General features: G+C 40.2%; 2 protein-coding genes across 6 annotated transcripts; one reads left to right on the top strand and one right to left on the bottom strand.

The window, feature by feature from the left end:
* Positions 1–44,289: 44,289 nt before the first annotated feature.
* Positions 44,290–49,815, top strand: LOC124737527 (60S ribosomal protein L26). 4 transcript variants are annotated; one of them, XM_047248599.1, is made up of 4 exons: positions 44,290–44,410; positions 44,738–44,918; positions 49,143–49,283; positions 49,627–49,815. In XM_047248599.1, the coding sequence occupies exons 2-4, from the start codon at positions 44,751–44,753 to the stop codon at positions 49,768–49,770; spliced, it is 453 nt and encodes a 150-aa protein (XP_047104555.1). In that variant the 5' UTR covers positions 44,290–44,410; positions 44,738–44,750; the 3' UTR covers positions 49,771–49,815. The 4 variants fall into 4 exon arrangements, with proteins under 4 accessions (XP_047104555.1, XP_047104577.1, XP_047104569.1 ...); XM_047248621.1 differs by having other exon boundaries at positions 44,311–44,410; positions 44,735–44,918; XM_047248613.1 differs by having other exon boundaries at positions 44,404–44,488.
* Positions 49,816–83,766: 33,951 nt separating this feature from the next.
* LOC124734776 (ribonuclease H2 subunit A) lies at positions 83,767–132,183 on the bottom strand. 2 transcript variants are annotated; one of them, XM_047248560.1, is made up of 6 exons: positions 131,776–132,169; positions 114,824–115,022; positions 101,803–101,929; positions 101,520–101,706; positions 100,914–101,037; positions 83,767–83,924 (listed from the first exon to the last, which is right to left on the bottom strand). In XM_047248560.1, the coding sequence occupies exons 1-6, from the start codon at positions 131,945–131,947 to the stop codon at positions 83,786–83,788; spliced, it is 948 nt and encodes a 315-aa protein (XP_047104516.1). In that variant the 5' UTR covers positions 131,948–132,169; the 3' UTR covers positions 83,767–83,785. The 2 variants fall into 2 exon arrangements, with proteins under 2 accessions (XP_047104516.1, XP_047104529.1); XM_047248573.1 differs by lacking the exon at positions 83,767–83,924 and adding an exon at positions 85,657–87,090 and having other exon boundaries at positions 131,776–132,183.
* Between the last annotated feature and the right edge of the window lie 11,996 nt (positions 132,184–144,179).

The following is a 144,179-nucleotide window of genomic DNA, read 5'->3' as shown; positions in this document are numbered from 1 at the left end:
TCTATTGTTTGTTTCTATGTCTTTCGGCTGAAGAGCAGCGCATATGCTGCTGCCAGCCGGCCCCGATGGGGAATTGAAATACAACAAAGAAAAAAAAATTTTCCTCTGGCAGTTATCGTTATTGGCTCACAGTTCTCGCTCTCTGGCAGTTATCGGACTACCATTACAAGTAACCTGGAAGTTGGTAACGGAATAACTGTGTGTCTGTGTTCCTGATACAGTAACTCCAGTCTTAGACCCCGGTGATATTACAGAGACGATAGTTACTGGAGCGAACAAATATTTACGTACTTCTTCGGAAATAGCCGCTGGCCATCGTGAATGACAAATAACATGTCAGAAAGTATAACATAATACAGTTGAATATAATAATTATTATCCTCATCATTTGTCAGGAGATTGTCAAAATATGTGAATATATCACAGCAACTGATAATATTTACGGAATTGATACACGGTCAGAATAAAACACAGTTACGCACTTTTAATAAATTTATCATACACAGAATACCCGATCTTGACTGTTGCAACCAAGTGCTGTCAAAACTGAAATATAGCAGAATTTTTACCTATGCTGGTCTATCAGCCTCTGTTACGATATTCATCTACAGAGTAGAAGGAGGGGTCAATGGAAGCGTCTGATTCCACCCGTCTGCTTCGACGTAAAGGTGTTGTGGTGTGTGAATGTCATTATGGCACGGTGTTTATGAATTGGTTTTTGTGTGTGTGAGTGTGGGGGGGGGGGGGGGGGGGGCTGCCGATCTAGTTTGCAGTGCCGGAATTTGCAGGTGGTAATTAATTTTTTTTCTAGCTGTGATGTTTTGTGTATTTATGGAGTATTGAATGTGATTTAATTTATGTAGGGATGATTGATTTGTGGACTTTTGGGATTGTTGTTTTATTTTTCGCAGTTGTAGGTGTTGGTTTTTTGGCATCAGTAGCTGTGGTGGACCTATATAGGTCACCGGAAATGACCGATTCCCATTTTCATAGTTGTATGTGTTAATATTTTAGTATCGTCATCTGAGGTTGACCTATGTAGGTCAAGGGAAATGTCCGATTCCAATTTTTGTATTTTTAGTTGTGGGTATTGGTGTTTTGGTATGGTCACCTATGGTTGACCTATATTGTTCAAGGGAAGTGTCCGATTCCTGCAGATTTTTGTTGGTGTAGCAGAATGCTGTATTTTTTTTTCTTTTTGTTCTTCATTTTGTGTTTTGGGATCATGGTGTGTTTTTTTTTTACTAGCTTGTCCTCACTCTAAAACCCCCAGCTTCCCGCAGTTGTCCCGTTGGTTTGATTGTATTTTTGGTGGGAGATGTTATTGTATTATTTATATGTATCTTCGTGTTTGTTGCCATATGTATGTAGTGACGTCATGGACACACTTAAAATAGCCATTTCCGGCATATTGATGACAGGTGGAATCAGACACTTCTGTATCAAATAGTCTTTCAAACATACTGTAAACCGTGCTTTATCTGAAACCAAGTTTTTAATGGTTGCTGACTTGCTGGCAGTCTATTGAAAATGCATGTTCCTGAATATTAGACCCCTTGTGGACCAAGGTAAGTGATTTTTTATGTAGATTGCTGTTCCTATTTCTAGTACTGATATGTATTGAGCTATTGGTTGGAAATACTTGTAACAAATTTCATTAAAGAATAAATATACTAGGAAGCAGTGGTTAGAATACAAAGTTTCTTGAATAGATTCCTACATGATGTTCTTGAATTTATACCACAAACGATTTTTACTACACGCTTTTACATGCGAAAAAGTTTTGCTACGTTTGATAAGTTACCACAGAATATGCTCCCTTATGAAATAATAGAGTGAAAAAATGTGGTATGCCCTTCCCAACTGAATTTATTATCGAGTTGTAGTCCCAGAAATGTAACACTGTCAACCTTTTCGATCTGCATGTTTTCATATGTTATAAACATGCTGTAGCTGGAGAAATCGAGCAGTTCCCAAATCTGACATAAAACTTGGATTAGCGTACTCACACTTTCCCCAATAGGACTAGCTTTTATAGCACAGGAGTAAACGAATGTCAAATGGTTCAAATGGCTCTGAGCACTATGGGACTTAACAGCTGTGGTCATCAGTCCCCTAGAACTTAGAACTACTTAAACCTAACTAACTTAAGGACATCACACACATCCATGCCCGAGGCAGGATTCGAACCTGGGACCGTAGCAGTCGCGCGGTTCCGGACTGCGCGCCTAGAACCGCGAGACCACCGTGGCCGGCTAAACGAATGTCACATTACGTATATTTTTGTTGTATTACAAGGCTGTACACTTTATTCTATTATGTGAGCAGCACAAGAAATTAAGCTTCGAATTTAACCTACGGTACTCAGTTTACATATTACTTCATACTTAAAAACGCACGTCGTTAACATTTTACTTAAACAGTGCTGTGGCGAAGTTCCGCGTACTTTCTGTCGCAGCTGCGCAGATAATATTTCTAATAGCGATAGATAACCTACAAACATATAATATGAAACACTAACAATCGTTCTAACATCAACTAAAATGTACCTGGAGTTAATAAGCTAAGGTTATGACACGATTCATACGACATTCCTGCCATTTCACACTACTCGCAGTTATTCTGATAACTAAACTGATGGATTCCGTTTCCAACTATGTCGTTATTTAACTGTGGCCCCTCGGAGTATTCGGTATTCGCTAGCGAAAAATAACTTTGCAGTTATTAATAACTGTTAACGATAACGGTTATCAAAGAATAACTGGAACTGTGATAACGGTTACTCCAGAATAACCGTTTGGCCCACCTCTATGCACTGACTGAGGGTGAGCGACTGGGGTAGACAAGCAGTGGGGGAGGCTCAGTTCGCAAACACCTCGTTAGGGAACCGGTTGCTCTGGACAGCTTCGCTACCTGCTGCACCCTTGTAGGAAACCCCACGATAGGAAACCCCGCGTAGCCAACGTGAGGACCCCCGCAACCGATAGGACATCGCCTCTCACATAATTTAGGTCCTGCAGGCACAGGACGCAAGTGCTTATCCTGCCCCCACATGTGCCTTAGGACGGCACCTTAGTCAGCCAGCCAGCCAGCGGCAGCGTCTCCTGGTCGTGCAGGCTAAATCCTGCTCTGAAACTGTTATCGTTATATCCGCCGCGACCTTGTAAATTACCCCACACGCAGCCGCTTCTGTCTTCTCGCCGTCTCTCATTCAATGCTTCGTTCTGCCCCAAGGTCCCACAGTGCCGTACGAGGTCTACTGTGAATAGCGCATAATTCGAAAGGCGCCTCGGCGGCCACTGCGGTGGTAAACTTACGCGCCCTTGTATCTTTGTTTGTTACTTCGCCGACATAACATCTCATTTGAGTGTGTAAATACAAGACAGTAATTTAAGTATGGAACAAACAGCAACCAGTCACTGGTTACAGATTTTTTTTTTACATACTACGAGAAATTTGTTCACAACTAAATGCAGTTTATTACGTTGGCGTGAATGCGATTTGTGCCGTTTCATTGTTTGGAGCTCCAAATCTTTTAAGTGAAGTGTACTTCGCATCACATATTTTTTCCGGCACCTGGTACACTACGTTTTTACCGTTGTGTGCCATGTGCTGTATGCGGGTGAATCCTAATACCTCACCTGGGATAGTTCCTTCGAGAGGGCACGGCCGGTTTCCTTCCCCATCCTTCCCTAATTCGAGTTTGTGCTCCCCCTCTAATGACCTCGTCGGCGGGACATTAACGACTAATCTCCTTCCTCATCCTGATACCTCACTGTGTGATGTGCTCGTCAACAACTGCGCTATTTTACAGCCACACAGTTTCGTCCGTTAGCTAGACTCTATTATACATGATGGCGCACGAAAAACTGTCTCCGAGTACATACTGCTCGCCAGGTACACACGAATAGGCTATTTACTATGTTAAAAATATGGTTCGGATTGTTGTTATTTTGATTGATTATAACATTCAAATAGCATTCACGGTCAATATTCTCACAAAACACCTGTTTTTAGTAATTAAGGCTTGAAAATCGTCAAATATCAAGATTCGGTCACGTGATCGAAAACGCTCTGTTATTGGCTGAAGCCCTGGTGACGTCACAGACCGCTGTACGTGTGTTACAGGAATGTTAGCGGAAGTTATGAGGTTTCTACGTACTTTTTCTGCATATAGTTTAGCTACAGTTAAACTTCTAAGTAACAATAGAGGGAATTTTATGAATGCTGATAGTGGAAACCTTGCGAAAGTTGATGCTCCACCCGTTTAGAGCGGCGATACGTGCAACGGCGGACATTCTTTTCCCTGCTCCCTCTGATATCATTAAACTCGCTCAAAACTAAGAAATGGTAGAACTTTTGTAAATGGGTTCGTATATTATAACTAGATTGCCGACTACCAGTTACGAGCTACGCCCCAAAGCACAATAAAGTCATTCTTGGTAAATCCTAGTGAAGAAACACAGTAGACACATCCAGACGAGCAGGTGCTCGCTGGCGCAATGGATACTGTATCTTTTTGCGGTTCAAGAGCTCACGTGTTCGAATCCAGGAATGGTCATTTACTTTTAAATATCTCACACAAAATACGAAAATAACGTTAGCAAGAGCTGGTCCCAGTTGTTTCGATAGTAGGATGTGTTACATATGGCTTCACATTGATCATAATCTGAGATGTGGACAACAGAGGATAAATGCATTTACTTTGCGAGCAAACAATTCACTTACAGTACGACGAGTTGTAGGACGATGAGGTTTTCTACACGGAGAGAAATTAAGCGTATACAACGTGCAGGTAACACAAATGTAAGGGCTGTGATGTTTGTGAGTGTAAACTAACGTCCGTGTCAGAAGCAGAATTACTTGATCTTTACGTAAGATGACGAAACTGTGGTCACATTTACTACAAAATATCTTTTTAAACTTGATGTGTGTGAAAAGCGATTGCAAATGTAAGCGCAAGTAAACAGCAAGGAAAACACAGTAATACTCTGTTTCTGATCGGTGTGATGAAGTTTTGTACTTCTGAATATGAGACGACCGTCGAATCGGTTGACAAATAAGTTAATATATTCACTCATATTAATTTGAAATATCGACCTATGGATATAACCTTATAAAATTCTTCAGTTCATTGGTCTACTACCTGAGCTACCAAATGACGCGCGTGATACGTGATATAACGACCATTTTCACTGCGAGTTTTATTTCGTTGAATGATGCTGTCCTTCCTTGTAACATTGGGAAAGTATATCTAGGAGGCTAAGTAATGTTAACTTCATTGTGCAACACACTTTTAATTAAGTTAGTGAACTTGTGTATCGACGTGGTAGCAATTTGCTAATACAGTGCAACCTATGCATCTTCTCATTCCCTGGAAAATTCAAAAACAATTTATCAGCAGTTTTTATAGATGTATTTGTACAATGTGGTACTAAACAACATTTGTAAACAATTTTCCGAATCGTAGATTCCAAAACAATACATCACAGAATTAGCATTACTACAGCAGGAGCAGCGAGCAAGTCAGTGACATCACAGGCATCACATGACTCGAATGGAGCGCTTTAGCGAGCCTTTAAATTATTTGTATTTCATTTCCGTTCAAGAGGGAAAAAAGCGTGATAGGGGCCCAAAGTGACATAATTAATAATTTAAGACAGTTTTCTGAAAACAGTCAGATACCCTATTGCTGCCCGCCAAGAGCAGATACAACAACAAATAGATAAATATGTTTTAATTACACGATAAAGAATAATGAAAAAGCTTATGCAAAGGTCTACATTTACTGACTTGATCTTGTGTTTCAAATTACATTAGATGCTGAAAATGATCCCCTTGTGCTTAAATGCAATTTTGCGCGTGCCCCGTCATGTTAATACACAGGGTTATTACAAATGATTGAAGCGATTTCACAGCTCTACAATAATTATATTATTTGAGATATTTTCACAATGCTTTGCACACACATGCAAAAACTCAAAAAGTTTTTTTAGGCATTCACACATGTTCGATATGTGCTCCTTTAGTAATTCGGCAGACATCAAGCCGATAATCAAGTTCCTCCCACACTCGGCGCACCATGTCCCCATCAATGAGTTCGAAAGCATCGTTGATGCGAGCTCGTAGTTCTGGCACGTTTCTTGGTAGAGGAGGTTTAAACAGTTCACCATTAAGAAAAAATGTTGCTTCATCACTGAAAACAAGTTTCGCACTGAACGCATCCTCTTCCATGAGCTGTTGCAACCGCGCCGAAAATTCAAAGCGTTTGACTTTGTCATCGGGTGTCAGGGCTTGTAGCAATTGTAAACGGTAAGGCTTCTGCTTTAGCCTTTTCCGTATGATTTTCCAAACCGTCGGCTGTGGTACGTTTAGCTCCCTGCTTGCTTTATTCGTCGACTTCCGCGGGCTACGCGTGAAACTTGCCCGCACGCGTTCAACCGTTTCTTCGCTCACTGCAGGCCGACCCGTTGATTTCCCCTTACAGAGGCATCCAGAAGCTTTAAACTGCGCATACCATCGCCGAATGGAGTTAGCAGTTGGTGGATCTTTGTTGAACTTCGTCCTGAAGTGTCGTTGCACTGTTATGACTGACTGATGTGAGTGCATTTCAAGCACGACATACGCTTTCTCGGCTCCTGTCGCCATTTTGTCTCACTGCACTCTCGAGCGCTCTGGCAGCAGAAACCTGAAGTGCGGCTTCAGCCGAACAAAACTTTATGAGTTTTTCTACGTATCTGTAGTGTGTCGTGACCATATGTCAATGAATGGAGCTACAGTGAATTTATGAAATCGCTTCAATCATTTGTAATAGCCCTGTACAATACACTTCGCGCAACTCTGCCTCATCAGTTTTCAAAATTTCGTTGCAAATATTCTCCTTCAAATATTCGAATGTTATTGAGTTGTTTGCATACGCTTTCCCTTCAGACTACTCTACAGAAAAATTGATTAGGTCCGGCGAATGTGCGCCCACAATCGTTTGCTGACAGCCCTTTCTTCTGTGAGCCTTTCAGGAGTTCGTGAGATTGACTCGCGTGAGGTTGACATGTCGCGCCATCTTGCTGAAAGACAGCATACTTACATTCACGGGGGTCAACTATGCGTAAAATTGAGCAAGATTCGCATGTACACAGCGGTATTCACTGTTGTTTTAAAAATATGAGACCCGAAATCCGACTTGCTGAAAAGGCACACCACACTGATTTTTTCATCATGAAGAAATTCCTCACTAATCGTACAGAAACTGTTCGTTGACCAGTATGTGGTATTCTGGGAGTTCACATGTCCTCTCAGAGCGAACCACGTTTCATCACTTATGACACACCGAGTGAGGTGAGGCAGTGTAGCACCCTGGACTCGCATTCGGAAGGACGGCGGATCAAAACTGCGTCCGGCCATCCTGACCTAGGTTATTCGTCATTTTTCTAAATCGCTTCAGGTAAATGCCGGCATGGTTCTTGTTAAGAGGGCACGGCCGACTTCCTTCCCCATCCTTCCCTAATCCGACGGCACTCATTGTAACGCAGCAAGTTATTACGAGATGAGATGACATTCGTTGCAGTAAGGCACGGAGCCGTCTAGTACGGTGGCTGCAGGACGACTCTTTTTTTTTTTTCCCCGCTTTGGTCACAGCACTGCTGACGCTGCCCGCCGTGCGAACTGCGTAGCTTTAACATTCAGTCGATACGAAGGTTCATACCCTCTACTACTCTAAACAATCCATATTAGTTATTGTCCGATTTTGTTGAAATTTGGTACACAGCCTTTTGTTATTAATGGAATGATGCTGTCAAAATATCAGATTTTTATTTATTATAGTTCTGGAGATAAAGAGAATTACCTAAAAGTCCTAAAACTACGCTTGTTTTTTAAAACTAAGTTAGGAACAATAACAGATTGACTTTCATTATTATTTGAAGCCATTCCAAAGTTATCAGTGCATAAAAATCAATTAATTAGAATTTTCTTTTTAAAACTTTAGTCACTGTGCATTAAGTAATACAAAAATCGGTCAATTTGATTATATTTTGCCTTGTGAGTGCGTGAGAATGATTGAGAGAGTGTATGTGGGACATACGTTAAAATCTAATATATCATTTTACGTAAAACCTTGCGCAAACGAACCATGCGAAAGTTATGTTGTAACCACGATTCAGGTGACGTATGTCGGTGTGTGCTTGCTTATGTATAAAAGCGGCCAGGATGGAAGTTAGACACGGAATAAGTTTATTTATCAATTTGAAGAATATTTCGCACTTCGTTTATTTTGATTACCCAAAATAAAAAAAATTGAAGTTTTGCTGGCATTAATTACTGCCGGCCGAAGTGGCCGTGCGGCTAAAGGCGCTGCAGTCTGGAACCGCAAGACCGCTACGGTCGCAGGTTCGAATCCTGCCTCGGGCATGGATGTTTGTAATGTCCTTAGGTTAGTTAGGTTTAACTAGTTCTAAGTTCTAGGGGACTAATGACCTCAGCAGTTGAGTCCCATAGTGCTCAGAGCCATTTGAACCATTAATTACTACCAAATTAGTGATTGGATAAGGCAAGATTTGCCGCGAGAATGATCTGCAAGGAACGTTCTAATTGGTCGTTTGTATCAACAGCCAATCAGAATTAAGTTATTCCCGCGCGAATGCACAAGTGTGCATATAGGAGAGTACCTAGAGAGAAGTCGCTTGCTAACCGGTCTACGGATAACACAATGTTAGATCGCTCCCTAAAAATACTCTGTAAGATGAGGAAGTTGTGAGCTAATTTCGGTTCGAACATATCGCGACTGTAGCGACTAGAGCTACGAACATATTAGTGAAAGTTTGGTGTTTCTAAATTAAATAGTTTGAGAGATATGAGCGTGTGAACTTTCTGGTAGTAGTAACAACTACGCGTGACGTGTTTCGTGCACTGTACGGAATATTTTGGCGAGCACCTCTTATGAGGTAGACCACTGAAACGACCGTATGTTTAACTCGCGCATAGTTGTGGGTCTGTGACTTGTAGAATGTGAAAATTAGTCCGGTCGGACGTACTAAAATTCTGGCTGCTTTTCGAGTGAATATTTGTTATACAGACAGTGAACTTTGGATGATAACGTTTTAGCATATTAAGTATGGACTTGACAGCCATTTCATATGTTTCAATGTGAATAAAATGCAGAGTTAATCTAATTTTAAACGCTTTTCTGCAAGTAGACTGAAGGTCTCGAAAGTCCGATTTTTTTTATCATGAACTTTAAGGAACTGACTTTCAACTAGAGTTACGCGGCCTCTGTGTGGTAGGTATTAGGTGGTGGTTTCATCAACACTGCTGTACACTGCCTAGCACGTATCTGCCACCACAGAGTGAAGGGACACCAACAAGAATCCTATCGAGATAGGTGGACTGAACTATAGCGTTAACAAAAACGCAGAGGACCGATCCCGCCCCGCCACATGATGACCTCGCTGTTTGGTCCCCACCCCTGAATCAACCTACCTACTTACGAAGTATAGCAACGGATCCAACATTCCACACTATATTTTTTGACATAGCCACGCACAGTATTTCACACGTTTTGCCAAATCTTCCGACTTCAGTTCTTGCACACATATCATTTTGAAGGGCTTCATCCCTATATTGTGTAAAACATGTTGACAACACTTACATGAAATGTTTTTGCTTTGGACTCTTAATTATTCGTGATCACAGCAGATGCTCGATTCATTTTTCTGTTTTCGTCTGACTCTGTTGTACGCCACTTCATCATATCCTGTATACTGCTCTTTGCTGGTACGGAAATGCCAGGAAACTGTAGCATAACATGTATGTAGATGAGCGATTTGGCTGCCCAGTACTGGTACGAGGTAAGATGAAATCGTTGTACGCCTGAATGGTAGCAGGCCCAGGGCTCGGGGCTCGCCGCAGAAGGTCCGGCTGTTGTTGTGGTCTTCAGTCCTGAGACTGGTTTGATGCAGCTGTCCATGCTACTCTATCCTGTGCAAGCTTCTTCATCTCCTCCCAGTACCTACTGCAACCTACATCCTTCTGAATCTGTTTAGTGTATTCATCTCTTTGGCTCCCTCTACGATTTTTACCCTCCGCGCTGCCCTCCAATACTAAATTGGTGATCCATTGATGCCTCAGAACATGTCCTACCAACCGATCCCTTCTTCTAGTCAAGTTGTGCCACAGACTCCTCTTCTCCCCAATCCTATTCAGTACCTCCTCATTAGTTATGTGATCTACTCATCTAATCTTCAGCATTCTTCTGTAGCACCACATTTAGAATGCTTCTACTGTCTTCTTGTCTAAACTATTTATCGCCCATGTTTCACTTCATACATGGCTACACTCCATACAAATACTTTCAGAAACGACTTCCTGACACTTAAATCTATACTTGATGTTAACAAATTTCTCTTCTTCAGAAACGCTTTCCTTGCCATTGCCAGTCTACATTTTATATCCTCTCTACTTCGACCATCATCAGTTATTTTGTTCCCCAAAAGGCAAAACTCCTTTACTACTTTAAGTGTCTCATTTCCTAATCTAATTCCTTCAGCATCACCTGACTTAATTCGACTACATTCCATTATCCTCGTTTTGCTTTTGTTGATGTTCATCTTATACCCTCCTTTCATGACACTGTCCATTCCGTTCAACTGCTCTTCTAAGTCCTTTGCTGTCTCTAACAGAATTACAATGTTATCGGCGAACCACAAAGTTTTTATTTCTTCTCCATGGATTTTAAAACCTACTCCAAATTTGTCTTTTGTTTCATTAACTGCTTGCTCAATATACAGATTGAATATCATAGGGGATAGGTTACAACCCTGTCTCACTCCCTTCCCAACCACTGCTTCCCTTTCATGCCCCTCGACTATAACTGCCATCTGGTTTCTGTACCAATTGTAAATAGCCTTTCGCTCCCTGTATTTTACCCCTGCCACCTTCAGAATTTGAAAGAGAGTATTCCAGTCAACATTGTCGAAAGCTTTCTCTAAGTCTACAAATGCTAGAAACGTAGGTTTGCCTTTCCTTAATCTATTTTCTAAGATAAGTCGTAGGGTCAGTATTGCCTCACGTGTTCCAACATTTCTACGGAATCCAAACTGATCTTCCCCTAGGTCGGCTTCTACCAGTTTTTCCATTCGTCTGTAAAGAATTCGCATTAGTATTTTGCATCCGTGACTTATTAAACTGATAGTTCGGTAATTTTCACATCTGTCAACACCTGCTTTCTTGCGATAGAATTATTATATTCTTCTTGAAGTCTGAGGGTATTTCGCCTGTCTCATACATCTTGCTCACCAGATGGTAGAGTTTTGTCAGGACTGGCTCTCCCAAGGCCGTCAGTAGTTCTAATGGAATGTTGTCTGCTCCCGGGGCCTTGTTTCGACTCAGGTCTTTCAGTGCTATGTCAAACTCTTCACGCAGTATCGTATCTCCCATTTCATCTTCATCTACATTCTCTTCCATTTCCATAATATTGTCATCAAGTACATCGCCCTTGTGTAGACCCTCTATATACTCCTTCCACCTTTCTGCTTTCCCTTCTTTGCTTAGAACTGGGTTTCCATCTGAGCTCTTGATATTCGTACAAGTGGTTCTCGTTCTCCAAACGTCTCTTTAATTTTCCTGTAGGCAGTATCTATCTTACCTCTAGTGAGATAAGCCCCTACATCCTTACATTTGTCCTCTAGCCATCCCTGCTTAGCCATTTTGCACTTCCTGTCGATCTCATTTTTGAGATGTCTGTATTCCTTTTTGCCTGCTTCATTTACTGCATTTTTATATTTTCTCCTTTCATCAATTAAGTTCAATGGTTCTTCTGTTACCCAAGGAGTTCTACTAGCCCTCGTCTTTTTACGTACTTGATCCTCTGCTGCCTTCACTACTTCATCCCTCAGAGCTACCCATTCTTCTTCTACTGTACTTCTTTCCCCCATTCCTGTCAATTGTTCCCTTATGCTCTCCCTGAAACTCTGTACAACCTCTGGTTCTTTCAGTTTATCCAGGTCCCATCTCCTTAAATTCCCACCTTTTTGCAGTTTCTTCAGTTTTAATCTACAGTTCATAACCAATAGATTGTGGTCAGAGTCCACATCTGCCCCTGGAAATGTCTTACAGTTTAAAACCTGGTTCCTAAATCTCTGTCTTAGCATTATATAATCTATCTGAAACCTGTCAGTATATCCAGGCTTCTTCCATGTATACAACCTTCTTTTATGATTCTTGAACCAAGTGTTAGCTATGGTTATGTTGTGCTCTGTGCAAAATTCTACCAGGCGGCTTCCTCTTTCATTTCTTACCCCCAATCCATATTCACCTACTACGTTTCGTTCTCTCCCTTTTCCTACTACAGAATTCCAGTCACCCATGACAATTACATTTTCGTCTCCCTTCACTATCTGAATAAGGTCCGGCTAAGTGACCAAAATGGGCGAGTCCAGGTACAAAGACGAGCACTGTCGTCAGAATAGGTAAATCCTTAAGTTGGGAGTTTAGAAGCCTGTTGCTCGCATGGCCTTTGTACAGAATACAATGCCCCAAGAAAGGGCTGAGTGTAAGACAAGCTGAAAGATGGCTTCTTACAGGTTTTCAAGAATCTATAACAATTCAGTCAAGTGTTAAAGGAAATCTGAATACATCTGCAATCTTAGAAAAATGAGGGACATTCAATGACACAACAGTATTTTAATATCTTTAATACTACAGAAGTTAATATTTCACAGCGAATAAACATTTTCACAATGGACCTCAAAATTAACAACGTTTAAACACATCCTGTGATCTCAACATATGATATCTCAGATGATAGACTGCACTACAGCTATCATCTCCAAGAGCTAATTTATTTCTTGCTTTATTACGTTATTTTACATGGACGAGCCAAAAAGTTATGACCACCTGCTAAATAGCTTGTTTGTTGGTCTTGGGACGAAATATATCATTGGTCATGCGTATCAGCGATCCAACAGTTTGTTGGTGGGTTTGTGGAGGTATGTGGCATTACATGTCTACGCATAGGTCATGTAATTCACGTAAATTATAGCTCACTGATTTGCGTATACTACATGGTGCCCAATAGCAACCCATATGGGTTCCGTAGAATTTACATCAGGCGAAATTGGTCGTCGAGATATCAATGTGAGTTCACTATAGCGCTCCTCAAACCACTGTAGCAAGGTTCTGGCTCCAAAACACGGACAGCTATACTGCTGAATGATGAAATCGCTGTTGGGGAGGACATCAAGCACGACGGGATGCAGATGGTCTGCAGCTATCAGTGTGTCTTCGATTACTATCACAGGTCCCATGCAAGCGCAGGAGAATGTCTCCCATAGCATAATACTCTTACCGACAGCCTGAGTCAATGACACGCTGCACGTTTTGAGCCACCATTCACATCAGTTGGTTGGTTGGTTGATTTGGGAGAGGAGACCAAACGTCGAGGTCATCAGTCCCATCGGATTAGGGAAGGATAGAGAAGATTGTCGGTCATGCCAATGCAAACGAACCAACATGACATTTGGCTGAATCCATTTAGGGTCATCATGGAAAACCTAAATCAGGATGGCTGGACGCAGGTTTGAACTGTCATCCTGCCGAATTCAAGTCTAGTGTGCTAGCCACTACGCCATCTCGCTCGGTCCACCTCGCTGACAGCGTTTGTGGAGATGACCATCGACATAGTGTAGCAAACATGTGATTCCCCGAAGTGCCGACACGTTTCCATTGATCGCCCAATGGTCCCACGCCGCTTTCAATCGTAACTGACGATGTCGTCGGGTCAACATGTGAACATGTAGGGGTGGTCTGCTGCGGAGCTCTATGTTCGACAATGAACGGTAAACGGTGTGCCCCAAAACACTTGTGTGTGCACCAGTATTGTGCTATTTCGGCAGAGATGCCACAGATCACCATCTGTCCTGCTTTACAAAGCAGACAAGCCTCTGAACCCCAAGATCTGTGAAGAGTCGTGGTCGCCCAACCATTTAGCACCTAGCGGTAGTTTCACTGACATTCTACCTCTTTCCATAGATTCTCATAACAGCAGCAATTGAACATTCGACCAGCTTCACCGTCTTCGATGTACTCGTTCGCAGGTTCTGTGTAATGACAATCTGGCCTTTGTCCAAGTCACTTATCTCAATAGATTTCCTCATTTGCAGCCTATTTCTTCGCAAGGTTGATCCCCCATCCATGTCTATTCCGCTTACATATTGTCGTTACCGTGTCATGTGCCCGCACACCACCTTGTGGCATTCAACATTGCGGTGGATGATCGTCATAATGTTTCGGCTCGTCAATGCATATATATTCAATATGCAAGTGTTTTTCACAACATCCTTTCTTTCACAATTACACAGCAAGAGAATAGAGTATGAATATCTCACATTTTGTCATACTTCTGTATTTATTTAATGGACAGTTTTTCCTCTAACTATATTTAAACATTGATTAAAATTGATGATATAAAATCATGATCATTTAAAAATAGGTCAGTCACGTGTGTTATCTGACATCACATTTGTAAGAGAGTGTCAAAAGACATTTCTGACAAGCAGACATAAATAATTTTTTAAACAATATTTAACGACGACCTGTTGTCAATGATTATGAGCGCACTTCTGCAAGAACACTGGCTTATTTATTTATGAACAAACCTCTATTTATACTTGTTGTGAATGGCCAGAGTGTGACCATATGTTCATAACATTTCTTTATTTAAATATTGTTGTAATATATTAGTTTGGCCCAGGAAGTGGCCAAGTAGGATCATTTGATGTCCGTAGAGCGTAAGAACGACGTATTTTTGGTGGCGGCAGCCTTCAGCCAATGGAAAAGCAGACAGTAGTGGAACACTACGTCAGTCAAGTGGAGACTGGAACACTTTTTCCAGTGAAGAGCTCAAGGGAGTGATTCTGGCACTTTTATGTGACTTCTGGAAGGAGGAAAACTTGTGTGTGGTAATGAGCGGAATTCAGTTGTGGAGGCGTTTGATTCTGGGCGATGATGGGTGCGACCATACTTTAATTTCTGAAGAGACCTCATATTTCGAGAAGTCTGAATGTGCCCCAGAGCAGGACTCTTAACTCTTTCCGCTTCTATTATACAACTGATGATAGACATAGTGCGAGCTACTGTTCTTTGTATCGTCTGTGATAAATTGTAGATCATCATGTTGAATGCTCCACTATTTTGAGCTGGTGAATATTTTGTGTATTGTGATTGCGAAATGGATTTAGTTTTCGTGATTCTTTGATTAAAATTTAGTTTGGGAATTTTGCTACCATTCTCCTAACGCTCTCAATGAAACTTTACAGCTTTTGATAAGGGTTTTTCTGTCTGTAATTTAAGTGAATATCGTAGGATCACTTTCCGTTTATTGTAAGATGTCCTTCCTTAAATGAACATTACTCAACATAATTCTGTCGTTTACATCAATTACACACGTTGGAATAGGCCCTTGTTATTAAATTATTCATTTAACTTTTATGTTGCATTTATGGGCATTTTATTAACTCGCAATTCTAGCCAATACATAAATTATTTGACTGCAGGGCACAGCTACAGGTTATTATATGCAGCGAATTACACTGATAAGCCAAAACATGATGATTATTACCGACCGCGATGTCGGAAGCCGCCTGGTGCGTTTGGGGCATGTACCACGGTAAAAAAAAAAAAAAAAAAAAAAAAAAAAAAAAAAAAAAAAAAAAAAAGGGCAGACACAGACGGGTGACCACCCTAGCGAAGATTTGAGCTGTAAATTGAGAAACCCGTTGAGATAAGTGGCTTTGACAAAGGCCAAATTGTTATTACACAGAGCCTGTGAACGAGTATTTCGAAAACGGTGAAGCTGATCGAATGTTCATGTGCTACTTGTCATGAGCATCTACAGAAAGTAAAACTACAAGTAGGTGCTAAATTGTCGGATGTCCGCGACTCTTCACAGAACATGGAGTTCGGAGGCTTGTCTGCTCTGTAAAGTAGGATAGACGGTGATCTGTGGCATCTGCCAAAAGAGTGCAATGCTGGTCCATGCAAAAGTGTTTCAGAGCACACAGTTCGTCGTTCACTGTCGAACATAGAGCTCCGCAGCAGACCAATCCTACGTGTTCACATGTTGACTCAACATCATCTACGATTGAAGTGGGCATGGGACCATCGGGATTCGACCGTCGATCAATAGGAATGTGTCGGCACTTCGGGGGAATCACATTTTTGCTACACTATCTCAATGGTCGTCTCCACAAACGCCGTCAGCGAGGTGAACGGCGGCCTGAAACGTGCAGCGTGCCACTGGGGCAGGCTGTTGGTTGCAGTATTATCGTATGAGAGACATTCTGCTGCGTTGCATGGGACCTTTGGTAGTAATCGAAGACGCGCTGACTACCGACGGCGATGTCATCTTTCAGCAGTATAATTGTTCGTATCTCGGAGCCAGAACCGTGCTACATGGCTTGAGGAGCGTTATAGTGTATTCACGATGATGTCTCGGCGACCAAATCAGCCTGATGTAAATTTTATAGAACCCATCTGGATTGCTATCGGGCGCCATCATCACTGCATACGCAAATCAGCGGTCCGTTTTTTATTCGAATTACATGAACTATGTGCAGACATCTTATGCCACATTCCTCCACAAATCTACCTACAAACTGTGGGATCCCTGATACGTATGATCAGTGATGTATTTCGTTCCAGGGACGGACAAATAAGCTATTAAGCAGCTGCCCAAAATGTTTTGGCTCATCAGTGTAGATGTGGAGCAGAAAAGCAGACTTGCGTGGCTCGACCCTATGACTAAAACGAGCTGTTCTTTTGAACAGACCCGCCCATAGTCCAAGTACAAGTACGAGTAACCACAGGTAAAGATGCAACTCGTTTGCTCGTAGGGGATACTGTTTAGAAGAGCAACCACACTTAGCAGTAACAATTAGGTACCATTGCAAAACTGTCTTCTGTTTCCTTAAATGAACTTTTAGACACATATGCCTCCACTGCCGTGATTCTATCTTGAAGAGGATACATCTTGCCTAGATATTTACTTCACTCCTCTTAACCAAATCGCAACGGCTGGATTTCATACCAACAATATAAAAAGTAGTAGTAACAAGCAGGAAACGGTGAACAGTTTGCTACTCAGGGCTTGTTTTTCATGCGTCACCCTGTCCTAGTTCCTGATGTTTTCGCGATTCCTGAATCTGGACCTACCATTTTCGTTTCTGCTCCAGGGTTATATAAGTTAGAATTCTGTTCACTATTTTTCTCTGCTTGTTCCTCCATGATTTTTACTACTTTAGCCTCGTTGCCCTGATTCCCACTTTCTGACATACTGTATTAGTTTAGTCACAGCGCACGCGCAAAATACACTTGCACTCAACGATTCCAACAGCAACAATGCCAGATGCAGCGCACTGCGCCAGTGAGGCTTTCTCGTGACACGTTTTATGCTTGAGAACGTCGCTCGCTGAGCTGTCGTCGTTTGTGTGTTGTGATATGATATCTCATATCACTGTAATCAATCCTCTCTTCTGCAAACTAAAAAAGCCACTGACGACTCAACATTCTTATTCCAACGAAATATTTCCCGTAAGCGCTATTATGCACTTTAGAATTCAGTAGGGGTAATGCAGGAGTAGGTTTAATAATGAATAAAAGAAAATAGAAGCGAGGATAAGCTACTACGAACAGCATAATGAACACATTATTGTTGCCAAGGTAGACACGAAGCCCACGCCCGACACAGTAGTACAAGTTTATATGCCAACTAACTCCGCAGATGATGAAGAGGTTGAAGAAACGTATGATAAAAGAAATTATTCAGACAGTTAAGGGAGACGGAAACTTATTAATCATGGGAGACTGGAATTCAATAGCAGTGAAAGGAAGAGAAGGAAAAGTAGTAGGTGTATACGGAATGGGGGGTAAGGAATGAAAGAGGAATCCGCCTGGTAGAATTTTGCGCAGAACATAATTTGGTTTAAGTATCATGAAAGAAGGTTATCTACGTGGAAGAGGCCTGGAGACACTGGAAAATTTGAGATGGAATACATAATGTTAAGAAAGAGATTTAGGAACCAGGTTTTAAATTGGAAGACATTTCTGGGGCAGATGTGGACTTTTTACCACAGTTTACTGGTTATAAACTGTAGACAAAAACTGAAGAAACTCCAAAAAGGTAGGAATTTAAGGAGATGGGACCTGGATAAACTGACAGAACCAGAGGTTGTAGAGAGTTTAAGGGAGAGCATTAGGGAACGATTCACAAGAATGGAGGAAAGAAATACGTAGAAGAAGAATGGGTAGCTTTGAGAGATGAAATAGTGAAGGCAGCAGAGGATCAAGTAGGTAAAAAGACGAGGGCTAGTAGAAATCCTTGGGTAACAGAAGAGATATTGAATTTAATTCATGAAAGGAGAAAATGTAAAAATGCAGTAAATGAAGCAGGCAAAAAGGAATACAAAGGTCTCAAAAATGAGGTCGACAGGAAGTGCAAAATGGCTAAGAAAGGATGGTTAGAGCACAAATGTAAGCATGTAGCGGCACATATCACAGGAAGATTAAAGAGACCTTTGGAGAAAAGAGAACCACCTGTATTAATATCAAGAGCTCAGATGCGACACCAGTCCTAAGTAAAGAAAGGAAAGCGGCGATGTACTTGAGGACAATATTATGGAAGTGGAAGAGGATGTAGATGAAGATGAAATGGAAGATATGATACTGCGTGAAGAATTTGACAGAGCATTGAAAGACCTAAGTCAAAAAAAGGCTCCGAGAGTAGACAACATTCCATTAGAACCACTAATAGCCTTGGGAGAGCCAGCCAGGACAAAACTCTACCATCTGGTGAGCAAGTGTACAAGACAGGCGAAATACCCCCAGATTTCAAGAAGAATACAATAATTACAATCCCAAAGAAAGCAGGTGTCGATCGGTGTGAAAATTACCGAACTATCAGTTTAATAAGTCGTGGCTGCAAAATACTAACACGAATTCTTTACAGGCGAATGGAAAAATTGGTAGAAGCCGACCTTGGGTTTCGATTCCGTAGAAATGTTGGTACACGCAAGGTAATACTGACCCTATGACTCATCTTAGAAGATACATTAAGGAAAGGCGAATGTATGTTTCTATCATTTGTAGACTTAGAGAAAGCTTTTGACAATGTTGAATGATTTACCCTCCTTCAAATTCTGAAGGTGATAGGAGCAAAATAGAGGGAGCGAAAGGCTATTTACAAATTGCACAGAAACTAATTGGCAGTAATAAAAGATGAGGGGCACGAAAGGGAAGCAGTGATTGAAAAGTGAGTGAGACAGAGTTGTAACCTATCCCTGATGTTATTGAATCTGTATATTGAGTAAGCAGTAAAGGAAACAAAAGAAATATTTGGAGTAGGAATTAAAATCCATGGAGAAGAAATAAAAGCTTTAAGGTTTACAGATGACATTGTAATTCTGTCAGAGACAGCAAAGGTCCGGGAGAGCAGTTGAACAGAATGGACATTGTCTTAAAAGGAGGATGTAAGGTGAAAATCAACGAAGACAAAGCGAGTATAATGGGATGTAGTCGAATTAAATCAGATGATGCTGAGGGAATTAGATTAGGAAATGAGACTCTTAAGGTAGTACAGTATTTTTGCTATCTGGGGAGCAAAATAATTGCTGATGGTCGAAGTAGAGAGGATATATAATGTAGACTGGCTCTGGCAAGGAAAGCGTTTCTAAAGGAGAGAAATTTGTTAACATCGAGTAAGTATTTAAGTATCAGGAACTCGTTTCTGAAAGTATTTGTACGGAAAATGGCCATGTATGGAAGCGAAACATGGACGATAAATGGTTCAGACAAGAAGAGAATAGGAGCTTTCGAAATGTTGTGCTACAGTAGAATGCTGAAGATTAGATGATGCAGATCGTGTAACTAATGAGGAGGTGCTGAATAGAATTGGGGAGAAGAGGAATTTGTGGCACAACGTGACTAAAAGAAGGGGCTGGTTGGAAGGACAATTTCTGAGGCATCAAGGGATCACCAGTTTAGTAATGGAGGGAAGCATGGAGGGTAAAAACCGTAGAGGGAATCCAAGAGATGATTACATTAAGAGGATTCAGGAGGATGTAGGTTGCAGCAGTTGTTCGGAGATGAAGAACCTTGCACATGATAGAGAAGCATGGAGAGCTGCATCAAACCAATCTCTGGAGCTGCATCAAACCAGTATCTGGAATGAAGACCACAACAACAACGACAATTCAACTTCGCGTATTTTTGATTCCCATGTTTTTCGTTACATGTTCACTCGACCGACTCTGTCCCACTACTATTGTCGCATGCTCGTCACTAACTGGCATTGTCGCCAGGACGCAATCCTGCAACGTCAGTCGGAAAAGGCGAGAGACTGCAGAAATTTCTTGAAGCTGAGGCTCGCCAGATACCGCCTGTTGCTGCGTAATTCACTTGCAAAGATATCGATCACAGTATCCTTGCAAAGGGAACCTGAGAAAAATTTTTGATGTGGCTGATGAACTGGGCATAGTACCACTGCCATTCTTTCACTAACGACCTAAGAGGGAAACATATACAACAACAGAGATGGAGGCCATGGTGATCGTCAATGTAGATTTGCTGCTGTGGATGCATATATTAATGCGCTGTATATGTATGCATATGGAAAAATCAAGATGTTGGTGAATATGCAAGTGTAGGTGCCTTGACAGAGAAAATGTCCTGGCTTTAAAAACAAGCATATATATAGGTCTAGGTCCCATGAGAATCAGAGCCTTTTTCTTGAAGGTTAAAATACCAATGGACAGCAGAACTTCTCACCCTAATTAACCTTGAATGGTGTTGTCAATCGTAACAAAAATAAAGAAGATTCATTTCCCTGCCCCATATGTGGAACCAACTATTTAACTTCATTATGACTATTCATTATGAAATTTTTTCAACAATTATCTTCAACCTTTTATATGTTTGCGATATGTTTCCTTTTTAAAATGAAATTTAGTATCATTATATAGTTCTTTAAAGCTTTAACTATATTTTTCCAGCTGGCCAGAGTAGCCGAGCGGTTCTAGGCGCTACAGTCTGGAACCGCGTGACCACTACGGTCGCAGGTTCGAATCCTGTCTCGGGCATGGTTGTGTGTGATGTCCTTAGGTTAGTTAGGTTTAAGTAGTTCTAAGTTCTAGGGGACTGATGACCTCAGAATTTAAGTCCCATAGTGCTCAGAGCCATTTGAACCATTGTTTATATGTTTCCTAAATATCACTTAAACCTTCAATAATTCAGTTACAGTCTTCAAATACGATGTCCTGTTACTTTCATTGAAATTTTCTCGGGTGCCATCGTTTATTAACTTCCAATATGCAGAGTTATTAGTGGCGGATTTAAAAATTTTGCGCCAATAGGCACACCATGTTATATGCGCTCCCATAAAAAACGTATTTTAAATAATAACTATACCCGATCACTTCACAATTGCAGTTTTGGGTGCGAACACTGTGAGCTGTTTCTGTACTCTGGTATTCGTTGATCTGAAGGACGTGTCAGCGATCTAGTCACGCTCTTGCAAAACGTAATATGGTTCCTAAACTGTACTTGGTGTATGGCAGCGGATAAAACAAACTTAAAACTGCATTGTGTTAACACATTCTTCTGTCGAAAGACAACAGAAACGAACAGAAGGAAAATAACTTATCTTTCATGGCCTAAAAACTGAGCAGAGCGTGTAGGAGACAACGGATTTTTGTCATACATTCACTTTTGATATGTTTTTTTACACGAAACCGTGAATATTATAATAAAAAAATTGTGTTGCCATCTAAAAATTGAAGCAAATGTGTCGTACATTAGAAATTAATACGTACTTTTACAGAGATGCTTTCAAAATTAAAAGATCGTTTTACGACCTAATAACTGGAAGGTGTAGCAGATAAAAAAAAAAAAAAACATGTTCGGTATTAATATGCGAATCTATAGGAAAGTGTAAGAAGTGAAAATGAAATAGAGATTTCGGTGCACGAACTAATAACTAAATACAGACCAACAAACACATAACTGGATTTACTATTACATAATTTTATAGACTATTGTGGAAAAATCAAATTTGTTTTATAATATAATATTTAAAGTTTAAAGCATTAGGGTCTGTGTAGCTAGATGCTGCATAATAAGTGTACACAATACCTTCAATCCACGTAAGAGCTGAACAGTTTTGTACTGCAGCTTGCACTATCCATAGCTCTTTCTAACGGTATTATCAAAGCTTTTACGTATTTATGGACAGAACCGGACAATGTTATTTATTAACACTTTTTCATCTGAGCGTACTCTCCAATGACGTGTATTTTCGCGATAACTATACATTTCAGCAGACGCAAAGAATTAGCATCAGTTGTAATACACGCGGGCTGAATGAAAAGCAATACCTTCCTCTTCATTAATTGGGTATATTTTAATAAATCAAACGGAAATAATCCTTAGAATGTGATCTTTCATTACCAATATTCACTTTTCAACATAATCACCAGTCAACTGGATACATTTCTGCGACCAATGAACACGTTTTCTGAAGCCGTCATGGAAGAAGTCGACACACTGTTTCCACAACCAGTCTCACAGTTCTCTCAATGTCTTCGTCAGAAGTATAATGATGTCCTCGCAGATCGTTTTTCATTATCGGGAACAGATGGAAGTCAAATGGTGCTAAATCCGGACTGTATGGAGAATGCCGAACAATGGTGAGATTCAGGCTCTGAAGTTCTGATGTGGTGGCACTTGAAGTGTGCACAGATCTTCCGATAGCCAAGCAAAGCAATAATGTGACCCACACGTTCTTGTGAAATGCCGATTGTGCTTGCAATTTCTCTCTGAGTGATACGACGATCGTCCTGAATCAATCTGTCAACATTTTGCTTGTGAAACTCGGTGGTTGCTGTCATAGGACGTCCAACTCTTTGTTTGTCACACAGGTCAGATGATCCTGCCTCAACGTCTTTAAACTTACTTGCCCAACGACGCACAGTACTCACATCAACACAACCACCATAAGCTGCTTTCATTCTCTGATGAATCTTCTTTAGTGTGACACCTCCTGCTGTCAAGAATTTAGTGACTGCACGTTGCTTAAATAGCATTGACCTACCATCTGCGCAGGGTTCCATACTTTACACTGTGACAACACAACCATTCAATGCTAAGGCTTCCCGCCAACTGGAGCTGTAGAGAAGAGGCTACAGAACAAGCCAGTACCTGCCCCATACACATGCTGCCAACTATTGAAGAGTTACGAATGTAGAGGCATTACTTTCCAGTCAACCAACGTACTACAGTATCAGTGTGACATGACGGTACAGCACCGAGCGGCCTGGGTCATTGGGATATTGTTTAGTATTGTCGGACGCCTTTGGTAACGTCTCCTCGTAAACGAGGTTTAGTTCCGCTTTCTGCCATCGGCATTTATAAAATAAACAGGTAATACATAATTTGTAAATCCAATGAATGTACTCTAAGATATAAGGAAAATCACATTATCGTCCTAAATTTTTAAAACTAATATGAATAAATCAACAGACACGCTAGTCAACGAAGTTTGCATCTGGCTTTGACGCCAGAAACTCGTTGATCATATCTTCATAGTTCAGACGGTTATCAGTTAGGTGATCGGCTTCGATGTGAACAATGGACAAGGCGTTCAATCTCTCCTCAGACAACGTAGAATGTAGGAACAATTTCAGTCCTTTAAGAGCCGAAAACGAGCGTTCTGCTGAACAACTTGCAAGTGCCATACATAGAAATATTCTATTTGGAAACAAGGACTGTAATCTCTCTTTTCGTAAAAATTTACTGATTTCGACTGGTATACACTAATCTCAGAAGATTTCAAAAGTTCCGTGAAGTGTACTCATTCACTAGGGATGGAAGGCTCTAAATCTGTGTCATATGACACTTGGAGTTTTGCTGCACATTCAGCAGTATCGTCAGGTAAACTGTTCTTACGGTTACTGAAAAATGTGAAGGAGTCCAATGGTGTTCTATAGCTTTCCTTCCTCCTCACTAATTCGGCATACAAGTTGTCAAGTGCTGGAAGAAATGTTTCAACTAAATTTTTCCATTCCATTCAGAAAAACTTCTTCAGAGTCCCCTTCTTCGTCATCATGAAATTTGCGTTTTCGTGACCTTTTGTAGGTGCAGACCTACTCTATATCAGTCACACTCTCCATGGATTTATTTTCATAATAGTCGAACATGTCATGAATAGATGCCATAAATCCTACAGGTGATTCATGTAATTCATGCACTTATTTAGTATCAATATTTACACTTTGCAATTTCGGATTTACACTATTAAATCTCTGGAGTATGTCCTTCCAAACTGTCATCATGAATACTGCTTTTAGTCTGCTGAGTTGATTCAATAAAGCTGAAGCCTCATGTCGCTCAAGTGGTTTTTCAAACGTATTATTGGCAATATGTGTGAAGGCATTGATAATGCTCTCCCAGTTTTCATATAGACTTACACATGCTTCCTCTCTTACTGACCAATGTGTTTTTGATAAACTTTTTACCATTTTGCTTCCTGGTTTCGTGAAACAAAGAAGTTTATCCCAGTGCTGTACAGAAGCAGAGAAAAAATTATAAAGGTTTTGCACTACATTGAAAAATATATGTGCTTCCCGACAACCGCTTGCACCACAAGTGCTGACTAAATTCGAAGAATGTGCTGCACGACGCACATAATGCGCTTTCAGATTTTGTTCTTTAATGCGTACCTGTAAACCAGTGTAGGTTCCTGACATATTGCTTGCATTGTCATATGACTGGCCTCTACAGTCAGTAATATCAATGGAATTTGTAGACAGGACTTTTAGTACAGCCTCGGCTAAGTTTTCGGACTTGTGTCCTGGGTTTGATAAAAACAGGAGGAACCGTTCAACAGGTTCACCATTCTCGTTCACATATCTTAATATGAAAGTTAACTGATCAATATGTGAAATGTCCACAGTAGAGTCTACTGTTATAGAGAAATATTTACCCTGTTTTATTTCACTTATGATAATTCTTTTTATTAGTTCAGAAAGAAGCTCTATTGTTTCATAACAGATTGTTGAAGAAAGATAACTTGTATGTCCCTGCCCTGGATTTCCATATCATTCAAAGTTCTCTACAAGAAAATGATCAAACTCGGCTCTAGGTTCAAGAGGAATGATAAATTGACCATTATGTAATGAATGGAATCTTTCAATGTGTCCACACAGGGGAAGTCCACAAGTTGCTAGCTACTTCACTACTGCAAACACCCTTTTCAACACACTGCATCAGTAAATTTTTTCTGTCTCAACATATGACTTGAACTGGTTATGTGTTGTTCCAAGTGACTTTTTCCTTGTTAAGAGTGATAACTCAGAATTTTTGTGATCAAGTGAATTCTCATGATGAGATAAAATATTAGAAATATTTTTCCGATTTTCAATACCATTAGTAGCATTCATGGCCCTACCTCTGAACAATTTACGTGGTGCACAAAAAACAGCACCGGTGCTAGTATACTAGAAAATCATACGAAGTTCATTCACCATTTAAAAGTTACAGTAATATACATTTTTGTTCAAATAGCTGGTTTTATCACCTACTGATTTTCATGAACTAGAAAAATCACCATTACAATTTTCATTAATGCCATGTTGTTAGAGAATGTCGATTGTTGATTCACTGACACATCATTCTGCAGGATCATCACTAACGAGGTTATTTCTTTTTGTAATGCTGACTTGACACTTAGTTTTGCGTGAAACTCGAAATCAGGAACAATTTGCTTTTCTTCATTTTTAACTTCTGTTTCATCTGTATTTACTTCTCCTGAACTCAAAGTCGGACCTGCAACATTTTTTGCGAAAAATTTATCTACTCTGCCCAGCGTTTTAAGAACATTGGCTTCTCGTTCTCGTCTTTCCTTCGGTAATTTCCGCAATGTAGCCCCACTTAATTTTACATGTTTGCTTTTTTCACTGTTATTCATGTTAAGTGACTTACAAAATTGTCAACCAACAATAAAAAAAAAAGAAAATATTGTAAAAGGAAAGAAAGAAAGGCTGCATCCACTTCCAATCGTATTACACAGCACATGAGGACTTTAAACACGGCACACGGGCACAATAATATTTAAAGGTCCAACTCGGATTACTCGACATAACTCTGCTATGAAAGAACGACAATGCAGAATAATTTAATTTCATTGTCGCCTGTTTCTCTGTTATCAGAGAACAGTAGAAGCACACCTGCCAGCTGTAATTAGGCTCGTAAAGGAAACCGGACAGTCCCTTTTCTGGCTTCTGGCTTCTGTTCCGGAATTTTAGCTGGGACACAGATATGTTCTGAATATTCTTGACACTGTCTTTCTAATTTAAAAAACAAATAATTTTTGCAATTTCTTGCAGTGAGGTGTGGTGGATCGACTTTTATCCCACTTATTCTTATAACGTTTTAGCGATTTCTGTGGACAGAGAAGACAGACTACAAAGTTTAAGTAGTCTTGTTGGCAATTTATGTGGTGTGTTGTCATTTGTGTGAACACTGCTGTTATGTGTACACGCAAATGCACGTTTTGTTCCAACATAATATAAAAATAACCTTTCCTCAAAGAAAAAAAAGCTTAGGTGAGACGTTTAATATAGAATTTGCAATGTGACATATTATTCGATAGTACAGAGTGGGAACTTTGATATCATGCAGGCTGCAGCACAATAAATGAGACAAACGAAAGTTGGTTTGTTCTTCTTTTCTGCCAAAATAAGTAAATAAGTAAATAAAATTTTAAACAGTTGTGATGTGTATTTCACACATTATTAGATATTCTGCTTATGTTCTTTTCATAGGAATATGTGTTTAAAAATGTAAAACATTCCCAGTATCAACATATTTTATTAAATAGGTGTCATTAAATCAAAGCTCAGATATTGAAGACTACAGAGCTTTCATATTAATTACAGTTGGGGTTGTTTTAGGGGAAGAGACCAGACAATGAGGTCATCAGTCTCATCAGATTAGGGCAGGACAGGGAAGGGGGTCGGCCATGCCCTTTCAAAGGAACCATCCTGGCATTCACCTCTAGAGATTTAGAGAAATCATGGAAAACCTAAATCAGGATGGCCGGACGCAGGATTGAACCGTCATCCTCCTGAACGGGAGTCCAATGTGCTAGGCACTGCACCACCTTGCTTGGTATTAATGACAGTAATGGAGGGTTGACTTGATACTTCCCTATAATTTCTACAAGAAATTTAAGTAGAGTTGGGTTTTACTTACTGAGGCCCACACATGTTACAATATTTAAGAAACTGCTGATTAGTTTATCACAGTTTTTCAGGTGTTCCAGTTTTTTCATGGGGAAGATATGGTAGGGTTATGGAGAAGTCGACAACATTCTCAGAATAATGTTTCAAACATTGGATTGTAGATTGCTTTCAAAATATTTTGAACAATGGTGAAAATGATACCAGACTGAAACCCAATGTTAAATTTCCGCTCAGTCACCAAGTAAACTATGTGTATCTCCAAGCTTGTATTGTAGAATTTCGTTCTTAAATCTTATTTAAACTAGCAAATTGCTTAACAATATTAAAAATTTTTGTCACTTTGTAAGCACAGTTATTTTAAAATGTAAAAGGTCAAAATAAGTAGAGAGCAAAAAATGCCACCCCCCCCTTAAAGTGCCACCCCTAGGCCTATGCCTAGTGGGCCTATATGTAAATCTGCCACTGAGAGTTATGCATGTATTCATGTAACAGATCAGTGTATCTCTTCTTAAGTAAGATTGACAGGGAAGTGAACTGCTTCAAAATGACATACAAATTCTACATATTAGTCATTCAGTTATTTCTTTTCATTACAGTTGAACCAGAGTCCAAGACAAGTTGATCTTTAAGTAACACAAATGAGTCAGAGCTCTGCTGCACTGAACTGCAGGGTCTTATTATCGCTGGCTGTTGCAAAAGTTGCAGCTGTGTCTACTTCAGCTTATGCATCGAGGAACAGACTTGAACAGAAGACAGAATATTATATTTTTATTTCTTTATTGGTGCTTTAAATTGTGATTTAGTACAGAATTTTCACAAACTACATAAGACAATTCAGGTTTGGTATTGTACATACAATTAATGCAAACAAAGATTAGAAAAAATCATGTGTTACATGTTGCATATTGGTAACATATTTATAAAACAAATAATATTACTGAAGTAATAGTATAGTTAGAAATATTTTATCCAATACACTAATTTGATGGTGTTCCAAAAAACTCAGAAACTGAATAGAAGTAGGGGTAAGCAAGTGATCTTTCAGTTTCACTTTAAACTCATGTAAATTATGTATCTGTTTCAGACAGAATGGCTTGTGATAGTACAACGTAATGCCAGTACAATACACTCTTCTACAAATGCTTTTTTACTTATTATAATAAAAATATATGTAAGTGAGCTGACCGTATAGCCAGATGCATAGTTGGTAGATGGGCCAAGGAAATTCTTTGCTGGATTTCAAAAGATAAGGAAAAGCTGAGTAACGTAAGTAGATAACGTTAAAAAAACATGTTGGAGCAGCATGGAAGCATATTGCTCATGACCATCCAAACAGGCACAAATTGATATGCCTAAATCAAAAGAATGGGTTAATTTGGCTATATTTAGGAAATGAATGTAGTAGGGAAACTCCCTTATTTTAAAGTTTATCATAGAAGAATTATTTTCAGTATTTTCTGGGTGTCAAGTAACCCAGGTAATAGAGATGGAAGTTGTGAGTTATCAGTAGCACCAAGTAACTGTACTGATATTTTACTTACTTTTTGTTGGCTGGTAATAAACTTCTTGCCATATTGGTAACAGTAACTGCTGTTGATGACTCTACTGACACTTTATACAATAAGTGAAAGTTGGAATCTCCTTACATAGCTTGAGCATGACTGTGAAAAGACAAACACAGGAATAAGAACAACTGACACAGCCTGAAGGACACAGGTAAATAACAGAGGATTACTACCTGTTCACCAAGAAACCCTGGGTCGACCAACAATGGCCAGTGGTAATTATTCCCTTTAATTAACAAATCTTTCAGCTAGAAGCTGTATGTACTCCATCAGGCATTCTCTCATTTCATATATATTTGAGGCTTTTAGCACAGTGCAGTCGTGTATTGCTCTGCTCAAGTAGATGGTTTATTTCAAAAATCCTATTATTGGAGTTTACAACAATTTCACACATGAAAAAAACTTCACACTAAATAGACCATAAATAGTTTTCGTTTAGAGTCCAAATACATGTATACTCTTTAACAATCTGAATAAGAGTGAGCACATAACTTCCAATAAGACAACTTTTTTTTACATTAACAATTGACAATGAATAGGCATATTCCTATTTCTCTCACATGACTCTTGCAGGGCCTTTTGATGTATTGAAAGCTTTGCTTAAGAATGGGACCCACCTCCTGTTTTCATTTCTGGTTCAGTATTTGTTTCGTGATGCACACTGCTATCCACCTCCATCCAGGTGTACTGTTATATTAATATAAACATAAAACAAATAGAAATTCTCCAAAATAACATTTCTGTAGAGACAATTACCGAAATTTAAGTTGAGGTAGATCTCAATCTTTATGACGTCTTTGGTTCTGGGCAGCACTTTATAGGACATAATTTTGGCAAATCACAATTACTTATGTCCCCAGAAAATCCATGACAAATTGAAGGGGAGAAAGGTTCTGCCTTAAGACACACTATTATGGCATCAGTTGTGCAAAATAGCTCAATTATTTAAATATGTATTGACTTATTGTTGATAAATTCTTCAGTTTTGTCAAATTATACTTGAGGTACAGTTATCTAGTGCTGTCCTCCAGTTCATAAAATCTTGTAAAATATTCCATATTTGCTTAGTTTACTTGAACTTATTGTGAGCATTTACAAATAATGCACACTATTTTCGTTAAAGCAAAGTACAGGGTGTTTATTTGCAGAATTGAACATTTAATTACACTGTGAGTGGGTCAAAATATGGGCCACTTAATTATCTCCAAAAGTGATTATCATATTTTAAAGGTGAACTATGTCTGCATAAACTGTGAACAGAAATTTCTGTTTCCCTTGCAACATTTTGTACAGTCACAGGGACTTATCAGTCACTGACTATGCATCACTATGGTATTATCTTAGTTAGCCAGGTATGTTAAGATTTGAAAGTATGATGTACACATTTTAAATCCAGTCCTGATGTCCCAATTCGTACTTCATTGTAATATTTGCACTTGATAACTAAAGCAAAAATTTATAGTGAAATCTACATAACTTGCCAAAATTGATAGCTCAGTATCAATGTCAGTGTTCAGAAGTCATATTCTCAGCCACAATACCTCTAAAATATGTTGTGTTACTGAAAATGACGCTGTGTTACTTTAATACAATCAAAAGAAATAGCCGGACATCAGTCGGAGGTGCCTACATCAACGTCTAACATTGAGTACTTTACAAAGTATTTAACTGCATAGTAAAAATCTAAGCCTTCTTTGCCATGACACAAACTATTTCTGTAACCAAAAACACAGTTCAAAATCTGTGCTGTAAACTGAACGAAAGCAGAACAGAAATAGTTCGAACTAGAGCAAACACAATAAAAACTTTACTAAATCATACATACAGCCACATGATTGAAACTTCCTGGTAGATTAAGACTGTATGTCAAATATGGACTCGAATTCTTTCTGAAGCTGCTGAAGCTCTTTGCCTGTAGTTGGGGAAGCTTCATGGGGCCAGTACATTAAAAGGATTTTAATTTTTCTGACTGTCATGCTATCTGTGATGACAGTGAGCCAGTAGGGTGTTTTCACAGATCAGTTGACATGGGCAGTTTCACGCTGATACAGTCCATATGTTGAGTGATAGAGAGAGAGAGAGAGAGAGAGAGAGAGAGAGAGAGAGAGAGAGATCTTGTTGGAGCCTATTATGACAGCACTTGTATATTTAAATGACCAATATACATCACATAGACCTACATAAGGTGACTGTAAAATTACAGTGATTTAAGCAGTCGAAAATGGCAAATCACTGAAATCAGCTGATCATATAGAATAAGTGACTGTGAGCATAATGCAGCCAAGGGGGAAAATGGAATTGTCCTTTAACTAATAACTGCAAATCTGTGATCCTAAGCATCAGTCATTGAAACAACTATTCTAGGAATGTAATACTCCATTGGGGGTACATTACCCTGAAATGCTACACTTAAACACCAAAGAAACTGGTATAGGCATGCGTATTCAAATACAGAGATATGTAAGCATGTATAATACAGTGCCACAGTCGGCAACGCCTATATAAGACAACAAGTGTTTGGCGCAGTGGGTAGATCTGTTACTGCTGCTACAATGGCAGATTTCAAAATTTAAGTGACATTGAACATGGTGTTATAGTCGGCGCACGAGCGATGGGACACAGCATTTCCAAGGTAGTGATGAAGTGGGGATTTTCCCTTACGACCATTTCATGAGTGTACTGTGAATATCAGGAATCCAGTAAAACATCTAATCTGTGACATCGCTGCAGCCAGAAAAAGATCCTGCAAGAACCGGACCAATGACGACTGAAGAGAATCGTACAACATGACGGAAGTGGCACCCTATTGCAGATTGGTGCAGATTTCAGTGATGGGCTGTTAACAAGTGTCAGTGTGTGAACCATTCAACGAAACATCATCAATATGGGGCTTTCGGAGCTGAAGGCCCACTCGTGTACCCTTGATGACTGCACGACACAAAGCTTTATGCCTCGCCGTGCCTGACAACACCAACAGTGGTCTGATGATGACTGGAAACGTCTTGCCTGGTCAGACGAGTCTCGTTTCAAATTGTATTGAACGGATGGACGTGTACGGGCGTGGAGACAACCTCATGAATCCATGGACCCTGTATATCAGGAGGGGACTGTTCAAGCTGGTGGAGGCTCTATAATGGTATGGGGCATACGACTCTGACAGGTGACATTTATGTAAGCATCCTGTCTGATCACCTGCACTCTTTCATGTCCATTGGACATTACGACGGACTTGGGCAATGCGACACCCCACACTCCAGAATTGCTACAGAGTGGCTACAGGAACACTGTTCTGAGTTTAAACACTTCCACTAGCCACCAGACTCCCCAGACATGAACATTATTGAGCATGTCTGGGAAGCCTTGCAATGTGCTGTTTTGAAGAGATCTACAGCCCCTCGTACTCTTACGGATTTATGGACAGCCCTACAGGACTCATGGTGTCAGTTCCCTCCAGCACTACCTCAGATATTAGTCGAGTTCATGCCATGTCGTGTTGTGGCACTTCTGCATGCTTGTGGGGGTCCTACACGATATCAGGCGGGTGTACCAGTTTCTTTGGCTCTTAAGTGTATGAACTAGGATATGCCAAAGACATTTATTCGTTATTTTTATTTAACCGTTTAATATTCATTTCATTCATTCGTTTATTCAAACTTCATGTTCTGTGAAGCCTAGCATAAGGGAGATCTTTCAGGAATGTGCAATAAGTCAAAGACTAATAGACCAAGGCAGCCATTGAAGGTTACTTCTGTGAGGCATATCGTCATTAAATAAAGCTTAGAAGTCTCCTCCATCCAAAGAACAAAGATAATAAAAAGTTTACTAAGTCATACATACAGCCATATGATTGAAACTTCCTTGCAGATTAATACTTTGTGCCAAAGATGGACTCAAACTCGTACTGACTGAGCTATCCAGGCATGCAACCTGCCCTCACAACATCACCTCTGCCAGTATTTCTCCTCTATTTCCCAAACCCCATACAAACTCTTCTGCCTATCTTCCAGGTCAAGCACTCATGGATGAATGGTTATCACAGAGAAATGACTTAGTCACAGCTTAGATATTGTTTCCAGAATGAGTCCTTCACTCTACAGCGAAGAGTGCACTGTTTAGAAACTTTGTAGCAGTTAAAATCTCTTAATAGACTGGGACTCAAATCCTGAAGCTTACCTTTCAAGTGCAATGCACTTTTCCACTTATCATCCAAGCACAACTCAGGATGTGCCCACATAGCTGCAATTCAGTCTGTAATTGGTCCTGCTTGTGTGAACCTCAGCCAGCAGATGAGGATTACTGGCAACATTGTAGCTGTGGAGGTATCTCAAGCAGCACAGATTCTGAAAATATCGATCATAGAAACCCAATTCGGTCTTTTATCATATGACATCTTGAAAACCATTGATCAGGGCAGTTACGTAAATGCAGTGTTTCTTGATTTCCAAATGACATTTGACTAACAACACACATACACGTGTTATTGAAAACAGGACCATAAGAGGTACACCCGAAATTTGTAACTAGATTGAGGATTTCTTTGTGAAGAGGACATGGCTTGTTATCTTCTTGGATGGAGAGTCATCGACAGACATAGATGAAATGTCAGCTGTGCCCCCCAGGAAAGCTTGTTGGGACCCTTGTTGTTCATGTTTTATATTAAGGACCTTGCACAGAATGTTAACGGTGACCTCAGGCTTTTTGCAGCTGGTGCAGTTATCTCTAATGAAATACTGTCGGAAAATAATTGCACAATTATTCAGTCAGATCTTGATAAGAATTCAAAGTGGTGCAAATTTGGCAATTTGCTTTAAGTGTTCATCAGAAATGTAAACTTGAATAAGTGATAGAACAAAAAACTAGTATCCTATGACAAATATGCCAATGAGTCACAGCAGGAATCAGTCAAATCACACAAGTACCTAGTATAAGAATTTGTAAAGATGCGAAATGTAACGACCACATGGGCTGAGTCATGGGTAAAGCAGGTAGCAGACTGTGGTTGATTGCTAGAATATTAGAGAAATGCAATCAGTCAACAAAACATTTATGTAAGCCATTCTAGAATATTGCTCTAGTGTCTGGACCATACCAGTAACGAATAACAGGGGATACTGAACTGCAGCACAAATAGTTCTAGGCTTCCAGAATGAGATTTTCCAGAATGAGATTTTCCAGAATGAGATTTTCCAGAATGAGATTTTCCAGAATGAGATTTTCACTCTGCAGCGGAGTGTGCGCTGACATGTAACTTCCTGGCAGATTAAAACTGTGTGCCTGACAGAGACTCGAACTCGGGACCTTTGCCTTTCGCGGGCAAGTGCTCTACCACCTGAGCTACCAAAGCACGACCCACGTCCGGTACTCACAGCTTTACTTCTGCCAGTATCTCGTCTCCTACCTTCCAAACAATACAGAAGCTCTCCTACGAACCTGCAGAACTAGCACTCCTGAAAGAAAGGATACTGCGGAGACATGGCTTAGCCACAGCCTGGGGGATGTTTCCAGAATGAGATCTTCACTCTGCAGTGGAGTGTGCGCTGATATGAAACTTCCTGGCAGATTAAAACTGTGTGCCCGACCGAGACTCGAACTGCCAGGAAGTTTCACCTCTAGGCTTGTTTCATGTATCAAAGAACGTAATGGAGCTACTGAGAGAAATGAACTGGCAGTCTCTTGACGATAGATGCGCACTATCCAATGAAAACCTACTCTCATATAGGCCCGCATTACTTAGAGAATCCAGTTCCCATGTATAAAGTGTCATATCTATTGAACTATGTGTTGTACAATTATATACGCCGTGGTGACAAAAGTCATGCGATAGCGATATACCGGTATCATAACGAACACAAGGTACAGAAGGCCACTGCTTCAGTGGAGTTGTCATTTGTACTCAGCTGATTCATGTGAAAACACGAGGGTTGGAACTTAAATAGTGGCAACTATTTATTCACGACCGATACTAAAGAGTTATGTTTGCACCTTTTACTGTCCTTCAGAGTAGTCACCAGCGTTGTGTAGAATCCATTGCCAGCGATGTGGAAGGCGTAGTATACCGTTAGCAGAGCCTCTTCCGTTGATGGAACGAATGGAGTGGTCTACTGCCTGTCGAATCTCTGGAACAGTTCTGAAGCGACTGCCGCGAAGTAGTTTCTTCATCTTCGGAATCAAATCAAAGTCACAAGGACTTAAGTCCGGAGAGTATGGTGGATGGTACAGTACTTCCCAGTCCCATCGACCGAACAGAGCAGCCACAGCTTGTGCTGTATACGCCCGCGCATTGTCGTGCAAAGTGATGGGTGGGTTGCGCAGAAAGTGTCGTCGCCTCTTTCGCAAAGCTGGTCGCAGGTGATGCTCCATAAACGAACAGTAATACTGTGCATTTGATTCCGAAGATGAAGGGACCACTTCGTGGCATTCACTTCAGAACTGTTCCGGAGATTCGACAGGCAGTAGACCGCTCCATTCACATGATCAACAGAACAGGCTCTGCTAACGGTATACTACGCCTTCCACATCGCTGGCAACGGATTCTACATAACGCTGGTGACTACTTTGAAGGACAGTAACAGGTACAAACATGTAACACTTTTTTATCGGTCGTGAATAAATAGTTGCCACTATTTAAGTTCCAACCCTCGTATTTCCGACGTGATTGTTGCCACACGACAGGAATGAACAGACATTGAATCCGGCATGGTAGTTGGAGGAGCTAGGTCCATGGGACATTCGTTTCCGGAAGTCGTTAGGGAATTCAATATTCCGCTGTCCACAGTGTCTCGAGTGTGTCGAGAATATCAAATTTCAGGTATTACCTCACACCACAGACATGTTGGTCGACAGCCTTCACTTAACGGCCGAAAGCAGCGACGTTTGCGTAGAGTTATCAGTGCTAACAGTCAACCAATACTGTGTGAAATAACTGCAGAAATCAATGTTGGACGCACGACAAAAGAATCCGTTAGGGCAGTGCGGTGAAATTTGAGGTTAATGTGCTACGGGAGCAGGTGACTGACGCGAGTACCTTTGAAAACAGCACGACATCACCTGCAGCGCCTCTCCTGGGCTCATGACCATGTATGTTGGACCCTAGACGACTGGAATACCGAAGCTTGGTCGGTTGGGTATCGATTTAGGCTGAAAAAGCTGATAGTAGTTTGTCCCAGACCTCAAGAAGCAATGGACCCAGGTTGTCAAAAAAAGCACTGTGTAAGCTGGTGGTGGCTCCATAATGGCTGGGTTGTGTTTACATGGAATGGACTGCATATCAGGTCCATCTGAACCGATCATTGATTGAAAATGATTATGTTCAGCTACTTGGAGACCATTTGCAGCCATTTGTTGACCTCATGTTCCCATACTACAGATGATAATGCGCCGTGTCACTGGCCCACAATTGTTCGCGACTGGCTTGAAGAACGTTCTGGACAATTCAAGCGAATAGTTTGGCTACCTGTTGAACATCTGTGGGACGCAATCGAGAGGTTAGTTCGTGTACAAAATCCTGCACCGAAAACACTTTCGCAGTTATGAATGGCTGTAGAGGTAGGATGGCTCATTATTTATGCAGGAGACTTCCAATGACTTGTTCAGTCCATGCTACATCAAGTTGCTACACTGCCAAAGGAGGTCTGACGCGATATTAAGAGATATCCCATGACTTGTCAGCTCAGTTTAATTTTGCAAGTACATTCAGTAGTATGTGTGGAAACTGCTTGCTACATGTGTTGTGAATAGAGTTAGTGGTAAACAAGTAATAAATTAGAACGTCATTCCTGATTCTGCATTTTTACTACATGAACAGCGAAAATGTAGTAAGTGATAAACTTTCATTATGTTGTGGAAAGCGTCAGTGAGAATAAAGTTTCACAAACTTTTGGAATTAGGTGTAATATTTGTTATGAGTCGCTAAGTGCTGTCATTCTCAAATACTGGATGAATATGTTGTTGTAGTTGTTGTTGTGGTCTTCTGGCCAAAGACTGGTTTGATGCAACTCTCCATGTTAATCTATCCTGTGTGAGCCTCTTCATCTCCGAATAACTACTGAAACCTATATCCTTCTGAATCTACTTACTGTATTCATATCTTGGTCTCCCTCTACGATCCCCCCTGCCCCTACACACACACACACACACACACACACACACACACACACACACACACACACACACACACACCTCCCTCCAGTACTAAACTGCTAAACAGGTCATGTTTCAGAATGTGTCCTACCGATTGATTCCTTCTTTTATACAAGTTATGTCACAAATTTCTCGTCTCCCCAATTCTGTTCAGTACCACCTTATTAGTTACATGATCTACCCATCTAATCTTTGACATTCATCTGGAGCACCACATTTCAAAAGTTTGTATTCTCTTGTTGTCTAAATGGTTTCGCTTCCATACATGACTGCACTCCAGACAGATACTTTCAGAAAAGACTTCTTAATACTTAAATCTATCGCCAATGTTAATAAACTCCTCTGCTTCAGAAATGCTTTTCTTGCCACTGACAGTGTACATTTTATATCCTCTCTACTTCGGCCATCACCAGTTATTTTGATGCCCAAATAGCAAAACTCATCTACTACTTTCAGTATCTCATTTCCTAATCTAATTCCCCTGGCATCACGTGATTGAACTCTACTACATTCCATTATTCTTGTTTTGCTTTTGTTGATATTTGTCTTATATCTTCCTTTCCAGTTAATGTCCATTCTGTTCAACTGCTCTTGCATGTCCTTTACTGTCTCTGACAGAATTACAGTGTCATTCACAAACCTCAAAGCTTTTATTTCTTTTCCCTGAAGTTCAATTCCTACTCCAAATTTTTCTTTTGTTTCCTTTACTGCTTTTTCAGTGTACAGATTGAATAGCATCAAGGATAGGCTACAACTATGCCTCATTGCCTTCTCAGCATCTGCTACCCTTTCATGCTCCTCGATTCTTATAACTGGTGTCCGGTTTCTGTAAAGCTGTAAATAGCTTTTCGCTCCAGGGATCTTACCTCTGCTGCCTTCAGAATTTCAAAGAAAATATTCCAGTCAATATTGTCAAAAGCTTTCTCCAAGGTTATGAATGCCATAAATGTAGGTTTGCTTTGCCTTAATCTATCTTACATCACTATTGCCTCACATGTTTGTACATTTCTGTAGAATCCAGATACATATAGTGTGGGTAATTCGTGTACCATGAGTTATGCTGCTTAAAGACGTATATGCAGTTTCTAACTGTAATCTTGGCTTAATGTGTCAAACCTTTTACATAAGAAGATAGCTCTTATAGAGAACATTGTGACAGCATTTTACGTTTTCAAATTTGGTCGATATCTGTATGAAATATTGAAAATCAAATTTTTGTTGCCTCCTGGAAAATGTTAGGTAAACACCTAGCAACTGGTTAGCCATTTAGTAATATGGATTCACAATTCTTTGTGTATTTTTGAACATTGATATAGAGTAATTAGCTATTTTAGTAATTAATTTAGACCACAGCAAAATGTTTTGACACCTGCTGTTTATTTCGCACATACGTTACAAATATGTGAGCACACCTCTCTGTGCCTCCATTCAATTTCACATCTAACAGGAGAAGACAAATTTAGTCTGAATTTTTATGAATTACCTCCATAGAGATCACAGAGACAAGATAATATTAATTTCTGTGCAGGCAGATGTGTTTAAGCAGTCGTTCTTCCCACACTCCATATGTGACTGGAATGGGAAAAAACCGTAGCAAATAGTAAAATGGGAGATACCCTCTGCCATGCCCTTCACAGTGATTTTTAGAGTACAGCTATAGATGGAAAGGCAAAAAAGGTGCTAGTTAATATGGATTTTTAATCTACCCTTTACCTGTAGTTCTTTATTTTGTAATTGTTCAATGTTTTACCATCTTCAAGTGAATGTGTCTTATATTTTCCACATTAAATATTATTTTATAATTTGATATGGGTTTTGACCTGCCATTTTCGTTCTTTATAAGTGTGATAAAAATTGGTATCTCTGGAACTTCTTTGTAGGTTTCCCCATCCACTATGGTCCAACTGCATGCAGTAAATTGGTGCTAATTTTGTGTGTCCATGCAGCACAGTTTCATCGACAAAGGACTGCCATCTGTTAGTCTAGGAGCTGATTTTCAGCGGTAAGTGGCTACCCTCTCACACAAGATATTTCAGTTCCAGTTTAGGACACTAGCTGGGAATGCACAAACTCTGCTGTGGCCTGTGTTTGTAACTAACTTTAAAAAGTGTTAACCAAGTGTCAGAGGCGCAAAGGACGTCCCAATGGTGAAGAAATCGCTTCTTATGCGATGGCTGTTTTCACATATTAATTTGCACCATGAGTTACTTGGTGAACTTGACGACTTGGTGAAATTATTTGCGCTCATAACCCACCATATGACGGAAGAATATTTGTACTAGGAGATTAATGTCATCACATGTAGAGCTGATAGCGGGATTCCGATTTCTGGTCTGAGGAATAAGTAACAATGATTTGGAATTTTCGACAGCATTGTGTAAACAATCATTGGGAGAAAGAATATGTGACACTGAGTATCCATATAACACTTTCCTGAAGAAGGATTTAATGAAGAGAAGTTAAGCATCTCAATTATATAATAACACATCAATTATGATAAGTTATAGTTAATATCTTTACATTTTAGATATATTTTTAACTCTGTAATTACACTCTAACAAGTTGTAGTAGGAGCCCAATAGGTGTTTTCTACTTTGTTCTGAGTAAGTAGAGATTTTTAAGTCTCTACCTGAAGTCTACCAGCAACCTATAATAAGCGTTATCATCAAATATAAAACTGACTCTATATAGGTGTTCGTAGTCTATATAGGATTTTCAACTTTTAATATCGTCAGGGTGAATGGGCGTTTTACCTTTAATTCACTCTTGTTGTAAATCACATATTTCATTAGGGAGTAAATGTATTCCCATGCGAGTTTAATAACCCCTATACCCTACAGACACTGTTGGAAGATGCTCTTCATTAACTTAATACAATATGCTGAATGCACTCTTCTGTAGAATAAATGTTTTTCTCCTTATTCCCAACCTTATCCTACAAGCTCATGGAGTCAGTATGCTATTCTGGATTTGGCATTGTTAGTGGTAGAGGGTTGATAGATGCTCTTCCTCTCACTACTATTTTCCCCCTGCAATAGAATTTGTGTACCCCATCTGTTTGAGTCTAGTGTTAACCCACATGGAAGTGTAAGAACGTTTTTCTAAATGTTTGTGAATCATGTAACTGAGGTGGGGGATACCAATTTGGTACTCACCATGGCGAACATGGGAAACCACCTAAAAATCACTTTCAGGCAGGCTGCCACACCAGCCCTAGTTAATCCACTAGATGGATTCGATCCAGGCCTGTACATTCCCCCTAATCCCAGAAACAGCATGATAATGTGCACAGGTATCCAGGTGGATCCTTCTGTAGAACAAATTCATTATATTTTATCTACATTGCTTCAAAATATTATGGTGTAGGATTGTTCTGAGTTAAAGTATGTTGGCAATCACTTATGCAGGTCAGTGCCACGAGAGATTTCTGAGTGCAAAGCAGACAGAATTAGCATTTTTTCTTAAATAACACTTATCCTGTTTGCTGTGGGTCAACTGTTTTTGTTTCCTCTTTCAAAGAATTATAAGTAGCTGCCTTCTCGTCACGATCGGTGTATTCCTTGGGCTGAACTTTCCACGAAGATGTGTGATTTTTGTATATTTCAACACATTCATCAATGAATTTTGTAAAGTACTATCAGTTGTTAGAATTCACTGTGTACGCAAAGATGAGAAACACTAATCTGAACGAATAGCTGTCTTTAAAATGTTTGTGATGATCTCCTGCTCACATACTATGATTTGTCTGTTCAGATGCACCCACGGATTTGAGGAGTTTTGCTGAAACCTCGATTTCTAACTTCCATGATTGCGCACGTCTCTTATTTGTATAGATCTCCTGATCACACTTTACGATCTATCTTCGCAGATGTTTAAAGGCTTTTTACGCTGACTGGCACTTCACCGTACGATTAGGTCAAGGTGTTTTCACACTTTCCATCATAAACAGCTGCATTTTCCCTTCGTTGGAGCTCGATTTTCACTTAAAATGTTATTTTATGAAAACTGGTTTATCTTATTTATGCACATAGTGAACGTCAGCTTTTTTCTGCTATTGTACAATCTAAATAATTTTTAGTTTTCAGATATCTGACTGCGCTTGTGGAAACATTTGCAATTTGCCCCGAAAACATAGCATAATGACAAAAATTACGATTGTAAAGACGTACATCTACATCTACATCTATACTCCGCGAGCCACCTTACGGTGTGTGGCGGAGGGTACTTATTGTACCACTATCTGATCCCCCCTTCCCTGTTCCATTCACGAATTGTGCGTGGGAAGAACGACTGCTTGTAAGTCTCCGTATTTGCTCTAATTTCTCGGATCTTTTCGTTGTGATCATTACGCGAGATATATGTGGGCGGTAGTAATATGTTGCCCATCTCTTCCCGGAATGTGCTCTCTCGTAATTTCGATAATAAACCTCTCCGTATTGCGTAACGCCTTTCTTGAAGTGTCCGCCACTGGAGCTTGTTCAGCATCTCCGTAACGCTCTCGCGCTGACTAAATGTCCCCATGACGAATCGCGCTGCTTTTCGCTGGATCATGTCTATCTCTTCTATTAATCCAACCTGGTAAGGGTCCCATACTGATGAGCAATACTCAAGAATCGGACGAACAAGCGTTTTGTAAGCTACTTCTTTCGTCGATGAGTCACATTTTCTTAGAATTCTTCCTATGAATCTCAACCTGGCGCCTGCTTTTCCCACTATTTGTTTTATGTGATCATTCCACTTCAGATCGCTCCGGATAGTAACTCCTAAGTATTTTACGGTCGTTACCGCTTCCAATGATTTACCACCTATGGCATAATCGTACTGGAATGGATTTCTGCCCCTATGTATGCGCATTATATTACATTTATCTACGTTTACGGAAAGCTGCCAGCTGTCGCACCATGCATTAATCCTCTGCAGGTCCTCCTGGAGTACGTACGAGTCTTCTGATGTTGCTACTTTCTTGTAGACAACCGTGTCATCTGCAAATAGCCTCACGGAGATACCGATGTTGTCAACTAAGTCATTTATGCATATTGTAAACAATAAAGGTCCTATCACGCTTCCCTGTGGTACTCCCGAAATTACCTCTACATCTGCAGATTTTGAACCGTTAAGAATGACATGTTGTGTTCTTTCTTCTAGGAAATCCTGAATCCAATCACAAACCTGGTCCGATATTCCGTAAGCTCGTATTTTTTTCACTAAACGTAAGTGCGGAACCGTATCAAATGCCTTCCTGAAGTCCAGGAATACGGCATCAATCTGCTCGCCAGTGTCTACGGCACTGTGAATTTCTTGGGCAAATAGGGCGAGCTGAGTTTCACATGATCTCTGTTTGCGGAATCCATGTTGGTTATGATGAAGGAGATTTGTATTATCTAAGAACGTCATAATACGAGAACACAAAACATGTTCCATTATTCTACAACAGATTGACATAAGCGAAATAGGCCTATAATTATTCGCATCTGATTTATGACCCTTCTTGAAAATGGGAACGACCTGCGCTTTCTTCCAGTCGCTAGGTGCTTTACGTTCTTCCAGCGATCTACGATAAATTGCTGATAGAAAGGGGGCAAGTTCTTTAGCATAATCACTGTAGAATCTTAAGGGTATCTTGTCTGGTCCGGATGCTTTTCCGCTACTAAGTGATAGCAGTTGTTTTTCAATTCCGATATCGTTTATTTCAATATTTTCCATTTTGGCGTCCGTGCGACGGCTGAAGTCAGGGACCGTGTTACGATTTTCCGCAGTGAAACAGTTTCGGAACACTGAATTCAGTATTTCTGCCTTTCTTCGGTCGTCCTCTGTTTCGGTGCCATCGTGGTCAACGAGTGACTGAATAGGGGATTTAGATCCGCTTACCGATTTTACATATGACCAAAACTTTTTAGGGTTCTTGTTTAGATTGTTTGCCAATGTTTTATGTTCGAATTCGTTGAATGCTTCTCTCATTGCTCTCTTTACGCTCTTTTTCGCTTCGTTCAGCTTTTCCTTATCAGCTATGATTCGACTACTCTTAAACCTATGATGAAGCTTTCTTTGTTTCCGTAGTACCTTTCGTACATGATTGTTATACCACGGTGGATCTTTCCCCTCGCTTTGGACCTTAGTCGGTACGAACTTATCTAAGGCGTACTGGACGATGTTTCTGAATTTTTTCCATTTTTGTTCCACATCCTCTTCCTCAGAAATGAACGTTTGATGGTGGTCACTCAGATATTCTGCGATTTGTGCCCTGTCACTCTTGTTAAGCAAATATATTTTCCTTCCTTTCTTGGCATTTCTTATTACACTTGTAGTCATTGATGCAACCACTGACTTATGATCACTGATACCCTCTTCTACAGTCACGGAGTCGAAAAGTTCCGGTCTATTTGTTGCTATGAGGTCTAAAACGTTTGCTTCACGAGTTGGTTCTCTAACTATCTGCTCGAAGTAATTCTCGGACAAGGCAGTCAGGATAATGTCACAAGAGTCTCTGTCCCTGGCTCCAGTTCTGATTGTGTGACTATCCCATTCTATACCTGGTAGATTGAAGTCTCCCCCTATTACAATAGTATGATCACGAAACTTCTTCACGACGTTCTGCAGGTTCTCTCTGAGGCGCTCAACAAAATGAGCTACTGTAACATGAGTGAGCGCGGCTTAAATAGGTTGCCTTCCGATATTAGCAGACGGTGACACCGTCAAAACTTTCTTCCTAAGAAACGTTGACGTGACGTAATGGGACGTAACAATCCGTTGACGACCTCTAGGAACGCCGTCGTTTGAGATGCGTTGTGAAATATTTTGACATGACGTGACGTGACGTGCACGCGGGACGGACAATGTGAATTGGCATACATGTGTGCCGACATTTGCGCATATAGATCTTTGCGTGTGGAACAAACTTTTGTCGGAAGTGATTCAAGAGGTCAATACCGTTTACAGACATTTTAGAATGTTGGCTGGTTGGTTGATTTGTGGGAAGGGACTAAACAGTATGTTCATCAGTCCCATCGGTATAGGGAAGGATGGGGAAGGAAGTCGGCCGTGCTCTTTCAAAGGAACCATCCTGGCATTTGTCTGATGAGATTTAAGGAAATCAAGGAAGACCTAAATCAGGATGGCCAGAAGCGGGTTTGAACCGTCGTCCTCCCGAATGCGGGTCTAGACTGCTAACCACTGCGAACATCGCTCGTTTTTTGAATGTTATAAAATAATTATATTGAATAAAATACCTGTAATCGTTGATGCGATAGTATTAGAAAATTGTAACATCAAATACCTTTCCAGTCAAATATATTGTCTCTGGTGTCGGCGACTGTAGATCTTTGACTTTGTACCATATCTGTGCAAAGCTTTGCTTCGCAGTTGGCAACACGTGTATGAGAACCGGAAGTTTTCTGGGGGATAAGGCCTTTCGGCTGGAGGTTTAAGGTAAGACTGTAAGCTTTGAGTATGTGTGATACGTATCGTATTTAATCATCATTGTTGACGGTATTTTGCTTTACCTAGGTAATCATGTTTAGTGTAAATTTTTTGAACATTTCATATGCATCTCTACAAATGTGACAAACTACGTGTGAGTGTGAAATACATGCCGTGATCATGTTACATTAAGCACGTTACCGTAGACAGCCGCAAAATCATGCTTTCCCCGTTTTTTAATACTTCATCGTGTAATTGACGATTTTCCATAGCTAAAGAGAATCCTGCTAGTAGAAATTACTTTTATAGTCAAATTATGAATTCATTTTTTAGCTGTACTGGGGAGACCATGAAGCTGAACAAGTTGGTGTCGTCGTCGCGTAGGAAGAATCGTAAGAGGCACTTTACAGCACCATCGCATATCAGAAGACGTTTGATGTCTGCGCCCTTATCGAAAGAGCTTCGACAAAAGTACAATGTTCGTACGATGCCAATTCGTAAAGACGATGAAGTACAGGTAATGTTTAACTCATTGATTTTAAAACTTTATGAATGTAATGATTTGTTGCCTGCTATAAGCTCACCTTGTTGAAATTTAGTTGCAGGAGGATGTGTTTACCAGTTTGTGTTGCTAATTCTAACAATACGTTTGGATTTCTTACGGTTAATGCTTTCTGTGAACATACTAATCAGTTTTGCTAGCATTAATTGGGGCATATAGTTTAGGTTGTTTACAAGCTTTGATTATCGTCATTAATAATTCCAACGGTATGAGAAAGTATCATACGACCTGTCTATATAGCTGTGGTTTGTGGGATCGAAATCGGGGGCATTAACTTTCTCATTACTTCTGTTTTGTAAGTTGCAGCCACAATGTTTCACATTAGTATTTCTTGTTGTGCCTAGTAGGCTGTGCAATTTCTACATAACAAGAATAACCAGAATAACGGAAATATGCAAATGAATTTTAATGGTAAAGTCGAAATCTTGCTGCTGATTTACAAATTGCACATGAACCATTGGAAATTTGTGTGCAGCTTTTATTTTTTTGGGGGGGGGGGGGCAGTGATTTACATTGGGATTGCGTGTAAATTGTAATTTCTAATACATTGGTGTTGAGGTCTTCATAAAATTGGCAGAGTATTACATGTTAGGACAGCATGCAAAATAAGGGTACAACCAGTTGTGCAAAATACCATGTGATTTTACTCCTGGTAACTTTTGTTGGAAGAGGACATATGCATTGAACATTGTCTGTTACGGCCCAATTTCTTGGACAACATTTTATAAAAGCACACACCCTAACTTGTATAACGGTTAGTGTGTGCCATTTGTCCTCGAATTGTTTGACACAGATCAGTCATGCAGCTAGTGGATGCCCTCTTAAAATCTTGTGACTGATCTGTATTGTAGCTCTGAGGTCTAGGTTAGGTTGTAAGGTAATTGGAGTAGAAGCCAATAAGTGGGGGTATGTGAACATTGTATTACATTGATCAGTTGTGTAGTCTGTCCATTTGTGCTGTGTTTAACTCACTTTTCATAATAAAAATCTGCAGTGTCAATGCTAAAAGCTGTTACAGTATGACCAAGTCCTCTGGTGAGTAGTCTTATTAGGTTCGTATGAGCAGTTGCCAGCGGGCTCATGCGCAGAGCTGAATTCGCGTATGAGCAGCGCCTTCCTCCCGCTTCTGGCTACTTGGAGCGTGGCTGTTTGGTGTATGAGCGGTAGCAACAAGTAGCCAGAAGCTACCCGGAAGAATTTTCCTGGCGCGCCCAAGCTGCCAGATTTGCGCATGTGTAGAGCAAGCTGAGGTATAGTGGCGGGGGGTCCGTCCCCACGTGACCCGTGGCCGTGTATGTGTTTCGTGTCTTCATTTACAACTCCGTCAAATGAAAACAAAACAGATTTCTGTGGCCGGGAGCCATCAAGTGAATTAATATACATTCTCATAACCATGAAAGACCAAAATAAGTTAGTAGTTTCAATTTTCTGATTTTATATTTTGATGTTACTAGCAATAAACCATTAATGTTTTCATGAAGCTATTTGTCTGTTTTATAGAGAAATTTGCCTCAGTTTTTTTTTTTCCGCTGAGGCAGTTCGTTTATTTGAAAAGAAGTTTCATTCCGCGCTATTGGCTACTTTCAACCTCGTTCAGTTTAAAGTGCAAATTTTCATTTTCTGGGACGAATGACATTATACCATAATAAAGAACCAAACATGAGAATACAGCACTGGACATCCAAGAAAATTGGTATCACGAGAACCACATGAAAAGCTGAATATCAGGTACTTCAGAGTCCATCTGGACATAGAAATGTGCAATTAGAGCGGAATGAAGCATTTTAGTATGATTTATGAAATTCAGATGCTGCTGGAGTAGTCTCTGATTTCGTGTTCCTTTTATGACACTGAAAGACCTCTTAATGCTATATACGTACGGACATACGTAAACATTGACTTGAAGCTAAGTAGGCAAATTTTGTCAGTAGTTTTGAACTAAATATTTTGTTTCAAATATGACAGCTGTAGCAGAATTTTATAGATCCGCCTTCTGTGAAAGTGTTTTTCGATCACAAGGCACTTGTCTGGTACTTCCTCTGGGCCTGAAGTTATTTCTTAATTTGTGTTTACGTCTTAAATTTATAGAATGCCATTCTATGCTAAATTTTAGACTGGCAGCATACAATGTTTTATCGTTTTAACTCCCCACATGGCGTCATATTTATTCTTAGAGTAGAATATAAACTGTCAGTTGTGCAGTTTCTTTGCCTCACAGACAACCATGTTAATTTTTTCACAGTAGTCATGAAATTTATCGTCCTTTATTCCGGTGTAAGCAACACAAGAAACACTTTTTTTTTGTTGCAAGTAATTTGCATTCCATCCTATTAGCTTCTTGCAGTGCCATGTAGATGTAAACCTGTTGGAAATGCTACTTAGCAATATTGCAGAGTACAAATTAATAAAAAATGTCAATTTTATGGTACTTCGAGCTGTGGAGTCTAATTTTGAAATGATATTTTGCCAAGAACTGCTTCCTTATTTGCATCCTTTATCTGTGTGGGATATGATAAAACAATTGCTCTAAGTTCAACTCAGTATGTCCTCGCAACAACATGCTGCACAAGTGGCACAGCTACACATGGTCCCGTGATGCCCCACCAGAAATATGACAAAGCGTATGAGCAGAGCAAGCACCAAGCACGGGCTGCCTACGCCATCGTAGCTGCGCATGCCCACTACAGCCTGTTGTCTGGCGCTTTCTGGTAACTGCTCAAACGAACCTATTATGTATACTCTGCATTAAACAATGAAAATTCAAGGGTGAGGTCCACTGTGTAACTTTCACTGTGCAGTCGTAGAACTTGAGCTGGAGCTGTGCATGTTTACTTGGAAGTTGCTGATGAGTTGAAGTGAGTCAGGAATTTGGAATAAAATAATTTGTTCATAAGACGTATTTTAATTTTGTGATGTCATCTGGCTTAGTTGAATTTCTTGTAAGTTACCTGTAAATGGCAGATTGTAGTGTTCTATCATAGTAAATGTTCTGTAAGATTTATTTGGTGAAGCTGTTTATAACTTCATTAACCCTTCCACTACCATTGGGTTGTAGGATCGAAGGTAAACTTACGACCATTGTAAGGGAAAGTAAACATATAGGCTGTAGGTTCACTATAGGAAAATTCACTATAGGATAAAAGTGAACAAAGAATTTCAAAATCTTTTTCCACATTGTTGTTCTGACTGCATTAATTGAAAGTTATTTGTTTACTCAAAATAGTAAGAAAGGATTAATACACATCAAAAAGAATAGTTTTAAATAACATGTAGGAGTAACTTTGCTATTATTGATGCTCCACAAAATACATCCTGTAGCAATGCTGATATGAGGCAAGTTAATTTCAACATGAAACTGCAGAACAAACTTCCTGAACTTTGACATCTAAAAAGTGATATGAAAACTGTTTTAATGTATATTGTGTAGAATTTTGGGTCCAGACTAATTATGGCACACACATCATTAAATTGCAACTTGAACAAAGTACGATCACCATCTAAATCACTTGAAGAACAAGAGCCGTTTGAAAACAGATGGCCTCTGATTGAACAATAGTACTGTGTGACCACGATGTGTATTATCAGAAACGTGGTGGTGCGACAGTAAAAAAGTGCACTGGGGACTGATGAAAACACATCACATTGTGAATGATTTAAACGCAGTTATGCTTATATATAAAGTGGCTCAGCATGTCCTTGTTTATCATAAGCTGGCTGAAATGCCCTTACTCTCAGGTGCAATAACATTATGGTTTGACTAATAAACGAGATGTTGAGTGGTAGGCAAGCACACATTTTTCAAAGTAGCTCTTTATCACTCAGGGTTATGAATATCAATGGTGACCGATGAATTACTTTGTTTCCTTGAAATTCTTTTGTTGACTAATGTTTATATATACAAAAGTCATTTTTTTCTGTTAAGGTCTCTGAGGTTTTATTTCTAATCAGTATGTTAGTTTGTATAGGTGTTGGAATAAGTGAATTATAAAGCTTAATTCAAATACCTGTTACAAAGGCTGTGTTGAAAGAGTCATTTCTTTACTATCATGCTTACACATACTGAATGTATGCAGTTCTCACATTGTTGATTGTACTTGGCATGTATTTAAATGTGTGTGTTGCTCAGTAGATACCATAATTAATGTAAAGACAAATTTTAATACCTTTTCCTTTCTTTAGGTAGTGAGAGGCCATTACAAAGGACAACAGGTGGGAAAAGTTGTCCAAGTTTATAGGAAAAAGTTTGTAATTTATATTGAAAGGATTCAGAGAGAGAAGGCTAATGGTGCCAGTGTCTATGTAGGAATCCATCCATCAAAGGTTAGTGTGGCCGTATTTGCGTAAGATTGATGTAGTGAGCAATTATTGTCATTGTATTTCAATGGAATTAGCAATTTAGTTGCATTCTGTTTACTGTTTCATTACTTACTGTATTCACATTCATTGATTTTTGTACTTTGCTGAATGATGATCTAAACCATTCTCAGATGAAGCAAAATATGGCCAGTAAGATGTTTGGTTGCTCTTAGGGTACTCCTAAGAGTAGCTGATGCTTCTGGCCAGTTTGCTTCCTGGCGAAAATTAAGGCTCTGACCAAATCTTTCAGTGTTATAAAAATGTTCCATAGCTGAGCAGTGTCTAAAATTGTCTTTTCCTCCTCCAGACAGTAATTGTGAAACTAAAGATGGATAAGGACCGAAAGAAGATAATAGACAGGAGATCGAAGGGCAGATTGGCTGCTCTTGGGAAAGAGAAGGGAAAGTATACTGAAGAAAGTGCTGCAGCAACTGCAATGGAAACATCTTGAAGAGAACTGTAATTGTGATCGTTAATAATAAAAATTTCCAAAGAACATGTGGAGTTAATTTCTTTAAATTTGTCCATTTATTTTTGGCCATTCTGATAGATTTTGGTTGACATTATAAATTTTATAGTGATGTCCATGTTTACGTTTTTCTGCCTTTGATTTGGTGTGGGGTCACATTCAGTAATGTGAAATAGTGATCTGATAAAGGAAATTTTACAATTAATGTTGAAGAGGTGTCATTGACAGTTTTCCACATTTATTGTTGCATACAGTACAGTAATAAAGATAAATCACTAAATCTTATTTCAGTATTGTGATTAACTCATTTATTCTTTACATTACAAAGTACTTGGGAAAGAGAAGGGAAAGTATACTGAAGTAAGTGCTGCAGCAACTGCAATGGAAACACCTTAAAGAGAACTGTAATTGTGATCGTTAATGTTATTTTATGTTGGTATGTGTTCAAACTACGTAGTTACCAATTTTTGTTTAGTTTATTGAATGGAAACAACTGTTTGAGCTGGTCTTGCATATTGTTTCTAACATTTTGTAATTTGCGTATGTGGTAGTCTAGTGCTTCTTTTTTGCACTGATTTCCACTTCTCCCCAAGGATTGATTCAAGAGAGGTGATCCAATAAAAATAAGTTGGTTGCTTGACCATATTTAAATATTTTGGTTTTATGTGATTACCCTGTAATTGAGAAGTTCGAAACAAGTATAACAAAATTACCTTGCACCTGTGTTGAATGGTGGCCATTTTTATTTGTAAGTCCACAGTTTTTAAATTTGGAGACATTGATGTTAATTTTAATCTCTGCACTGGGCCAAGTTACAGCATTGCAGTTGACACGATTGTTTTTAGAAAAGTCTCCTCTACAACATTATTATCCAAAATACCCTAAATTCAAAAATATCTGGCTAAAATACCTCTAGAGCTTGGTACTGAAAATTTAGAAAATTCACCTTTTAGACCTAATGATAAAGGACTATTTCAGTTTGTATTTTTCTCTCCAGTTAGATATAATGAACAGCCTTTTATAGAGCAAGAACATACAAATGATTTCCTAATCTTTTATAAAGTTTTGAAATTAGAAAAAGCCCTAAGTTTGGGAGTTTGGTGGGACTGAATATAAAAATTGTACTGTAAAAATTTCAACATTGGTATTTGACTGAATGAAAATATGAATTTTTGAAAGTGAGGAAATAGTTCGCATTACACAGAAACTGATCTTGTGGCTATTGCTTCATTCATGTGTGATAATGGAGTGCAAAAACACAAATTACTGAACTCTACATTTATATTATCTTAACAAATTTAAATATGTTCAATTAACATGCTTTAGAGATGTGCTTCCTAATCCTAGGAATCATTAAGGACACTTATTTCTTCAGTGTGTGGTAGAATGAGATCTTCCAGTAGCTGTGATTAGTTAAAGCCTGAAAGCTTATTTAATAAGATTTTCATTGGTATCCAAACTGTCACTACTAGATTGTTAAATGATGTGGGGCCAGCAGAATGGTAAAAATGCACAAACACATTGTTTTCCAAACTAAGTGTTTAAACTTGTGCAAGCCACCATTGTTAATCACACACTCGTGGCACTGTCATTTGGTGTTGAAATTGTGCTGACACAATGATCCCTGTAACTTTTGGTTTCTGATGTTACATAGATGAAACTTGTTTCCTGCAATGGTAAGGAATTTGTGGAATTGCCTTCTTCCTTTTATTGCTGCATGGTTTTAAAATGTTTTTTGTATGAACTACCACTTCTTGATTAGAGTAGGTAACTCCTGTAATATTCTTGCAAAAGGTGTTTGTTTTCTTAAAGAACTTGATCTGTGTTCATTTTTTGTAGTCTAGCTTTACTCACTTTACATTTTGTTGTACCTCCTACTCCCATTGCATGCATATTCACCAGACAATGGCAAGAAACAGTGTTCCATTTGATCTCCAACTTGAAATCTACTTTGTGGGTGCAAAGATTTGAAAAATTCTTTTTGTTCTTGTATTGACTACAATTTTCACCTAAAAAGTTGGTGTGTCTCAACCCTGGGCAATTTTTATTTATGTAATGTGTTACATACTTTTGAAAAGCATGCCCAACTGAAGTGTTGTGCTCAAAGTAGTCACTTAGAATGCAACTTAAAGGACTGCAAACTTCATCTCTCATTTTTAAAATCTCTGCACTGTTGCATAGCCCTTGACCCAGTGGTACCCCTGTATTTCATTTCGATCCACATGTGTAAAGTTTCCTGTAAAATCAGTTAGGACTGTGCATTCAGTTTCATAAAGTTGTGCTTTTCTGTGCTTCAGAAACTTGCTTGCTTAAACGGTCTTTTGAGATTTTCTAAGTTATCAATTAGATTCAAAGTATCGTCCTGAGATTTAACCAATGTTACCATTTCAGCCCTGTCGGTTGTGATCTGCTGTTTGAAGTTAATGTTGTCAAGCATTTCCTCCTCAGATTTGTCACAACTGCATCTCAGTTGCTGATAAGTTTTCATGTGAACATCCTCTAAAATGTCATGTCTCTTCTTTCCCCATTAGATCAGTTTCTATCATGAGTGGGGTTTTTATCTGTTCTAGGCAGTTTTCAGAGAAGGCATTTAGTCAACATCCACAGGATGTCTCAAACTCCCACTGCCAATTGTTTTCCAATTTGATTAGTCTTCACTGATTATAGTATGATTGGAGAACTTATTCAAGTGAACCGAGGTCTCCTCTAAACGTTCGTTACATCAGTTGACAAGTGATGGATCTTATCACCCAATTATCATTTTATGCCCATCCCTGATACTGAGTCTTGCCCAATCGATCTCATATGCAGTTTCAGATTCTACCTCAGTGGATTTGAGTTTCTGCTGCAGAAAATACACCACCTCAATTTCCAATTTGCCTATCCTTTTGATATACACTTCAGTTTTTCCCAAAAAACTCACTGCTGTCAATCGCAGGTTTCAGCCAGATTTCTGTACCTAGTATTATGTGAGCTTTGCTGCTTTTCATGAGAGCTTCAAATTTGGGTACTTGGTTGCGAATGCGTCGGCAGTTTACCATTAGGATTTTAGTACTTCCAACTATGAGAGGCATTTCTTTTGATCTTACAATGATACTTATTGAAGCAGCTATTGTTATTGGGATTGGATGGAGTCTCCCAATTGAAAAAAAAAAAAACCTGTGTGGACCCTAGTCAGCTACTAGAGTAGCAGCCTCATGTGTACTGTCCTATTTAGGGGACCTAGAGCTCTCAACAGTATGCTAAAAGTCCAGGAAGTTTCAGCCTAGCTGGTTATGGAACCTTCAAAGTATCTGGTTCAGTCCCTCCTTGAGTCGGAACCAGAGGGACGCAATCAGTTGGGACAATGCTGCAAATTGTGAGCTTTGTTGAAGCTCCATGTGCAAGGTTGGTCTTCTCTGCCAGTCGCTGGAATGAGCCAAGAATGACCTCAGAGCCTAGATGACTGGCATCATTTGTTCCAGTGTGTGCTACAATCTGCAATTGGTTGTTCCCTCAGTGGCTCCCAGAATAGCCTCTTCAAAATGTTGAATTAGGCCCCCTGGTATGCACACAGAGTACCTGGTGTCCTTTCCAGTCTCATGCTGCCATTTGCCTTAGGGGTACCATCATTCTCTGTACGTTTGAACTGCTGGCGATTAACAGACTTCGCCTTGTTTGCTGCCTCCTGCTAGTGGACAAAACAGGTGGTGTTACTGTCTGTTTCAGTGAAAGACAGCACCTCGATCTTGTTTGTTAGGTGGATTGGCACAATACCGTGAGTCCTCTCTGGTCCCCACCCACCATGTACAGGATGCCTATAGGTCTACCACTGACACACAACTTGCAGTAAAGTAGAGAGTTAGCGACAGATCCTGCACTTTATGCAGAGACAGGATCCACGGGGGAGGATGGTATGACTCTTGGCAGCTGCCAGTCATCTGATATTAGTCGAGGAGATTTCCAGCTGCTTAGGAATGGCAACTGACTCGTCTTGTTTCGGAACAGCATTCAGTGGTGTCTGCTTCAGTGTATTACAAGGCAGTGAACTAATAACTTAAAGCCCATTGATTACCTTTTAATCTGTTTAGCTAGCAAGGTGCTAATTTCCTATAAGAACTGAAGCAGTTTAACAGAAACCTGTGCTAAAAATTACTAGTTTCCAAAAATGTTCTGGTGTTAGTTATTACTAAACTCAGTTAATTTGTAGAGCTATTCCTCTTCAAGGGAAAAATAAATCTAACAGTGTTACAAAATCCACTACAGTAACTAAATCACAAATGCTGATTTGCTAAAACTTGCTTATAGATATGGAAAGGACTGGTGGCTTTCAAAAATTCTCAAACGTTTGCATTGATATACAATGAAAGTTACGTGTGATGTATTCTGTCTTAACTATAAACCACAAATGATTTGCTATGAGATAAACTAAGTGTCTAAAGCACGTACTGGTATAATTTTGTGAGTGTTGAAAATTCTTACCTTCTTCTGGAATTGTACAGTGACTGAATACAATTGTTTCGAATGAAAATACATCATTCTGAAATTTTTTTAAATTGCACAGTTTTTGGTTTAGGCCTGCAGTTGATGATACTAGTTTATTGCCACACTTCTGAATGTTTGAAATTTCACGATTACAACACAAGTGGGTTTTGATACAATCAATGAAAGATTATGCAGAAGTGATGCGAACAGTAAAATGAGTCTAGAACTTTGAATTGGCACACAATCTTGTACACATGGCCTCAAACAAGGGAAAATTTGTAAGTTGGATGTTACAAAAATGAGTATTGCATTGGTTTTTCAGTTAGCTGAATCTGTGTACACTGGCACCTGGAGAACACTACAGTATGTTTATCTTGTAAATAGTCTTCACGGGTTTGCCACCGGATCACGTTGTGCAAATTCATTCCACAATATTTCTTCAGAGGAACTGTCAGATATCTTCAGGTGGTTCAACCTTGCTCGTGGTTAGGTACGACTGACGGTATCTGCACACAGACACACTGTTTTCTAGAACATACCCGCGAAGAATGCGCAGCCACGGAAATCGCGCATTCGGGTTGACGAAGGTGTGTATGACACTGATGTTCATTGCAGCGTTCTTGTATTGTGCAGCTTGTCTGGCCTATATATGCTGCCCCACACTGATAAGGAATCTTGTACACAAATTTCCTCGGTCCAAGGTCATCCTTAACAGAACCCAACAGGTTTCTTAGTTTTGCAGATGGTTGAAAAACACACTTCATTCCGTACCTCCCGAGGATTCTTCAGATTCTTGACGACATGGCACCAAAATTATAGCAAAAATACCAAAGTGGTGGGTGTCTTCGTATGTTCATTCTGCTCCATAGATTGAACTCGCGTGGGCCTGAATGCATTACGTGTCTGTCTCAGAATAACCGTTTTGTCGGAACACGGTCTTCAAATGTTGTATTTCACTCGACAGACTCTCAGGATCAGATACCATATGTGCTCTATGAACTAAAGTATGTAATGCACTACCGCATTGTGCAGGATGGTGGCAGCTTGTGGCCTACAGATATTCATGTGCATACGTTGGCTTGCGATAGACACTGTGTCCCAATGTTCCATCTGCTTTCCTTCATACCAAAACAGGAAAAGGCGAAGTACCATCTTTTTCCACTTCCTTTGTGAAGTTTATATTTAGACGGAGTGAATTCAGATGCTGAAGAAACATAGAGTATCAAGTCCATGTGGCCACACCACAAATGTATCATCCACATACCGCAGAAAACAAGTGTGTTTGAGAGTGGCTGACTGTAGTGCTTTTTCGTCAAATCCCTCCATAAAATAATTGGCCACCACAGGAGACAGAACTTCCCTGGCGACACAGTCACCAGAGGGATTTTAAATTCGGCTAATCACAGCACATGTGCGATTTTTGTGGCTGCGCATTCTTTGCGCGCGTGTTCTGAAAATGGGGCGTCGGTGTGCAGATACCTCAGTCTACCTAGCCATGAGCAAGGTTGAACCACATGAAGATGTTGGACAGTTGCTTCGAGGAAATATAGTGGAATTTGCGCGTGATCCGGTGACAAACTCGTGAAGACTATTTACAACACATCCGCTGGGAAAGCTTGAAGAGTCACATAAGTTTCTCTTGATCAAAATTGGTAAAATTTGCAGCACCAACAAAGCAGATCTGTTTGTCTTAAAACTGCTGGATTTTTTAGTTGTTTCTTTACGTATACCTACTAGTTTCTTCTGTGTGTGTGCATCTATACTCTGGAAACCAGTGATTTGTTAACACTTAGTGGCAACTCAAGATTTGTTTCAGATTTAGTTGCTGCAAATGGTTTTTATTAGCTTCCCAGTGAATTATAAATAATTAATTATGCTCCTGCAGGTACTTCAGGAAATGAACCTGATCATGTTTCGCCTTCTACATCTACGAATACTCAGTGACAATTGCAGTTATGTAAAAAAAATCCTTGCTATTTTGCTGCTTATGGCAATAAGTGAGGCCAAACGTGAAGAGCCACTGGAGTACTGATCCTGTTGTCAGCTGTAATTTTTGTCTCAGTGTTTTATCACGAGAGATTTACAAACATTTTATTTATGTTTGTCCTCAAAGACTATACAATGCAAAAAAAAAAAAAAAACCTAGGTTTTGATGCACTTTGTACAGTTGGACCTCTTCTCAATTCATTGAGAGGGAAATTCCAAAATATTTATTATCCAGAGGAAATACTAAGTCAATGAAAGAATTTGTCCCTACTGAGGAAGAATAGGTGTCAAGGTTTATAAGGTCAATAAACCAAACAAATATGGCATGAAGCTGTACGTTTTGGCTGAATCCAGAACAGGATATATCTGGAATTTTGAGGTATACCCTGAAAAAGGTAAGACAGACAACAGTGCTTCTAGTGTCTTAAAGCGTTTGACCAATAAGCTTCAGGGTAAAGGGCACGATTTGTATGTTGATCGTTTCTACACAAGTGTACAATTAGCTGACGATTATACTGGTCTTGTTGGGACATCAGTGAAAAACAGGAAAGGGCTTCCAAAACTGCTAAAAGATGCAAAGCTGAGAAAAAGAACAGGTCTTCTGTTGCAAAGTGAATGTGCTCACCTTGCACTGGAAAGGTAAAAGAGATGTCAGGACGATCAGCACAAGACACGCAGCTACAATGCAGAGTGTCAGAACAGAAAGAGCAATGGAGAAACTGAAACCTGCAGCAGTTGTTGACTATAGTAAAAACAAAGCTGGGGTGGACCTAATTGATAGACGACTATCGTATAGGGCTCTGGATCACAAGACTGTGAATTTGTGGAGGAAACTAGCCGTACGTTACATAATAATGGCAGTATCAAATTCCTGTGTACTGCATAACATATTCAAAATGAAAAAGCTTGCCAACTCTCAGTTTATTCGAGAAGTATGTGCAGGATTGATGGTGTCTGCTGGGGTTTTGACAGAGCTTTCCAGACAGATCATCAAAATTAGCACGACTCATGTCAGCATTCCAGAGGGGAAGGAAAAAAAAAAAAAAAATGTGTAGCGAAAAGGAGAAATGTTCAACAGGGAAGGCTGGAAGAAGCCACCTCATATGAGTGCACCAAATGTAATGTCAGGTTGTTTATCTCCCCCTGCTTCAAAGTTTATCACACTGTTGTCCATTATGAATGTTAAATTGTATACTGAACTTATGCTCATTGTTGTTTTTCTTTATTTCAAATATTTTGTAAATATTTTTAGAGGATAACAAGTGTCATTGTGTATAACAGTACTGTAATTCTTTTTCAATTTTTTTCCGGCTATAAATATCACTGACTTGAAATTTCATTGATGGCTTCAGATTTAAAATTATTGCCTCCAAAATTTGAGTACTTAGTGTAAAAAGTTCAATAAACATAAAAATGTTTTGGAATCCCAATAACAGTGAGCTGTACAGTAATAAGAAATTACAGAAAACACTGATTTTACCCAGTCCGAAGGTGATGGCAACTAGAAACTACACTCAGCACTGTAAGTGTTAAACAATTAAAGAGCAGTTTCTTTGGCAGGGCATTTCTCACAAGCTCATCATGCAATCATAATTGTTAGTGTCACAGAGCAGTAAATCAAGTAACTCTTTGTAGTTATCATTGAGTTTTGCACCTAAAATCATCAATTTGACATTTTGATGTTACAGACACATATATGGAATGTGTTCCTGAGGAGCCAGTCAAAATACACCACTTACGGTGAGGGTCACAATTTTGGCTTTATTTTGCATTCAGGAGGGGCACTTTTGAAAGCTACATAAAGTTCATTTAAATGGGCAGTACTAGCTGTTTGTGCTTTGTTAATTTAACTCCATTTATGACAACTCTTTTGCTGTCTTTGCTACCTGGGCACATTCCTCTGTTTTCATTATCTTCTAAAATAATTGCTGGGTCTTTTCATTTGTTTCTTCCCTGATACCTGCTCCTTTCTTCTTTCCTGAAACTGGTAGAGTACCTTGCTCTTTTACTAATTTTCAGGTTAGTCCAACCAGCCAATCAGAAACATAGAGATCATGAACCATTTTTTTTCCCTCTTGGCCATGAGTCGGGAAGTAAACTTAAAATTCAAACTTTTTCTCTAGGTGCCATTGAACACTTTTTAATTTCTTGATTAAGCTACAATGTTCAGTGTTGGGTCATGCTAAAGGTAGGTTTTGTTGTTTTTAGAAATACTGATGGTATCAGTATTATTAAATCACAATTCAAAGTCTTTCGTAATTTTGCCCGAAATTCTTTGTACCTTGCTTTCAGTAGCTGCTTTTCTTTTTCTGCTACTCAATTTTATTTTTGAAGAGGGGGATACCTGTAAATTAGAACAAGCAAAATCCAATTTGCTAACACCTTCCTTGTTAGGAATATAAATGTCATTAACATGGTTACAAGATCCTGGTTTTGGATTCACAATATTTTTGAATAACAATCTGGGCACAGGGAATTTCCAGGAATCACATTTTCACTCGGAAATCTGTTTTACTCGCACTTAACAAGGACAAATGTTCAAGTTTTATTTGCGTCAAACCTTTAATAATTTGCTTTTTATGCACTTTCGAGTGGATTAGGGCATTTTTCCCAAAAATGTGGTTGTACTTGAATATTTGTTTTTCTCATGAGACAAACTGATACTACAGTGATACTACAGAAGTTACTTGTAATTTAAACAAAGTTTATCTTCATAAGTCATTAACAGTAAAGCTTTTTGGAACAACCATAAACTGTTTTGTGACACACTTCACAGTCTGTCCAATAGAGCGCTGTTCATTCATTTTATTGAATTCCAATTAGTCTTTCAAATTTATTTATTATTAAATCTTATTTTAGTTGATTGAAATTCATTTTCAAGACAAAAATGTTCTACTCGCAAGGAAGTGTGTAAATCCACTCAGCAGAGGTTCTGAACAGACTGACTACAACAATGCTACAACCAGCAAATGTAATAGGGGTACACAGTCCACGTACAGACTTGTCACTCTCTACTGGTCTCCTGTGCAGACTTGTTTCTCTGCCCACCGAGTTCCTGTACACACTTGTCTTGAGGACTGAACTCTTCCATATGACATGGCTTTCTCAAGAATGGAGGTATTTCACTTGTTTATTATTTTACTTTTATTATTTTAAACATGTAATAATGTGCTATTTAATTGAGAATAAATCTACTTGTAAATGGACAATTTTTTTTTAACAGAGAACTAAAGCAAAGGCTCCTATTGTTTAATATTTTATGATTAAAAAAAATACTAACTAAATATAGATTTATAACTATGTAGGTTACAACTAAATTTCATTACAATGAAACAACAAACCATTTAAATAGGCAACAAAAATAAGATCAATTGTAGCATAAAGTGAATTATTTCCTCATTTTCAAAAATGTGTATCTTTGTTTGGTCAAATATCAACATTGAAATTTTTAAATTACTTTGCTATCATATAGGGTACGAAGTGTGCAAAAACCTACATTTTCTATTTAGACCCACTAGAGACAACTCTTCCCCATGAACCATGGACCTTGCCGTTGGTGGGGAGGCTTACATGCCTCAGCGATACAGATGGCCGTACGTAGGTGCAACCACAACGGAGGGGCATCTGTTGAGAGGCCAGACAAACGTGTGGTTCCTGTTTCAGTAGTTGCAGGGGCAACAGTGTGGATGATTGACTGACCTGGCCTTGCAACATTAACCAAAACGGCCTTGCTGTGCTGGTACTGCGAATGGCTGAAAGCAAGGGGAAACTACGGCCGTAATTTTTCCCGAGGGCATGCAGCTTTACTGTATGGATAAATGATGATGGTGTCCTCTTGGGTAAAATATTCCAGAGGTAAAATAGTCCCCCATTCGGATCTCCGGTTGGGGACTACTCAAGAGGGCGTCGTTATCAGGAAAAAGAAAACTGGCGTCCTACGGATCAGAGCGTGGAATGTCAGATCCCTTAACCGGGCAGGTAGATTAGAAAATTTAAAAAGGGAAATGGGTAGGTTAGATATAGTGGGAATTAGTGAAGTTCGGTGGCAGGAGGAACAAGACTTTTGGTCAGGTGAGTACAGGGTTATAACACAAAATCAAATAGGGGTAATGCAGGACTAGGTTTAATAATGAATAAAAAAATGGGAGTGCGGGTAAGCTACTACAAACAGCATAGTGAACGCACTATTGTGGCCAAGATAGACACGAAGCCCACGCCTACTACAGTAATACAAGTTTATATGCCAACTAGCTCTGCAGATGATGAAGAAATTGAAGAAATGTATGATGAGATAAAAGAAATTATTCAGGTAGTGAAGGGAGACGAAAATTTGATAGTCATGGCCCATGGGTGACTGGAATTCGAGAGTAGGAAAAGGGAGAGAAGGAAATATAGTAGGTGAATATGGATTGGGGCTAAGAAATGAAAGAGGAAGCCGCCTGGTAGAGTTTTGCACAGAGCATAACTTAATCATAGCTAACACTTGGTTCAAGAATCATGAAAGAAGGTTGTATACATGGAAGAATCCTGGAGATACTAGAAGGTATCAGATAGATTATATAATGGTAAGACAGAGATTTAGGAACCAGGTTTTAAATTGTAAGACATTTCCAGGGGCAGATGTGGACTCTGACCACAATCTATTGGTTATGAACTGTAGATTAAAACTGAAGAAACTGCAAAAAGGTGGGAATTTAAAGAGATGGGACCTGGATAAACTGAAAGAACCAGAGGTTGTACAGAGTTTCAGGGAGAGCATAAGGGAACAATTGACAGGAATGGGGGAAAGAAGTACAGTAGAAGAAGAATGGGTAGCTCTGAGGGATGAAGTAGTGAAGGCAGCAGAGGATCAAGTAGGTAAAAAGACGAGGGCTAGTAGAACTCCTTGGGTAACAGAAGAAGCATTGAACTTAATTGATGAAAGGAGAAAATATAGAAATGCAGTAAATGAAGCAGGCAAAAAGGAATACAGACATCTCAAAAATGAGATCGACAAGAAGTGCAAAATGGCTAAGCAGGGATGGCTAGAGGACAAATGTAAGGATGTAGGGGCTTATCTCACTAGAGGTAAGATAGATACTGCCTACAGGAAAATTAAAGAGACCTTTGGAGAAAAGAGAACCACTTGTATGAATATCACAAGTTCAGATGCAAACCCAGTTCTAAGCAAAGAAGGGAAAGCAGAAAGGTGGAAGGAGTGTATAGAGGGTATATACAAGGGCGATGTACTTGAGGACAATATTATGGAAGTGGAAGAGGATGTAGATGAAGATGAAATGGGAGATACGATACTGCGTGAAGAGTTTGACATAGCACTGAAAGACCTGAGTCGAAACAAGGCCCCGGGAGTAGACAACATTCCATTAGAACTACTGATGGCCTTGGGAGAGCCAGTCCCGACAAAAGTCTACCATCTGGTGAGCAAGATGTATGAAACAGGCGAAATACCCTCAGACTTCAAGAAGAATATAATAATTCCAATCCCAAAGAAAGCAGGTATTGACAGATGTGAAAATTACTGAACTATCAGTTTAATAAGTCACGGATGCAAAATACTAATGTGAATTCTTTACAGACGAATGGAAAAACTGGTAGAAGCTGACCTCGGGAAAGATCAGTTTGGATTCCGTAGAAATGTTGGAACATGTGAGGCAATACTGACCTTATGACTTATCTTAGAAGAAAGATTAAGGAAAGCCAAACCTACGTTTCTAGCATCTGTAGACTTAGAGAAAGCTTTGACTGGAATACTCTCTTTCAAATTCTAAAGGTGGCAGGGGTAAAATACAGGGAGCGAAAGGCTATTTACAAATTGTACAGAAAGCAGATGGCAGTTATAAGAGTCGAGGGGCATGAAAGGGAAGCAGTGGTTGGGAAGGGAGTGAGACAGGGTTGTAGCCTCTCCCTGATGTTATTCAATCTGTATATTGAGCAAGCAGTAAAGGAAACAAAAGAAAAATTCGGAGTAGGTATTAAAATCCATGGAGAAGAAATAAAAACTTTGAGGTTCGCCGATGACATTGTAATTCTGTCAGAGACAGCAAAGGACCTGGAAGAGCAGCTGAACGGAATGGATAGTGTCTTGAAAGGAGGATATATGATGAACATCAACAAAAGCAAAACGAGGATAATGGAATGTAGTCGAATTAAGTTGGGTGATGCTGAGGGAATTAGATTAGGAAATGAGACACTTAAAGTAGTAAAGGAGTTTTGCTATTTGGGGAGCAAAATAACTGATGATGGTCGAAGTAGAGAAGATATAAAATGTAGACTGGCAATGGCAAGGAAAGCGTTTCTGAAGAAGAGAAATTTGTTAACATTGATTATAGATTTGAGTGTCAGGAAGTCGTTTCTGAAAGTATTTGTATGGAGTGTATGCAAGTGAAACATGGACGATAAATAGTTTGGACAAGAAGAGAATAGAAGCTTTTGAAATGTGGTGCTACAGAAGAATGCTGAAGATTAGATGGGTAGATCACATAACTAATGATGAAGTATTGAATAGAGTTGGGGAGAAGAGAAGTATATGGCACATCTTGACAAAAAGGAGGGACCGGTTAGTAGGACATGTTCTGAGGCATCAAGGGATCACAAATTTAGCATAATACACTAAGTAGATTCAGAAGGATGTGAGTTGCAGTAAGTACTGGGAGATGAAGCAGCTTGCACAGGATAGGGGAGCATGGAGAGCTGCATCAAACCAGTCTCAGGACTGAAGACCACAGCAACAACAGAGACAACTAGTCTCAAGCTTTACAAAAAATAATTTTCGAAGTTTAAAAATCTATAAAAAATTAACTTAACATTTGTCAATGTTCTTACTCTATATAAGGCTAGTAGTCTGATTAGAGGGAAAAGTACACTCTGATAAATCACTTCTTGGTGGCAGTTATTTTTGAGTCTACTTTAGAGTACCTAAATTTTCAGTACCAATCTTTGCAGGTAATTTTTACTAATTTTTGAATTTAGTGTGTTTTGGTTAATAAACAATCATGTCAGTTGCAATGTTATAACTTAACCCAGCATATAGAGATTCAAATTAACGCTAATGCTTCCAAATTGAAAAACCGTCATGTGCCTACAAATACAAATGGCTGCCATTCAGTAATGGCGCAAGGTTAATTTTTTAAAAAATAATTTTGAACTTCTCAATTATAGGGTAAGTACATATAAAAAATCAAAATATTTAAGAATGGTCAAGCAACCTTCGTTAGATCACTTCATACAGATTGACCCCCAAGGATCTGCCAAATTTTTCTTGACTGATGAGGAAATCACATCACTAGTTTTAACAAAGGTATTTACATCAAAATGAAAGATTGAGAATTCTATGCAATAATTTGTAAGGTGGATTACATAACCACTCGTTCATTGTTCCAGTTCAGCATGCACGTATTGATGGCCTGCATGTTGGCTCGTGTATGATAATCAATACCTAATTACAGATTCAGGTTCTGGTGAGTTGACGTTTCAGAAACTACTTGTTGACGGACTGGGTTGATACTGAAACTGCCAAAACACCTGCTAAACTCTGAGGTGTAGGAGTTTATTCATTGCAGGACATTGTCACTTACTAAGTGTGTGAGGTTTTATACATTTCATTCCAGATTATCATAATCTTCATGCTGTTACCTTCCCAAATTGCCAATTGGTTCCTCTGTCAGGAGTTTGGGAGGTGTGAATCGGAGACGCTGGCAATTGTGGGAGATTTTTTTCACAATAAGACAATCATCTTCTTCTCAGTCTACATCTACTAAGCATAAACAGAATGAGGCTAATGATTCGAAGATCCTCCTTGCTGCACCTTGGTTCCTCATGGTTTCACCTACTGAATATGGTCAGGCTGTTGCTACGGTTAATCCATTTATTATTGAAAAAGGTGCCGATGCAATTGCCAGCCCTGAGAAATCCAGCTCTCATTTATGCAATGGTACTTTGCTTTTGGAGCCAACTTCTGATTTTCAAGCAACACAACTGCTTGCAGCTTTGCTACCTCCACGGCTATCCTGTTCATGTCGAGGGCCATCGAATGCGGAACTCTTCCCATGGTGTTATTTACATTAGGCTGCTTGATGGTCTGCCTGAGGCAGAAATCCAAATGCATGTCTGTTATCAGGGTGTTTCTGCAATCCATTGGGTGACGAAAAAGGTAGATGCATCCTTAGTGCCTACACGAACTTTTTTCCTCATTTTTGATAGAGTGGTGCTTCTGTCAAAGATCAAAGCAGGCTATGAAGTTGTCAAAGTCTGACCGTACATTCCGAACCCGATGTGCTGCTACCAGTGTTATTGTTACAACCACACTCTGATGTCCTGTTGACACCTGGCCAAGTTTGTAATCTGGGGTAGGGATGCTCACAAGGGTGATTGCCTGCCTTCTCCTGTCCACTGTATCACTTGCAGTGGCGACCATGCCGCTACCCACAAGATCCTCATATTTCAATGAGCAGGCCATCCAGGAGATTCAGGTGAAGTAAAAAGTGCCTTACCCGGTCGCCTGCAAGTTTTTGGCTACTTGGAAACACTGTGTTCTACCATCTGACACACACAGTGCTATTCTTGCTATATCCCTCTCCACAAAGAACATTGCCATGTAGACATGTGGTATGAGATTCAGCAGCGCAGCTGTAAAATCACCCAGTATCATGGAGTGTCCCAACCTCCTCCAGCTCTGCATCAAGCCATCAAACTTTCATCTCACGGAGTGGAGTCACCTGCTACAGAACTGGCAGGCCAGAAAGGGCAGAAGGCATACTCCCGCGAAGACTTTTTACGTCCATCCAGCCAACAAACATCTGAATCATCATATGCCAATGAGAAAGGCTTCAAGATATCAAACAAATGCAAATGCTTTGCTCAGAGATTCTCTTTGATGGTGTTGCCATGTGATACCCTTGCCTGGCTGATCTCCTTGTCCGTGTGCACCGCAAACCGTTTTTCTGCCCAGTACTGTGCTGAGAGACAGGAGGAGGATGCTGATGCCTCTGTAGATCTCATGGAGCAGGATCCTCCAACCTCTGAATGCCCGTAACAGTGAGTCTTCGAAGGCTGGCACTCTGCAGCTGCATTTTTTCGCTCCTCCCCTTTCCTCATCACGACTCTCCTTCAATGGAATGTTTGCAGCCTTAGATCCAACAAGGAGGAATTACAGGTGCTCTTTGAACTGTAGTGTCCACTTGTCTTCTGCCTCCAGGAAACAAAATCATGTCCTTACGACTACTTTGACCTCTCATGTTTTTTTTTGTTTTTTTTCCCGACCTGCTTTGCCCTTGCCCCTGAGGACAGCATTCTTCTTTGCGGTTCTCCAAGAACCTGCCTGAGAGGTGCCCTCTTGGCTGATCTTGATCAACTTAACTTCATCTGCCATAGCATGGGAGCCCCCACGTTCCCTTCAGACTCTAAGCACACCTATTCCCATTTGGACCTCTCCTTCTGCACTGCCCAGTTTGCCCATTGTCTCTAGCTGTCTGCTCTCTTTGACGTGTACACGAGCGACCATTTCCCATGTGCTATCCCTTTGCTGACTCCTACCCCCAATAGCAGCTTTCTGAGACTGAATGGACTTTACTCTTCTGTGGCGACCTTCACCGAACAACATTCCCAGTTGTGATGCCCAGGTTGACTACCTTACAAACGTTATTCATACCGCTGCGGCAGTCCCATTCCTCGCACTTCTCCTTTACTGCCCCATGTCCCGGTCCCTTGGTGAACTGAGGCATGCCGTGACACAGTTCGCACGCGGAGAGGTCCTCTCTGCATTCTTAACCATTGTCCTGCAGTGGCAAACGGCATTTGTTATAAACAGTTGCGTGCGCAGTGTTGTCGCGTTGTTCGGAATAACAAAAAAGCTAGCTGGAATTCGTTTACTAGTTCCACTCCCTCTTCTGTTGTGGGCCAGCCTCCAACAGCTCTCTAGGACCTAGGCCCATTCCCCAATTTCCGACCTGACCATGATGTCATAATGGACCCTACTGCAATCTCCAACACCTTGGACTACTTTTTGCGAAGATTTGAAGCTGCTCCTGCTGTCACCCTGCCTTCCTCCATCGGAAACAAGTGGAGGAGGCTTGCATGATACCCTTCTCATCTCAGACTCGTGAGTTCTACAATGCCGCCTTTACTATGAGGGAACTAGAACATGTTCTCACTTCATCCTAATCCTCTGCCTCAGAGCCAGACAATGTTCACATTCAAATATTGCAGCATCTTTCTCTTGTGGGCAAGCACTTTCTGTGTCATATGTAAAACCGCATCTGGGGAGATGCACCGCTGGCGTGAAGCCACTGCCATACCCATACGTAAGCCTGATAAGGACAAACACCTTCTTTCTAGCTACCTCCCCATTTCTCTCACCAGCTGTGTTTACAAGGTGATGGAACGTATGATTCATGCCCAGCGGGTTTGATGGCTCGAGTCTCGCAATTTACTAACCACTGCATAGTGCGAATTTCGAGCAAGTCGTACTGCAGTTGACCATCTCGTCACTTTGTCCACCCATATCATGAATGGTTTTCTGCAGAAATCCCAGACTGGGTATTGGAGAAAGCCTACAATACCGGCTGGAGGACTATTATCCTTCGTTCTCTCTACATGTGGGACTTTTGTGGCCGCCTACCATTTCCTTCGGGAATTTTTATAAAAGACTGAGTTTTCAAGGCACGTGTGGGTTCTGCCTTGTCAGACGCCTTTAGCCAGGAAAACAGTGTGCCTCAGGGTTCCATCCTGAGTGTTGTCCCCATTGCTATTGCCATAAACTCTATAATGGCCTGTCTTCCGCCGGGCATCTCTGGCTCCCTTTTCGTTGACAATTTTGTCATGTATTGCAATTCTCCATGGACCTGTGTCATTGAGCGGCGTCTTCAGCAATGTCTCAATCGTGTTTACTCTTGGAGCATTGATATTGGTTTTCGTTTTTCCTCTGACAAAACTGTTTGTTATGAATTTCTGGGGGCATATTAGGTTTATTCTAGTCTTTACATCTTGGGCCTGTTGCTCTTCCGTTCATTGGAACTACGAAACTGCTGGGGCTCATGCTCGATAGAAAACTTTCTTGGTCCTCTCAGGTGTCTTACCAGGCAACCTGCTGTACGCGGTCCCTCAATGTCCTATGTGTCCTCAGTAGTACTTCGTGGGGAGCACATCAAACTACCTTCTCCGTTTGTATTGGTCCCTTGTCCGTTCGAAACTAGACTATGGGTATTTCATTTCCGCATCTGCACAGCTGACCCTCTTATGCTGTCTCAATACTATCCACCATCATGGCATCCGTTTGGCCACTGGCGCCTTTTACACTAGCACAGTTGAGAGTTTGTATGCAGAAGCTGCTGAACTACTGCTGTCATAGCACCATGACTTTCTCCTCAGCAGATACACATGCCCTTTGTCTGCCTTGCCTAGCCACACATCGTATACCTTTTCCTTCTATGACTCCTTTGATTGCCAGTACGGGGCACATCACTCTTGTCTGTTGCCTCCTGGAGTTTGCTTTTGGCTCTTGCTCTGGCAGCTTTAACTTAACACTACCTTCCATTTTCCCAGTGGTATGAACTCTTCACAACCTTGGCTTCATGAGGTGGCCCGTGTTCACCTTGGCCTCCATTTGCTTCTTAAGGACACACTCCAGCCCCATTCTGTCGCCGAAAGTTTCATGACCTTTGCATGGAACTTCGCAATAGTACCTTTGCGTACACTGATGGCTCTCGACTGACTGTGGTGTTGGGTGTACCTCCATCATTGGCACTGACGATTTTCGGTATCAGCTTCCAGAACAATACTCAGTATATACAGCAGAGCCTTTCCCCCGGTATCAGGCCACGCAGTGCCTCTGGGGACACAGGCTTTTCAATTGTGTCGTCTGCTCTGACTCTCTCAGTGTTCTACAAAGCCTCTGTGTGCTGTACACCATCCATCCCTTAGTGTAATGGGTCCAGGGGAAAGCTGTCACTTGCTCACTCTTGATGGAGCCACTGTGATGTTTATGTGAGTTTCTGGTCACATCGGTCCGACAGGAAACAAGACCGCTGATGCTGCTACCAAGCCTACAGTCCTCGTACCTCAGCCTGCTAGTTCTTCCACTCCCTCCAGTGATCTCTCTGTTGCCATCTGTCAGCAGATGGTGTCACTTTGGCATCACCACTGGTTCTCCCTTCACGGGAACAAGCTCTAGCAAATTAAGCCTCTCCTAGCGGCTTGGACGACCACCTCTCATTCTGAGGAGATCATTTTAGCAAGGTTGTGTATTGGGCACGGTCTTTTGAGCCCCCGCTGCTTTATGCTCATTGTCCTCAACCTTTAATGGTTCGCCATTCCCTGACAGAATGCCCTTTTTTAAACCACTTATGGTCTCATTTATGTTTGTCGTCTTGAGTTATGGGCCATTTTAGTGAACAATGCGTGGATTGTCAACTGCATTTTACTTTTTAACACTTGTAGCAATATGGCAAAGGACATTTAATCTGTGATTTGGGACCTCCTTTGCTCTGTGGCGTATTTTATGGATCTTTCTCCAAGTCCCAGTTTTTAGCAGTCTTTCATCGATTGGGCTTAATGTGTAACACCACCACTTCATTAAAATTTAACTTCTTACTTAAGTTTATTTTTGTCTTATAGAAGTACGATGTCTGCATCTCCGGTTTGTACAAAGAATATCCACCGACGCTAGGATACTGAAAGTCCAATGAATTACTGATTATGAAATAAATAAATGTCTGCATTTTGAATATTTATATTTTAACCCTTCAAACTGTCAGAATATAACGTGCATTTGCTTCTTTGAGCTTTCAGTTCCAACTACAATGTCTGCTTTGTGCCACATCACAAACACTATTTTTCTCCATTATTCCACACTTGTCAGAAAGCCTACACAAAAGGACAAAGATAACATCTGAAACAAAGAGGTGTACATCACTGTCAAAGACAATAACCCTTACAGTACCAACATATTTTTTTATAATGTGCCCACCACAAAAAAATTATGATTCAAATTTTTGTAATTGTTATTGACATAGTTAACAAAATATTGCATAAAGAGCTACTGATGTTTAATAAAGGTGTGTGTGTGGTGGTCTTCAGTCCTGAGACTGGTTTGATGCAGCTCTCCATGCTACTCTATCCTGTGCAAGCTTCTTCATCTCCCAGTACCTACTGCAACCTACATCCTTCTGAATCTGCTTAGTGTATTCATCTCTTGGTCTCCCTCTATGATTTTTACCCTCCGATACTAAATTGGTGATCCCTTGGTGCCTCAAAACATGTCCTACCAACCGATCCCTTCTTCTAGTCAAGTTGTGCCACAAACTTCTCTTTTCCCCAATCCTATTCAATACCTCCTCATTAGTTACATGATCTACCCACCTTATCTTCAGCATTCTTCTGTAGCACCACATTTCAAAAGCTTCTATTCTCTTCTTGTCCAAACTAGTTATCGTCCATGTTTCACTTCCATACATGGCTACACTCCATACAAATACTTTCAGAAACGACTTCCTGACACTTAAATCTATACTCGATGTTAACAAATTTCTCTTCTTCAGAAACGATTTCCTTGCCATTGCCAGTCTACATTTCATATCCTCTCTACTTCGACCATCATCAGTTATTTTACTCCCTAAATAGCAAAACTCCTTTACTACTTTAAATGTGTCATTTCCTAATCTCATTCCCTCAGCATCACCCGATTTAATTTGACTACATTCCATAATCCTCGTTTTGCTTTTGTTGATGTTCATCTTATATCCTCCTTTCAAGACACTGTCCATTCTGTTCAACTGTTCTTGCAAGTCCTTTGCTGTCTCTGACAGAATTACAATGTCATCGGCGAACCTCAAAGTTTTTATTTCTTCTCCATGAATTTTAATACCTACTCCGAATTTTTCTTTTGTTTCCTTTACTGCTTGCTCAATATACAAATTGAATAACATCGGGGAGAGGCTACAACACTGTCTCACTCCTTTCCCAACCACTGCTTCCCTTTCATGCCCCTCGACTGTTATAACTGCCATCCGGTTTCTGTACAAATTGTAAATAGCCTTTCGCTCCCTGTATTTAAAAAATAAAGGTACAGAAACTAAATTTCTTTAGCACTCTCTACAAAAACACATTTAGTATTTTTCACTTTTCATCATTTTAAGTTTAGTCTTATTTTCTTGAGCAGTATCTCTTTATATTGGTAGTAAGACATTACAGAGTTATTGAAGAATACTTCATTATAATTCAAAAAAATTACAGTTATTACATAGCAGTTTACATTGCATAGTTTCTGGGACACTTAGTCATCACGTTTTTCAGAAATATCTTCTCACTTGGAACATGCTCTGTTTACTGCATGTGCTTTTATATTTGTTGCAGATCGTTGTTGTTTTGTTCACTTTATTGTACTTCATTGCTTTTGACTAGCTTTCACAACAGAAATGACATCTTTCCCTTCCTCCTCCAGCTTCCTTCGCAGCAAACTTCTGCTTGATATTCTGTCTAAGAATACCTCTCATGGCTGGACTCCCACACTTCCGGAGTTCTCTAATATTCATAGCCCTTTGGTCATTGTATGGTTTTGTGAGTTGTAGTCCTGGTTATTGAAGAAAAAGCTGATGCTCATTAGATTTTGTCTTGTTCCAGGCAGGGAAGTTGAGCAGAAACAATGTATAACCATTTAATGCCATTAGGTCTGCAAGAGTACAGAAAATAGGTAGCAGCCACCTTCTTGTAGTCCTTTTAGTTGAGAATTTCCTCGCTATTAAGTCTATTGTGTCAGTGGCACATTTTGTCTCAATATAATATAAATTTATGACTGCTTTCTTCATAGTGTCAGTAGATGAACCAGTTGCAGTGTCATATGTTGACTCGACAGCAACAGAAGGCATGTAAGAAACAATTTTGACTGGCATATTACAAGTACTAGAATCACTGGTAGCTAACTTACTGGAATATAACCCAGATTTTTCCTTCATGAGGACCTCGAAGGGACACCTACTGTTCAACAATGACAACATTGCACAAATAACAGTGTGCCTCCCAGCTGAAAAATATCTTGGCAGTAACTCATTCATTTTATGAAACACTTCTCGTATTGCAGAGAACTTGTCATTTTCCCTGCACTCATTTTGCTTCTCTCTTTTATGAAATCTTACTATTTTAGTAAGCTCATAGAATCTAGTTCTACTAGTAGTTGTAGTATAAACAAACCTTATCGAGGTGGTGGACCATACTTTTCCAGTGGTTGTAAAATCCGTCTCACTGATGTCACCATGTGTCATTATCTGCTGCAGATGCCCGGAGTTTATCTTCAGAGTCTGTTAGTACACCATCACTCTCAACATCCGTGCACACAAAGCATTTCCTCTCCAGTTTACTCACAACTCCATCACTATCAGCAAATTCAATTTCAGAATATGTAGATTCTTCTAAACTGTCTAATACTTATATCTCAGTAAGAGAGTGAAGGTATGTTTTCAGCCACAGATGTGTCTAAGACTGGGCACATAGTAACCCCCCCACCTGGTACTGTAAAAGTTAATAAATGTTTAGCGAAACTTGATAATTAAAATTTATTTTTTATGTTAAAACTTAAAAATTTGTTTTTAACACCAAAGATATAGTTATGCATGAAATAAGTGGTTACAATTTTATATGTAATTTTTTATTTATAAAATTGAATTACAGGTACCATAATCAGAGAATTCAGAATATGTCTGAGGCTTGATTACATCAGTCTTGCAAAGCTCTGTTAAACTGATTCCACCTTCCCTTTAGTCTTCTGTATCAACTCCCATTTCTACATCTGTGTATAATGTCCCAAGTTCTCCCCGTTAAAGAGGCCTGCAATGTACTCTTTCCATTTATCCACTCTCTCCTCTGCATTTAATTTGAGAATTCCATTGCACTCTTAATGCTGCAACCTTTACCTTTAATTAGACAGGTTATTTAGCCTTTATATGCTGAGTAAGTCCTAATTGCCCTTTCTTTTTTGATTTCTTCACTTTTTCCAGAAGCCATTTCACCTTTGTTTCTCTAAAATTTGCATTCATTCCTGCCTTAACCTGAACATTTTCATAGTTCCTCCTTTCATCAATCAATTCAAGTACTCTTATGTTTCTTCCCCTACCTTTCTTGCACCTGTGCTTTGTGTAAAACTTCTGTGGTTGTCTGCTTTAGTCATGATCATTCCTCTTCTACTAAACTGTATACTGTGGTACTCAATATCAAAGCAGTTATGGCTTGAAAGACATACCACTCTTTCCATAGTACCTGACAGGTTTATGTTGCTCTTCTCAACAGCATTCCATACAAGCAGACCATCTGTGTCTTGACCTGTGGCTACTCGTACTTTAGCTACTTGGGCTATGCACGGCTCCGTTTAAAATGAATAGTTCGACGCGGTCATAGGGTCGAGCCACATGTCTTTCATGCCCCACGGCTAATTTGCTGCAAATAATAACCTGTAGCTGTGATCCTATAGTTAAATAACCTAATTAAGTTAAGAAAGTTAATAAAACACAGGGTGGTGCAGTTAAACATAGTCCGCCTCCCCTTTGAATACAAATGCAATATTTTGACGAAATAAACAGCTACAACAGTGGACAGTTTTATGCAATAATAGATTGTTAGCATTCTTCTGTCAACATTTCAACATTGTTCCTCAGAGAAGTTAGACATTTCTCTTTGTGGTATGCAAAATTGACTTTCTCAATAGAAGGAAGTATTGAAATTGTTGAAGCATCTGTGAAAAGAGATTAAGTTAAAGAAACTTCGTGAAATTTTCAGGGTCAAGAATCTGGATAGAGGACTATGAGCAAAAAGAGCAATACAGTCTGTGTATAAAAATTGTTGCAGCTACCCTGTGCAAAATGTAAGATAACAAAGGATTCCTTGCACTCACACACCAGAAGTTATTGCAGACATTTGCTAAAGAATTATTCAGAAGCCAAAGAAGCCCAACAGGTGCATGTAAATAGTATAGTGGGTGGCAGATATTGAAAAAGTTGTAATTTGAAGCCATATTGTGTTAGTTGTGCAGATTTACTGGAGGATGACAGAAACATGTAGGTACTGCACATGGCTTTTGAATAACATTGATGGTTTTTCCGGTCATGTTAATTCAAAGACCATGAGTTACTGGCTGATGGAGAACCCCAACATTGTGTGTTGGCAATTACTCCACAATGAAAAAATTGGCATTTGATGTTGTGTAATGGGAATATACATCATTGGACCGATGTTTGACACTACCCTGATGAACATGGTTGCATGTTTGGATATTTTTGATACATTTTGTGCTAAACTCACCAAATATGAAAGACAATACTGCTTTTTCCAGCAAGATGGGGCAACATGACAAATGCCTAAGTATCCCAGGAACAAGTCCATGATGTCTTCACTGAGGAATGAACTATGATCAAACATTTATGGCTACCACATTCACCAGATCCAACATTTTTCCTGCGGGGCACTTGAAGAGCAAGTTCTGTGAAACAAATCCATCACAATATTGGATGTGCTACGCTGTGAAATTGCCGCCATCAATATCCGAACTTTACGCATGATGTATCGGACACTTTCACGTGTATTTTTCACTTTTTGTGAAATAAATGGCAAGTCCATTTCAGATCCTAATTTCTATAATTTCACTGCATTTCTTTCACACTTACATGGGTTGCTTTTATCTGTGCCACGTGGTAGAGATATAAAAATTAAAACTTGTGTAAAAGTGCCCAAGCATCGCTCTCTTGATCTTTTCACTCGAAAAGTTCCAACCTCCACTTGATTCCCGTAATGTTTGGCTGCTGTCTGCGTTTCTACTGGCTGACAGCTGTCCCCATCAAAAGTACATCATTCTTCAGGCATTTGATTTGACTCTACAACTTCCTGGACTAAACTGTTACAACAATATTTAAGTAAAGAAATGTTATTGTTATTCACACTCAGGTCCTTCACAATAATAGCACAGAAGAGTTTGTTCACAAATAAGCTAGTATTCATGCGCAAGGGCACTCGTGTTAATGACAATGGATTGTCAGCAAATATTATTAAAAAAATTTTTATTCCTTCTTGACAGAAGGGTCTTTTGGTTGTCTTTTCAATGGTGTTGTCCACTAACAAGTATGATTGACCACTTTAAAATTAGCACAGTTTTTTTTAACAGCATATGCAATCAACATTTAAGTAAGTTACTGGCAAAAGTAATATGATCATGAAATAACTATACGTATATGTCAAATATGTGATGTATTCTTGCTGTATTCATTTGCTGTGTAACTGTGGATAATATACTGTTCTGACAAACATTTGCATAATAAAAAAGATATTAAAGATGCAGTAAGTTAATAAATAAAACAGATACAGATGAGTGGCTTTCAGGGATATTGCTTGTTGAAAGTGTTTAAATAATTGAGAAGTTCATTGTGAAAATGTTTATTTGCTGTGAAATATTAACTTCTGTTGTTTCAAAGATATTGAAATATTGTCATTGGATGCTCCTCATTTTTGAGAGATCACAGAGGTATTCAGATTTGCTTTTAATACTCTACTGTGAATTATAAATTCTCCAGCTTGTCTGTGTCTCCATTTTTGGTGCATCTGCACAAAGACCTTGTGAGCAATAGCCGTCAAAATTCCCTGAAGTGGAAATTACCCCATTTCCGATCCTGCACTCCTTGTCTGTGCACCTGAGCTTGCCAGAAGTGGCCACGTGACATCCCCGTCCCGGTGACTTGTACTCAGCCAAACAAATACAGCTCTCCTCAGTGTCAGCCCCAAGTGGATGAATAACTCTTCTACATATTTGTAATGTTACATTCTGCAGTTGTTCAATATCCCAATTTTTTTCCATACTGAGCCTTCCATACAACTATCTGATGCATCAGCCTACTCTTTATCATTACTAAATTGTGGTCCGAGTCTACATATACTCCTGGGAACACCTTACAATCCAGTATCTGATTTTGGAGTCTCTTGCTTCACTGTGATGTAACATCAGCTGGTATCTTCCTGTGTCTCCTGGCCTTTTCCAAGTACTTATGTGCAATTTTCAAAGAGAGTTTCCACTATTATTAACTGAAATTTACTGCACAACTCACTTTCTCCCCCCTCATTCCTACTACCTATCCCACTTTCTCCGTAAGTGGCTTTGATTCCTGCTACTACTGTGTTCTAGTCCCCCCACTATCATTAGATTTTAATCTCAATATACTGAATTACACATTCATTATTCTCATATATTTTCTTTACCTTTTCATTTTCTACTTGTGACTTCACCATGTGTACTTTCAACTATTCTTGTTGGTGCTGCTTTCCTATTGATTCTGGTGAATTGCTCACAATAATTCAATCTCTGCCCTTACCTTCCTACTCTTAACGAATCCTAGTGCCATTATACTACTCTTTGCTGCTGCTAATATTACCCTAAATTCAACTGATCTGAAATGGTTACCCCAAGTAGTTTTTATTACTAGTTAAAAACTCACCTAGAGCACAAGTGAGATCTTCAAAATATTTATAAACATATTTAGGTAACTAAGTAAAAACTCTATTGTTTGTAAATATCAAACAATGGAAAATTCAGGATGTTGTGAGAGTCTTTTTGTTGTCCCTATCTGCGACTGAGCATCTCCGCTATATAGTGAGTAGCAGCTCCCCTTCTCAGAGTATTGTTTGTAAATATGATAGATAAGTGTGAAGACTGTTGCAGAGTAGTGAGAAGTGATTAACAGTATCTTTAATTTCTCCATCAGGGTGTTGTGAAACAACCTAATTGGGGTGTAGAACCCATACAGACAGTGGACGATTATCTGGTTGCCACCATGTTCTTAACAGAATGTGTGGGTTGTACAATTAGGTAGTATCTGAATGAGAAATGTAGCCCTCTACTGACTACAAGTGTAATGAGATGGAGTTGAGAAATAATCACTTTGATCTATTAGTTGCTAACATACTAAAGTAAACACTTCTCTTAAACTTGAGGAATGTTAATAATTTTAACTACTCAGCATCAACAGGGTCTAGTGATGGCAGCTCAGATGTGATAGCAGCCTGTAGAGTGCAGACAGGTTGGACGAACTGGAAAAGCTCATCAGGTGTATTGTGCAGTGAAAGAATAAATCTGAAGACTATCTGAGATCTCTGGTGAACTTCAATGTTTATTTTGAAAATATTTGCTGCATGATTCGCCTTCTCTCTCTTTGTCTAGCATACTGTAAGCACCTCATGTTATTTGCTTCTACCATATTTGAAATAATAACCATGAAGCATTTCTTAATTAATGTTTTATTTATAAAAATATTAATATTCTTTACAAATTCAGCATAATTTGCTATTTTGTTGTCTCAGTGCTAACTATGTTGGAAAGTGATCAATTTGGTGACACGATTTATTTGCTGATTTGCGTGGAACAGAAATTTTGAACCTCTTGCAGTCTAAATTTCTTTAGTGAAGTCAAATTCATATGTTCTAGTGTAATGCAAATCATTTTGCTGCATTATACTTGCAACCATGGTCCACTGTCACCAGACTTATCTGCTCACCTAGACAGGTTCTGAACCTGACTACTGGAGCAACTAACAAAGTCAACTCAAACAGACCATCTGTAGGAAAAGTTATTAAAAATTGAAATTTATTATATTATGCTTTCCATATTATGTCTCCGTGGTGGTGAATGTGTGGCCCAACTCCTGAACAGTTAGACTTTTGGTATTAAATAAGGGCTGGCTTTGCTATCATGTTTTCAGATAAAGCTAAATAAATGCTTAAAGAATCCTAGTAGTTCTTCTTCCAAATGTTTATAATTAGTATAGAATTTATGTGTGTTTATAAGTCAATGATAGAATCTAAATCACAAAAAATTACTGATTTCGCCCTATAACAAAAGAAATTAACTAGAAATAGTCAAAATAAATTAGGAAATTTATTACATACGCAAAACTAAGCACAAAATTATATCTGGTGCTATATTTCTTAAGAGTGAGGGCCAAACTTTGTTTTATGAAAATGCAGATTATACTCATGTATGTTAAAGGTAATTAGGCAAAAATGAAAATAAAATGAATTTAAGGAGGCAGGTGGCAAAACAAGAGAGGAAGTAAAAAGATCCCAGTTTGCTTAGTCACAAACCCAGTCTTTCAGCCTAGTTGTCTAAAACAATAGAACTTGTGTTTTGTACTACATTACTATTATTTGTAAATGAATTGCCCCATTACTTCGTGTTTGTCTTCAGTACATTTACCCCATTTGTTACCTTCTTACAGGAAGAGGCTTACCTTTTACTTTAAAGACCTGCTTCAGTCATATTGCAATATAGATTGTGTGGTGTGGTGTCCTGCCCTCCAGCCCCATCCACATTCCATCCCTTTTCTCTACTTATTTAATCAGACTATCCCACTGTAACCCCCTCCTACTCCACCCATAACCCTCCACACTTCATCAGCCACTGGGCACTTTATCAGCTTACTAGGAATCAGCAAGCATCACAATTTTCGAAGAGTCCTCTGATGTTACATGCAAATCATTTACACAGGTCATGAACAGCAGTGGATCAAGCCCCGAATGTAGACACCAGTTAATTTCAGTTCCTCTATTAGAATTCTCTTATTTATTTTCTACACAAAGTCTGGCAGTTTATGGTATTTTTTCCTCAGTAGAAAAGCCTTTAAGGGAATCAAGATGAAGTGATAAAGTTATTTTCAGACACATGATTCAATATTCTGTTGTAAACTACTTTATCAAAAATTGAGGCCATGAGGAGGAGGAAGGCAGCTCTGCAACTGTATAATTGTGTATCTCCAATTTTAAAAATAGGTATTACTACCATTTGTTTCACTCTTTCAAGAATAAACTTGATCCATCAGATAATCAGAAAGTTAACTCAAGGTGGGCACTAAAATGCTAGCACGAGATTTTAATACTCTGATTAAAACAACAGCACAGACATCTTAGTAAAATCACATATATTTGTATAAGAATCTAATCTTTCTTATTTATCTGTCTTCTGACGTTCAAATGGAAAAGTCCACATGTAATACTTTTGTTAGCCTTTCTGCCATTGAAACGGGTGTTTTTTTTTTTTTTTTTTCCTTTATTGATTGTTGCAACTGTGTCCATAGTTGTTCCTTATATTTGTTTTTCAGAAGTGTGTATTCTAAAAATTAAAAAAATGCTAGTAAAAAGGTATAAAATATCAAAGCTTGGACGCAGTGATCTGGTTAAACAGGATGCCTGATGCCTTTGGAAATTAATCATGCAAACAACCTCTGCTCAGAAACATTCAGACGTAGACCATGTCATATGGTGGGACTGTATGATGGGTGTGTGTGATTGTTGTACTCTGTAGAGTTAACTCCTGAGACTCCATATAAATGTTCAGCAGAATACTTCTACCAGTTATTTTTTAATTCAGTTGGTGGTACGTGATAAAATTCTTACGATAGTATGTGGAGCATTGCTTATGATGTGCCTGATGTCATCCTGAAACACTCAGTTGAGTTTATAATCCAAACTACTACTTGCAATAACCACTGATTTTTTTCTTTGCCCAGAGCTTCCCCAGACAGCCAGAATTATAGATGGCATTGCTTATGTCAGCACTTGGCTTAAAAATGCTACTTACACATGATATTTTGTAAAAAGGTAGTTCTGTACTGTTTCAGACATTCCCCTCCCTCAACTACTTCCTAACAGAATGATCTTAGTCTTTTTAACTGTCTGATTACTACTAGCCTCTATTTCACAACCAAGAGAATAATGGGCAAGCTTATACTTAATCTTACAAAGACTTTTATCACACACTTCCAAAGTGATCAAAATGACTGATATGTAGCAGAAATACACATCAGCAGGTACACACTGGGTGAGGCTGCATGTTTGTGGTTCTTAGATATCTTGTTGGATAATAAACTGAAGTAGCACCACACATGGATAAGTAAACATATAAGAATACTTCTGCCTGCTTTGCATTCACAAAACCCCCTCATTCTACATCTACATCCATACTCCGCAAGCCACCTGACGGTGTGTGGCGGAGGGTACCTTGAGTAACTCTATAGGTTCTCCCTTCTATTCCAGTCTCGTATTGTTCGTGGAAAGGATTGTCGGTATGCCTGTGTGTGGGCTCTAATCTCTCTGATTTTATCCTCATGGTCTCTTCGCGAGATATACATAGGAGGGAGCAATATGCGGCTTGACTCCTCAGTGAAGATATGTTCTCTAAACTTCAACAACTTATGTTGACATGCAGACAGAATTGCTAAGATCCCATTCTTCAGCACCATCTTGTGGCAGAAACCTCAGACAAAGCAGCTAAGGTTAAAACAATATATATTCTAGAGACTCATTTGAGTTGATAATTGAACATATTGCATTAACTTCAGGGACCTAGGGATTCTTACACCTACATGCAAATACATATACTCCTTGATGGTGTTGGGGTTGATAAAAAGAGTGGATTTAACATTAGCTGTGCAATTCAAAACCACAAAACTTTTATGGTTTTCCTTACTGACTATGCATCCCTTTTTGGGGTTCAGGATGGGGTTTTATACTCTGGTGAAACAATCTAGAATAGACTGCAAGGAAATTGAAAAATCCTGGAGCATCAAAGACTACGTAAAATATTACCTTATTAGCTACTTATTCTAGGATTTATCAGAATACTGATACTCATGAATGTAAGTTCTATTTAACACTGTATCACAAAAGTTTTTACTTGGGCAGTGTGTAGACAGCTGATAGTGTTCTCTGTAATATTATGTAAATGCTTTTTAAAGTGATTTAAAACAGTAGTTAAATAGTGTCAGTCGAGGAGCAGTAGCTTTTTCTCATATACAATGATGAGATAAAACATTATGACCAACTGATTATTAGCTTAACTGAAACACAGCACAGCAGCCATACTGTGAGGCATAGACTTGACAACTGCTTGGCAGATTTCTGAAGTATGTGGCACCAGATGCTTATGCACATATTCTGCAATTCCTGTAATTACAGGCCAGTGATTTGCAGGCAAAGAGCTGGTGTCTGATAGCATCCAGATGTGTTCCATCAGTATCAATTTGGGTGAATTTGATGGCCAAGACATCAATGTGAGTTCTCATTCTCCTCAAACCATTGTAGCATGATTCTTGCCCAGTGACAGTATCCTGCTGGAAGAGACTATCACCGTTGGGAAAGGCATCAAGCATGAAGGGATGAAAGCAGTCCACAGAATGTTCATGTATTCCACAGATGACAATATGCCTTTAGTTATTACAAGTCCCATGGAAGGCCACGTAAATGAAGCCCAAAGCATAATAATACTGCCTCCACTAGCTTGAGTCCATGGAAGTGGTGTGTTTTGAGCAGCTGTTCGTCTGGATGACAGCATATACAGACATGATCATGAATGACATGTAATAAGAAAAACAATTCATCCGACCTGGCATCCCATTTCCATTCATCCATGGTCTGATCTCTATGATCCCATGCCTACTGCAAATATACCTGGATCAGCACGGGAACACACAGAGGTCATCTGCTGTGATGGCCTATGTTCAACAAAGTGTGCAGAATGGTGTGCCCTGAAACAATTTTGCCTGCACCACATTTTTACTCTGTCATCAGACCTTCCACAAATCACTGCGTATTCTGCTTTATGGACAGGTAATCCTGTGACCTCCACATTGTATGATGACATGTGGATGTCAACACCTTCTCACACAGTTATGGTTACATTGTCCTTAAGCAACTTTCCGTCAATGCTCATGACAGCACCATGGGAGGAGCTGACCAGCTTTGCAATTTCCGAGATGCTCTTTCCCAGGTGCTTGGCCATAACAATCTGCACTTACTGCATATATCAGTGTCAGTGGATTTTTCCCCATTTGCGGCACAAACTGTCACTGCAGTGAAACCACTATTTTACGTTTTCGTACAGCCAGACTTAAAATATGCGAAACTGAGGAAAATGCACAATATAGGAAAATGTTAAAATCCCCAAAATATGAGCAAAACATATGTAATTGGCACACATGATTAAAAATCACAATCCTCTCCGTTACATTTACAGATTTTATGCAAAGTGAAGGAAATTAAATGTAGGGCACAGTGTTTATGCAATAATTTGTGGTAAATAAATTTCATCAATTCTTAAAAAACAAAACCACAGATGTGATTTAAATGGCTAGATAAAAAATCCACTCCCCACGCAGTGGCAGGGGAACACGCACACCAAAGGGTCTAACTTTTACAAGCTTTCATAGCCAGTGGCTCCTTCTTCTGGCAAAAGAGTTGAAGGAGAAGGAAGGAGTGAAGGAAAAGCACTGGAGAGGTTTAGTGAAAGGGGTACAGTTCAGAAAGTCACCTAGAACCTCAGGTCAAGGGAGACTTACCAGACGGGGTGATTGTAGGGGACTGCACCAGACAAGATTTGAAAACCTGAGAGCTTAAAGCTTCAATTCTTCTGCCAGAAGGAGCCACTGGCTCCAAAATCTCGTAAAAGTTAAACCCTGCCATCATTTGGCGAGTAGATTTTTTTATCTATCAATTTACATTATATTATGATAATGGATTATTTTCATTGTTATAAAATCACAGATGTGTTAAAAAATTGAAGTTGGTATCTGTGTAGAAGGTAATCTAGCTATTTTTGACATACTACGACTGCAAATCATGCATAAAAACACATGTCTTTGAGAGACCTTTCCCTTGTGCTCACCCAGAAAAAAAAAGCAAACATTGATGAAAATGATTAATTAAACTGAACTATGGTGAAAGGCATTGGAATCCAACATGTGGGAGTGTGTGGTTTCCTTCTGTTGGAAATGGCAGTGCAGCATACTCTAGTGATGCAAACACAGTAAAGTTTAGGGTAGCAGCAGGCAAGATCATTTTGTATGAGTTAAAATCCCCTTTAATACAATAGTCTTTCTTGTCTCATTTGACTACTTGAAACAAGTGCATGTACTGCAGTGCCTCTGCTGTTTTATTTCTGTATCAAGTCAAGTCTGTTTTGAGTGGTCATTTTTGTTTATGTGTCAGTACCAGAATTGTGGATGTGACAGCTGTCTGCTGTGAAGTTTTCCCATCTGAACGGCGAAAGTGAGGTTACAAAGAATTATCCTTTTTAAGGAAAAATCTAAATATAGCAACAAAATGTAGGAAAAAGCAGTGTCAACAGAGTTTATTAATGACCGAAGCAGAATCCATAGTGGAAGTTCTTGTCAAAGCTCTTGAGGTAAATTGTTTGTGTCCTGAGAACTGAAAGAATAGCTAAAGTGTCATCCAAACATTTCACAACATATACATTTATTCACTCGAGAAAATATATACTTCAAAACGTGTCGATTTACCTATTTACATTCTTATCTATATGCAATGTAGGTTCTTTCTCTGTAGAACATACATACTTTTTGCTTTCAGATATTTAGTCTCTTGTATTTCAGTGTGCCATGGAAACAAAGCTAACAACACAATACAGATTACGAAGACAATATCACAAAATCCATTTCTGTAATATGAGTGAACTCTACCAGAATAGATTGTGACTTCCAATGTTAGCAGATGCTGCCATAGTCCATTGTCTCTGTGCAAGTGCAGCTTGCACCAAACTTGGCACAATCTATAGATCATTGATGTCAGACACACTCGAGTCGTGGTTGCTCACTGGTTTACATGTACGTATGAAAGGTGCACACACTTCAAGTAGTCGATTTTGACTAGTTAGCTGCTCATTTAAACTGGATTTGTGTGGTGTGATTACTGTGCTGGCTGTTGGGTGACCTAACACGTCGCCAACCAATGAGAGCTCACTAGCCAGAAATGGTCACGTTTACTTGATTCTGACCAAACACATTCTTCAAGACTCAGTGTTTGAATTTAAAATGTTGACAATGTGGCTCATGGAAAAGGCTCCATTGTCACGTACTGGCTAAAATTGTTATTCAATTGCTGCCATGACCTAGCAGCAGTTTTATCATAATTGTGCAGTGAAGCTAAACATTGCAAGTTGTATTGGGTATGTTGGTCAACTACATCAGCATTTTCTCTCATGTCTCCCCTCACAGCAACAGCCAAAAATATTCCCTTGACTGCTACCACTTGCGGTCAAACTGTCTGTCTTTTGTGCCACTTACAACTCGTTCTGTCACATCAAATGTCATTAGGAAGAAAACTGTATACAGTAAAGTGAGACATTGAGTAAGAAACTACAGCTGAGGTAAACCTTAATAGGAAGACACATCAAATTGAGGAATTTTTAGCATTGATCTTAGAGGTTTTTCGCAAGAGATATGAGTTTATTGTGTACAATCAAAGTTCCATTGTAGAATGATTTCACAGTCATATCTCCTCTACTTATACACTATCCTTAATGAGTCACATGTTTGTTATGCTGTCAGGTGTCATTCTGTCTTGCAGTGGGCAGTGGTCATAATGTTTTGGCTCTTGAGTGTACATAATCCAGATTTAGTTCCCTGTGTCAGTGCCTAATTTTTCAGAGAAAGTTTTCTCCCTGTTAGCAGCTGTCTCCACCTTCACACATACAGTTTTGGGAATCAAGGAGAAACAAGATACTTGTGTGATACACTTTTAATCACATCATTTCAAGATTTGAGAGTTTTCTATGTACAAAAAATGGATGTTTAGATCTCTTCTTTTTCTTCTCAACTTGGAAAAATGAAGTAATGCTTGTATTTGATTTGTCTGCTTCAGCATCGTCATCTTCTTCTTCCCTATAATTAAAATTTATTCTCAGTTATTTGCAATGTCAAAGAATACATTGGAAGTAAAACATTGTACATTCTGATGACAAATAAAATTTGATGCAGCATTAAACCATGAACCAAAATATCGGTCTGAGAGACCTTTAGGGTTCTTAATATGTCATTGGCAATACTGTTCTGTTTGCTGCTACCCCCTCCATGCTTTCCTCTCATTGGCAGAACGTAGCAAAAGCATTGCAGTTCAGTTTGTGGCTTCTCATCGTCAGTGTAGATGTATGTTGGACGAGGATAGAAACTGTCAGGATGTGTGGTATTAAAACTCATCCGAGTTTACCAAGTGATTTATTTTTTATAGCTACAGTGCCCCCGTTCCTCTCGGTCTGCGTCACCGGCTCCCGCAATGCTGAGGACACCACTTCGCTGTCTGCGAAATGGTTTGGCATGCAATGGCTGCCTCAGTGACCCGTGCAGTGCACTGCTGTGTGTCGGCCTTGTACAGCCACGGAGTTGTGATGACGTCAGGAGGCGTCTGCAGTCGACTCGGTGGTCTTCGCCCTGGTAGCTTCAGCTCTGCCTGTTAGGAGCTGCAATGCGGCCCCGGCGTGCTTCCTTGCCAGTGTGGCTAAGATCACGGTGACAACAAGCGCCTGAGATCCAGCATCTGAATCTGCGGCTCTCGCCTCGGGATGCCTCCAGCATTTGTCAGGAGCCAACAACACTGCCCACAGTAGTGAGCCGTGGCATGGCCTGCCACTGGCTGGATGCGGACCCCGCGTTGGCCTCAGATGGTTGAACCTGCGACTTGCCGTGGACTGGAATGCTGGTGCCTCATCTGCTGCTGTGTGTAGCCGGTGGTGTGACACGCCCCACCGTCCAGGAGAGCTGTCACACTTGAAAGCCTTGTTAGTGAACCGGCACCTATTTATACGCGGCTGTGCACCTCTGTTTCGATAACGCGCTGCTCCAAGTCATGTACTCAACACCTAGGTAGGCCAGTGGGCCCCTTCTGCCTGTAACTTGCACCATGCAAACCATTGGGTTTACTCTTTTCAGAGGGTCTACGGCCCCTGTGGCCTCCATTTTACTTCAAAACCATTGGTAAGCGTAACTTACTGTAACAGGCTCGCACCTGGTTGTAACTTGTGAGCTCAGAAATATTGCACCAAGTCTAAACTCTTTCCTATCTTAAACAGTGGTGCCGCTACATTATTCCCCCTTCGGAAAGACATGGTCCCCATGTCGACCTCTAACTAGTCTTAAACTTGTTTGAGTTGGCACGTACTTATATTTACTACTACTATTACAAGACTTAGATGTAGTCTAGTCCTCTTGAAGCACACGACATGAGACAAAACGTAAAAATTCCTTACTGGATAACCACTCTACTTAATGCTCGATCAACCTCTTACCTACCCGTCTTACACCCTCAGTATCCAATCCACTGGGATTTGGACTACCGTCGGTTCCCTCTTAGAATTGGGTCTCCTCCCGATTACAATGAAAAACACACTCAACAGAATTAAGGCTGTGATGGCACTTGGCAAAGAGGTGCTCAAAATGATCGCTACTTGTCGTTGCCTTTATCTATATTGAGCGACATGTTGCACAAGCTGTTTGGCTGATATGCACTCCTCTTGCTCTGAAATGAACTGGTTCATGGATCTCAACAGACCTGACTCTAGGGTTTGATTTAACAAGGTCAGATTCTGCCTTGGCTAAACTTGTAAAGTTGCTTGTGGCCAGTACAGCTGTGGCTGTGTAACATTCAATTGCGTGACTCCTGAAATTGACGCTGGCAGATGGAAGGTTGGTCCTATTATGTTACACTTACTTACATTGATTAAAATTCCGCTCCCCTCGAGCTCTATACATTTCGCTTCAGCAAATTCTCCCTGCTCAAAACAACTTGCTACTACTATTAATTTTTTGTAGGTGGAGAAGATCCTATCCATCCCGACCCATTGCAAGCTCAATTTTAGCTCCATGATGTCCCTTGGACAGTCTATTTCTTCCCTCCTGGCTAAAAATAACTGCACCGTGCATGTCTCTGGATTGGTGCTTATCACCCTGGCTGGACATACATTACCTTCCCTCTGTGGCAGCTCCATAATTCCTCCCTTGTCATCTTGGCGTACTGGCTGTTAACTACCGAGATCAGCAATACATCCTCAGTTTTTACTTCTACAAACTTGCTCAACACTCCCCACTTCACTGGACACGGGTGGACCATGTGACATTGAAACCTTGCATTTTACTCCATAACTGGGAATTGAATCAAAATATACACTCCTGCACGGGCTATTGTTACCTTTACTGTTTTAACAGGGTAGAAAAACGGCCAATTTTGCTCGCTGGGCTCCATTATTAAATATAACCCTGACGGTAGTTCCTTCTGTGCCTTGCGCGACCCGCGCAAATATTGATCTGGCGGTGACAAATCAGTACTTATCTGGCCTCGCAAAGTGTGATGCAGTGCTTCTTGCAGATTTGTTATCATTCCCTGTACATCCCACACACTGTCAGCAACCCCCTGCAAATCTAGGGCTTCCAGACACACCTGTAAGGTTCCCAGGTTACAATTTATTACATCTTCTGACGCCTTAACGTATTCCACTACCTGCCCTGCTAATGAACGGAGCAGCTGTGTGTTATTCAGGACTTCCCCCTCCCAATTTCCCTATCCGGGTTGCGTGCCATGCTTCCGCTGCTCTATTCCCCTCTTCTATTAAGTTGCATCACTGCTTCCACCATGTTGTTCATCTCCTTTATATCACTTTTGTCCGTGATTCCGAAGACTGTTTTCAATATTTCCCCCCCTGCGTTCAGCCACCCTTGTTTCCATCTTACCCGTGGCACCGCTTCCTCCATCCACCCTACCTGCTTCTGTAGTGTCTCATAAGCCTCATGCAATTTCTTATACTCCCTGGCTACTTCCTTCAGCATTCCCTTGCCCTCTGCACATTGCCTAAGCTCTTCAAACACTTCCTCAAGCCTCCTTACTTCATTCCGCATTTCCCATACATTCCATACCAACCTTAATGCTCACTGGTGACTTGACACCACCACATCTTCCTGCCTCGAGTACAGCATACCTCCATCCGGGTGCTGAACCCGCAAGGCGTCCAGCCCGATGATGAAGAGATGAATTACCGCCAACACTCCCTCAAAAAGACAGCTGTCCCCAGCAGGCTCAGAATACTCAAAAACACATACAACATATGAAAATACAATTTCTAATTAATCTACACAAACCCAATGATACAAAACACGAAAACAAAAAACTACAAATACTCTACTACTTTCTGGATCGCAAAGCATACGGTACATCATGCTGTACTGTATCTTCTTGGTTTTCCCTGTGCTGAACAAATCTGTTCCCTGATGGTGTTCGACAAAGGTCCTAAGACATCAATTCCCAACATAGAAAAATTAGATGTTGCTTCTCGCAATCATTGCAGCAGCACCTGTTTCTGACTCAAATCTGCTCTCTGCACACATGGTATACAAGTCTTGACACACTGATCCACATCTTCTTTCCTGTCTCTCCACCAATACCTTTCCCCAACTCTCCTATTCGTCGCTCTACCCCCACCATGACCACATGCCACGTGATCATGTACTTCTTTTAAAACCTCATTTCTCAGCTTCGCTGGCACTATTACCCTTGGCCCTAACTTTGTTTCCCTGTGCAGAAGACCGTCGTACATATTAAATTGTGACTGTGTCCAATACACTTTACAACCGTTATCGGCATCCTGTAATTCTTGCCACACTGCTAGGTCACAACCTATGACTTCTACTATTGCCACCTTTCTACTCAGTGCTTCTTCCCAGGCTTCTGCACCTCCTCGTAGTCGAATTCACTAAGTCTCACTGCCCACCTAGCTTGTCTAGTGGACAGGTCCTTCAACCCTAACAACCACTTCAATGCAGCATGATCTGTCACTACCCGAAATCTTCACCCATATAAATAACATTTACAATATGTGATTCCGTACCATAGATTACGCTAAGCATCTCCCTCTCTGTTGTTGAGTAATTGCTCTCTGCTGCATTCAACTGCCTAGACGCATAGGCTACATGATGTACTTTCCCATCAATTTCCTGACTAAGAACACACCGTAATGCTTAATTTGATGCATCGCATGCTAGAATAAATACCTTTTCAAAAGTGGAAATACAAGAACTGGACTTGATGTTAACACTTCTTTCAGTTTGTCAAACGCTTTCCAACACTCTTCTGTCCACTCAAATTTCACACCCTTCCGTAACAATCGGCTCGATGGCTGTGCTTAATCTGCAAAACCCTTCACAAACTTTCAATAGAAATTGCAAATTCCGATGAATGATTGCACTTCCTTAACTGTTTTTGGCTCCCAAAAATCCATTACAGCCTGTACCAACCTCAGATCTGTTCACACTCCATCCTTACTGATGATATGACCTAAATATTTCACTTCTCCAGGCTCAACGTCAAACGAGCTGCTCTTAATCGCTATAATGTCATCCATATAGACAAGACACTGCCATGGTTGCAAACACCTCAACACACTGTCTACCAACCTCTGAAACGTTGCTGGAGCATTTTTCAAACCAAATAGCATTCCAATGTACTGGTAATGGCCTTCAGTTTTTGGACGATCCTCTGGAGCCATATCTAACTGATGACCACCACTTGTCAAATCCTTCGTAGAAAAGTACTGGCACTGTCCTAAGTGATCCAAAGTCTCCAATATGTATGGAATGGGTTATGCATTCATTACTGTCTTATTATTGACGTATTGGTAGTCACAACAGAACCTGTATTTCTTAGTTCCATCCATAGATTTTTTAGGCACAACGACAATGGCCACTCCCCAGCAACTATTTCTATGCTCTATAATACTGTCCGCAAGCTGCTGATCAACGAAATCCTCCACAATCGGCTGAAAATACCTCGCTATGCTGTATGGTTTACGGTAAACAGGTGCCTTGTTTCCTGTTGGTATTCTATGTTGAACTAATGTAGTTGCTGGTAACGGCCCTCGCAGAAAAAACAAATCCTTAAATTCCCACAACAATTCTTCCATATGCTCTTTTTCTCCTGGTTTCAAATGCTTAACTTTGTTACGCAATGCAGTTCTATCAGCAGTTAATGGTTGATCGCAACGCCTACCTCTCGAACACCAGTCTTCATCATCTGGTAAATCCAAATTTTCTCAAATTCACATCTACAGCACTTCAATTATCCATGTTCATGGGGACTACTCGACCGTCGTTTCCCTCTTGTATGTGTACAATACTATGTTTCACAAAAGAACATAATGGATCCAAAAATTCATTATCCTCCAATGGTTCAATAACACATACCGTACCCACAGGTAGATTTGACTCCACACTTACCCAAAGCGACTTCCCAGTGCCACTAGACAAACACTCGTGCAATTTAAGCCTTAATGCTAATGTATGTGGTTCAATTGGTTTGCTCATTACGCTGAACACCCCTCGCGACAGCTCTGCACTGACAATAGTTTCCCATAGAAGAAATAACATTCCACCAAGTTCCACAGTTTGTTGTGAATGGTCAATTTTGGAATGATGTTGATGCAAGAAATCTACTCCTAGGATCATGTCCTAGCCCTCGCTTACCCATGGTACTACCTCCAAGCATGCATCAAATCGGACTTTCCCTAAATGAAAGTCAACTGACACTGACCCCGAAGGTGCAACCTATAACGTGATGGGTCTAACTTCCTTTGACCCATTAAACTCTTAGTAGCCACAGACACTTGCGCCCCTGTGTCCTACAAAATGTTAAACTTTTTAGTTCCTATGGATCCTACCATTGAACATTAAACCTCTGCATATGTATTTGTAGCATTGAAATTAAACAGGAGCTTCCTTAGGTGGTTCTTGGGCCCCCTCTGCCGTTTAACAATTCTCCATCTCTACATCATTCCACTTCTCCATCCTCCACACTGCTGATTTCCACCCCTTCCTTTATTCCTCGGTAACTGGGTACATTGCCTCTGACATGTCCCGTACGACTACACTCATAACATTTCACACCTACTGTAAACACTGGTTATCACGAACCCCCATTGCCACGTCTATTTCCTCATATTGGATTGCCAGCTGAATGGCTGAATACAAATCTTTTGGAGTGCCTTCACGCACTTTCTGTGACATATGCGCTGGTAACCACCTCAAAAATACATCAAGTGCCCTTTGCTCGATCTCTTGCAACATAACACCATTCGCCTCATCGCTCTGACCCAACTTTTAAGTATACTCGTTAATTTCTCTTATCTTGTCCGCAAATTTCTCTACTATCTCCCCCTGCCTCTTCGTCGTTGTACTCAACCTCTCCCTGAAGTACCGAGTGCTATTCTGTTTCTTGTATCTGTAAACGCCCCTCCTTCAACTGCTTAAACTGTCCTGCCTTCCTTAAGGCCTGAGAACACCTTACATATGTCTTCGCTTCACCCGTTAATCTAATCTTGGCTACATGTAACAACTGTTCATCAAACCAACCATTCATCACAGCTGAAGTTTCCAAGTTCTCAACAAACAAACGCACATCCTCAGATGCCTTGCCAGAAAATGGAATAATCAAACTCGAGGCAGATGGATCAATCTCCCGCTGCGGCACCCTAGGCAATGACGACTGATCAGATGTTTCCCATTCACTCCTACATATTAATTCACTTCTCATCTGTGCATTGTTTGCTGTCAATTGTGCTACCTTTTCCAACAAAATCCATACCGCTTCTGGTTCTGACACACCTTCCTTCCCTGACTCTGACACCGTGTTGCTCTCGTTCCCAGTTAGTCCCATTTCAATCTATAAAATCCCAGAGAAACAAAACATTTAACTACAAAAATCAACTGACTTCCTACAGCTCAGCATCTCATCTTACATTTTGTGCGATGATGTAATAGGAGGAGATAAATAAAACATCATACACAAACGTAATTAAATGCCACAAAAAAATCTTACTACCCCAAACACACTAACACTTACTCTGACAACGCAAAGAAAGAAAATGTCTAACACTCAAAAAGAAAAATTGGTCAATACTCACCATATATTGTGACTGTAATGCAGGCGGTGGGCTCAAACGTTGTACTGTACAGACGACGCCTGCTATTCTGACACCAAATGTAGAGGGGATGTTGGACGAGGAGGAAACTGTCAGGATGCATGGTATTAAAACTCGTCTAAGTTTCCCAAGTGATTTATTATTTCCAGCTACAGTGCCATGGTTCCTCTCAGTCTGCGACACCAGCTCCCGCAATGCTGAGGACACCACTTTGTTGTCTGTGAAACTGCTAGGCGCGGAATGGCTGCTTCAGCAACCTATGCAGCGCACTGCTGTGTGTCGGCCTTGTATGGGCGCGGAGTTGTGATGACGTCGGGAGGCGTCTGCAATTAACTCTGTGTTCTTCGCCCCTGTTGCTTCAGTGCTGCAATGCAGCCCCCCGGCGTGCTTCGTCGCCGGTGTGGCTAAGAACCAGGCAACAACAAGCACCCACGATCCAGCGTCTGAATCTGTGGCCCTTGCCTCAGGATGCCTCTGGCGTGTGTTGGGAGACAACAAGACTGCTCGCAGTAGTGAGCCATGGAATGACCCACTGCTGGCTAGCTGTGGACCCCGCGTTGGCCTCAGCATCTGCTGCTGGATGTAGCTGGTGGTGTGACACGCCTCGCCGTCCAGGAGTGCTGTCAAACTTGAATGCCTTGTTAGTGAACGCGCCTATTTATACGCAGCTGTGTGCCTCTGTTTTGCTAACACGCCGCTCCGAGTCATGTACTCATAACACCTAGGTAGGCCAGTGGGCCCCTTCTGCTTGTAACTTGCGTCATGCAAACCGCCGCTGTGTTTACTCTTTTCAGCAGGCCTCCATTCCACTTTGCAACTGATGGTAGTGTAACTTACTGTCAACAGACCAGTGCCTGTCTGTAACTTGTGCGGTCAGAAATATTGCACCAAACCTAACCTTTCCCCATCTTAAGCAGGGGTGCCGCTATGTCAGGTATGTATGTATGTAATTTTACGAAACGCACCGATCTATCTGACTGAGTGTTTCATATTAGGAATGAAATGGCTCAGTCTGTTAGACTGTATGTTTCGTATTACATGTAATTTTTTATAACTGCTTTCTTTTTGTGGTATATTTTAGAAGATGCGTCATGAATAATGCTTCAGCATGTGCTCATAAATCTACAAGAGGACAAAGGAATGAGAAAATACGGCACAGTGATGCCAATTTTGAGAAGGAACTTTCAGAGTGAGTGCAGCAGAGCAGCGATGAATCAGGGATGAAAATGATTACTCAGATGCAGATTAGGACTTTGTAATTACCGATGTGAAAGAAAAGGTTCAGAAAAGATAAAAGTATGGTAATATGCTGATAGTAAGTCAGAGCACTGATGATGTTTAAGACAACTGTGACAATATATTAAAGGTGAACGAGAACTAATTTGTGACAATACACATGGAAAAAAGGTCACACACCAGAAATTTTTGTTGGTTACTATACAAATATTGTGCTTCATTGTTACTGAAGACTAATATTGCAACTGTTTATAAAAACCATAGTTAATTTTGAATGAGAAGAACTTAAATAATACTCAGTCCGATGTTTCATAGGAAAATGAACAAAAATATTACCCTAAACACACAAACAAATTTTTAAAATGAAACCTAGGAAAAAATATGATGGAGGCAAATTCATGTCTCTCAGACCTGATGTTTCTCATTATGTGCTATCGACCTATGTTTCTGTTTAGAGGTTAGAACAGCACACAAAACATGAATGCATAATAGCAAAGTTACATTGACTCTCAAAAAACAACTGCATAACAAACTGTAAACACTGTAAAATGAGAGGACTATTGTTTTGATACACGAATGACTAAATTTCTGCCATTATCTGCCCATTCTGTCATTAGACACTCATGTAAAGAGAGTTATTAGTGTTCACTTTTTCAGACTGGTGCACCTGCTTAACCGACCTCAAGTTTATTCACCACGAACTCATACTGTAAAGAAATTTCTGACAACCTTTCTAAATCAAACATTAAATTCCCCACAGGAAAATAATATGGCACTGACAACAAATCCCTCACAATCACCACTAACTTCTGCAACACATCCCACCAACACTGTCTGAAAACAAATCACCTGACCAGTTACCTTTATCCTCACTCCCAACAGTGAAATTCCTCTTCTACAACACTCAGATCAATTATCCCCCACCTTAGGATAAATCAGCATAAAATAGGGATTGAATGCCTATAGAGTGTTTAAGTGGTAACATGGACCAAAAATTTTGTTTTTATGGGTCCCAAGTTAAAAAAACGGAATTTTTTTTTTGGTTGAGGGACCAAAGAGCAAGGTTATCAGTCCCTTGTTCATTTTGTGGTTTATCTGGACACAGTCACATCAGGCAGAAAATCTGAACTATTGTGATAGGATTTAGAATAGAGAAAACAGAGACACTGAAAGCAATACTAGTACCAGAGGTAAGAAATAACTACACAGCAATGATAGTATATGGGCCAGGCCGGGCTGTCATCCAGAAGGGAGATAACGATTAATCAAGGGATCATCTGTCGTGTGAGATAGCTTTCCCAAACCTGAACCCCTATGGGTCCAACACAGAAGTAAGTCAGTAAAGGGTAAACAATTCTTTCTAGCAGATGGAGAGATCTGTAATTGTGAAAGTGAAGAGGCTAAAAACCTAATGAACACTGGCGGCACTGACAATAGTAAAAACAAGGCGAGAGAAGTAATCAGATGGGTAGGTGTGTGGACGTAGTCTAGAGTGCCCTAGGGTTCAACATTCGTGGGAGGCATCCCTCCCACAACAGTCTGAACCCATATCTGATATAGTTGAAATGTTTAAGATGGGAATAAAACCCACTCTCACACTCTCTCTCTCTCTCTCTCTCTCTCTCTCTCTCTCTCTCTCTCTCTCTGTGTGTGTGTGTGTGTGTGTGTGTGTGTGTGTGTGTGAAGCAAGGGGGGGGGGGGGGGGCAGAGATCACCACCAGGACACCTGGCATAGGAGGCAGGGTTGAGCAATAACTGGGCCAACATGCTGCATGAGAAAAACCCCGACCTCCCCTCTCCTAACCAACAGCATAGCAGTCTAAAACATTAGATATGAAAAACTGCTTAACTGACCATACACCATCTACCAACATTAGAGACAGAATCTGCAATACCATGCTTGCCGTGAACAGACAAAAGGAAATTCACTTCACCAGGAAGTGAGCTACTGTCCAAAGCTCTGCATCACAATGTGAGTCTGGCTCATTAAATAACTATGGGTTCATCTGGTATGACGAAAGTAGATGTTACATAATAAAGTGGATTTCATCCGGTAGGAACCAGAGGACGAATGCTGTAGAGCTGTCGGGTCCTTGACAGCATGAAGTTTTCGAATGGGGTAAGAGCCCACCAGATGACGTTCCATCATCATGTGAGTAGAGGTCTTACCAGCACCTGGGAACATCAAAGCAAATGTTAGAGTAGTCACCTTTCTAACCAAACAGTTGACCCTCGTTCCCCAGGATACCCTTATGACTAGATAGCCTGAGAAAGAAAACTGAGCAGGTAGTACGACAGTCAGAAGATCATGAACAGCAGATACTGCATGGAGACAACAACATTGATGAATAGCCTAGAGACGTCTCATTAAGCCACTACAAATTGAAATGTGGTTGAGGAAGGTCTGTTTATTAAAATGTAGGGCTCTGCCAATGGCTACGAGTTTCACCATAGGAACATTATATGTCCCCAGCAAAATTGTTGTTTCATGACTGGTGGGAGATGTAGAAGCCTATTCCATCTTTGTAGAGTCATCAATATAAATGATGACATATCCATGATGAAATAAGATGAATATACAGGGGGGCACCCAAAAAATATGGGAAATTCGTCATAACACCTTTGATTTCTTAATATTTTTACACCACATTTTGATCATCTTCAAAGTATTCTCCACTGACCACAATGCACTTCTTCTAACGATCCTTCCATTGTTCAAACAGTTGTTAGATTCACTTATGCCTTTATGCCTTCCAGCAATTTTTGTTTTACCTCCAACACAGGGGCAAAACACTTTCCTTTCAGATCCCTTTTGAGTCTGAGAAACAGAAAGAAACCACAGGGAGCTAGATCCGGTTAGTAGCAGGGGTGGACAAACGGTGACATGCCGTTTTTCATCAAAATGGTTTTACAGAGGGGGTGGTGTGGGCCAGCGAGTTGTTGTGATCGTAGCGGTACCACCGTTTAATATAGGAAAAGGTTTAGATTCAGTGCAATATTTCTGAGCACACAACTTACAGCCAGGCGCAGGCCTGTTGACAGTAAGTTACGCTTACCAGTGGTTGCGAAGTATAATAGAGGCCATAGGGTCATAGATCCACTGAAAAGATTAAATGCAGTGGTTTGCATGGCGAAAGTTACAGGCAGAAGGGGCCCACTGGCCCAACCTAGGGGTTATGAGTACATGACTCGTAGTGGCGCGTTATCAAAACAGAGGCGCACAGCCGTGTATAAATAGGTGCCGGTTTTCTAACCAGGGGGATTCAAGTGTGACAGCTCTCCTGGACAGCGGGGTGTGTCACACTATCAGCTACACATAGCAACAGATGGGACGCCAGTGTTCCAGTCCACGGCGGGTCGCTGGTTTGACCCTCTGTGGCCAATGCAGGGCCCATAGCCAGCTAGCAGCGGGCCACTCAGTGGCACGCTACTGCGGGGAGTCTTGTTGGTTCTCAACACACGCCAGAGGCATCCCAAGGCAAGGGCCGCAGATTTGGCTGTCAGATTGCAGGTGCTTGTTGGCCCTGTGATCTTAACCACGACGACAAAGAAGCATGCACCAGGATGCCGTGCGTCTCCCAGCGAGCGGCACTGAGGCAATGGGGATGTGGGCCACTGAGTTGGCTACCGACGCATCCTGATATCGTCAAAACATCACGGCTGTATACGGCCAGCAGTATGTTGCACGGGTCGCTGAGGTAGCCCTTCTGCGCCAAGCTGCTTTGCAGACACGAAGTGGCGTCCTCGGCATCGGGGGACCCGGTGACACAGACAGAGAGGAATGCCACATTGTAGCTGGGAATAATAAAATGCTTGACGATCATGGCCGAGTTTCGATGCTGTGCATCCTGACAGTTTCCATCCATGTCCAACAGTCCTCCACTGCACGCCAACATCTACATTTGGCAGTGACAGCTACATTTGGTGTCAGAATAGCGGGCATTGCCTGTACAGTATGATACTCGAGCCCACCGCCTGGATTACAGTCACAAAATGTGGTGAGTGTTGACCCATTTTTCTTTTTGAGTGCTGGAAATTTTCCTTCTTTGCATTGTAAGAGTAAATGTTAGTGTGTTTGGGGCAGTAAGATTTTTTTGTGGCATTTAATTACTTTTGTATTGGGTCGAGTATGATGTTTTATTTACCTCCTCCTATTACATCATCGCACAAAACGTAAGATGAGATACTGAACTGTAGGAAGTCAGTTGATTTTTGTAGTTAAATGTGTTTTTTTTTTTTTTTTTTTTTTCCCCTCTGGGATTTTATAGGTTGAAATGGGACTAACTGGGAACGAAAGTGAAATGGGACTTACAGGGAACGAAAGCAACACAGTGTCAGAGTCAGGGAAGGAAGGTGTGTCGGAACCAGAAGCGGTATGGATTTTGTTGGAAAAGGTAGCACAATTGACAACGAACAATGCACAGATGAGAAGTGCATTAATATGTAGGAGTGAATGGGAAACCACATCTGATCAGTTGTTGTTGCCTACGGTGCCGCAGCAGGAGATTGATCCACCTGCCTCGAGTTTGATTATTCCATTTTCTGGCAAGACATCAGAGGATGTGCGTTTGTGTGTGGAAGGCTTGGAAACTTCAGCTGTGACGAATGGCTGGTCTGATGAACAGTTGTTATATGTAGCCAAGATTGGATTAACGAGTGAAGTGAAGACATATGTAAGGTGTTCTCAGGCCTTAAGGAAGGCAGGACAGTTTAAGCAGTTGAAAGAGGGGTGTATGCAGAGGTAACAGAAACAGAATAGTGCTTGCACTTTATGGAGAGGTTGAGTACAATGACAAAGAGACAGGGGCAGATGTTAGAGAAAGTTGCAGACAGAATAAGAGAAATCAACGAGTATGCTTACAAGTTGGGTCAGAGCGATGAGGCGACTGGTGTTCTGTGTGTAAGCAATTATTATTGAATAATTATTGTTCTGTTGCAGGAAGCCTCCTTACTTCATTCTGCATTTCCCCTACATTCCATATGTACCGGAGAAAACAATTACTGACCAAGGGACCAACTTCATGTCAGATTTAATGAAGGAACTGTGTAAATTGTTGAACGTTAAGAAGTTGAGGACGAGCGCATTGCATCCACAGGCAAACGGAAGGACAGAATGAGTACATAGAACAGTCAGGAAGATGCTCAGTTTCTATGTGGATTCTCATCACCGTCAGAGGGACGAGTATTTGAAACATATTGTATGAGGCTTATGAGATGCTACGGAAGCAGGTATGGTAGGACAGATGGAGGAAGTGGTGCCATGGGTAAGACAGAAACGAGCGTGGCTGAACGAGGGAGGGGGGGGGGGGGAGTTCAAAAAGTCTTTGGAACTGTATGTGTAACATAGTAGGAGCAACCTTCCATCTGCCAGTGTCAATTTCAGGAGTCATGCAATTGAATGTCACACAGCCAGCTGTACTGGCGAGAAGCAACTTTATGAGTTTTACCAAGGCAGAATCTGACCTTGTTAAATCGAACTCTGGAGTCAGGTCTGTTGAGATCCGTAAACCAGTTCATTTCAGAGCAAGAGAGTGCATATCATCCGAAGAGCTTGCGCAGCTTGTCGCTCAATGTAGGGAAAGGCAACTACAAGCAGCGATTGTTTGGAGCACCTCTGTGCCAGGTGCCATCGCAGCCTTAACTTTGTTGTGTGCTGTTTTCACTCTCATCAGGCGGAGAGCCAATTCCAAGAGGGAACCGACAGTAGTCCAAATCCCAGTGGGTTGGATACCGAGGGCGTAAGACGGGTAGGTAAGGGGTTGATCGAGCAATAAGTAGAGTGGTTATCCAGTACGGAATTTTTACGCTTTGTCTCATATCATGTGTTTTAAGAGGAATAGACCATGTCTAAGTTTACTAATAGTAGTAGTAAATATGTCAAATACGCACCGACTCAAACGGGTTTTAAGAGTAATTAGAGGTCGATCCGGGGACCAGGTCTTTCTGAAGGGGGAATAATGTAGCGGCACCACTGTTTAAGATAGGAACTAGTAAAGATTTGGTGCAAATTTCTGAGCTCAGAAGTTACAGCCAGGTGCGAGCCTGTTGACAGTAAGTTACACTTAATCAGCGGTTGTGAAGTAGAATGGAGGCCGCGGGGCCGTACACCCTCTGAAAAGAGTAAACACAGCGGTTGGCATGGTTCAAGTTACAGGCAGAAGGGGCCCACTGGCCTACCTAGGTGTTATGAGTACATGATTCGGAGTGGCACATTAGCAAAACAGAGGTGCACAGCCGCTTATAAATAGGTGCTGTTTTTCTAACGAGGGGGATTCAAGTGTGGCAGCTCTCCTGGACAGCAGGGCGTGTCACAACACCAGCTACACGCAGCAGCAGATGGGGCACCTGTGTTCCAGTACATGGCGGGTCGCTGGTTCGACCCTCTGAGGCCTACTGGGGTCCGCAGCCAGACAGTGGCAGGCCATTCGATGGCTCACTACTGCGGGCAGTCTAGTTGGCTCCCAACATACGCTGGAGGCATCCCGAGGTGAGGGCCGCAGATTTGGCTGCCAGATTGCAGGTGCTTGTTGTTCCCTGTGATCTTAACCATGATGGCGAAGAAGCATGCAGCGGGCCGCCCTGCGGATCCCAGTGAGCAGCTCTGAGGCAACGGGGACAAAGGGCGCTGACTCGGCTGCCGGCGCAACCTGAGGTCATCAAAACACCACGGCTATACATGGCTGGCACGCCACAGTATGCTGCACAGGTCACTGCGTTCCGCACCAAGCTGCTTTGCAGACAGCGAAGTGGCGTCTTCGGCATTGTGGGACCCGGTGACACAGACAGAGAGGAAAGCGGCACTGTAGCTGGGAATAATAAAACACTTTAAGACCACGGCTGAGTTTTAATACTCAGTGAACAGCCTGACTAAAGAGACCTGAGCACCTACTATCAAATGGATTTTCTGGATTCCCCACATTCTTTTTCTTCTCTGAAGATGCCAAAATGTAGGAGTGTTGTTCTTTATTTGTGTGTGTTTCTCTCAGCTTTATTGGCAACTGTCTCTACTGAAGTTTAGTACCGCCCAACCCAGGCTTCTCTTTCTGAATTTAACATTATACAGGGTTATTCTAAATCATGGACCCATTTTCCAAAATTTGTAAGTATTCAAGTACAAATCCAAAATGAACAAGCTTTATACCAATGAAAGGAGCAAGTTTCAAAGTTTTTGGTGGGCAGCAGAAGATGGGTGGTGATGGTTTCAAAAGTGGCCGGTAGAGTTTGCGCGGCAGTAGGGCTGTCATTCTGTTTCACTGTCAGTTGCGAGTGAGGTGGTGACAATGGAGCACAAGGTTTCCTTTGTCCTTGAGTTCACGAAAAGTGAGTTGCAAACTGCAGTGTAGGGGGCATTTCGTACTAAATTTGGTATTCAACCACCAGGTTGCGAAAGCATTAGCTGTTGGTTTAAGTAATTTAAACAGACTGGGAGTGTGCGCAAGGGAAAAAGCACAGGCTGACCGCGTGTGCCAGAGGATGATGTCTGACAGATTCGAGAATGTTTTGTGCGCAGTCCCAGTAAGTCTACTAATTGAGCCAGTCGAGAACTTTGAATACCCCAACCAACTGTATGAAAAGCTCTGAGACTGTGTTTGCTGTACAAGGCCTACTGATTACAACTTGTTCAGACTCTCAATCCCAATGACAAAGGGAAGCGTCTCGCATTTTGTTGTTATGTGCTAGCAAAGGTGGAGGATGACGCATTTCTATAGCGTGTAATTTTTAGTGTAGAACTAATATTCCACCTTAGTGGTAAAGTCAACAGACACAATGTTCGGATATGGGGTTTGGAAAATCCACAGTCACCATTGCAATACCAAAGACTCACCAAAGATCAACGTGTTCTGTGCCGTATCCCGTACAAAGGTTTACGGACAATTTTTCTTTCAGGAAATAACTGTAACAGGAATCACGTATCTGGACACATTGGAACAATGGACTGGAAGATTCCCAGGGCTTCATTTTTCAATGGGATGGAGCTCAGTGTCATTGGCACTGTATTGTATGAGGCTTTTAGAGTGACTCCCTTTCTCAGTGCTGGATCGGTCGCAGGAGACTTGAGGATCTGGCTCTGCATTTCTGGCCATCCCCTGATCTCTCACCCTGTGACTATTTCTTATGGAGCTATGTGAAGGAAGCTGTTTACACCCCGCCCCTACCAACCACTCTGAACGATCTGCAGAACCAGAACACTGCTGCCATGCACTCACTAACAGCAGATACACTTTCGCATGGATGGGACTGGTTTGGCTACTGTGTCGATGTTTGGCATGCAGCCAATAGTGGTCATATTAAACATTTATCACATTTCTAATTATTAAATAACTATTAAAAACTAATTAATAACAATTTATTAAACTTATTTCAAACATTATGAAAAAAGACTTTGAAACTTCCTCTTGTCATCAGTATAAAGCTTGTTCATTTTGGATTTGTAGAATAAATATGAAGTTTTGAAAATGGGTCTATCCTTTAGAATAACCCTGTACTTTAAGGACACACAGACGTCAATCATAACCTTGGTCACGAAGAGGCCAACATGGTATCTCTCAAATGTTTATTTAAATCACCTTGTGATCAATGAATGAGACAGAATGAATTACATGGCTAATATGTCAGAGTAGACTTTTGTCAGTCAAAGCTTTGACAGTATTATGATAATAATAAATATTTGTTTACGTACCACTCAACTTGCACAGCATTTTCTTGCAATATTTTATCTGCAGTCGACCAGCTAAATCTAACAAGTTGTGGAAATCCAAATACCGGGTCAATGTTCTCTATTAAAAACTTTTTAGTTACTGGGTCTGGAATTAAAAAGAATGTTTATACACAAAGTTGTATACAATTAATGAGCTATTGCAAATACTATTAAATATGCAGAATGCAAGCTAGTAGAAACTGGAATTGCTTAAAATGGAGAGGTAAATGCAAATCCTGCACCAAATAACCAAGTCACTGAAGACTGGCAATATTATGAGAAGGATAGTTGCTGCTTACCATGTAGTGGATGTGCTGATTTGCAGATAGGCACAACAAAAAGACTGTCAAACATGATGATGGTGAGCAGTAACTTTCCTTTTCACAATATTGTCATTATTCCGTCCTGGATTTTCCACTGTTTGATTCACTAAAGTTTGTGAGAGTAGATCAATTGCAATATATAATATCAAGTGATTAGTAAATAACCACATAGCTTATCTCTGTGCACTGCTCTGACCGTCAGCATACAAGGTCATGCAAGCATTTAATGTGATTAGAATAAAAGGTAATGTCACACAATTTATACCATTGGGGTATCCACTTCCAAATTCTTTAGCTGTTAGTTCCAACCCTTCTGTGAACTTCCATACTGAAAGTGCCCGGTCTCTAGAAACTTTAGCACATATGCTAGCGGCACTAACAATAGGATATGTAGCGTCAGCCTTCTTTGCCACAGTGATCTTAAGTTCAGGAAATATAGCAGAAAGCTTTGCCTGAAATTGAGAAAATGGATATAAATCATTATTTCCAAAATCCAAACTTCTAACTGATGAGAGCATTTGGTTGAGCATAAACTTAAAGAAGCTTACCTGGTACTTTTCTGGCATTCCAACTGTGTCAACATACACTTCTGCAATTCTAACACCTTTTGAACATGCACTGTTTATGAGATGCACTGTTGAATCTTGAGCAATCTGATTTAAAGAATACTTTTGCCTGGAATTGTTTAAAAAAATCAAAACAGTATTAAAAGACTTTACATGGACTCCTACATTAATTCTAATAAATTTTAAATAATGAAAACATATGTAATATCAAATGTTAAATTAAAATGTCTTTTCACATGAAAATACCTAACACCAAAGGACATTATAAAACTGATGTATGTTTGTTGCTCTGAGGAAGCAGAGGAATCATTCACTGCAGCTTATTTTCTTGAACTTTGTTTGAAATATGGCTTATGATCTTTGAAATAATCTTAATTTCCCTATATATCCCTTTTTGAACTGTTCTACAGATGAGACTTTATTGGCCCAGCACCAGAAAATAAGCAGTTTTGGGAAGAGATTGTACACTACGTATCACCAACCAAGATTTAATTGTGTCTCATTATTTACATTACCTTGAATAGCTAAGAAAATAAAAACGCAAATCTTACAGGTGGAAATTCGTATAATAGAGATTAAAATGAAATGCTGATCAGATAAAATGGATAAAATATTGTCTCCAATATAGAAAAAGCTAGACAAGCAACATGAAACAACTAGATGTAGTAAGAAGACCTGGAAAGGGTGATGGCTTAATCCAGCTGCAGGTTGTGAGACTCTGGGCCGTGAACACTGGTCAAAGTCTAAGTCAAGATAATAATTATTGGGAGCTTCAGCAATTTCACTCATCAGTCGCCAAGGCAGTGATTACAGAATGAAATAAGAGTTAAAGTGCTCTTCTGCTCTCCTGTACTGCTAACAAGGGAATGGGCCACTCTGTCAAGTCAAAACCTACTGTTCAAGCTGACTGAGGCTCTGTAATGGTGTGTGCAGCTGGAGTGATATGGGACACCTGAAATGTCTGGATACGACTCTGGCAGGTGACATGTATGTAAGTATCCTGTCTGATCACCTGCATTAATTCACGTGCATTGTACATTTCGACAGACTTGGGCAATTCCAGCCGGACAATGCAATGCACCTTACACATCCAGAATTGTACAGAGTGGCTCCAGGTACACTCTTCCGAGTTTTAACACTTCCGCTGGCCACCAAATTCCCAGAAATGAACATTATTGAGCATATCTGGGATGCCTTGCAACATACTGTTCAGAAGAGATCTCCACCCCCTTTTAGTCTTACAGATTTATGGACAGCCCTGCAGGATTCATGGTGTCAATTCCCTCCAGCATTACTTCAGACACTAGTCAAGTCCATGCCACAGTGTTGCGGCACTTCTGTTTGCTCGCAGGGGCCCTACTGGTATTAAGCAGGTGTACCAGTTTCTTTGGCTCCTAAGTATATAACAATTAAATAGGAAGAGTCTACCTAAAACTTTTAAAATATATCAGATTATCAAGCAGAAATGTTACTGAAATGGTACATTAACTTTCACATTCTCGCACACCTAACAGCACAAATTCATTACATATCAGAGGAATAATATAGGGGGGCAAAATACTAATAAACGCACACATGTTTAACAAATGATGTCATGTGATATACAGAATTAACCACCTAAAAAAACCATAACACTGAATTCATGCACTGCCAGTCTGGGGAAGAGCCCTAATACTACTCACCATGCAGTTGCCTGTGCAGCAGCAAGACCAAGTACACTAGGAACTCCGCTACCACCTCTTACTATGGCAACGGTGAACCATCCATTTCCATGTGAGAAAGTGTCATTTATATCCAAGCTAAAATTCAGAGAACATCCAAGAAATACACAAGGTCCATCGACAATGCGATTTTTCTTGTCTCCTGATGTTGTAAGTTCAATGTTTTCTATAGTTTTGTAGACTGTTGTGCGGGTACGACGATACCTCCTGTAGGGCATGTTGGCGGTATTCATTGCAGTTGCCTGTGCAGCAGCGAGATGCAGACTGAGCATAGCGCGAGAGCGCGCTTGCTTATATAGTGTGAGAAAACTTTGACCTTAGATAAGGACTCAGAGTTTTCGCAGTGGCCAGCGGGACGTTATCCCGGCCGCGCACACTAGCCATACTAGGTGTGCGCGTCCCCGCTGGTGCGCTGCCAACGCTAAGCGATAAGAGTGTTTCCATAACAAAACTGTTGCATCCTTGAGCCTATCATATAGATTATGACAGCACAAGAATTTCTCTTGTCAGAATACAAACTACAATGTATTAATGTGTGTCCCACTGATATTAGTACACTACAAATGTAGCAAACTAATCAGTATTGTCAATGTAGAAAATAATCATGTGTGGTTATAACAACATATACACATATGCCTGTTGGGTAAAAATTTGACTTGCAAAAGAGGATCCTAAATCAAATACCTTGAGATAAGGAACAAATGGTCAGAAATGGTAGACCTGTTTAGTTTTTATTGACATGAACAGCTGAAACATTATAACATTACATTACAATCCATTGACAGAACTGAAATCCGGGTTACCCTCATTGCTTTAATATAGTGATCATTCTATGGGTATCAACTGCTGCTCCGCCAACACATTTCACGTTACTGTTCGAAGTGCGTGTTTCATGTACTGCTTGGGTGCTCATTAATGAATATCCTCAAATCATCAATTTCATCAAATTTAATGTTTTATGTGGGGCTTGGCCAGAAATGAAAGTGACAGAAGCAAGACTCCAGACGACCAAGCATTAAGGAACAATTGCATTTTTAGTGCAAGTTGGGCAACACACAAGACGTTCATGTTGGCAAAGTTTACAGGAGGGGTTGTTGCAGCCAAAAGAATACATAACGGTAAACTGAGGAATGTGGGGCCAAGTTCTTAAGTGAAAACATTTTCTTTTTCCAACTTCTACATTATTTTCATGGTAAACAAGTTAAAATAACGCTCAGTATATTTATTAATATTTTATAAAAAGCATGAAACAGGAAGGCAAATGAAAATCTGGGACTAAAAGCAGATTTCAAAAAGGGAGTGTAAGGCATACATGAGATCTTTGTCTATAACATTAAACACATTATTTTACAGCTGACAATTTACACATCATCTTTAACAGTTCCCAGGAACAAGCTGGATCTTTCTGGAACATAAGCATTCCCATCCAACTCCTCCACACTTTTCAGCCCTGCATCCCTTGGTCTTCCTGTTTATCATTTCCTTACCTCTTCATTTCATATATCTTGTTGGGAATCCTCTTTTTTCCATTTTCTTTAAGTGCCCATACCATCTAAACCTTGATGTTTCTATCCCATTCTGTAGGGGTTCCGCTTTCACTAATTCCCTTAACCTTTCATTCCTCAACCTATCTCTCCTTGTTCCTTCTGTTCTACTTCTGAGGAACTTCATTTCAAATGCCTATAATCTGCTTACATCTATTTTCTTCATTGCCCATGTTTCAGACGCATAGGTCAGAACTGTGATGTAGTAATGCCTATACACCACTTCATTGCTTTTTTCTGGGGCATCTTTATTCAAAACCAGGCTCTTAACACTTCATAGGAATGCTTCTGCATGTCTGCTACATTCACTGATCTCTTTCTCATTTCTTCCATTTTTCTCTATTACACTTTCCAAGTACCTGACACTTACCACCTTCACCAATTGTTCATCTCCAGTCCTTACTATGCTAGTTGGTCTGATGGCGATTTACATGCTGGTGTGATTTTCATTGTAAAATAAATACGGCATTTTTACAATTACATAGTTATTCTAAATTTTCTGTTAAAAAACAATATTCTATCACGTTACTCAGTCAAGAGCTAGCAAGCTAATGAGCTCTATGGCCACAGCTAGTATTGTCCCCAACGGCCAATGGGCCTATTTCACCTACACTGAGAACCTATTGTTCTCATGCAGTTGTCAAGGGTTGCCTGAAGGTCAAAATGAAGCTAAAGGAATACAAAGTCTTATACAAATTACTTAAAATCCATTCTTGCAAAGTTATGAGCAATCCCAAATTTTTCTTTGCCTATTCATTTATATTTATATTGTAACACAAAAACTGAAAATAAAAAAGTTTCCAGACAGCGACTCGACCCCACAACCCTGATTACCACTCTGTATTCTGTCTGCTGTACCAACTGCTGCCTACCAGAAATGGCTCATGGCTCATCTGAGCCCCTGCCAAAAATGCTATTTTTTGTAAATATTTTATAACATGGAGCTCCCACTTCTGTCACTCATTTCTGACCAGGTCCTTCACTTACCCATTAATTTGGATGATACTGGTGATGACAAATAGGCGCAGTCCCCCACATGCTAAACCTTTATCAAGAACCTTGGGCAGATTTCTGAGGGTTGAAGAACTCAGTTTCAAGTAAATCTCTAACTGAGGTGATATATTTCTTACGTTCACAATGACTCCTGTATTGAAATTTTCCTCTGTATATTCAATCAGCTTTATGGGCATTACATCCTGTCCTGAACACTAAATACATGTGTGTGTCCCTGTAATGAGCAATATTTTATGTTTGAAAACCATTAATGATCAGTTAATGACAGTAAGCTAAGCCATGGCCATTTCACAGTTAACCGCACATTATTTTTCAAAATAATTCCACCAATGTGAAAGTGATATTCTGAAATATAAGCAGTTTTTTGATGGGCTGTAGATGTGCTACTCACTGAAAACCTGGTAATACCTGAAATATGTGTTTCCAACTATTGGTTCTCTATCCAAAACACCCAGTTTAGGCTTCTCTACCATCCCTGTATGCAAACTCAGGGGATGGGAGAATGTACAATACTAACTGCCTGTTTATGTCTCTGAATGTAGTTTGCTGTTGCTCAGTTCCAGCCAGTCACTCTGATTTTTCCCCACCTCTGCTTCTATGAGAGTGTATTCTACAACACACTGCTTTCACTATTCAATCAGCTGTTAATATTCTCTGTGTCCTATATTATGTGGTACTTTGTAGAATAGCTTTCTACAGCTGTCAAATGCTACAGTCAGGATAGCAGAGTACTTCAACACCTAATTAACCAAAGAAAAATGGTCACAAGTTCATAAACTTAACGATAAAAAGGAAAAATTAACACCTTCATTGATATTTTAACCTAATAGTTTCAAATCATGTTTCTACAAGAAACTAATCATTAGGTGCAGTTCTATAATAAACAGTTGGATCACAAGCAGAAAACAGGTTTCATGCCAGACGAAGAGACTACCGCATAAAATGTGCAACTTAAATAATGCCTCACCTAAATTACATATGCTATAAAAATATTTCAAAATACTAAGAAAAGTAATAAGAAGTTAAAATGTAAATGAGAAGCACAAATATAATTCAACAAATAAAACTAACTGGAATATCACAAAACAAAAAACTTGTGAAAACAGAGCATCATAAAAATATAACGCTATCACAAGAAAATGAAAAAGTAACAAATCCCTTAGAAGTAGATAACATGTTTAACAATTTTTTCACTAGTGTTGCAGATAATATGATAAAATCAAACATAAATGAGAAAACCCAGTCCAATAAATATAAAATAAGTATACTCCAGATGAAGTAGCAAAAGCAATAAATGGACTAAAAAATCTAGCTCTGCAGGTGGGGCTTGTCTCACCAACCAACATCCTAAGAGCCAATTGCAAGCTTCCAGTCCCAACATCCTCCGCTCAGAGGAAAAGTAAAAGTGTGTGATCATTATTTATCCACTTTGTGTTTCTTTGTTGTACTGTGTTCAGCACAACACAGTAGCAATTAGGGTCAGTTCATATCTGCCCCTGGAAACAGTTTAAAATCTGGTTTCGAAATCTGTCACCATTATCTAATCAACACTGCCTGACAAAACAAATGAAGCATCCAGAAGACATGGTCACGTCAATGTAACTACCTAAAGGTAGCTACCATTGGCAAGTAAATGAATAGATCTGCAATTCTCTATAAGAGGTAGAACAGTTACTACAGTACATTTTGTGTTGTTGCCAGGCCTGGTATGATGCATACGCGGCAAGAAGTGTCAGATGCTGAATGACCACTGAAGGGCACAGAAATGCTGCCTACTTGTCCAAGACAGCGTTATCAGAAACTTCAGAGTCTGAAACGGGCTCACTGTGGGTGTCCTTATGGTCAGCTGGCAGTATCCAGATTGGTGTGGCATTCTGATGTGACAGTGGCCCGATGCTCGGTTGCACACATATGTGAGGGCAGGCATACTTGTCAATATTTCATTCAACCACTACAAGAGATAATCATAGTATTGTGCACCAAGCACGTCTTAACACCTTCACGTCTGCGCTTGCCATTCAAGAATGAGTAATGGATTCCCTCATTCATCAATGAGTCCATGCTCTGCTCTATCTCAGATCACCATTGTTGGCAAGTATAGCAGAAACCTAGGGAGAGGTCCCATTCTACTAATGTTTTGGAGTGGCACTGTCCTGCATCTTGGTGTGGGGAGCCATCGGGTATGACTTCATGACACAGCTTGTAGTGACAGAGGAAACTCCAATGACACAATAGTAACAGACATCATTTGTCATCTGTGGTATCCTTGTGTGACAGTACTGTGGTGCCATTTATCAATAGGTCAATGCTAATTCACTGATGGCATGTATCTCTGAACTGTATACGTCATTTTGAGCTACTGGCCAGCAAGATCCCCATGCCATAATTCGCATCTGTGTCAGTATCCTGGATATCAAGGACCAGTTACAGTAGCTGAGATATCCTTGCCAACCGAATTATTGCGTGCACGCAGGAAAGGTTGCAGTGTAACAGGGTATTTTATGAAATATCCAATACCAGCTAAAGATGATTGTGGTTGCTGATATATGTCAAGTAGTGTAGATAAAAGGAGCAGAGGCTATGTGCCCCAGTCTGAGTTTGTACAGTGTGTGTGTGTGTGTGTGTGTGTGTGTGAGCAGTAAGAACAAGAGCAGCAGAAAGTCATCAGCACCACTCACTTACTACCCAAGGATATAGATATGCTTTGACACTCTTGAGTTGGCAGTGTCATGGACAGCTGGGAGTAAGAGGGCCACCAACGATGTCAATGGGGACCCAAAATAAATGAATCACTTTCTGATATATGGTTCATGGCTCACACGTGTCATACTGTGTTGAAGGTTTAGACTATTTTGAGTTGTAATTAAGGAGATCTGTCATCATGAGAGACGAAGAACTTAAAATGTGGAGAAGTGAAACTTAAAGAGTTCAAAGTAGTCGTCATGATCTCATATTTCAGTGTCACCCTGTAAAGAAAAGTCCAGAAGAAGAGAGAGTGTGTACATGGTGGTGGGTTAGAGCAGGGCAGTGACAGATCCAACATGGCGAAGAGTGTCAAGAGCCAGCAGCAGGTGGACATACCAGCTATTAGGTAGGTAGTTGTTATGCTCTGGATGATCAGTGTATAAATAGAAGTGCAGATATCTTTATTAGTGACTGAGGACAGTGTACTGAACATTACTTCAGCATCTACTTGATTTGCAGACTAACAGTTATAGCTATTAGCAGTAGTATGTTTTTAGGTTGGTTAGTATCTCCAAAAACATGTGGCAAGTGTGAGCCATTAATTCTTATTTTCCCCTGGCAGCAGGTCTGGCATTTACGTGTGGACACAAGGATGTCTATACTGACAGGTGTAGTCCAGTTAGTAGTGCAGTTACAACTGCGCAGAAAACAATTATGTGACACGATTGTGGGAAGACTGTTAGCTGCTGAGGGGAGTGAGTAACACACTGAAGTGGGTACATATTAAGGTACCAATGACCACAACATCCACACTTATGCCCCTAATAACACGTATATGAAATATATAACAGTGAAATGTTACGAAGTAGGAAAGTTGTATTTATGGCTTACTGGATTATGATCACAGTAGTACTCCAGAATATGAACTTGCAATAACAATAAAGACAGCTCAAGGTCAGAGAGAGGGGGAAGAGGAGATGGATATAGAAAGCAGAAAGTAGGAAATGGACAGAGAGAGGGGGCAAGAGGAGATGAACATAGGAAGGGGGAGGGGGGAGGAGAACGAAGATAGACATATTAGAAATGTGTTCTTTCTATTTTCTTTCTTTTCCATTTAACCAGACTGAGCCACAGCAATGCTTGGCAAGGAACATCTAGTTTCTAAGAAGCATATTTCTCTCACCCGATATTAGTTTATTTAAGAACTATGTCCATATCTTAAAGCTTCATTTAGATGCTCATTGGCATTTACACTCCTATTACCACACAGCTTAAATCTGATACACACATGAATATCATTACTAGTAAGTCTTCATTCTAAACATTTAGTGAAATCAAAAATCAGTTGCTCATTGACATATTCATATGTGGGTTTATGATACTCTCCTACTCTAATATATCTGTTATGATGCAGAAATCTATTTTGTTTTCTAGAGCATCACCTAAGGAATTAGGTGTAGCGTTAACAGATTAGACATCCTTTGTACTTTCAGTTCAATCAATTCCTGTAGGTGCTCCTCCAAACTGGTAAAAAAAAGTCTTAACTTTGTTCTAACGTGTTTACCGACCTCACATACCTGAGATTTGAGTATTTAACATCTTAGGTTCATCGTGTACCTCTTTAAACTGTTCATTTTATTTCTTACAAGGTTACTCTGTTTATTTTGTTTGGACTGTATCTTGTTTGGCAAATTTGTTACAGTTTCTTCTATTTTAGAAATTTTATCTACTTTTGTACATACCTTCTCTGATGTTTGTCCAAGGGTATTAATCAACTAGCTCTAACGTTTTGGCTATTCTGCTTGCTCTTTCATAAGGATCATTGTTCTTCCATCTTGTGTGTGGTGACTGACATTATATATAAAAAAAAACTGTTAGAATGTGGCTGTTTACAGCTCACCTAATCGGGCACATAGCAAACTGAACTGCACTGCTTATGTGTTTTACACGGGTTCTGTTACAGAGATAAGCTGCTATGCAATAGTGGTGTGGCCATCTGACCAACCATTGCACTGCAAATCAAAGCTGCAATGTAGTCTTGTAAACTGGCCACTGCTGAGATATCATTGGAAGCTGCTGTTGCTGAACTCATAGCCTCTAAATTAGCACTCTGAATTCTTCCTTGTTGTCTGTGTACTGCTTCTTGAGTCACATGCCAAAACTTTTTATTCACATGCATGTATACATCTGACCATGTTGCTATAGTCAACTATACCCTTGTATTTTATTCCTTATAACAACCCAAATGTCTTCAGTTTTTACCAGATAAAAAGGATTATTTCTTAAATATTTTGATTATATCTGACGACACTAAAACTCGCCTATATCTTCTTGCCTGTTTACTCAGGTTGCTTTTTGCTTCTCTCATGATCACCAAAATGGAATGTAACATCACTATTCTGTAGCTAGACTGAGCCAAGAAAATGTGTTACCTCTTTCGATCTGTCACCTTGATGTTATCCCTAATACTTCTTACCTTAATTATTTGCTTATACTGTGCCGCCTTGAAGTTTCTTAAAGTAGTGGACCTGCTATGCAGTGCCACAAAAGCTTGCTGTGCAACTTATTCACAGTCTGCAGAGGGTCAAGGGCTGGAAAAGAGCTTCGAACTATCCAAGCTATGAAAAGACAGAACTATTTAAATAACTCTTCTGTATTTTGCTGCTCTGATGTAACCACTACAATGTTAAGTTAACAGATCTCTTATTAATTCATGAATAAGAACATCTCCAAAGAGTCTTACGACAGAACAGAACCGAATCTCAGAACACAATGAGGTTTCTATACTGAGAGCAAAAATACAATTGCAAAACCAAAAAGGAATTGTGAGGCATAAATGAAAGTTGATAGGCGTGTTTCTACGTCTGAAAGATGATGTCTATTCAAATTCTGTGCCAGCTGCATAAGAGTGGCACTAGTAGCATTAATCTGACAATGCAAATCAGGTTTGCAAGCATTAGTTATCTTTGAGAGAGGGCGTGGTGAGTTGATGTTGGTTAAGAATGCCTTTAATGTGTGACAGACGCCATTATCTACATCTCGCCAAGTTTGAATAAGGTCATGTAACAGGGCTATAAGAAGCTGGATGTTCCTTCTGTGATACTGCAGAAGGACTTGGCACTGTACACAATTGCTGGCAGTGGAGGTCACGAGACTGTACAGTCGTAAGAAGACCAAGCTCCGAATTGCCAAGTGGCACTACCGAGAGGGAAGACCATTGTATTCAGCATACGGCTCTGGTGCACCATACTGCATCTATAGTAGCAATTTGAGCAGATGTTGGCACCACAGCGGTAATGAACTGTTACAAATTGGTTACTTCAAGGACAGCTTCAAGCCAGAGCCAGATGCACTGCAGCATGCATTCCACTGACCTCAAAACCACTGCGAGTTGTGACTTCAGTGGTGTCGTTAGATCATTGGAGGGTAGGGTGGAGGTCTGTTGTGTTTTCAGATGAAAGCTGGTTCTGCCTCAGTGCCAGTGATAGCTGTGTGTGTCAGAATGAGGCTAACTGAGGACCTGCAACCAACCTGCCTGCATGCATGCTAGACACCTGGAGTTAAGGTGTGGGTTGCAATTTCATGACAGCAGGAGCTCACTCATGGTTATCCCGTGCACCCTTACTGCAAATCTGTATGTCAATCTACCGATTCGACCTGTTGTGCTGCCATTCATGAACAGCATTACAGGGAGTTTTCCAAAAGGACAACATTTGCCCACATACCACTGTTGTAATCTAACACGCTCTACAGTGTCTACATGTTATCCTGACCTTCTCAATCACCAGATGTGTCTCCAATTGAGCACATATGGGACATCATTAGATGACAACTCCAGCTTCACACTTTCAATGGTTTATCTCTAGCATTTACATTAACCCGTGCTCTTGCAGTGTTAATCTCTTAAATATGCTACCAAGACAAATGTATTTCCAAAATTTCATTACTCTACATTAGCTATTTTTTGTCAACATATTAAACTTTCTTTAGCTGTTTCTGATCATTGTCATTATCGGCAATGCTTCTTCCTCTCCACCACCAAAGCAGCTGGAGATGGTCAATCACCATTGCACTTTGGACATGTCCTGTACCCACCCTTCGCTCACATCTGCATGCGCGTGCGTGCACATGCATACACGCACGCACACACACAGATATCAAACAAATATGTGCGCAGTGGGAAGTTTTCTCCTTAAATAATATGTAAACAATGTTTTCAGGCAGACACCTTGACTTGAGAGGAAGAAGGGTAAAATTTTATTCTCAATGAACAACAAGTCACACCACGCTATCTTGACTATGGTAATGTGTTCACTATGCTGTTTATACAACATTACCTGCATTCCTATTTTCTTACACATTATTAGACCTATTCCTGCATTACCCTCTCCAATTCTGTATTTGTAGCCCTGTTCTCATCCGGCTGGAAGTTCAGTTGTTCTTGTCACTGAACTTTAATAGTTCCCACCATTTCCAACTTCACCCTTTCCACTTCCCATTTTAAATTTTGTAGCCTACCATTCCATCCCATTCCATTCCATTCTCTGAATCTTCGAATTGCAGTTCTTTTCCCTGACAATGTCCTCATGGGTAGAACCTGTCCAAAGATCTAAATGAGGAGCTAATTTTCCTCCAAATTATTTTACCCAAAATTATGTCATGATTTATTCACACATTAGAGATGCACACCCTTGCGAAATACAATGGCTGTAGTTTTCCCAATGCTTTCAGTTGTCTGCAATACTAGCACAGCATGGCCATGTTGACAATTTTTAGAAGGGCACGTCAGTCAATCATTGATGGTGTTGCCCCTGGAACTACTGAAAATACTATTGCCCCATTTCAGGAACAATTTGTTTGTCTACCTTCTGTGAAGATACCTTGTTGTGGTTCCACCTAAGGTACATCTGTTTATGTCACTGAAGCATGCAAGCTACCTCACCCTGGCAAGGTTCACAGGATGTGGATTTTAACTACACCTCTTGAGAGTACAGTTGTGTACTTTGTGTCACATCTACCAATGCATAGGTTAGTGTCGAGAATTCCAATACTATATTCATTGTTTTCACTACAGACAAAACATTATCACTCTGTCTGTGACATCCTCCATCACTGGCAACCTCCACCCCTGGCAACCTAACTCTGCTGGAAGCAGCTAAACAGGAGGTTTCCCTACTTGACAAATTATAGGCTACTTTCCATTCCTAAGAAGGCAAAAATAGCTTATTTCCATGCCACTGGCTTCCTAGGACATTTTCCCATTCTCATAGGTTCCTGCCGTTGAAATAATATCTTAAATATCAAGCTTGTGACATGGAGCAAGAGAATCTGGTGCTCTTAAAAGACCAGTTTAGATAGTAATAAAATTTCATCCAAGAAAAAAGCATTTGAATGCATCCTGTTTAAGACTGAATTTGTTATTTTCTGGTTATTGTGCACTCTCACTCCCTGATCTTTCAAATGTACGCATGTAGTTGGTTGCCGGTTTAGGGATTAAACAGCCAGGTCATCAGACTCTTACCCAAGAAAGAGTTCACATGCAGTTAGTGACGTCAATCAGAAATTTGGCCTAACTGTGACATAAGTAGGAGTGGTAAAACCAAGGCACTGGAAGCAATATTGGTGCCAGAGCTGAGAAATAATTTAAGGAGACTAAAAGCATTTGTGTTGTGCTGGCCTATAAATCAGAGTAGTTGAGTGGTCTCCCAGGACTAATATGTGGTAAGAGAAACCCCTCCTTCATCTGATCCCTGCCAAGAGCAAAGACAGTTACCAAATAAAGAATGCCTTATGGCTGGGAGATTCATAATAGTAAAAGTGAGAGGGCACTGACCTTCAAACCATGTAAGTATAAATAAAATGTGAGAGAGCCATTCCATAAAGTCACCTTGTTAGTCTCCATACACAATCTTGTATCAATTTTTTTATTGTATGAGTTACCACACGATACACAAAAAATTGAACAGCAGCAAGAGCAGCAAAATCATTCATCAATAACAGTGCGTACTGGAGTTGGAACTATGAATAGCGGAAAGTTACCTCTTAAGCATATTATTGCAGATAGTTTTTGGTGATATAGCTTCAACGATCCAGCCAATTGTATCCCGTTCACTGCAAATTTTTTTAAAAATATCTTCTCTTTTTTCTTCTGTAAGACTTTTGGAGTCAGCACATCCTAGATCATTCAAAACGTCTTGTTTGCTCTTTGGGCAATAGCTGACACCATATACCATGGGACCTGCAATGATGTTATTTGAGACAAGAAGTTATGCTGTATCAGATGAAATAACAACATAACCAAGACATCTTGTTTGTGTGTATGCAGAACATTATTATGCAAGTAAAAAGCTAACGCTATCATACATCTTTATACTATGAACAGAAAGAACTGCAATCTGATTCTTGACAAAACAGTAATATACCTAAGGTTTGAGTTTAATGTGTTTCATTCTTAACCCATACCACCTCCTTCAAATGTTGTGTTTTTGTCGGTTTCACAATATAATTAAACACAACAGTTATTTAAAATAATGATGCCACCCGTCACGTTTTTCAATAATTTCAAATGTTTCTACCACACTTCAGCAGAGTCTGGTTTGAAAATCACATTCTTATAGTACTTTAAAAAGCAAGAAAGAAGTACAAAGGATTTTAGATAAAGAGCCTTCACAGCTTTCTTTGCACATCTATACTGGCACTGTCTGTTGCAAAATAATAATGGAAAAGTTATAAGTCTTTATTAATCAACAGATTTCATATACTTATTACCACATTTACTAAATCCACTACCTCTTATGCCCAAACTAGATCCTATTGTACACAGCATGTTTGATACGTTGACGTCATGAAAACCATTTCATAGTTTTAAACACTTTACTACTTACAATACTTCAAAAGCTTGAAATAGCAAGGAATGACAAAATCTAAAAATCAAACTAGGTAACAAAATCAACTAACCTACGAAAAGGAAAAGAAAGTAGAACATAAGCTGTTGGTTCTCACCCCAAGTCTACTGGTCCTGTGAGTGTCCTGAACAAAACTCCAGGACTGCTGGCAAACCAGCAAGGGTTCATTCCTAGTGTCAGCAGCTGTAACTATGTCTATTATTCATATGATCTAGGTCTATACACCAATATATTCACCAAATTGGAGGAATTTCCATGTGATTCCTACAGCAAACTAGAAGTTCTAAATAGACAAAGCCATAATGAATATTCAACTTGCGTTGGAGTGCGAGCTGATTTGAAGTTTTCTAGTAGATTAGAACTGTGTGCTGGAAGGCTGCCCAAAATCATTGCCTTTTGTGAGCATGTGCTCTACTGACCCCCCATGAACCATGGACCTTGCCGTTGGTGGGGAGGCTTGCGTGCCTCAACAATACAGATAGCTGTACCGTAGGTACAACCACAACGGAGGGGCATCTGTTGAGGGGCCAGACAAACGTGTGGTTCCTGAAGAGGGGCAGCAGCCTTTTCAGTAGTTGCAAGGGCAACAGTCTGGATGATTGACTGATCTGGCCTTGTAACAATAACCAAAACGGCCTTGCTGTGCTGGTACTGCGAACGGCTGAAAGCAAGGGGAAACTACAGCCGTAATTTTTCCCGAGGGCATGCAGCTTTACTGTATGATTAAATGATGATGGCGTCCTCTTGGGTAAAATATTCCGAAGGTAAAATAGTCCCCCATTCGGATCTCCGGGCAGGGAATACTCAAGAGGATGTCGTTATCAGGAGAAAGAAAACTGGCGTTCTACGGATCGGAGCGTGGAATGTCAGATCCCTTAATCGGGCAGGTAGGTTAGAAAATTTAAAAAGGGAAATGGATAGGTTAAAGTTAGATATAGTGGGAATTAGTGAAGTTCGGTGGCAGGAGGAACAAGACTTCTGGTCAGGTGACTACAGGGTTATAAACACAAAATCAAATAGGGGTAATGCAGGAGTAGGTTTAATAATGAATAGGAAAATAGGAATGCGGGTAAGCTACTACAAACAGCGTAGTGAACGCATTATTGTGGCCAAGATAGATACGAAGCCCACACCCACTACAGTAGTACAAGTTTATATGCCAACTAGCTCTGCAGATGACGAAGAAATTGAAGAAATGTATGATGAAATAAAAGAAATTATTCAGATAGTGAAGGGAGACGAAAATTTAATAGTCATGGGTGACTGGAGTTCGAGTGTAGGAAAAGGGAGAGAAGGAAACGTAATAGGTGAATATGGATTGGGGCTAAGAAATGAAAGAGGAAGCCGTCTGGTAGAATCTTGCACAGAGCACAACTTAATCATAGCTAACACTTGGTTTAAGAATCATGATAGAAGGTTGTATACATGGAAGAACCCTGGAGATACTAAAAGGTATCAGATAGATTATATAATGCTAAGACAGAGATTTAGGAACCAAGTTTTAAATTGTAAGACATTTCCAGGGGCAGATGTGGACTCTGACCACAATCTATTGGTTATGAACTGTAGATTAAAACTGAAGAAACTGCAAAAAGGTGGGAATTTAAGGAGATGGGACCTGGATAAACTGACTAAACCAGAAGTTGTACAGAGTTTCATGGAGAGCATAAGGGAACAATTGACAAGAATGGGAGAAAGAAATACAGTAGAAGAGGAATGGGTAGCTTTGAGGGATGAAGTAGTGAAGGCAGCAGAGGATCAAGTAGGTAAAAAGACGAGGGCTAGTAGAAATCCTTGGGTAACAGAAGAAATATTGAATTTAATTGATGAAAGGAGAAAATATAAAAATGCAGTAAATGAAGCAGGCTAAAAGGAATACAAACGTCTCAAAAATGAGATCGACAGGAAGTGCAAAATGGCTAAGCAGGGTTGGCTAGAGGACAAATGTAAGGATGTAGAGGCCTATCTCACTAGGGGTAAGATAGATACCGCCTACAGGAAAATTAAAGAGACCTTTGGAGATAAGAGAACGACCTGTATGAATATCAAGAGCTCAGATGGAAACCCAGTTCTAAGCAAAGAAGGGAAAGCAGAAAGGTGGAAGGAGTATATAGAGGGTCTATACAAGGGCGATGTACTTGAGGACAATATTATGGAAATGGAAGAGGATGTAGATGAAGATGAAATGGGAGATACGATACTGCGTGAAGAGTTTGACAGAGCGCTGAAAGACCTGAGTCGAAACAAGGCCCCCGGAGTAGACAACATTCCATTGGAACTACTGACGGCCTTGGGAGAGCCAGTCCTGACAAAACTCTACCATCTGGTGAGCAAGATGTATGAAACAGGTGAAATACCCTCAGACTTCAAGAAGAATATAATAATTCCAAACCCAAAGAAAGCAGGTTTTGACAGATGTGAAAATTACCGAACAATCAGTTTAATAAGCCACAGCCGCAAAATACTAACACGAATTCTTTACAGACGAATGGAAAAACTAGTAGAAGCCGACCTCGGGGAAGATCAGTTTGGATTCCGTAGAAATACTGGAACACGTGAGGCAATACTGACCTTACGACTTATCTTAGAAGAAAGATTAAGGAAAGGCAAACCTACGTTTCTAGCATTTGTAGACTTAGAGAAAGCTTTTGACAATGTTGACTGGAATACTCTCTTTGAAATTCTAAAGGTTGCAGGGGTAAAATACAGGGAGCGAAAGGCTATTTACAGTTTGTACAGAAACCAGATGGCAGTTATAAGAGTCGAGGGGCATGAAAGGGAAGCAGCGGTTGGGAAGGGAGTAAGACAGGGTTGTAGCCTCTCACCGATGTTATTCAATCTGTATATTGAGCAAGCAGTAAAGGAAACAAAAGAAAAATTCGGAGTAGGTATTAAAATTCATGGAGAAGAAATAAAAACTTTGAGGTTCGCCGATGACATTGTAATTCTGTCAGAGACAGCAAAGGACTTGGAAGAGCAGTTGAATGGAATGGATGGTGCCTTGAAGGGAGGATATAAGATGAACATCAACAAAAGCAAAACGAGGATAATGGAATGTAGTCGAATTAAGTCGGGTGATGTTGGGGGTTTTAGATTAGGAAATGAGACACTTAAAGTAGTAAAGGAGTTTTGCTATTTGGGGAGCAAAATAACTGATGATGGTCGAAGTAGAGAGGATATAAAATGTAGACTGGCAATGGCAAGGAAAGCGTTTCTGAAGAAGAGAAATTTGTTAACATCCAGTATTGATTTAAGTGTCAGGAAGTCATTTCTGAAAGTATTTGTATGGAGTGTAGCCATGTATGGAAGTGAAACATGGACGGTAAATAGTTTGGACAAGAAGAGAATAGAAGCTTTCGAAATGTGGTGCTACAGAAGAATTCTGAAGATTAGATTGGTAGATCACATAACTAATGAGGAAGTATTGAATAGGATTGGGGAGAAGAGAAGTTTGTGGCACAATTTGACCAGAAGAAGGGATCGGTTGGTAGGACATGTCCTGAGGCATCAAGGGATCACCAATTTTGTATTGGCGGGCAGTGTGGAGGGTAAAAATCGTAGGGGGAGACCAAGAGATGAATACACTAAGCAGATTCAGATGGATGTAGGTTGCAGTAGGTACTGGGAGACGAAGCAGCTTGCACAGGATAGAGTAGCATGGAGAGCTGCATCAAACCAGTCTCAGGACTGAAGACCACAACAACAACAACATGCTCTACTGAGCAAGCTCTCCAGGCACAACACATGATCTGCCTTCACAGCTAAACTTTCATCAGTGCCCCTCTTACTTTATAAATTTCACAGAAGTTCTGGTAGATTAGTTGTAAAGTTTGGAAAATATGAGAGGTAATGGCAGAGGTAAAGCTGTGAGAGCAACTTCTTAGTCTTGCTTGGATAGCTCCGTTGGTACAGTGTTTTCCTGGGCAAAGGTTCTGATTTCAAGCCCAGTCTGCCTGTCAGTTCTAATTTGGTAGCTAGTTTCAAAACTGAAATAAAATATTAAATATACTACACTGCAATCTGCTGTTGACCATTAAGGTGAACAATCAGATGCTATCTGCTACACCAACTGTGGCTGTTGACACCTCAGCAGACCGTAACAATGGCCCCAGGAGATGGCCATGGCGATGTGGGTGATGTAAACACCGGTGAAACTATTGTAATGTGATGTTATGATATTTATATATATTCTTGTGTCATCTGATGTATATTGGACAGGGAATTTACTATGAAATCTGGGGAACCAATCCCTCTGCATTCTCTACTGCTCCTCGTTGACCCTAGATTCTGAAAAGATGTGGACAGTAAGAGCCACGTCCAATCAGCAGGTGAACACATGCTATGACTGGATAGATAGATACACATTTTGTACCAAACATCATAGAACCACAGTGATCAAATCCCCAAGGAAGTAGAATGTCAAAACTGAAAAAGGCAACAGATGTTTGCAAAATAAGATACATTAATGTTTGTTCCACAGATACTTTTCAAGGAAGTGGAATATATAAAAGATTTGAAACAATTTTCATTTAAAAATCAACAACAAACTTACTCCAAACATTAAAATGTGTACATACATCCATCGACAAGCCACCATGTTGCGCACGGCAGAGGGTAATTGATGTAATAATGTCAGTGACACTTGCCTGTGTATCTGCGCATGCTTTGGCATGAGTCATCCCTCTCTCCCAAACCATACCTCTCGGTTGTTCTAACATACTACAACCACTGAGCTTAGTGGGTTGTAACAGAACTTTATTTGCTTGATTCCTAAACATGCCATGTACAGAAGATATAAATTTAACATCAGCATCCACTTCATGGTTTTTGTGTGTGTACAATTTGGCTTCATCTGCTGATCACACACATCAGTTCCTACAATTAATAGAGACTGCACTTGCATACAGTAGATGTGCACACTGAGGAAATGTCAGTACAGACTGCAGCTTTTTCAAAAAATTGTTTACTGAAATAACTTAAGAAGCGATGTTCCCAATTTGTAACTTTGACAACTTCCTGAAACAAGTAAAATGAAACTCTCCTTGAAAATATTGTAAGTGGTAAGGTACCCTGCTGTGTCTGATCTTCAGAAGGTTCTTTTCCCAAACATGTCGTAAACTAAATTTTGCACATTCTGTTGGGGCAGCTGTGATCAGAACATGCAAGTTTTGTTCCTTTTGCTGTTTCTTATGTTATTGTTGTTGGTTTATGCACCCCAGGTTTCCTTTTTGGCATTGTTGCATCTTCACTGAACTGTGAAACTCATGCTTCAAAATCTTCACCTGAGAAATATAATCCAGATGAATTTTTCCAGTTTGCACTAAGTATAATCCAAGGTACCATCATCATACACCCAGTGCGCATCGGACTACTTTGCAGCCCTGTATGCACTGAAGTGCACGAGAATTTTAAGACCCACAGCTAAACCATATTACTATAAAGATATGCAGAAATGAGAGGTGGTACAGCTTTAACCTTTCCTGAATGTTTGGAAAGATTTTGCAGACCCATTGACTCTTAGGTCAGACTTGTCCAGATCACTCAGCCAGTTTCCTAGCTGCCAGTGTTCGTAAGAATTACATAGTTCTTCCCCCTCCCATCTTGAATTTTTCGTAGTTTATTTTGCAATACATGAAGACAATACGCAAAAAACAATCAGAAATTTGTTATCTAACACAGTTTCCTGAATTTACATTTTTATAACAAATAAAGTGTTAACATTGAGGAAGCTTAGGTATCTGACTGTTGCAACAAATTTTATTTTGAATTCACATTTACTGGCATTACTAACTCACAACCAAACTAAGCTAGACCATGGTCTCACTACAAATCATTGTCACCACAATCAAGATATCAAGGGAGAAGGGCAGTACTAATCACATATCGCCATCAGTGCTTTGAATGGACTTTATTGCAAATCCCTTTACTGGTAAACGTCTGGATATTCTCCAGATAGTCCGTATTGAACCAATGTGAGGCAAGATCCCTCGTTGTAATGCACCTAAACTCACTTGCAGCGACTCTAGTAGACTGATTTCAAGTACTCCAATAAGACTCTTAATCACACCCCTCCATGCCCTCCACAAGGCAAAGCTGGGGCACCTACAAGCCTGTCACGAAGCTGGTATGTCCATCTGGAATAAAACACCATATCCCCTATTGTTCCTGTGTGCTGCTCATTATCTTGGGAATTACTGGGCATACAAATAGAAGACCCTAGATCTTTCACTTCCAAATTTAATTTTGACAGCCACAATGTGTGGTGAGAGATACCTTTAATTGTGTATGAATTGTTTAGTGTTACCACCATTCTCATCAGATGAATGTGACTGACATTTACTTTCTTCTTAGACATGGCATACGGAAGACACCCTTGCTCAGAGTATGGCTCTTACATTATGTTAGTCATATTCCAAGGAGAGTGGTCTCTGGGATGTGGAAAGATATCAAAGATGCACACTTAAGTAAAAAGTAATGAGATGTCATAACATTCCTGTATTACAGGGCTAATTCTAATCATATATAACTTAAAATATTATAGTTCAAGTGTTTTGTGAAGATTTTCTTCAATGGAGAAGAAAGAGTTGTCCACACCTACGTATCGGACTCCTTTTTGTACTAATGTTAAACCCCTTGACACCTTCATAGAGGTTCTTTTTGTCCTAGTGTTGTATCCATGCTTTACACTATTTGTTTTGTGAAAAAGAGACATATTCGTAATGATAAAGGGCATTAATAAATACATGTTTTGTGAAGTAGTTGTCAAAATATATGTTTGTTTTAAAGAGGTCTCTGCAGGATATTCTTGAATTAACACTGGATATAATACTTGTAAACACTTCTGTATTCTGAAAATAATATTCCTGTAACTTGAATTTACCCAGATAATGATTCCGCAACTCATTAGTGAAAGGAAGTATGCAGAATGAAATAGTCTTCCTTTCTGAATCATCTATAGCAGTAATCACACTTACTGCAAATGTACCCAAGCCACGGCACTTCATTAATTCAGAGGGTTTTGCAATGGAGGCATTATCTATTTGTAATACCAATAACCTTACGCTTTCTACTTCTTATATTTCACTGTTTGAGAAGCTTATTTTTATAGTTTGTGGGTTTCTGTGAAAAATACTGAACTTTAGGTAGGGCCTACTGTGTCTTGTCAAAATTCAATGATAATCAATTTGCCTTGAACCATCTGTTGGTGTTTTTGAATAAAAATATAAAAGATTTGCATCTTCTGAAACTGCAAGTGGAAGATCATTTACACATATAAGAAAATACCAGAAGACTCAAAATCTAACACTGTGGTATACCGTGTCCAATTGCTTCAAATTCTGAATGTCTCTTGTTACGTGATCGACATCAAACTCATATGTGCTGCTTTCTGTCATCCCAATAACATAAGAACCAGGAACCTGCTGAGTCTAATATTTTAACTTTTGCATTGGGATCATTATTCACACAACCAAAAGCCTTAGTCAAGTCTGAAAATATTCCCAGTGGTAACAATTTCTGATTTACTGATTCTGGTACATCATCTGTCATGGTAAATACAGCCTGTTCTTTTTGAAATCCAACTGTATGTTTCCCTGTAGTAAACAAGCAAAGGTCTGCAGTACATTAAATTTTTGAAAATTCTGGCAGTAATTACGTGGGTCAGTAATTCTTTACTAATGCTTTGTCTCTTTTTTTTGTTAAGTGACTTGACAATGGCCTTTGTGTCTCTCTGGGTAAGTACTGCATTAAAGATATTCATTATGCAAGTCAGTACATTACTAAGCTCAGCTGCACAACATTTCATTATCTTGTTAGAGATTTCATCATAACCACATTAACATTTATTTTCAGGAGCGAGAACACCAAAAACTCCTTTTGGAGATGCTGGATGAAGCTGAATTTTATCAAACTTGTTTTGAAAGGCTTTTCTTAGGACTGTAGCCCGTCTGTTAAAGTGTTCAAACATAAATTGCCTACTACTTATAGAAAAGCGAGTTATTAAAGGTTTCTGCAATTTTACTGTTATCTTTGATCATTTAATTCTCTACCTTTAAAAAAAATTGTTTCATTTTCTTCTTTTGATTTTCCAGTCTCACTTTTTACTATGTTCCAAACAGTTTTTATTTTGTGGCTGGGTGAGTCTATTTTTTGATGCTGCATTGTCCAAGGTGCAGCTGTTGCCTACAACTGAGGCTGCACCTGCTCGATTTTTGTCACTGGGTATATGGCATTGTGACCCCCACCTGTTTGCAACTACACTGTTTTCCAAGGTACAGCCCTAGAAACAGCTGGCAATGAATAGAGAGAAGCATGGTCTAATTGGATCTGACTTGGAGCTACTTATTTAGATATTTACTACAAGCAGAAGAGGATGACAGTTGTGGCTCCTCAAAACATGGAAGAAGAAAATACTGAACGACCGGACTGTTACAGGGCATACATGGACTCCTGGATGGTCGCTATCAAAGGATGACGAGGATAGCACTACTCAAGAGCTTGTAAGCTGCTCAAGGAGTCAGCACACAGAAGAAACACCTCCCCAGGGCATGAACGGATGTGCTCAAGAGCACGAGATATAGCCACCAGCTTGGCAGTGAAAACACTGCAGCCATCAGGCAAGGAATGCTGTTCAATATGTCCTCCATGGACATACCAGAAGCCGACATGAGCATCAGCTATCGAGACACCGATGTAAACCACTTTGTGGTCTGGGTACTTGTCTAGACTCAAGAGGAAGTGGCAGTGGAGAGCTGTGAGGTTAACCTACTCCTTAGGGCTATGTGAAAGGTCCAGGTGAAGCTGTGGCCTAGATGTACACCGTGGAGGTGTATAGGTGGTAAAGGCAAGGACTCCAGTTCAGAAAGAAGGGATCGGACACGAACTGCAATTAGAAGCCCTGACCTAGGCTGCCGATGCGGGAGATGAACCGCCGTGGGTAGGAAATGGAGACGGTGATTCGGATGCTCAGGAGAGCTACGAATGTGTGCTACGTAACTGGCCAGCAACTGTGCACGCCTAACTTGCAATGGAGACACTCCGACTTCCACAAGGGTGCTGGTCACCGCACTCGTCCTAAAAGCTCCTGTCGCTAGGCGAACGCCACAGTGGTGCACTGGGTCAAGTAAACGCAACGCCGAGGGTGCTGCCGAACCACAAACCAGACTCCTATAAGCAAGGTGGGATTGAACAAGGGCTCTGTAGAGCTGCAGCAGCATAGAGAGATCTGAACCTCAGTTGGTGTTGCTCAGGAAGCGGAGGGTATTGAGGTGCTGCCAGCACTTCCACTTAAGCTGACAAAGTTGAGGAAGCCAAGTCAATCAGGCGTCGAAAACCAGTCCTAAGAATCAATGTGTCTCCACTACAGTGAGTGGATTGTAATTAGAATAAAGTTCAGGTTTCGGATCAATGGTACGACGCTGACAGAGGTGCATAACACACGACTCTGTGGCCGAAAACTGGAAACCAAGGGCTAGAATCCATGACTGTGCCTTGTGGACGGCTCCCTGTAGGCACTGCTCATTAACACCAGTCCTGGTGGAGCAGTACGAAATGCAGAAGTTGTCTGCATACAGAGAAGGTGAGACAGACGGCTGCTGCTAGACCATTAATGGCCACTAAAAAGAGAGAGAGACTCAATACAGAGCCCTGCATGACCCCATTCTCCAGGATAGGGGGGAACCATGGAAGGCACCAACTTGGACACAGAAAGTATGAAGCCTCAGGAAATACTGGATAAAAATCTGGAGTGGGCCTTGGAGACCCCATTCGTATAATGTGGCAAGGATATGATGTCGCCAGGTCATGTCATACGGTTTTTGTAAATAAAAAAAAAAAAAAAAAAAAAAAAAAAAAAAAAAAAAAAAAAAAAAAAAAAAAAAAAAAACAGCAATCAGGTGTTGGAAAAGGCTGTTTGGATGGCAGACTCGAGGAACACAAGATTATCAGTGGTAGAGCCATCCAGGTGGAAGCCACCCTGACATGGAGCCAGTAGGCCATGTGACTCCAGGACCCAACCCAACCATCAACACATCTTAAGTTTTAGCAGCTTACAAAGAACATTGGTGAGGCTGATGGGCCGATAGCTATCCACATCAAGTGGGTTTTTAACGGGTTTGAGCACCAGAATGATGGTGCTCTCCTGCCATTGCGATGTAAAGATACCATTGCACCAGATCTGATTGAAGATCACAAAGAGATGTCGCTTGTAGTCAGACGAGAAATATTTAAGCATCTGACTGTGGATACGATATGGTCCAGGAGCTGTGTCGGGGCAATGTTCAAGGGCACTTAGGAGCTCCCACTCTGTAAATGAGGCATTGTAGGATTCAGTGTGGTGTGTAGTGAATGAGAGGGCTTTCCCTTCCATCCGCTGTTTGAGAGTGCGAAAGGCTGGGGGTGATGCAGAGGCTCGAGCATAGTGCTCAGCAATTGCGTTTGTGTCCGAAGATAACACACCATTTATGATAACACCAGGAACACCTGTTGGCGTCTGGTACCTGAAAACACGTTTGATCTTTGCCCAGACTTGGGGAAGTGACATATGGCACCCAATGGTCGAGACATATTCTCCCAACACTCCTGCCTCTTTTGACAAGTTAGTGAATGCGAGCATGGATCTGTTTAAAGGCTATGAGGTGCTCCAGGGCAAGGTGCCACTTATGCCGCTGTAGATCTTGCCGACACTCCTTGATTGCCTCAGCAACTTCCAGCGACCACCAAGGGACTGTCTTTCGCCGGGGCACCCTAAAGAGCGGGAAATCGTGTCTTCTGCCACAGAAACGATTCTGATCAACCATCACATCGATGTTCCAGTCTGGGGGAGATTCAATGGTGACAGCAGAGGTGAAAGTTTCACAGTCCACCTTGTTTGAAGCCCATCTGGGCAGGCGTCCATGGGCTTGATGCTGGGGCAGTGACAGGAAGATGGGGAAGAGGTCACTACCACGCAGGTCGTCATGTGCTCTTCAGTAGATAGATGGGAGAAGTCCTGGGCTGCAGATTGATAAAGCAATGGCCGAGTAACTACCTCAGCCACATATTTCAGTGTGGTGGCCCCAGTATTTAAGAGGCAGAGGTCGAGTTCTGACAGTAAAGTTTCGACATCTCTGCCTCAGCCAGTTAGCACGGTGCCTCCCCACAAGGGGTTATGGGTGTTAAAATCACCCAAAAGTAGGAAAGATTTAGGGAGTTGATCAATCAGTGCAGTTAATACATTCAGGGATACTACACCATCTGGAGGAAGATATACACTGCAGACAGTTATTTTGTGCGTCGTCCTTATTCTGACAGCCACAACTTCTAGAGGGGTTTGAAGGGGCACAGGTTCACTACAGACTGAGATTAGGACATAAACACAAACTCCACCTGACACTCGATTACAGTCACTACGGTTCCTGTAGTATCCCTTACAGCCACGGAGGGCAGGGGTCCACATTACTGGGAATCAGGTTTCCTGGAGGGCAATGCAGATAGCAGGTGTAAAGCTTAACAGTTGCTGTAGTTCAGCCAGGCAGTGGAAAAAACTGCCGTAATTCCACTGGAGGATGACGTCGTCATGAGACTTGCAAGGCATGGAGTATTCAATGAGGCAATTTACGCCTCAGGGTCACCTCCTGCCACCGAATTTTTTCTTGAGCAGTCTAGATCCATTTTGTCTGAGCGTCCAGCAAGATCTAGGTCCTCAGTGGCCGCCAGGATCTCCACCTCATACACAGACGCAAGGCTTGGAGGTAGCGGTGGTGTTGGTACCACCGCAATTCCTTTGGTCTTGGGGACCTTCTTTTTGGATTTCTCTCGCTGTTCCTTGAGTTTCCCTGGCTGGGAGAACTTCACTGATTCGGTCTCCAGGACTGAGGATGAGTGTGAAGCCCTGCGACTAGAAGCTTTTGGGCTCTTCAGAGACTGGTGGGTGTCATCTTTCCCACTAGCAGAACCCTGGGAAGGGAGTGACCCAAGGGACCCCTTCCTAGTGAGAGCAGCTGAAGAAGTTGTACACTTCCCTGGCTTAGAAGTGCGGATGGACATCCCTGATGGTTTGGGGAGGGGGGGGGGGGGGCCACAGGATGTTGCTCCTGAAGTAGGTGGTGCAGGAGCAACAGGGAGGGAAGTGCCCCCCACCATCTAGGGGGCAGGTATAGTCTTCTGGCTCTGAGAGGTGATTGGGGTTGGCAGAGCTGATAGGGCTAGAACTGTTGTATCACCAGCGTAAGACTATGCCATGCGTACAGGATGTAGGCGTTCAAATTTCTTCTTATCCTCAGTGTAAGTCACTCGGTCCAGGGTCTTGTAACCCCATGATTTTCCTTTCTTTCTGGAGAATCCTGCAGTCTGGTGAGCAAGGCGAATGCTGCTCTCCACAGTTGACACAGATGGGAGGCAGGGCACATGGAGTATTGGGATGAGATGGGCGTCTGCAATCTCAACATGTCACATTGGAAGTACAGCAGGAAGACATATGACCGAACTTCCATCATTTAAGGCACCGCATTGGGGGAGGGATATAGGGTTTTACATCACAGTGATAGATCATCACCTTGACCTTCTCGGGTGATGTATCACCCTAGAAGGCCAAGATGAAGGTACCTATGGCAACCTGATTATCCCTCAAACCCCGATGGACATGCCACACGAAATGTACACCTCGACGTTCTAAATTAGCGTCAGACTACAAAAGAAGGTCCCTGTGAAAAGTGATACTCTGGACCATATTTAAGCTCTTATGGGGCATGATGGTTACAGAAACATCCCCAGCTTTTCACAAGTGAGTAATGCTCATGACTGGGCAGAGGATGCTGTTTTGATCAAGACTGACTCGGATCTCATTTTGGATTAGCCCTCCACCTCCCCAAACATGTCCTCTAAATGTTCAACAGAAAACTGAGGCTTCATCGTCATGAAATATTCCCCATCAGCTCTCTAACATACAAGGTACCAGGGCAAATAAGAGACACTGCCATCCTTAGCCTGACATTCCTCCCATGGTGTGGCCAGGGAGGGAAACGATTTTGGATTGTACTTCTGTGCATTGAATTGAGCCTGCGAACACTTAGAGACTGCTGGTGTTTGACCACCAGCAAGAGATAATGTACAATGCTTCATAGTGTGTCATCCAACCTGATGCCATCTACTTTGACCAGGGGCCCTCCCCATGGGTGCCACCCAGCTGCAGCAAAGGCCACCTGGCAGGATGGCAATTGCCGGGAGTCCCGATGCCCCAGGGGGATGGGTATCTACCCGCTGGCATACGTGGAGAGTTAACGGCGCAGGCATCAGCAGAATGATCCCTATGTCATCAGGGGGCTACAACGAACAGGGTACATAGTGGCCCCACCACAACGGACTGGCTACCATGCTGGATATCAGGTGCAACCAAGCAAACAAGTGCATTAGCATCATCAGCATAGAAAAAAATACTGCACAGTTGATGGAAAAATATGAACCCAGGAGGTGACCTCGCCCAACAATTAGAGAATGAGCAGAAGTGCATTTCCATGTTGATGAAGGATGCAATAGGTCTCAGTGCATGATGGACACGATGCACCATGTAAGGCGCCTTTGCCCAACTGGCTCGCTCTTCGGGAAAATTTTGAAAACTGTAGGTCAAACCTTACAGGGTACCATCACAAAGGCCAAAACATGAGAGACTCCTTTTATTTGCATTTTACGACAGGTCTAGTCTAACCCCAGGACCCACAGGGGAGAGTTGTGGAAGAAGTACTGTTCACATTTGTCAACAAACTTCCACCTATTTATTCACCAATTCCTTCAACAGAAAAAAAAACTGTGGTACAACTATAGGATTTTTGGATATAACGGCAGTCCCGGAACAAAATGCCCTTCAACATATGACGCTTTAAATCACATAGACACTGGTGAGAGACTGGCTCAGAGTATTACTTCCTGTGAGTGTGTCATTGCAGTTTTCTTTGGCTAGACATGCCACACTACTACGCAGAATTCCTCTGTCACACAGCTTCCACCATGGTGCTGTTCACTGGTGCAGTGCTGTGGCTGCGGTCACAACAGCCATGTCACAGCCCAAACTCAAACTGCGCATGTAGGACCAGGCAGCCTTGTTGCAGTAGAGTGTCCTGTCACAGCCGACAGTCACTGTCACGTCTTTGACAATGTGCCTTTAGAATTTTACAGCATAGTTAGAAATGTGATTTAACACTGCCATTGTCTTGTGTCCCTGATGCCAAGGAGAACCTTCTTTCAGTTATTTACAATATTCTGATCCCATGGATTTACGTGCATTCAATCTGCTCCCACCAGTTAATTTCACAAGCAAACAGCTTTCAAAATAGCCTCTGACTATGGTACAGAATGCAGTGGCTTGCATCTGTTATTTACAGCAGGTGTGTTTTGTATATTTTTCAAGCTGAAGTCCTCAATTCCATTTTCATTTATTGCCCTTCTAGTACCCCAAGTATTTTTATTCATATCGTGCACTCTGATACTGACCGCCAGCTGTTGATCATCATGGCCTGAGAGGCCATTAATTATGGAAATTACACTACGACTTGGCACTTTCAATACATTCATAACACTGTGGTCATTAGCACATTGCTGATTTCCATAACACTTGTTCCTGATGGTACAAGTGAGCCAGATTATATCAAATGGCAAGGGACTTTTAGCACAGATCTAGAACAGCCATACCCTAACAAATTTAAATTAAAATCTCCACTTAATATTACCTCATTGTGCCTGGAAGTCAAGAAGTTTAATAATGAATCATCATAATTAATTCGAAATTATTATGACTTTCTATAAAAATCAACTTGGAAAGTGATCATTTTGAAGCTTGTGCTGCAGAAGTGAGTGAGTGTGTGTGTGTGTGTGTGTGTGTGTGTGTGTGTGTGTGTGTGTGTATTCTTATGTAGGTGGCAACACCACCTTCCTTACTTTACCTGCAATAACTGGTTGCTAAGTTACATACATCCATTTTCAGCACTGATATTCGTGTTGTCAGATGACGTTCTGAAAAACATTACGTCTACACAATTTGCAGGCTGCAGATCACCTGAAGAAATAAAAAGTTTGCAGATTTTATTTCTTCATCCTCTAATATTCTGACATATTTATTGTAGTAAACTCCTTTTCATACTGGTGGCTTTAAATCTGTGTTTACCCCCCACCCCTTTAAAAAAAAAAAAAAGTACTGCCCTCCCATCAATGACTACAGACATACGATTATTGTGTGACAGTGTCACCCTTTAACAATTCCACCATCCGCCCAGGCAATTTCTCCTTCCTTTTCCTGCTGAGATGTATGTCACATCTTGTCAATAGCATCAACTATCCACAAACCGTATTCAAACCTGCACCTGACAGAAGCTGTTTGACAGGAGCTGCTCACAATGATTCAAAACAGGGACAAAAACATTTTTGTATCTTTTTGTTCATAGCAATCATCTGAAGGATCCTGGTGTATACAACAGACTTTGGGGACTGTTGCAAGTAGTTCATGTATATTTTTCTGTGGGATCTTACTAAAACCTATGCTTAGGTCAAGAATCATATTGAGACGTGAACTTGTTTCCATCTCACATCAGGCAACAGAAATATTTCACATTAGTACGTAAGAAGGCACGTAAACTCATCCTGTTTGTTTATGGATGGGGTACATAAACGATTGCCCACCAGGCAATCCAATCAAACTAGCAATCTTTCCAGTGCCTGAAAATTCATACCATTTCATACATTTTGGACGCAATTTAACAGTACATTTTTGTTTCAGTGACAGACGCTTGCACTAAGCTGTTCATAGCTTTGACTATTTTAAGCTTCTTATTTGTTTCGTGTGTCCTATTACTAAGAATGGCACTACCACTGCTAATATCTGCATTGGACATGACACTCCATCTACTTTAACATCATTCTTTGCAGTTATGGTACAAATTTACTTTATGGCATTACTTTTTACTTCATGGTATACTTTTACATTACTTGATTAAATTGATGCTTGTTCAGATTTCACACCATACCCCCAAATCTCAAAATTCCGACACACACACACACACACACACACACACACACACCAATCTTTATATTAAGTAAGTAAATCAAAGGAAGGGCAAGTACCAAGAACAGGTCCTCTGCCAGCTTCATCAACGCCGAGAATACATGGTTCTTCTGTGCACAAAGCAGGAACATTTGAACACAAGGTCAAATTCTCGCTGTTGTCAGAGTTCAAAAATGATTGCCCAAAATCTTCAGCACACGTTATTTCCTGAAACTCTTCTTCATTCATCATAACTGGATAAACAGTTCAATCACTAGTAGCCACGACTCTAACCTAAAACTCTAAAAGTAAATGACTCGAGCATACACTCTACCAGCTACTCAATTTTCGCGCGCTATAGTATAGTAGTCTCTGACGCATTCATAACATCAGCGATCTCTACCTAAACTGTAGTCACCTAAACTTAACTTAATGCGGATTTAAAATATACTCATGAACCTTCTTTAAGAAAAGTTATTTCATTAATACCCTTTCATAACATAGCACACAAGTGCGGGACTTGAATTACCCGTGTGTGTATGTGTAGAATTAAGTGGGGTTTATACGGGCACGTATCGTTGGCGCACGTTGACTTACGAACATAAAGATCAGTGTGTAAACACCCAGAACCGCACATCATCACAATTGGCGCATGCACAGATGAAAATTGAACCTGGATCTACTTACTTACGCAGTTGGCTTCCTTCCACTACTTTTTCATCGTATTCACGAGATAACTCTTCTTGCCGAATGGAATTACTGTTTTTGTCGGTATGTGAAAGTAGCAAATATTTTATGGTAATATACATCGATACTAGGCATGTGGCCTCTTCCTTGTTAAAACAATAATACACGGTATATACTATTTGTACAAATTTAATGAAAAGTGCTGCATGGTACAGCAGTCTTCCCTATGTGTGAAGTTATAAAAATTAACAGATCTGGCATACAAAAAAAGAATTCTAATGTTCAGCAGTAGTCCTTCCCAATTTTCATTGCATAATGCAAGTGTGGGGGCTATTCCTTACCATTGAGGTAGGTTGTTGCACATCTGGATTCCTTGTTTTAAATAGGACACCTAAAATACAGTGGTTTCATCTTTCTACGCATGGGGTTTAAGATTTTTTCCTCGTGCAGCCTACATTTGTTTTTACGACAGCTATATTTCTGGTATATATTCGCTACTGTATTTGTTTTATTGAGCTACAGTTATACATGAATGAACAGACAGTACATGATTTAATTAATGTACCCCAGTACGAAATCAGTCACTTACTTTAATGGGTTACAGAGGGGCAGGGTGTATAATGCACCACAAAGCAGATGAGGCACTGGTGGAAGTAAAGCTGTGAGGAAGGATGTGAGTTGTGCTTGGGTAGCTCAATTAGCAGAGCACTTGCCTCTGAAAGGTGGTCCCAATTTCGAGTCTCGGTCCAGCACACAGTTTTAATCTGACATGAAGTTTCATTTTCTGTCTTGCACTCCACATCAGTTAAATCAGATGAAATATTAAAGGTATTTTGTGCTGTGTTTTGGAGTTGAATTTGGTGCAAGGGCACTAAAAACATGGTATTATAGCATTTTATCCATCTTTAGCAACTGTAATTATATACAGAAATAATCAGTAACCAATAGCTGCATAAACGAATTTGTATTTCCTTAACCAACTTCAGGCACTTAGTGCCCTCCTTCAAGAGGCTGTGCAGAAAGATGTACCACAAATAATTAGAAGTTAGACGACAATATTAAAATTAAGGAGTAAAAATTAAAAAAAAAATTTAAAGACAAAAAATGGTATATATTTATGACTGTCCCATTATTTGCGAATGTCAGCATCCTATTACTGTGCCTGTACAAAAATGGTATAAAGAAGCCAAACAACAATTGTAAAATTCATGCGAGAATGGGAGCGAATCAGATAATGAAATGCATATCTTGAGGTTGGTCACAGAATGGGGTTAAAAGTACAATAAAACAGAACCTTACACTACTATCGTTGTCATAAAGCATGAACGAAAAATGTAAGTGCATATAATCAGCATAATGAGTAATATAAAAAACCTAATGATATATAAAATAAGTTAATACCAACGAAAAGCGGCGCTGTGGATGGGAAATATGGGAACTAACTTCCAGACTGCTGTAGTGAGGTCAGTAAAATGCTAGCAGAGAGTTTGTCAGCGAAAACAAAGTGCAAAGCACATCGTGGTGCTGGAAACTGTAACCTGAGTAAGTGGGAGACAGTTCTGTCACTAGTAATATTAAGTGTCGGAAAGTAGGTATAGAGGAAGAGAAGTTTGGGCACAATTTTACTGTAGTGAAACCTTTAAACATCCTCCTTCACCTTTTTCCCTCTCTCCATTTTTTCCATAATTTGGTCTACTGCAGCTGAAGTGTTTTATTATCAGTTGGTGATGTACAGTCAGTTCCTCAATTATACATAATTAGTTAGAGGAACCTGTCAACCTTCATGGGTAGAATGTAATTATTTAGTAAGACACAATGAGTGCCACGATCATTCTGTTGCAGTTATGAGCAGTAGGTTACACTCCATAAGCTACAATTAGTTTGTTATTTTCAATAGTTCGCAGAATGTTGATATAATCATGTAGCTACTAATTATCATGGTTACTGCTCCTTATCAGCTGTAAGAATTTAGCTGTTACAAAACATTTTTGTTCCTATTTATATCAGTTTCCCATTGCTCCCTACCACCCCCACTATCCCAAACCACCAACCCCTTCCCACCCAGTTTACCACCTTATCACACCTCTCCCTTCTCAAACTTAGCCCTAACCCCCCACATGTTATGTCTTTCTCACAGAGTTTTGTGTATATACTATAGCTGCTCTCTTTCTTCCCATCTTTCTGTGTGTTTGAAACTATTCTGCCTTCTTCCCTTCCACAATTCTCCCTCTTTGCTCCCCTGATTTCCCCAAATCTTCAATCTCATATTTTTCTTCTTATTGGTCAATTATGACAGCAGTGCTATAAGAATCTCTCTAGGTTACAGTTGCTGCTAGTTGTTTGGAGTTATATTCAGTAAGTTGGAGTCAGTAGATTGCAGCTAGTATGATTGTTTCAATAGTCACAGTAAGTGACTATACTCAGATGGTCACTGGTTTTCTGTTTATAGCTAGTAGATCTTTAGCAGAGACCAAACATATGTGACAGAACTTGGGTAAAAATTTTGTCTAGTGTGGTTTGCTTGATCTTTGGCGCAGTTCAGGATAAAGAATTTAAAAAATATATATATCGTAGAAATAAAGTCTGGATGTCCATATTTACAGCAGGGGTGGCCAACCCGCAGGCCATATGTGGGCTACAGGGTGCTAATTTTTGGTCCATGTAGCTGCTCATATGAAAGAAAAATTTAACTTTAATTTCATGTAAAACCCCCAAAAGAGCATTCCATCAAGCCTCTTGTGTATCATATCCAATTATAATAGACATATGTCCATTGATTCAACTATCGTTAGAGTTTTGTCTATATTCTTGTTTGAAAAAATCACTATGATAGAATTATTTTGAAAAGCCCTTGTACCATGTTGAAAAACATGGAGTTTCCTTTTCTGATATGCAACCAACAGTTAACGGTAGTAAGGACTGCATAAGCAGACGCATTTGTTGCGCTGAGCAAATCGAGTGCCAGATGTAGCCAATACGTTCCATATTTCATTTTACTGCAAACTCACAATACTATCAGATGTAAAGTTATGGCCCTTCGCATGTATATGTGCTGCATACTCAATTGCGATAGACCCATCATCACTTCAGGTAAGTAAAGCTAACTTTCATCTTTTTCAATTAATCTTTAATGCTTGTCTTTAATTTTAGTAGGCTTGCATTTATCTTATGTATCCGATCATGGTGTGTAGGTACACCAATCTACATTAGCAACGTTTCTGCCTCAATACCTCCTTTTAATTTTAGTAGTACAAAGAAAATGAATACTTAATTGTAGTAATGACTTTTTACTGATGACTATTAAGGGTTCTGCATTACAAAGGTAGAAAAGAGATCCTCCTAGTGCAACTTCCTATCTTATTTACAGCAACTTAGAAGTCGAAATAGGTGTCGAAATTTTAATGTAAGCCTGCTAGGTTAAGTGAAAAAAAAGCACTCCGTCTTCAGGTCACGAGTGGTCTACCGGGACCACCCGACCGCCGTTTCATCCACAGTGGAGGATGTGGATAGGAGGAGTGTGGGGTCAGCACACTGCTCTCCCGGTCGTCATGATGGTATTCTTGACCGAATCCGCTACTATTCGGTCGAGTAGCTCCTCAATTGGCATCACGAGGCTGAGTGCACCCTGAAAAATGGCAATAGGGCATGGCGGCCTGGATGGTCACCCATCCAGGTGCCAACCACGCCCGACAGCGCTTAACTTCGGTGATCTCAAGGTTAAGTGAAGCATATGTAATTTTCTATATTCATGATACACAACGTTCAGAACTAAAATATCAATTTCCTAAAGCAGCTGAATACTACTCTCAAAAATTCTCAAGAGAACAGACTATAAGTTTCCCAAGTGGGTATAATACTCAAATGAATGACTGATAACATGATGAACAATGTAGCTCTGTGGTAAGATGCAAACCTTCCATGTGGAGGGCCAGGCCTCGATTCACAGGTAGATTGTGCTTTTCAAAATAGATGGACAATTGATATATATTTTTAAACGTATTCACATGCTCTACAAACATTTCTATAAATTGTGAAGTACATAAAGATTGAAAAAAAAGCAGCACTCGAAGCTGGTAATCGCTGAGTTGCTGGTTCAGGTCTAGTTTCAGTCATTAATTTTTAGTTTTTTTCTGTTCAATTCGAAATATGAATATATCTAATTGGCACATATTTAATTGCCATTTTTATGAAAAATGCATGTCTTGTTATTTCTAATTACATACCACACCCAAAAATCCAATTTTCATTGCAGATATAAATCCCTAATCACCATTCCTTCATATATAATGTTGTTTAAAAAGAGAAAAACATTTCAAATTAATTTTTTCCATCTTCATGTACTCTACGCTTCATGGAAATGACCATCTCAAAACAGTCAGCTTGCTTTATAGAGTTAAATAACTTCAAGGAACTTTAAAGTAGGGAATTTTGGAGAGTTTCATCACACTACTTTAGGTAACAGATGTTTTATTCTGAACTTCATATATCATATATGTAAAAGAGTGCAGAACTCCGATTACCATGTGGCCTCTTTATCAGCTTCCAACTTACGGTAAAAAAAGACATGAACTTGGTATGGCAACAACGAGAAAACAAATAAGCCCTAAGCAGAGGAAAGTTACAGAGGAGTTCTCAAGAAAAGTGGACCGTAAACTATTATTTTGTGGAATATATAACCAAACCAATATGTCTGATATCCAATGAATCTGTCTGGGTTCGAAAAGAATGTAACTTCAAACGGTATTACGAGACTAAACATGTAGTTATGTTTGATAAGCACAAGGGATTCCGAGAAGACCAGATAAACGACTTAAAAATGAACTTTTCTGCTCAGCAGCAGATTTTTACAAGGGCGAATTCAGAATCCGTATGCTATGTGAAAGCGAGTTATGCAGTAGCTCTGATACTGACAAAAAATCAAAGCCATATTCACATGGTGAAATGGTTAAGGAATGCTTAAAGACAGTCGTTGAAACTGTGTCCAGAAAAGAAAAAGAATTTCTCTAAAATAAGCCTGTCTCATCAAACTATAATTAGACATGTGGACGACATTGGAAGACAAATTGAAGATAACTTAAAAAATCGTGCATCTGAGTCTATATTTTACTCTCTAGCTTTGGATGAACACACAGATATGGCAGATACCGCCCAATTGGCGATATATGCCAGAGGTGCTGATGCCCATTTTAATAAAACTGAAGAATTAGCGGCATTGTATCAACTTAAGGGTATATAAATGTCATGAGGTATGTTGGAAACAGTTACATCGACATTGAGTCGCTTTTCGTTAAAACTTAACTACCTACTGTGGCTAACAATGGATGGTGCTCCAGCAATGGATGGGAAATACAAAGGTTTGGTTCAGTTGATTGAAAATGAGGCCCACAAAGTTGGCAATATGTCGGTGCTAAACTTTAATTGCATTGTCCGTCAAGAGAATTTATGTGCCAAGTCCAGCAAAATGGACCATGTCATAAAAGTAGTTATCAAATCAGTGAAATTTATTACGTCGAAAGGACTGAATCACTGTCAGTTCCAAGAATTTCTGATGTCTTTGAGTTCAGAGCCTGGTAACATTTCGTACTATAAAGAATTAAGATGACTAATCCATTCGAAAATGTTGAAGAGAGTGTTTGATTTGAAGCAAGAAATACAATCATTCTTTGAAGGCAAGTTAATGAGACTCCTGGAGTTCGAAGATAGAGGATGTCTTTCCAACTCTGCGTTCTTGGTCGTTATAACTACCCACCTAAAAGATTTTAATACTCGACTCCAAGGAAAAGATCAGCTGATTAATGTCATGCAGGATCTTATTTCCACATTCAAAATGATATTTGGGCCTTTGGAACAACGATTACGAAAAAAACTCTTCAAACTTTTTCCTACCCTGTCAAAGCAATCGGTAGTCACACATGCAGCAGCAATCAAATACGCTTCTTTGTTATCTCAGTTGAAATACGAATTCTAAAACTGATTTACTGATGTTCATCTGGAAAACTCCATGTGTAGTAACAACTTCCATTGACATCAACAATGATTCACTTCAGTCAAACAAAGATTTTAAGAAACATTTGTTTTCTTTTGTGTTTGCCACGCCATTCTCCACAGACATGAATTTACTACTGGGACATTTACAAATGGGATGCTGCAAAATGAAATGTGATGCATAGATAAAAACGAAATTTTATCAGGTTGCTTTGGAAGATTTCTATAAAATATATTTGGAGAAGAAGAAATAGTAAGCGTTTTACAAACATGCTTTAGAAGCAATTTCATTATTTGGAACACTTACATGAGTGAACAGCGTTTTAGTCTGACGAATTACATCAAATGACAATGAAAAAACGAATTACAAATGTTCATCTGGAAAACTCTGTGTAGCAACAGCTTTAGTTGACATCAACAGTGACTGACTTATTTCAGTCAAACAATGCCAGACATCCCTTTAACATTGTATTTAATTAAATTGTGAAGTAAAGGTTCTTTCCTCACATTTGTTATATTTTCTTTAAAAAGTAAACTAATATTTCTTGCATGTGGTTCACGAAAAAAATTGCTATACACGCCACGGAGAAATCTCATCCCAGTCGAAAAGATTGGTCACCCCCCCCCCCCATTTATAGTATAGCTTGGAGCCTCTGCACACTGATTCAAAAGGAATAGTGACCACAGAAAGACAGATCGATAGGCCACCCTGTTGTGTCGTTGGGCTTAGATGTGCTGGGTATTCTACGTCTCAAGGGGCCAACACACACATCTGTCACATGTACCCAATGCTTTAATTTAGTTGTAGTCCAAATAAATGCATGCTTGAATTCCCAGTCTAAAATTATGTGCCCACTCACAGTAGTCGCATGTTCCCAATGCTTTAATTTAATTACAGTCCAAATAAATGCAGGCTTGAATTGCTACTCTAAAATTATGTACCTACTCACATCATTTTAGATTTTACAGTTATCATGGTTTATTACTTTTTGACTCCACAAATGATATTAAAGTTCACAATTCACGAATTAGATGGATGTCCTACCGGAGGTTTTTATGCAGTGAGGGCTATCATCAAATCGCGATAAACTCCAAGAAGCTTTCCCCAGAAGTGTTAACATGAACCACTTCAGAATACCAGTCCCACACTGTCTAATATCGAAAACATATTGAGTTTGATTTGCTAGCAGGGTGCAACTGCAGAAAAAATTAAAGCCCACATAAGTTTGTCCCATGTGAAAATCTTCCTACGTTCGCTTGTGCACAAAAATGTCCTATATCCAACTAACAAGCTGGAAGCAATGACAACGGGGATTACATTCACATACGTTGTCGAATGTGAAAATTTCCAGGTTCACTCGTGTGCAAAAATATTCTATGTCCAACACACAAGCAGAATGCAAATACAACAGGGTCTATGTTAACGCGAGTAGTCGCGCGCGAAAATTTCATAGTTTACTCACATAGGGAAATAGTCAAAGTTCTCTCCAACGACATTCCCCAAAAATTTTACAAGTACGAAGTGAAAAACGTAAGAATATTTCGTCACTTGCAACATATTACTGTCACGCCCCCCATGTGGATTAAACCACCACAGATCCTAACCAAGTTCCTAACCATACGGGCCTTCAAAGAAAATGAAATGAAGTGAGGTGGCCCTCAACTACGCACCCTCCAACTCAGTATTGAAATATTAAAAGTTTTGGCTGGTTTCATTGTCTAGGGACTGGGAAACGTAGTTGCCGGATTATAGGCCAAATACTGCTGAGTCTACAGTATACAATAAGAGCACACACACAAATCGAATGGTCGCAGGTTTCTATCACTCGGCAATTGCGAATTATGAATGTAACATAAAAATTTATAAATGAAAGATTCCAATTAAATAAAATCTGCTGGTACTATTTTAACGACTTCAAATGATGAGTACGATAGTAGAAGCACTTTTGATAATGCGGTATATTTCTGCTAAGCACTTATTGGTGTCGATAGTCCAGCAATTAAATAAACAATATTTTAAATAACAGGGAAACAATACATTCCTACTTCACGCAATTAGTTATGAACAACAACATAGCTCATGAGATATTCACTTCCAAACGCGTACAACGTCTTCACTGTAGAAAACACGGAAATCTCACAAGGTCACAAGTTGGCGCTCCAAAGTATTTCTATCCCTGGCGACCACGCGCAAACCGCTCCAGTCTCCAAGTCCTGCCGCCGACTTCGCGTACGTCGCGCTGTCGGGTCTAGCACTTTCCCTGTCATGTGCCGTACTCCCGTCTCCCAAACTCGCTTCCATCCAGTCTCCCCATTCACGAGCGCTGTGATTGGCTAGAGCACTCGCGCCATGTCTTCAAACCCACGCACCCACACAAACAAATGAAACACATTCGAAATGCTGGATTTACACTTAAATAACTTGAAATTAAATAAATATTCCTACAATACTCTAACACACTCAACACACATTATTAAATACATAAACAATTAAATAACATATATCAAAGGAATAGCAATAAAAGGTAGGCCAGTAGCCTAATGTGTCTGTGCTTTCTAAAAAACTGTAAATATTTAAACAATTTCTTCACGAATAGTATATGTAGGATATAAACGAAGACATAGATGAATAAATATATTTATAAGCATGCTGCTACCGTTTTTTCTTGTAACTGTGGAGTACTTATGGTCTGGCGCGATCGTTGTAATCGACTTTGACTTTGACCTCCAATAACTCATGTACTATTCAAGTTACATACCTGTAATCCATACCAATTTAGGTTTACACTTATAGCTTTCTAAAGACATGTAGATCGACGAAATTGGATGAATCATTTAGATTTTGGAAATTCGTTGTTGTGTGTTACTTGTATAATTTACCGTCAGATACTAAACTTTAAACTAATAAATATATTGAAAATATGATTACACCATCAGAATCGTCGTGCAAATAATAGTAATGTACATGTTTCTTTTTGAGGTTTCATCATTAATCTGGCTACTATTAATTTCCGTATGAACTGTGAAATGTCTGCCATTAAGGTTTCACAAAGTCCGTCATCTTTGCCACTCCCGGCGTATCTCCATCAACATAGTGTCACAATGGAATTCCCAGCCACGCAGCTGAACCATGCACTTGGGCTACCCCTCTAGTCTGGCTAACAGTCACCACCATGTGTTTGCTGCCAGGCCCCAGCTGTCCGAGTGGGCAACTTAAAATATTTTCAGGGCGCCACAATTCGCCCATTACCTCACAATCAAGACTCTCTCTTTCAAAATGGCTGCCGAGCTTATAAACTTAGTACTGAGGTGAGTCAAAAGAAATACTATGTACTGCCTTAAAACACTGAAAAACTGAATTTCAACGTTTTAAATACATGTTACCCATCAAATAACAAGTAAATTTTCTTAGCTTTTTGTGTACAACTTTTGTTTTTTTCTGTCTGCAGTAGATGATTTATAAATAATGATTCCGTGGTAGTGATCGCATTTTTCCAGTTTTTATAGAGTAAATAAATAAATACAGTTTATCATGTTGATGTTCCCCACTTACATCTAGTCTTGGGTACTGTCGCTACTTTTACGCTTTTAATTATTATTTAGTCAAAAATAAAATTTTGTAGCGCATATGACACACTTTACACTGAAATTCAAAATTGTGTACTATTTCAACATGTCTACTATGACTGCCTGATCTAACCACTGAAACCTCATTTGATGTAAAAGCTTGCAATAACTTATAAACTATTTCAGATATTGACAGCACTTCTTTACTGGCATAATTGTCTTATGCTTCCAGTTAAAATGAGACTACTGGCTCATCATTACCTCAAATGTATTGATTTTTATTAATTTTAGTCTTATTTTAGTGCTTTGCAATGGCTGGGTGAGTGGCCATTCGGACTCTCTCCACTGACCCAGTCCAATGTCTTGGTTTTTCTGCTCAGAAAACAGCCCAGTTGCTGATGTCTGCCTCGCCACCAGGATTTCTCATACCTAAGAGCTTTTCAGTCACAAGTCAAGGCCATCGCATCTGGGGGAAGAAGTGTGAACTCATCCCTTTACTTGTCTCTCAAACCGTCCCAACGGACACACCCTCCCTCTCGCGTGACTGTCAACACATGCGCGCTGGCCAGTTGCGAACGCATTTTCCCGCCTGAATTCAGCATGTCACCACTCTAGTGGGCTGTATGCTTTCATTAGTTAGCTATACACAATCACAAATAAACAGCTGCTTACAGCAACAATTAGTCAACCTTTTACTGTCGGTGCATTTCTTACACATGGTTAGTATTTAAAATTTTTCACACAGATTTTTAGTAAGCTGATCATCTATAGTTACAGGTTGTTAGGCGTGTACAGTTTCTAGAAGTGAAGCATTTTCAGTTCTAAGTGGTTAACCACTTACATTGCCAGCTAGTTAACCACTTATTATTATTGCAAATACTAAACCTTCTACAACCTAGAGGTAGTGATTTATTTTTGCTGTAGGTGGTTAGCTATATGTGAATAATGGCCTACAGACATTCTACTTTGAAGCTGGACATGCTCTATTTTGTAGTTCAAAGTAGTGTTTATGGTTAACAAGTACTTTTAGTCATTCACAGTCTGGTAGTCAAACCTATTGTACTTATTTCATACGACTTATGTGAATGTTGCTACGTATACTTCCTTCATGAAGTGTATTTAGGACTTTTTATACATTTATGAACTAGTTATTCCACTGTAACAAAAGTATACAACAATACTAGCATTTCCTTTCTGCTATAGTATTTCTGACTCTTCATTTTAACTACTGACTGGGAACTGTTTCTCCATTTACTCCAGTTATTGCTTCTCGCTCCTTGGTGCATCTCATGCAGTGATTGTGTGGCCGTATTTCCTGCTACCAAGCTACTGACATCTCTACATCACTTCAGCAATCTGTTCTAAATCTTACAGTACCATACATTTGGCGTTAATGCCGCTAGTTTCAATTCTTTCACGAAACATACTTGCGACCTGAATATAGTCAAGAAAAGTGTATTAGGAATTGACCTAGATTTTTCCAATTCCTTTGATACAGTAAACTAAACTTGACAAACTGGAGGCAATAGGCATTGTAGAATAGGAAGGAAATTGTTTGAATCCTACGAGAGGCTAAGAAAGTGGAAGCACATGTCCTACAGGGTAATGTTTTTGGCCCCCTGTTATTCTTTGTCTATATAAATAACATTAAATGCCTTAACAATTCGTTCAAAATTATTTGCAGATGATACAAGCATAATTGTAAGTAATGACAGCAACTCCTCATCCACTATAGCTGAAAAATTTCTAAAGTGTGTGCAACAGTGGTTTCATGCTAGTAAGTTAACACTTAATTTGAATAAAACAAATTACATATAGTACAGTAAAGTAAATTGGAAGGATGGCCATTTATTACTGAACAACCAGGAAATAGAGAAAGAACAATTTACAAAATTTTTGGCAATGTGTATCGATCATGACTTGAGCTGGAAAGACCGGGCATATACATATCCCAAATACTCAGTTCTGCATGTTTTGCACTAAGAACAATTTGTAGAGTTATTAGCAAAGAATGTGTAAGGTCAGTGTATTTTTCTTGTTTCATCCTATTTCATTTTATGGAATTATGTTTTGGAGTTAACAAAATATTACTTTGGAGAAATTTTTAAATTACAGAAAAGAACCAATATAGTTCTTACACACTGCTCTCCACAAACACATTGGAGATCCTTATTGAGTGCATTAGACAAGAACACAGATAAATTCAGATTTTGTTAACTACGATACACATGGCAGTAGAAATAGC

Source organism: Schistocerca piceifrons, chromosome 1, assembly GCF_021461385.2.
Source record: "Schistocerca piceifrons isolate TAMUIC-IGC-003096 chromosome 1, iqSchPice1.1, whole genome shotgun sequence".
NCBI lineage: Eukaryota > Metazoa > Arthropoda > Insecta > Orthoptera > Acrididae > Schistocerca > Schistocerca piceifrons.
The sequence above is the reverse complement of the archived record's forward strand: the minus strand, read 5'-3'. Positions and strand labels throughout refer to the sequence as shown.

Bases quoted from the DNA above. Each gene is read 5' to 3' on its own strand.
- LOC124737527 (XM_047248599.1), top strand. From the start codon at position 44,751: ATGAAGCTGAACAAGTTGGTGTCGTCGTCGCGTAGGAAGAATCGTAAG. The intron at 44,919-49,142 runs GTAATGTTTAAC...TCCTTTCTTTAG, and splicing joins GTAAAGACGATGAAGTACAG to GTAGTGAGAGGCCATTACAA. The intron at 49,284-49,626 runs GTTAGTGTGGCC...TTCCTCCTCCAG, and splicing joins TAGGAATCCATCCATCAAAG to ACAGTAATTGTGAAACTAAA.
- LOC124734776 (XM_047248560.1), bottom strand. From the start codon at position 131,947: ATGATGAATGAAGAAGAGTTTCAGGAAATAACGTGTGCTGAAGATTTT. The intron at 101,038-101,519 runs GTATAAATTGTG...TTTTAATTCCAG, and splicing joins TGGAAGTGGATACCCCAATG to ACCCAGTAACTAAAAAGTTT. The intron at 83,925-100,913 runs GTACGTAAACAA...TTTTAATTATAG, and splicing joins AATGCTGTGCAAGTTGAGTG to GGAAGAAGAAGATGACGATG.